The sequence below is a fragment of the Lithobates pipiens genome, unplaced genomic scaffold (assembly GCF_037356315.1).
Source record: "Lithobates pipiens isolate NorthernLeopardFrog02 unplaced genomic scaffold, aLitPip1_a1.2 Scaffold_1, whole genome shotgun sequence".
Classification (NCBI taxonomy): domain Eukaryota; kingdom Metazoa; phylum Chordata; class Amphibia; order Anura; family Ranidae; genus Lithobates; species Lithobates pipiens.
The window spans coordinates 123,800,526-123,931,337 of NW_027507685.1; the positions used below are offsets into that span (position 1 = coordinate 123,800,526).

Consider the following 130,812-nt stretch of genomic DNA (forward strand, 5'->3'; position numbering starts at 1 on the left):
AGGTTTTCATTTTCTTTCCACATTTTCCAAAAAATTGTGGAAAGAAATTACATGTTCAAAAGACTCATTATGCCTCATAGAATATACATTAGGTTGTTTTCTTTCCAAAATGGGGTCACTTTGTGGGTAATTCTATTGTCCTGGTGCTCCAGGGCCTTCAAAAATGTAATAGGTACTCAGGAAATGAAATGTGTAATTTATGCCTTTAGAACGCCTGATGGTGCTATATGGATGTTGGGCCTCTGTATGTTGCTAGGCTGTGGAAAAGTCTGACACATGGGGTATCGCCATACTCAGGACGAGTAGCAGAATGTATTTTGGGGTGTCATTTTGGCTATGTACATGTTATGTGTTAGAAAGATCTTCTAAATTGACAACTTTGTGAAAAAAAAATAGGTTTTTATTTTCTTTCCACATTTTCCAAAAACTTGTGGAAAGAAATTATATGTTCAAAAGACTCATTATGCCTCACAGAATATACATTGGGTTGTTTTCTTTCCAAAATGGGGTCACTTTGTGGGTAATTCCATTGTCCTGGTGCTCCAGGGCCTTCAAAAATGTAATAGGTACTCAGGAAATGAAATGTGTAATTTATGCCTTTAGAACGCCTGATGGTGCTATATGGATGTTGGGCCTCTGTATGTTGCTAGGCTGTGGAAAAGTCTGACACATGGGGTATCGCCATACTCAGAACGAGTAGCAGAATGTATTTTGGGGTGTCATTTTGGCTATGTACATGTTATGTGTTAGAAAGATCTTCTAAATTGACAACTTTGTGAAAAAAAAATAGGTTTTCATTTTCTTTCCACATTTTCCAAAAAATTGTGGAAAGAAATTACATGTTCAAAAGACTCATTATGCCTCATAGAATATACATTAGGTTGTTTTCTTTCCAAAATGGGGTCACTTTGTGGGTAATTCTATTGTCCTGGTGCTCCAGGGCCTTCAAAAATGTAATAGGTACTCAGGAAATGAAATGTGTAATTTATGCCTTTAGAACGCCTGATGGTGCTATATGGATGTTGGGCCTCTGTATGTTGCTAGGCTGTGGAAAAGTCTGACACATGGGGTATCGCCATACTCAGGACGAGTAGCAGAATGTATTTTGGGGTGTCATTTTGGCTATGTACATGTTATGTGTTAGAAAGATCTTCTAAATTGACAACTTTGTGAAAAAAAAATAGGTTTTCATTTTCTTTCCACATTTTCTAAAAAATTGTGGAAAGAAATTACATGTTCAAAAGACTCATTATGCCTCATAGAATATACATTAGGTTGTTTTCTTTCCAAAATGGGGTCACTTTGTGGGTAATTCCATTGTCCTGGTGCTCCAGGGCCTTCAAAAATGTAATAGGTACTCAGGAAATGAAATGTGTAATTTATGCCTTTAGAACGCCTGATGGTGCTATATGGATGTTGGGCCTCTGTATGTTGCTAGGCTGTGGAAAAGTCTGACACATGGGGTATCGCCATACTCAGGACGAGTAGCAGAATGTATTTTGGGGTGTCATTTTGGCTATGTACATGTTATGTGTTAGAAAGATCTTCTAAATTGACAACTTTGTGAAAAAAAAATAGGTTTTCATTTTCTTTCCACATTTTCTAAAAAATTGTGGAAAGAAATTACATGTTCAAAAGACTCATTATGCCTCATAGAATATACATTAGGTTGTTTTCTTTCCAAAATGGGGTCACTTTGTGGGTAATTCCATTGTCCTGGTGCTCCAGGGCCTTCAAAAATGTAATAGGTACTCAGGAAATGAAATGTGTTTCATGTGTTGAAATGTGTTAATTTATGCCTTTAGAACGCCTGATGGTGCTACATGGATGTTGGGCCTCTGTATGTGGCCAGGCTGTGGAAAAGTCTGACACATGGGGTATCTCCATACTCAGGACGAATAGCAGAATGTATTTTGGGGTGTAATTGCAATTATGCCTGCACCATGTGTGAGAAATAACTTGTAAATATGATAATTTCGTGAAAAAAAAAAAAATATATATATATATTTCTTAATTTTCCAAAGCATTATGGGGAAAAAATTGCAACTTCAAAAAATTCACTACACCTCTTACCAATTACCGCAGACTGTCTTCTTTCCAAAAAGGGGTCATTTGGGGGGTTATTGTACTGTCCTGACATTTTAGGGCCTCAAGAACTGAGATAGGCCATCAGTGCATTAGGATTGATACATTTTCAATTATGCATAGCATGGCTTGTAGGCTCTATAACTTTCACACAAACCAATGATCATACACTTATCAGGATTTTTTTTACCAAAGACATGTAGTAGAATACATTTTGGCCTAAATTTTCGCCAAAATTTGATTTTTTTGGTTTCTTTTAAAAGAGAAAGTAGAAAATGTTGTTTTTTTTTCAAAAAATTCGCTCTTTTTTCGCTTATATTACAAAAAATAATAAATGAAGTGGTGAATAAATACCACCAAAAGAAAGCTCTATTTGTGTGAACAAAATGATAAAAAATTCATTTGGTTACAGTGTAGCATGACTGAGTAATTGTCATTCAAAGTGAGAGAGCACTGAAAGCTGAAAATTGGTCTGGGAAGGAAGGGGGTTTAAGTGTCCTGTATTGAGGTGGTTAAAAATTCCATTTGAAAACTAGCTGCACAAATACCATGTGACATAAAAAAAATGGCAAAACCCCCCCAATTTATTCTCTAGGGCCTCTGCTTAAAAAAATAATAAAAATAAATATATATATATATATATATATATATATATATATATATATATATATATATATATATATATATATATATATATATATATAAAATGTTTGGAAGTCGTAATTAATTTTTTAGCAATAAAATAATCTGACATGACATGAGCACAGCACAGCACAGGCGTTATGTTTGCTCGCTCGGTACGATAGAACCGGCAGGGGGCGCCATTAGTTCAGCGTTACCTGCTGAAGGGGGCGTGACAGAATTAGCTGATGGGCGGCTCGCGCTTCTGATTCCAGCGAGGTGGTATGGGCTTTGAGGTGACTAGCTGGGGGGGCGTGACGGAACTAGCTGATGGGCGGAGTCGGCAGTGTCCATCGAGGTGGGATGGGGTTTGAGGTGACTAGCCGGGGGGGCGTGACTGAAGCAGGTAAGGGGCGGAGGTAGGTGCGCATGGACTTGGGGGCGTATTGTTGGCGCTGACGTAGCTCGGCAAGGCGGGGTTGGACGTGACAGGACTGGCTGTGGGCTCGGGACTCCAGTCAGTCAGTCATTCGGTAGCTGCGGGCGGCGAAGTTCAGAGATTGTCCCCGCAGCGAGCATGGCGGTGAGCGGCGGTACGAAGAGCTGGTCCAGGATGGAGCCGGGTAAGATGCCGGCCTGGAAGCTGGAGGTGCTGGAGAGGAAGAGGCAGAAGATGGCGAGCGGTGGTGGTGTACTGTCCTCCCGGGGGAATGATGTGTCCCCCAGCCGGCACTCCAGGAAGGGCAGCCCTGAGCGCCTGGTGCTGCAGGACAGCCTAGGTCCCCTCCATGAGAACCCCTTCATCAAGCTGGAACATGAACGTCGCCGCCGGCGACCACAACATCACCATCATTACCCCTCCTCCGCGGGAAGATCCACTTCCCCCATTCGGCATCTGCTGGACATCTACGGCCATGTCCCGGGGATCCGCACCATCCGAGCCGAGAACATCATCATCATTGAGTCCGACCCCGGCTACTTCAACCAGAACAGCCACGTCGCCGGTACCGGCGCAGATCCCATCGAAGAACTGCTGGCCAAGAGGGGCAGCAAAGTGGCCGAGATACGAGCCTCGGAGGTGGTCATCTATGAGCCGGAGCCCCCGGTCAGAGAGCCAATTAAAAAAAATCAGGTCGCCCCCATGAAAGAGCCGTTGGACCATAACGAGGTGCTGGAGGAGGCAGGCCGGGTCAGCCGGCTACTGGAGAAGTTTGACCATGGTCACAGCAAACCAATGCGGTCGAGGAGTTGGGAGAATCTACTGGAAAGGGACAATAAGCCCGCTCTGTTGCCAAAACCTGCCCTCGCTGACCGGCAGGGTAATGCCGCACAAAATAAGGCACCCAAGCGGTCCGGGGAGATCTCCCCATCGTCCGCCTCCATTTTGGAAGAAGATGGCAAGCGTTTTCCTTTGAACAACCCATCCTGGCTCCCTTCCAAAGCACCTGCTGTTCATTCTTTGCCAGATCCTGGTTTGTTTCACAAAAGACCTCCCAGTCCCATTACACCACCTGCCATCTCACCTTCTTCATTGGCACCACTGTCCCCTCGTAATGACACGCCCACCGATGAGAAATTGGTTTCCCCTATTGTAGCGAACGTCCGGGAGAAGTTTGAAGCCGGGTACACTAACCATCATCCGCTGTCCAAACTCATGAATGTTGCCCAGAAGACCGGTGGCAACACCATCCTTGTCAACCCTAAAGCTGCCTCGCTTAGCAAGGCCCGGCCTTCTGATGCAACCGTAAAGAGCTCTTCGCCTCTTACCAACGGTCACGTTGACCCCTCTGAGGTAAATGCAAAAACAAGCAGTTCTATTACTATTCAAGATCTCCTGTCTAAAAGTAAGCGACCTAGAGGTACCCCAGCTCGGCGGTCCTCTGAGGGAAGTGGAGTAGTGCCATCTCCTGTGTACGATTCCACCAATGAGCTCCCCAAAGGCGCCAATGATTGGAGGCCAAAGTCTGAGGTGAATCACCCCAAAAATAGCATCCCTCCCTTATCCAGTGCCAGTCATTCTGAAAGCTCATCCCACAACCACTGTGACAACAGCTTCACCAGTGCCACTCCCAGCCAGCTAATGAAAGTTTCCTTCCCCACCAGCAGCAATGATTCCTTTGAAATCAGGCCTGCACCAAAGCCAGACCTAAGCAAAATCGCAGATGATGACATCCAAGCAAAAGCCCTGGCAAACATTCGAATGCAGTCTAAGAACTCTTTTGTTTTTATTCCAAAGAAGAGGCAGGACCCTTCTGCTCCGGTGACTGGCAGTGCCGTCCACGTCACCACCAAAGACGAGCCAAAAGTCCAAGTTAGTGCTTCCACATTTAATGGACCCAAGTTGGATTCCACGGATTCTCCGGGAGGAAATGGTGTCCGGGTAAAGGAAGTTGTTGCTTCGGTTAAGGCGGATGAGACGATAGAGCAGATTCCCAGTTCTGTTGCCTTCAAATCTTCTAGCGTACCTTCACTGTCGGATTTTGACTGGAAAAGTGGCCTTTTGCCATCCAAATCTGCAGAAGGTCAATCCTTCACTGACATTGGAGCTGAGCTAGAGTACTTCAGTAGTGTAAATGAAGGAGATGCTGTGGACATATTGACTGTACCAGTCACTAAAATACATGAAGATGTAGCTAAAGCGGATATTCCCGTCACCAACATAGATGACATAGTGAATGTTGATGACCAAGAGCTAAGCAGGGAGGCCAAACCAACGTCAAAATTACCAACGGACCCTGCATCGGCTTCCTACCGACCTCATGCTTCCCTCTCCTCTGTCCGCACTAAGGGCACCAACACGTTTACGATTATCCCCAAAAGGAAGCCTGTTACTGAGAAAGAGGCCTTTAGGACACCGGTAGTGGATGAAGAGGACGATGATGACACCAGCTCAAAAAGAAAGTCTTCGGATGGATTTGAGGCTCCCTTTTCTGAAATTGGGGCACTGCTCAAAAAGAGGTTTCCAACGGCTGAAGAGATCCAGGTCATCGGTGGCTACCAGTCGCTGTCAAAGTCCTGTCTGTTGAAAAATGGCTCCACAAGGAAAAAGGTAATTTAGTGTCCTTGTCCTCATACATGAGGTGCATACAGTTCAGGAGGTTATTTTAACACTTGAACCATTATGCAGCCTATAAGTTTGCTGGATCTTTGTGCTGACCTCAAGCTTCCTGTACATCAGGGGTCTTCAAACTTTCTAAACAAACATAGGGCCAGTTTACTATCCCTCAGACTTTGGAGGGGTGGGACTGTGGCCAGTGATAGTAGAAAATGTCCGGGCATTGGTGTCAGTGGGAGGAATAGCGCCCCGTCGTTGGTGTCAGCGGGAGGAATAGCGCCCCGTCGTTGGTGTCAGCGGGAGGAATAGCGCCCCGTCGTTGGTGTCAGCGGGAGGAATAGCGCCCCGTCGTTGGTGTCAGTGGGAGGAATAGCGCCCCGTCATTGGTGTCAGCGGGAGGAATAGCACCCCGTCATTGGTGTCAGCGGGAGGAATAGCGCCCCGTCATTGGTGTCAGCGGGAGGAATAGCGCCCCTTCATTGGTGTCAGTGGGAGGAATGGCGCCCCAAGGACCATATATAAAGGCAAGCTAAGGGCCACAGCTGGTGAGCAGTGCTCCACATGATGTTTACTATGATGCAGGTTCATCTTGGCAAATTTCATTGCATGTGAGAGGCACTTTGAGGAAAAGCTCAAATGTCAAAGTTTGTCCAAATGGTCTCGATAATAGACACACAATATAACCTGTGCAGCCTTTCTGTTTGCTCTTCTGAGATGTTGGTTTTGTTTCTGAATCATGTAAATGTGCCCTTCTTCATCTGTTATAATTTCTGCTGGGTATTTAATTCTGTCAGTGACCACACTGGAGACAACGGTCCCTTTACACCTTCGTGACAGCTAGAGGAATTAAAGGGGGACGAGAGTTACTAGGAGAAGAAAGCACAAGCAGTAAAAACTCTGCAAAGCTATGCCTTACCCAGAGGAGTAACTAGAACCTTCAGGGCCCTGCTGCAAGAAATCATGAAGGGCCCCTCTGACTGCCAGGGCCCTTTCTGTTGGTTTCCTGGGGCTCTTCCCACTGATTCTAGCACCCTTTACTCCAATCGGTGCCATAGACTGCAATGTATAATGAAAGTCGCAAGGAAATTGCAAAGTCGCATGACTTTGGGGTGGAACCAAGCCCATGTTCTGTAGCAGGTCCCCTTCCTGTTGTCTTGGGGGGGTGGGGGGCCCAAAAATCCCCCCCCCCCCCAATGGTGGCCGAACTCCAGGACTTGGTTGCCAGTGCGACCTGTGTGACCCTGGTAGTTTTGCCACTGCTTTATCCCCCCCCCCCCCCACTGGAAACAGAAAGGGGGTGACAGGAAGTAATAAAGACTTGGCAAAGGTATGACTATTCATTACCCTGTCCAACACTAGACATAATGTATAGGGCAGTGTTGTGGTTCAAAAATGTTCTAAGCTTGGAAGAAAAGTCAGTGAGGCTTAAAGTGGTGTTAAACCCAAAGCCAATAATGTAAAATATAGCAACTTACCAGTCATTAGAGGTGGTGGCTGCATTATTATTATTATTATTATTATTATTATTATTATTATTATTATTATTAAAATATACACACATTTTTATTAATTTTTTTTTTTTTTTTTTTTTTTTCCTTGGTGACCTGGCAACTCACACCTGCTCTATATAAGTGACAGAGCACAGGGGGCAACAGAATTGTCACTCTGGGGATAGGGGAGTGTTATATGTACTGGCAGATATAGCTACACTAGCAAATTTGAAGCCAAACTCCAGATAACATTTTATACGCTGTAACCGTGAACAGGGTTTTTTTTTTTTTTCTTTTCTTTTGGGATAAAGGTTTTTACATTTTATAAAAGCTGACCATCGTAAGCACCCCTTTCAGTGATAAATGGTTTATCTGAAACTGCTACATTTGCAGGACAGCTTGTTCTATAGAAAAACATCAGACTTGCTGGTAGGATCACCAAGGGGGAAAAAAAAGGAAGAAAGCCTAAAAAAACAAATGCAGCCACCACATATACGAATTGGTACTATAATCAATGTTTGTTTTTGGGTTTAGTCTGGCTGTAAAGGGTTAAACGGTGCAGGAAAAAACAACTTGTGTTGGACACTGAACTCTGTAAACGGTTTAATAAGTTCCTGTGTTTGTCCGATCAATGATTATTAGAGAAAGTCAAATATTGTCCGAGTGTAACCACGACTGACTTGTCCTATTACTTTGGTTTGTATGTGTGATATAAAAAAATGTTTAATTCTTTTTTTTTCAGCTTATAATATTCTTTAGGTAATTACTTTTTGAGAACATTATGTTGGAGTTTATAATGCAAAAGCCGAGGTGACTTTTTACTTGGCTGGTAAATTATGAGGAACCTGTGAGTTTTGTCATGGTGTTTCCCTTCTATAGGCTTTGGAGAAGGGGTGTCAAACTGGCGGCCCTTCAGCTGTTGTCAAACTACAAGTCCCATCATGCCTCTGCCTGTGGGAGTCATGTTTGTAACTATCAGCCTTGCAATGCCTTATGGGACTTGGTTCGCAACAGCTGGAGGGCGACCAGTTTGAGACCCCCTGCATTAAAGAGGAAGTAAATACTTGTGGGTTTTACTTCCTCTTTATTTCCCTGCAAAGGTAAAGCATAATGGGCTAGTATGCATCGCATAGTAGCCCATTATGTGTCACTTACCTGACACCGAAGCCTGTGATGTCACCGCTGTCCCCACTAGCAGTGAGCATCCATCTTCGGCCCTTTTCCTTTCCGAGGCTGTGAACTCCGGCTCTGTGACTGGTCGGAGTTGCATGACGTCACTCCCCCGCGTGCGCCGCCAGTCACGGCATGACCTCTAGAAAGGGCACATTGTTCCATTTCTAATAAAGGGCGCATGCACCGATGTCATCGGGCTTTTTAAAAAAGATCTCCTAAACCAGTGATGGCGAACCTTGGCACCCCAGATGTTTTGGAACTACATTTCCCATGATGCTCTGGCACTCTGCAGTGTACTGGAGCATCATGGGAAATGTAGTTCCAAAACATCTGGGGTGCCAAGGTTCGCCATCACTGTCCTAAACCGTGGAGGTTTAGGAGCGATTTCAAGCGCCTATAGGTAAGCCTTAATATAGATTAGTTTGTTTACTGTAATGTATTAGGCTTTTGTGGAGCAGTTTTAACGCGCGTCAAAACTGCCCATATGGCATTTGGGGAGCATTTTTAACTCCTCATAAAACGCCTGTCTATTGCTCATACTAAAGCTTATTGACGCTTGTTTGATGCCCATAAAAACTATATAGGAGCGTTTGAGCATTAGGAAATTTGTTAAGTGTGAACAAGCCCTTAGACGCTCGGGTATCTTTACATACCCTGTTATTCTTTGGTCCAGCGACCAGAACCCAGCCGGACGTACAGAACACAATGTCATAGCTGGAAAGCTTGGCTCCCTATACCGGAGGAGGATGAAGGTTCAAAGGTAAAAATAGACAGGCCTTGTTCACCGTCCTTCACATCCACTAATATATGACCTGTGTATGGGAGGTGCGCTGCTCATATTACATTGTCTGCTCGGCTCCATCTGCTGTGCTGTAGTTCATTTACTGCAATTTGGCAAGCTTGGGCCAGTGTGAATGCTTCGCCTATACCAGCCTATAGTGACAGGTTTAACATGGGAAGTAACTTAGCGCTAGCTTTTGCATTTTACCCATCTCTGTGCTGCTGTTAAAGCAGAGTTCCACCCAAATGTGCACCGATTTAAGTACTTCTTACTCCCGGACATGCCACATAATTTTTTTTTATTTGGGGGGGGGGGGGGGCTAGTTTTGACAGGTAACATGCTCCCACTTCCACCCGGTCTGCCTAGGCAACGACTCCTCTCCCCCTAAGCGACACCTCCCTCCCTCCGTGCAATCTTCTGGGACACGTCACGTGTCCCAGAAGATTCCACAACCATTTAGGACATGCAGTGCGACTCACGTAGTGCGCATCCAACTGTGAAACCGCAAGCTTTCACAGTCGGATGCCCACAATTGTAATGCTGGCGCCGCAGACAGGTGAGGGGAATGAAGTAAGGCTTTGGATGTCCGAATTGTGGACTGTGGGACAAGTGAGTGAGTGTTTATTAAAAGTAGCTGCAGACTATTAATAAACGCAGAACCGGTTGCAACTCCTCTTTAAGGCACCCGGTTGTCCACACCACAATCTGATCCCATGGGTGTTCACACCCATGTGATCCAATTCTGCAAACTGCGTTGCATTTTGCGGGGTGACAATAACTTAACGTACACTTTGCAATCGGTTTGCATGGACGGGTTGTGATTGAGATGCGATGCCGAACCCACAGTGAATTTGCTGTGAATTGGCACCGCAAGTGAGAGAAAATCCCTGCAAATTAGAGGACCCCCGGGCCACCAGAACTAGATTTCTCTGCTATTACTTTTCTGGGGACAACCCAAAATTTGGGATTTTCTTTTACTTTCAATGATGATCCTAAACAGGACAAATGGAAAGGGGGAATCTCCCCAACCAGGACACAGAAATGAAAAGAACTGATGGGTTCTAATCTCTCTCCTCTCTGTCCAAAACTGGAAAAAAAAGTTTTGCCTTTTTAGTACTCACTTTTTTTTTTTGTCTCAATTTCTCAAATGGACAAGGGCAGGGGTGGCTCTCTTTACTACATTAATGTGCATGTCTACTAATGGAAGCAGTTACCAGTAGTTTGGATCTTGGATTTGGAATCAATTCCTTGCTACCATCTGGCTTTAAAAAAAAAAAAAAAAAAAAATATATATATACATACATACATACATACATACATTTTTTTTTTTTTGCCTATTTGGTTGACGTCCAAGTTCATTTTCCCTCCAGACTGCAGGGGTCTCAAACTGATGGCCCTCCGGCTGTTGCAGAACTACAAGTCCCATGAGGCATTGCAAGGCTGACAGTTACAAGCATGTCTCCCACAGGCAGAGGCATGATGGGACTTGTAGTTCTGCAACAGCTGGAGGGCTGCCAGTTTAACCACTTGACCACTGGGCACTTAAACACCCTTAATAACCAGACCAATTTTCAGCTTTCGGTGCTCTCGCATTTTGAATGACAATTACTCAGTCATGCAACACTGGACCTATATGAAATTTTTGTCCTTTTTTTCACACAAATAGAGCTTTCTTTTGGTGGTATTTAATCACCGCTGGGTTTTTTTTTTTTTGTGCTATAAAAGAAAAAATACCGAAAATTCTGTAAAAAAACGAATTTTTCTTTGTTTCTGTTAGAAAATTTAGCAGATTAGAAATTTTTTCTTCATAAATTTTGGCCAAAATTTATACTACTACATATCTTTGGTAAAAATAAGTACAAATTGGTGGATATTATTTGGTCTTTGTGAAAGTTAGAGTCCACAAGCTATGGTGCCAATATCTGAAAATTGATCACACCTGAAGGACTGACGGCCTATTTCAATTCTTGAGACCCTAACATGCCAGAAAAGTACAAATACCCCCCAAATGACCCCTTTTTGGAAAGAAGACATTCCAAGGTATTTAGTAAGAGGCATGATGAGTTTTTTGAAGTTGTCATTTTTTCCCACAATTCTTTGCAAAATCAAGATTCTTTTTACTTTTTTTTTTTTTTTCACAAAATTGTCATATTATCAGGTTATTTCTCACACACAGCATATGCATACCACAAATTACACCCCAAAACACATTCTGCTATTACTCCCGAGTATGGTGATACCACATGTGTGAGACTTTTACACAGCGTGGCCACATACAGAGGCCCAACATGCAGGGAGTGCCATCAGGCGTTCTGGAGCACCCAGGACAATTCTGACATTTCTCTCCTACATGTAAAAATCATAATTTATTTGCTAGAAAATTACATAGAACTCCAAAACATTATATATGTTTTTTTAGCAAACACCCTGGAGAATACAATGGTGGTCTTTGCAACTTTTTATCTCGCACGGTATTTGCGCAGTAATTTTTCGAATGCTTTTTTTTGGAAAAAAAACTGTTTTGTGCTTAAAAAAAAAAAAACACAGTAAAGTTAGCCCAATTTTTGCATAATGTGAAAGATGAAGTTACGCTGAGTAAATAGATACCTAATATGTCACTCTTCAAAATTGCACACGCTCGTGGAATGGCGGCAAACGTCGCTACTTAAAAATCCCCATAGGCGACGATTTACATTTTTTTTTACTGGTTATATGTTTTGAGTTACAGAGGAGGTCTAGGGCTAGAATTATTTCTCTCGCTCTAACGTTCGCAGCGATACCTCACATGTGTGGTTTGAACACCGTTTTCATATGTGGGCGGGACTTACGCATGCGTTCGCTTCTGCATGCGAGCACATGGGGACAGGGGCGCTTTAAAAAAAACATTTTTTTTTTATTGTTCATTTTACTTTATTTATTTTAGTTTGACATTTTTTTCCCCAAAAATAATTTTTTTGATCACTTTTATTCCTATTACAAGGAATGTAAACATCCCTTGTAATAGGAATATGGCATGACAGGTCCTCTTTACAGTGAGATGTGGGGTTAATAAGACCCACATCTCACCTCTAAGCTGGGAAGCCTGAAAAAAAAAAAGATTCTGGCTTTGATCGTATTAGCGATTCGGTAGAAGCACCGGAGGGCGGAGGGCGGCGGGAGATGTCTATGGCTGGGTATTGCAGGGTATCACCGACTATGGCTGGGTATCTCAGAGCATGGTGTTGCAGAGTACTGCGTTGCAGAGCATTGCAGGGTATTGGCGGGTGTTGCAGAGCATTGCAGAGTGTTGCAGGGTATTGGCGGGTGTTGCAGAGCATTGCAGAGTGTTGCAGGGTATTGGCGGGTGTTGCAGAGCATTGCAGAGTGTTGCAGGGTATCGGCGGGGGTTGCAGAGCATTGCAGAGTGTTGCAGGGTATCGGCGGGGGTTGCAGAGCATTGCAGAGTGTTGCAGGGTATTGGCGGGTGTTGCAGAGTGTTGCAGGGTATTGCAGAGCGTTGCGGAGTGTTGCAGGGCATTGCGGAGTGTTGCAGGGCATTGCGGAGTGTTGCAGGGCATTGCGGAGTGTTGCAGGGCATTGCGGAGTGTTGCAGGGCATTGCGGAGTGTTGCAGGGCATTGCGGAGTGTTGCAGGGCAATGCGGAGTGTTGCAGGGCAATGCGGAGTGTTGCAGGGCAATGCGGAGTGTTGCAGGGCAATGCGGAGTATTTGCAGGGAATTGCGGAGTATTTGCAGGGAATTGCAGAGTAATGCAGAGTATTTGCAGGGAATTGCAGAGTAATGCAGAGTATTTGCAGGGATTTGAGGGGTTAATTTTCGGTGAGCAGCGATGTGGGCACTGCAGATGCAGCCCACATCGCTGCTGACACCGTTCTCTTCCCCCTCCGCTGTACCGATCGGTACAGAGAGGGGGAGGGAGGAACCGGCGTCATAACATGACGCCGGCTTGTTTACAAGTGATCACTCCGTCATTTGACGGAGCGATCACGTGGTAAACGGCCGCGATGAGCGGCCGTTTACCGTGATTCGTGATGCGCCGGGTCCACTGGACCCAGCGGTCACGGATGCTCTCGTGTGCGCGCCCCAGGGGGCGCGCGAGAGCAGAATTCTAGGAGGCCGTTAATTAACGGCCTCTTAGAGTTAAACAACCGCCCTGATGCCGTTAATCGGCAATGGGCGGTTGTTAAGTGGTTAAGACCCCTGCTTCAGAGTGTCTGAAAGAAGAGCTAGCAAATTTTGCCTCCTAGAGCATTTTAAGAATAGAATTAAAAGTATAAATCTGTTCTAGGACAAACATGTCCACAGGGACATCAGCTAACACTACACTGAATGTACAAAGTATATACAAAATACTAAAGTGCAGCACTGTATAGATAAAGTACATTTAAATCAGTTTTGAAAAAAATGTGACAACCCCAAAAAAGTTATGCAAGAAAACAAATATCAATGCAACATATGTGATGGTGCTAATGTGCAAATATCTGTACCAATAGCGGCAACAACTATTATTAAAAGAAATTGTGCAAAGACCTCAATGTGAAAAATAGTTGTGTAAAAAATGCAAAGCTCATAATCCAGTGTAACAGTCCAATTAAAAGCTCAGCACATGCTGGTAAACCGTCTCCTTATCACAGATGGTAAGAAGGGATCGTCCCCTTTTTTTAAGTGTGTTAATCCCAATGAGCAGCATTCCACGTGTCGCACGCCAAAGTTGGGAGCATGAAATTGTCCAAACTGTCTTGTTATGCTGCCACCTTAACCACCACAATACAGGGCACCTTCACCCTCTTCCTTCCCAGACCAAGTTTCAGCTTTCAGTGCTCTTGCACTTTTTAACGACAATGCTACACTGCACCCAAATTAAATTTGTATTATTTTGCTCACACAAATAGAGCTTTCTTTTGGTTGTATTTAATCACCACTGTTTAATACAACTATACCCACAGTTGATCCAGAGGAAGGCAAAAACCCCCAGCAGAGCATGATCTAATTTGCTAAAGCAGGGGAAAAAATTCCTTCCTGATCCCCCGAGAGGCAATCGGATTTTCCCCGGATCAACTTTACCTATAAATGTTAGTACCCAGTTATATTATGTACATTTAGGAAATCCAGGCCCTTCTTAAAGCAATCTACTGAGCTAGCCATAACCACCTCTGCAGGGAGTCTATTCCACATTTTAAAGCTCTTACTGTGAAGAAACCTTTCCATATTTGGAGATGAAATCTCTTTTCCTCTAGACGTAAAGAGTGCCCCCTTGTCCTCTTTGTTGACTGTAAAGTGAATAACTCGACACCAAGTTCCCTATATGGACCCCTTATATATTTGTACATGTTGATCATATCCCCCCTTAATCTCCTCTTATCAAGAGTGAATAAATTCAGTTCCTCTAATCTTTCCTCATAGCTGAGTTCCTCCATGCCTCCTTATCAGTTTGGTTGCCCTTCTCTGCACTTTCTCCAGTTCCCCGATATCCTTTTTGAGAACTGAACTGCATATTCCAGATGAGGTCTCACTAATGATTTGAACAGGGGACTAATCCACTGATTCCCTTGTGATTGGAGCAGAGTGGGGCAGATAACCGGTCTGTGTCGGCTCAGTTTATGTGGAGTGGAGATGGATGGAGTCTGCTCTGCTGTATGGAGTGGCCAGGAGCAAACTGATTCTGCTCTTACACCCGGCTGCCTGTGATGCGCTCGCTCCAGATGGAAGAGGACTCGGCCCTCCCATTTTTATTTTTTATTTTTTATTTTTAATTGTTTTTTTTTTTTTTAGTGGTCCAGATAGGAACCGGGGGTAGGTGGGTGTAAATGGACACATGTTCATTTACACCCACCAGTCCATAGGAATGTGTGGGCCTTCGGATAAAACTGACAGGTGAACCTGATCCGATCGTCCCCTGTGAAAGTCCCTTAAAGCGGAGCTAAACCCTCCTGTCCTTTACAGCCACAGAAGCTGCCATCTTGGCCTCTGATCTGCAGCTGTTGTGATGCTGCACATACGATCAGTTATGACACCAGCCACTTGATGGTTGAGAGCACAAGCTGTGACAGATATCATTCATGACATGTCTTCAATCTAATTTATGGTTTTGGGAAATGGTTAAATTGATGGGTCCAGTTCTGCGTAAAGGGGGTTGCCCCTTATAAAAAATGTTTTTAGTTTTTTTTTTAAAGTTGGCTACAAATACTGCAGCTGCTGACTTTTAATAATCAGACACTTACCTGTACCAGGGTCCAGCGATGAGGGGGGAATGAAGCTTTGCTCACCCCCCCACCCCTCCGCTCGGTGGCACCAGCATTCTTACTGTGGGCACTCCGCTTCACAGCCTGCCACCCACTGCGTGATCCGTGCTGCGCCATGGTATGCCATGCAGTCATCTGGGACCTGTCACGTGTCCCAGATGACTGACTGTGCCGAGGGGAAATGACGGGTGCCCGGGCACTGAAGGAGGCAGATTATGAAGGACCCCCTAGCAACAGGCATGAGGCGAGTTAAATATTTTATTTTTACTCAAATGGATCTGACTAAAGAAAACAAATGCAAATGGTCATTGGACTTTGCTCTTTATTCTTTAGTTTACAAGTGTTCTTTCTTAAATTGAAACTTGACATCTGCATTAACCATTAACTCTTCAGAAAACTTGATTGGTAGCGTTGCACTGGCTGAACTGTCCAAGCCTGGGGAAGGGGTTATGAGACTTTTAGTGATCCGTTTGTCAAGAGTAGCAAAAACAAAAGCTTTGGTTCCACCATGTTTCCTAGGCTGGCCATACACAATGCAAATTTCTTTCCTGCAACCACAGGTTGCAGCTTATTATTCTAAATAGGAAACCTTCATTTTGTTTGTAAATATTTAAAGATTCTAACTACCCGCAAGAATAAGTACTTAGAGTCCCTGGGGGGGGGGCCTGAGAAGAACAGGACCTTACTTTAAAAACCAGTGGGGGTGACGTAAACTTGCACATATGTTTTACCAGTTTGGGAAAGTATGACTACAGAATGATTGTTTCCAGGTAGCAGTGGAACTCTTATAGCAATGCATTGACTAGACATCACCACAAATGCCTTCCAATTCAATTACATTTATAGAGACATTTTAAGAGACTTTTTACAGCTCATGTCCTGAGCACTGTTATTACTGGAGAAGCATTATGTGAAATGGAAAGTTACCGCAGCTTAGTAGTCGGTGTCTTCGGCTCAGCAGACACATTCATAGGTATCCTGGATCGGGGGGGGGGGGGGGGGGGGGTTTGTGTGTGTTGGATGTAAGATGTGAGAGGTCTAGCCAGAGGCTAGGAGGAAGCTTCAACCTTTCTATATCGGGCTGCTTTCTGAAAAGAGACCTTTTACTCATTGCTGGCCAATGGGGAGTTCATGGTTGAGTTTAAAAAGTTTCCCAGCTTGTTGAAGGTCTAAATAATAGGCAATCACTTACTGCAGCTGTGTTTTTAATAATTCATGTATTTTAGTCCACACTGGAATTTGTCTCGATATTGACCTCTTGTTCTCCTATACACAATGACTGTGAGAGGGCACCAATCAAGCTTTGTCACTAGCACATGTAGATTGGAGGAGAGAACAGAGTGAGCTAAAATGACTTTATTGCTGTTTCTTGATTGTCCAATCAGCAAGCTGGAGAGCCAATATTGATTTATTCCCTAAGACTGGTCATAGATTATACAATTTTCTTTAGATTTACCTTCAACTATGTAGTGCAAGGGTCTGTCTAATTGGATACAATTGAAATTGTTTAGTTTTGACCTCCCCGTATTATATAGTTTTTGGTGAATCTAAAAGAAAATTGTACAAGAGAATTGAACATGTATGGCCAGCCTAATTCTAATGCCCCGTACACACGAGTGGATTTTCCATCGGAAAAAACTTTGGATGGTTTTTCCAACAGAATTCCGCTCAAGCTTGGCTTGCATAAACACGGTCACACAAGTTCGCTGAACTTTCGACCATCAAGAACGCAGTGACGTACAACACTACAACGAACCGAGAAAATGAAGTTCAATGCTTCCGAGTATATGTCTAATTGTTTCCGAGCATGCTTGGTAATTTTGCTCGTCGGAATTTGTACAGATGATTGGAGTTTCCGATTGGAACTTTTTCCGACTGAAAAAATTGAGAGCCTGCTCTCAATCTTTTGCTGGTGAGAATTCGGCCAGCAAAAGTCCAATGGAGCATATACATGGACGCATTTTCCAACCAAAAGCTCTCATTGGTCTTTTGCTGGCCAAATTTTCAATCGTGTGTACGGGGCATAAGGGCTCATCCACACTACTAGATCACTTTTAGAGAGCATTTGACAGGAGGTGTTTTATTGCCTGCTTTGACCCCCTTGAAGTCCAAACTTTCGTGCTTGCATGGCAATATATACGGAGTATAATTCCTGCTTCAACCGCAAAGCGTGGCGTCCGAAAGTATGTGTACACCACGACCACCGTCTCTGGAGCTAAAGGTGGTAGCAGTTGCAGAGCAGTGAAAGCATAGCTCAACTGTGGCTTATTACTGCCCACCCCCCAACCACTAGTGTCACAAGATAAACCATTATGCCCGAGGTTCTGATGTTGGGAGAGACTGCTAGTATACAAATTAGTAGGGTTGTACGAATATCGGTATTGGGGCTGATATTAAGCATTTGCATGAGTACTCGTACAAATTCTCTGATACCGGAAACCAATACCTTTGCAAAAAATGCATGGGCTCAAATCTCACTGCAAATAATCGCATGTATTTTAAACAGGAATGTGGTCTAATTCCTGTCCGAATAACACACCGTTTCCTCCACCACTCCTGATTGAACCCAGACTAGTCATAGTGACTTCCGCCTGGGTTCACACAGGAGTGATGTGGGAAGCCGCATGGGATTCGGAAAAGAATTGCACCACATTCCTGTACAAATCGCCTGCAATTCTTTACAGTGCAAACTGAGCCGATTCATTTTGTATGGGCTCAAATTGCACCGCAAAGGTATCTACACTCTGTATCGGCGAGTACTTGACCGTAACTATCAGTACTTGTACTCGCCAGTAAAAAAAAAAAAAAAAAAAAAAAAAAAACGTTATTGGTGCATCCCTACAAATTAGGTGATCCTTAAGAACCAAAAACCCAAAGATAAGTTGGTGTCCGGGCCCTCCTCTAGGTACATTTGGTGGTCAACTGGAATTGTGCTTTGAGTTTAGCTCTATCGTTGCAACCATGGTGTGCTGAGGGGGAGGCTTGTATTCATCTGAAGATCCAAGTCACTAATCATTGGTGGTTCCAGTGAGAGGGTTGTCACTGGGGCTGGAAGTGAGGGGATATATGCCCCAAAAGGACTTGGACAACACAAAAACTAAACAAATCGTTTTAGATGAAGGAAACATTGGTTTTTAAAGCTGTTCTCTACAGACATTAGCTTGACAGTTGTGATTTCTGCGAAGCTGTCCACTGTTGGGGATAGACAATGGACTTGGATGAAAACTATTGTCTAACAATCAACTGTCCCCTTTCTTCTGGGAATGGGACAGAACAGTACCAAGCCTGCTAAAAGGGTGGAACAATGTTCAAGTTGGCAGAGCATGCCCACTGACCGTGTGATGATTATATGTTTGAGTTCTCTGTTTACACCCTTTGCCCATTATTCAGCAAGTTCAGGCCTGAGACTGGCTTGTTACATTCTATAATTTTATATCATTCTACCGGTAGAATTGGAGTTATGGTTTATTAGGTACATTATGTTGCTGCAGCTCTGGGCGCTCAGCCAAGAAATGAAAATAAAATTGTCTTGTAATTGTAGTGTCTCTTTCATATTATTTAAGTGGAGCTAATAGTACTTGATGTTTTAGGTCTCATTGTAAGTCGGCACGCTAAATGTTGGGACTGGTGTGGTGAAAAGGGGTGCAGGGTAGGTACGTTATCTGGGCCACCAGGGTAGCACCCTTCTTCTTCTTTGAAATTTCGTTGAGCCCATTACATCTCCATAGGGTCTTTGGTGATACCTGGGATCCTAGGTAAACCCCTATATTCCATCCTGTCATAGACAAAAAGAAGAAACGAACTCTAACCTTCCGAGATAAGAGTTAGGGGATGTAATAAGTGGCACTATATACACACTGAAAATGTAAAAAACACATGCAGCTTTATTAGTACGAATAAAAAATAAAAATGTAGAGACGTCAAAAGAAGTTCATATCCAGAGTATACAATCTGAGTACTACATAAATAGGGTCCAGTGGTTCAACGAGTTTCACATCAGTCCTCTACCCACACGTAATTATTTACACTTCGATTCCATCCTATCCTATCTCATCTTGCAGCCCAGTAGTCCACTTTCCTTCTAATCCAGTTGCTGCTTTTTTGTGCTGCATTTGAAAAGAACTCATTTGCTTGTTGGGGGGGGGGGGGGGAGCAACCCTTTCCTATCTTTTTAGATGACTGGTGGTAGATGTAGCAATGAGATTCCTTCGTTTCACAAGGAAAATCTTGATGTCCAGCCACTCGGGTAGCTTCAGTTGTCAATTCAGAGTGTTTTACCCTCGTAAGTTTCTTCTACAGCAGCTTTCATCACAACGCATACTAGCTTGGTGGTTGTGGACCACAGGACCGTTTGTGTTTTTCAAATTCATATCTATTTTCTTAGGAACTGATGAGATGAATGAAGATTGCTGAATGTGGTTTTGTAGCTGTGTTGCCCTTTGTCTGTGCTGGTTTACTCCCTTGCTGCAGGGGTTCTTCATGCAGTTTATTTTACCTTAAGCAAATAGTTGAAGCGAAGGTTGACAACTTATTTTTAAACTTTGAGGGCTATAAATCTTTGGAGTGGACTTGCAGGCTACTTGTACTTATATTGGGTGTAGTTAGTTGGGTTTAAACCTGTAACACAATGTGAAATCCTGCTTTTCTTGCTTTGGTTAGCACAGCTGACTATCGACGGGGGAGCTTTTGTTGAACATTGCAGTGTGAAATCTGCTTTTGCTTTTTATTCCCCCCCCCCCCCCCCCCCCCCTTTTTTTTTTTTTTTTTTAATGCACCGGGAAGCGGTTTCATGGCGCCCAATTTGTCCATGGACTGGGCGGGGAGGGGTAGTTTTTTTTTTTTGCGGGGGCAGTTGGTGATAGGATATTCAGAGTCGGTCCTCAGCTCCCCTTTACAGCATAGTCCCCCTTTACATCAGTTTCCCCTATAAAGCAGCCCCACGGTGTCTCCATTTCTGCAGCTGTACTTGATCTTACACCTGTGTGAGGACCACGTTTTACCTGCACAGGTGTTCCAGGTAGTCCCATTTATGTCAGTTGGGATGAAGCTGCACAGACCCAGCTGCAGCTCGCAATTTTTACATCTATGTGGGTGCAGGTCCCTGAACCTACAAGGGTTATGCTTTTAAAGTGTTCCTAAACCCAAGACCCTGCATTCACCATTTCTGGGCTCCCACAGTACACAGAATATGGGAATGCAATTATTTTAGTAAATATAAACTGCTAAATACCTTTTCTCAGCAGCAGTCTCCCGATTGTCCTATGGGGCCGCATGGCCTCTGACCTTCTGTCTGGACAATGGTGATTGGTCCTGTGCTGATCACATATGCTCTTCAAAGAAGAAGAAAAAAAACTCTCTAGCAATACACACCAAATTGAGCTTATGCAGCTTGCCTCCAAGGCTCTGTAGGGGATGGATTAGGGACAGGGGAAGAAATGGAGGATCAGAGAAGACAGAATCAAACAGCCTTTTTGCTCCAATACGCAGGATTAACCCCTTAGAGTCCACAGTGAGTATAATAAGCATGATTTACTGCATATACAGACTGATTTTTACTGCTGTGGGTTTAGTAACTCTTTAGGTACACCCATGTGAATGAGACCTTAGACTGATATTCTTCAGTGTGCTGGAAAATGTATACATCAACCTTCAGTGCTATTGTTAGATTGAACCTTAACATTGCCTGATTGACCCAAAATATTCTTAAGGTATATCTAAAGCCAAAACTCCACCCCCTTGGGGGTTTCTTTTTTTTTTTTCTTTCTTGGAATGCTTTTTGATTTGTATATTACACTTGTGTATATTGGTCCTGCACAGTGTAAGTATGTATATCTGGTGGGCCGATTGGAAGGCTAAAAATCGCGGTAGCAGTCCCTGCTACTACAGTGATGGCTGCAATCCTCTGGGTTCTGTGTGAGCTGTTCTTTCCTCTGCACACAAAACCCAGGGATACTCACTTGGCACCCCCGTCATTCATAGGTCGCCTTGTTTTTTTGGATTTTTATATATATTTTTTATTTAGTTCAATCAGAGAATGTCTTCACTGTACACTGGTTAGAGTATGTTTGATGGCATGGGAATGGGTAGGAAACCCCACAGGTTTTTATTGGCATCTATTTTTCCTGGTCACTATTGTTACTGAAGGTTTTTACACTTTACCACCTAAAAGAATGGGCCTTGCGCCACAAAGTTCTATTCTACAATACAAACTATTGTATGTGACCCTTTATGCTTTATAAAGGAATCTAAGTCATTTATCACACTACTTGGAAAAAGCCCTTGTCCTCCTTCCCGTAATTTTGCCAAAGAAAATGCCAAACTGATAAGACGGCCCTGTGCGGACCGTTCCTGATCATGTGGACGCGGTAATCTCCCTCCTCCCCAGCCAGTCATCTGTGAGACTGTAGGGGTGTTTTGTAGTGATATACAATGTTTACTAACAGTAGTTCTTTTAATAATATCTAAAGTTTGCTTACTGTTTTTTTAATTGCTCTGAATCATTGTGGAGAAATGTGACCGCTCTTGCCCCAAAACCATTTTACTTGCATGGTAGGTTCAGCTGAGACTGGATTCAAGGCTTGATCTTGAAAGTGAAGTTTGGCAACTTTTTTGACATCGTTCAGTAAGTTGTGACAACCTTGTAATGAATAGAAAAGGCTACTGTCACCTCTGTGATGGATCCTCTTTCATTAGGCGTGGGATATTTCTAGCCTAAAGCAAAAAATAAAGATTCTTGAGATTTTGGACTCTACACATACATGTAGAATGCTGGTACTTAAAGTAATTGTAAAGGCATAAAGTTTGTCTACCCCTTTTATTTTTTTTTATTTTTTTATTGCATTTTCTTTCTTAAGTAAAAATAAAAAGTCAATGGTCAGCGCCCTGCAGACTTACCTGGCTCCTCTTTGCCAACCAGCGCTGTGCCCATCTGCAGCAGCACAGCGATCACAGCACATAGACGGCAGTGGGCATCCACACGAGTGCCCCCACCGCACATAGCTTGCTATAGGGGCCCTCGGAGAAGAGGAGAGTGTCAGCAGGGGACCCCAGAAGAGGGGGGTCGGGGGTAAGTAGGACGCGTTTTAATCACTTGCAGCCAGCCCATAATGTACTCTGAATGGGCAGCCTGTGCAAGCAAAGAGATGTACTGGTATGTTTTCCAGGATTTAGAGCCTACCCCCCCCCCCCCCCCCCCCAACACCCACTGTGATTGTGAGTCAGTCAGCAGATCCCGGTCAGTGATTAATGGCCAGGACCTGCTGATCAGCTGTGTCCAATCACAGGCCAGAGCCCTGTGTTGACAACCAACACAGGGCTCTGTACAGAGGGAATGATCTCTGTTTAACATCCCTACAAAGCTGGCATAAGAGTTAAAGCGGATTTCTGCCCCCCCCAGCAAAAAATGAAGTGTCAGCAGCTACACATACTGTATTAGGATATTTGCCTGTCCTGGAATCCAGTGATGTCAGCACCCCAGCCGATGTTTCCATTGGCCTTTGGGTGCTGCAGCTGCCATTATTGGTAAGGGAAACTGGCAATGAAGCCTTTCAGCTTTACATCATGTTCCCTACTGTGCATGGGGGGGGGGGGACTCTGAGTGATCTCGCCTTGACACTCCAGTGAGCGCTAGAGGGGCAGAGAAGAGAGCCTGTGACAGTCGCAGCTCTCTGCTCAGAGCAGAGTGGAGAACTGAGTGATCAGCAGTTTTTGATCTCTGTGTAGAGGCGGCAGGGGACAAATGCAGCATCAGATCGAAGCAACATCCACCTGTATGAATGTGCGTTTTGTTTTTCATCTTTTTTTTTTTTTCTAAATCTAAACTTCTCTTTTAGGCACTGCTAATGTTCAAGCACTGCTGTGAGCTGCACTGTGCTAGACTAGCTGGTTATATCAGATCAGGACAATTTCAGAGGACATTGCACCATCAATATAGGACCTCCATGAGGTTTGCTACAGCATTCAGTAGAATTGAAGTGTTTGAGGTGTGGGGGTTGGTCCAGCAGAGCAAAGGATCATTAGAACGAAGAATTGTAATTTGTATTGTAAAAATGTTGATTATAAAGCAGCATGGTGACGGTATGCATTCTATGATGGAATTTGGACCATCAGACTGCTTCAGGGGCCGGTCTGTAGTTCTCTGCAGAATATGTTGGTTGGCTGTATAAAGGCGTAAAACCAGTCAATGGAAATTGTTTTCATTTTGTGATCTTGCCCTTTAATTTCTAGTTGTAGTTCTACAGTATCCAAAACCACAATGTGAAATACATTTGCACAACTGGTAAAACAAGGAACACACCCATAACTGTAACCGCTGTAAGATATTAATAGACCTTCAGAAGAGATGTGATTGTGTGGGAGTGGTGACTGTTGCAATGGGAGCCTAAACCTTTAGGCTGGATTCACACCTTTGCATTTTTAGTGATTTTTGCATTTTGCAGATTTGCACTGCAGTCCATTTACCATGGTTTCCTATGGAAGACGTTCTGTAGTGCAAATCTTCAAAAAGCACTATAAATGCATAGGTGTGAATCCAGCCTTATAATCCATACCAGGCCAGGCTCCACCACTTTTATTTGTGCCGGGCTCGGTTCAATAGAATTACATATAAAGGGTAATAAAATAAAAGTTGCAAGGTACTTCTGTGTAAAAGAAGTGTGCCTAAAGTTCCCAAATCTAGGGCTGCAACTAACGATTATTTTCATAATCGATTAGTTGGCCGATTTATTGTTTAGATTAATTTATTAATAACCTTAGAAAAAGTGTGGTGTATAATTTTAGTTAATATGTAAAGTTAAAAAAAAAAAAAAAAAAAGCGCCAATTTATTCTAAAATACAGTATCTCACAATAGTGAGTACACCCCTCACATTTTTGTAAATATTTCATTCTATCTTTTCATGTGACAACACTGAAGAAATTACACTTTGCTACAATGTAATGTAGTGAATGTACAGCTTGTATAACTATAAGGATAAGTGTAAATCTGTCCCCTCAAAATAATTCAACACAGCCATTAATGTCTAAACTGCTGGCAACAAAAGGGAGTACACCCCTAAGTAAAGATGTCCAAATTGGGCCCCATGTGTCAATATTTTGTGTGGCCACCATTATTTTCCAGTACTGCCTTAACCCAGTTGGGCATGGAGTTCACCAGAGCTTCACAGGTTACCACTGGAGTCCTCTTCCACTCCTCCATGATGACATCACAGAGCTGGTGGATGTTAGAGACCTTGCGCTCCTCCACCTTTCGTTTGTGGAAACCCCACAGATGCTCAATAGGGCTTTGGTCTGGAGACATGCTTGGCCAGTCCATCACCTTTACCCTCAGCTTCTTTAGCAAGGCAGTGGTCATCTTGGAGGTGTGTTTGGGTGTCGTTATTATGTTGGAATACTGCCCTGCTGTCCCGTCTCCAAATGGAGGGGATCATGCTCTGCTTCAGTATGTCACAGCACATGTTGGCATTCATGGTTCCCTCAATGAACTGTAGCTCCCCAGTGCCGGCAGCACTCATGCAGCCCCAGACCATGATGCAAAATTCTTTCATTCAGCGAATGTACAAATATCATCTGAATATTCTCACCTGAAAATTGATCCGTGTGGCCAGCATAAGGCTCGATACACACCTATGCAGATTTTGCTTTTGATCTGTTTCTGCAGTGCTTTTTGCTATGCGTTTTGATTTTTGCGCACGTGATTTTACTGCAATTTGCATTTTTTTGCATTTTTTTGGGCAGATTAAAAAACACAAATTGCTGCAAAACCGCATTACATTACACGCATTTTCTGCAGCTTCTCCATTGAAGTATATTGAACCAAAAAAGGTCAGCCAGCCGAGCACTGGCGTTATATGACCGGCGAAAATGCCCGCTCGGTACACACCTTTTGCAGTTTGTTTTTGATCTGTTTCTGCAGTGCTTTTTTGCTGTGCATTCTGATTTTTGTGCACATAATTTTGCAGCTTTTTTTTTTTTTTTTTTTTTTCGTTTTTGTTGTTGGGCAGATTCAAAAACACAAATTGCTGCAAAAACGCATTACATGCTTTTCTTCAGCTTCTCCATTGAAGTATATTGAACCGAAAAAGCACTGTTTTGCATAAAAAAAAAAAAAAAAAAAAAAAAGTCTCTGACCCTCTCCAAATACGCAGCGGCTGAAAAAAGCATAGATGTGAACGTGTCCCATAGGAAACCATGTAAACGAACTGTAGTGCGTTTCTGTAAAAAGCACCAAAAAACACATAGGCGTGAACCAGGTCTAAGACGTAACATAATGGGGTAAAAAAAAACTAAAATGAGCCCTTTTATAGTAGAAAAGCAGATAATCACTACTGTAAGGGGTTCCTTTTTTTTTTTTTTTCTTTTCTTTTTTTCTTTTTTTTTTTTTTTTCCTGAACTACTGTGAATATAATATATACAGTAGCAATTATTTGCTCTTTTTGTACTATAAAGGGCTCTTTTTTTATTTATTTAACCCTCATTATGTTACTGGCCGATTTAATCGAATATGAAAATAGTAATCGATTAGTTCAGCCCTACATAAATCTCTGTACAGAAATTGATAGAGATCTCTCTCTCTATCTCTCTCTATCTCTCTCTCTATCTCTCTATCTCTTGTGAAGCCAGCTGTTTTTGTCAAACAGTATAACTGCTGGCACCCTTGCTGTCTGAATAACCATAAACTGGAGTAAAAGAATCCTCTTTATTGCCTAGAAAAATGATTGCAGCAAAAGGTTGTAGTCCTGTACAGAAGCATTCTGAGCTTCAACAGGTTTTGCCCAACTCTGCTTAAAGCGGAGTTCCAGTCATTTGTTTATTAAGTCAGCCACTCACCTACCACACGGTCCAGCGGTGTACTCGTCACAGCCGTGTTCTCCCCGTGTCCTCCCTCAGTGGTGCCGGCATCCCTACTATCAGCACTGACTGTGACAGCTTGTGGCTTCAAAGCCGGGTTCCCACTGCGCATATGCGAGCGGTGCTGTGGTCTTGACTGGCCCCAAAGTCATCTAGGACCTGTCGTATGTCCCAGAAGACTTCGGGAGGGAGAACTTCTGCTTCGGATCACCTAGTGACCAGAGCGGAAGTGGGAGCAGGTACCTGTCAAATTCAGGTACCTGCTCCCAGCCCCCCCCCCCCCCCCCCCCTCCCCAAGCTCTGTCTCACAAATTGGGAGGAGGCCTTAAAGCAGAAGTTCCACTTTTGGGGCGGAACTCTGCTTTAAGTGTTACTAAAGCAAGGACCCTGCATTTAATATATCTGGCCCACAGTAAACCGAACATGGAAATGCAATCGTTTTACTAAATATAAATGTTTTAATACCTTTTCTCAGCAGCAGTCTTGTGACTTTCTGTCAGTGTCTGGCTAACGCTTGTAGGAGGATTTTTTTTTTTTTTTTTTTTTTTTTTTTTTTTTATCCTGCCCTGACTGTTGTATGAGGCTGCAGGACCCCTGACCCTCTGTCTGGACAGTACTGATTGGCCCTGTGCTGGTCACATGCACCCTCCCAAGAAAAAAACAAAAACTCTCTAGCAGTACACACCAAGCTGAGCATGTGCAGCTTGTCCCCTAGCCTCTGTACTACCAGGAGATAGATTGGGGACCGTGGAAGAAGGAGAGGATCAGAGAAGACGGGATCAAACCGCATTTTTACACAATGTGCAGGACTAACCCCTTAGGTTCCACAGTGATTATAATGAGCATTCTTTACTGATTTTACTGTTGTGTGTTTAGTAACACTTTAAAACCATGTGTCCTTTCCAAAATCTGGTTTTACAGCAATGCTGCCCTTTAATTTAAGTTTTCTATTCCTTCTCTTCCCGGAAGCATTGTTCATAGGGGTGATACTTTTAATACTGTTCATTTTTGAAGTGTCACTTCATTCTGTCACATTGTATTTGTCAGCTTAAATTTTACAGCTTTAAAAGAAAGGCAAAGAGCAGTGATTGCTAATTCTACAAATTGCAGACCTTGGAAAAAATAATTGCATTGCAAGACTGGGCTGATTTTTAATTCTCTGTAATTTACCAGTAATAGCGCTAAGCTGCTGTGACTCACCAGGACGGTGAGAAACCAAACGTTTACTAGTGTCAGCCCTTCCTACAAGTTAACCACTTAAGCCCCGGACCAATTTGCAGCCAAAAGACCAGGCCCCTTTTTGCGATTCAGCACTGTGTCATTTTTAACTGACAATTGCGCGGTCGTGCGACATGGCTCCCAAACAAAATTGGCATCCTTTTTTCCCCACAAATATTCCCCAAAAAAATATAAAAAAACATTTTTCTTCCTCAGCTTAGGGCGATACCTATTCTACATATTTTTGGTAAAAAAAAAAATCGCAATTAGCGATTATTGATTGGTTTGCACAAAAGTTATAACGTTTACAAAATAGGGGATAGTTTTATAGCATTTTTTATAAAAAAATTTTTTTTCTTATATATATATATATATATATATATATATATATATATATATATATATATATATATATATATATATATATATATATATATATATATATATATATATATATATATATATATATATATATATATATATATATATAATTATAATGCACTGATTCCTGAGTAAATGACACTGGCAGTGAGGAGTCAGATGGACTTTTACGCTGTTTTTAACACGCTCATCAGTGCTGCAGGATATTTGGCACAATGTTGATCAAACTAAAGTGTTTTTTTGGGGGTATATGTTATATATATATATATATATATATATATATATATATATATATATATATATATATATATAATATATATATATTTTTTTTTTTTATTAATTATAGAGCAGACGATCGGTGACAGCCACAGTAGGAAGCACGGAGAGAGGTTTGTTTACACAGACCTCTTCTCGTTCTTCAGCTCTGTGACCCGATCGCGGGACACCAGCGGCGATCGGGTCCGTTGGTCACGGAGCTCAGGAGCACTCCGCTGCCAGCGGCATGCTCCTGACCCACAGCTGGGCACTTAAAAAGCAACGTACAGGTACGTGCTTGTGCCCAGCTGTGCCATTCTGCCGACGTATATGTGCAGGAGGCGGTCCTTAAGTGGTTAATGCCCCATACACATTATCAGTTTTGTTTTTTTTTTGCTGAGTTTTTTCCTTCAGATTTACCAAAACCATGTAGTAGAAGGGCCTGCCTGATTGCATACACATTGAAACTCCTAAGGTTTGACCTCATATTATATGGTTTTGGTAAATCTGAAGGAAAAATTCAGCAGAAAAACTGAGTGTGTATGGGGCACAAGAGCGACATTCCCACAGATCTCCTTTTTATAAACTTGGGTAGAAGGAGGGGGAAGCAACACTTTTAACAACACTTATAAGTCAACCCGTACTTCCACTTTAATTATAAGGTTAAAGGGTAATTGTAGGGACTGGCTTCAGGGCTAAGGTTAGGTAGACCTTAAGATGAAGGCTCCATGCACACTGGGCTTAAAAAAAACATCTGTTCCGTTCTCTTCGGAGTAAAAAAACGCTCATATAGAGCATTTTGTGTAGAAAGTTTAGATGAGTTTAGGAGAGGTTTTTTTCGTTTCTTCTGCCAGTGAGCTCCAATCAGAAACGCGAACCAGAAGGGGTGTTTTTTTTAATTTTTTTCTGCCTCTAAACGTTGAGCTAAAAATATGCCTTTAACCACTTAACAACCGTCCCAAAGCCAATTAACGGCTACAGGGCGGTTGTTTAACTCTGAGAGGCCGTTAATTAACGGCCTCCCAGAATTCCGCTCTCACGCTCCCCCTGGGGCACACTCTCGAGAGCATCCGTGACCGGTGGGTCATCACGGCTGTTTACCACGTGATCGCTCCGTCAAATGACGGAGCGATCACTTGTAAACAAACCGGCGTCATGTTATGATCGATCGGTACAGCGGAGGGAGAAGAGATCGGTGTCAGCAGCGCTGTGGGCTGCATCTGCAGGGCCCACATCGCTGCTCACCGAAATGTAACCCCTTAATACCCTGCCAATACTCTGCAATACACTGCCATTAGTCTGCAATACTCTGCAATACCCAATACTCTGCCCTTTTTTGTAACTTTTTTATTTATTTATTTTTTATTTCAGGCTTCCCAGCCTAGAGGTGAGATGTGGGGTCTTATTGACCCCATATCTCACTGTAAAGAGGACCTGTCATGCCATATTCCTATTACAAGGGATGTTTACATTCCTTGTAATAGGAATAAGTGATCAAAAAAATTATGGGGAAAAAAAGTCAAACTAAAATAAAGTAAAATGAACAATAAAAAATATATATATTTTTTTTAAGCGCCCCTGTCCCCATGTGCTCGCACGCAGAAACGAACGCATACACAAGTCCCGCCCACATATGAAAACGGTGTTCAAACCACACGTGAGGTATCACTGCGAACGTTAGAGCGAGAGCAATCATTTTGGCCCTAGACCTCCTCTGTAACTCAAAACATGTAACCAGTAAAAAAAAATTAAAGCGTCGCCTATGGGGATTTTTAAGTAGTGACATTTTTGTGCCATTTTGAAGGGTGAAATGTTAGGTATCTATTTACTCAGCATAACTTCATCTTTCACATTATGCAAATATATTGGGCTAACTTTACTGTTTTGGGTTTTTTAAGCACAAAAACTTTAAAAACCTCAAAAACCTCATCATGCCTCTTACTAAATACCTTGGAATGTCTTCTTTCCAAAAAGGGGTCATTTGGGGGGTATTTGTACTTTTCTGGCATGTTAGGGTCTCAAGAATTGAAATAGGCCGTCAGTACTTCAGGTGTGATCAATTTTCAGATATTGGCACCATAGCTTGTGGACTCTATATAACTTTCACAAAAACCAAATAATATCCACCAATTTGTACTTATTTTTACCAAAGATATGTAGTAGTATAAATTTTGGCCAAAATTTATGAAGAAAAATTACTAATCTGCTAAATTTTATAACGGAAACAAAGAAAATTCATTTTTTTTACAGAATTTTCGGTCTTTTTTTCTTTTATAGCACAAAAAATAAAAATCCCAGCGGTGATTAAATACCACCAAAAGAGAGCTCCATTTGTGTGAAAAAAAGGACAAATATTTCATATAGGTCCAGTGTTGCATGACTGAGTAATTGTCATTCAGAATGTGAGAGCACGGAAAGCTGAAAATTGGTCTGGTTATTAACCACTTCCCACCCGGCCAATGCATATATACGGCCGGGTGGGAGCCGTCTAATCCTGATAGGACGTTCAGGAAAGTCATTCAGGAGTAGCGGGATGGCGCCCGCGCAGCGGCGCGATCCCGATGTGCTCGTGTCACCCGGACACGGCACATCTCAGATCGGCAGGAGGGCTCTGTGATTGGCCCTCCTGATCACATGACGGCCGTGTCCAATCACGGCCGTCATGTGATGTAAACAAACAGCCGGTTGCTAGGCAATCGGCTCTCCTCTCCTCACACGGAAGTCACCGCTGAGGAGAGGAGAGCAGAACGCTGCAGCCGGCTGATGATCAGTGAGTATGGGCTGCTTTTCACAGCTTTTTACTCACTGATCATCAGTGTAGTGTAAACACACAACACACCACACAGTACAAACACAGTCCCCACATATGTCCCCAAAACACACATGTCCCCAAAACATACATGTCCCCAAATAATAAAAACACATGTCCCTAATAATAAAAACATGTCCCCCACATATGTCCCACTAAAATCACATGTCCCAATGATTATCTGCACACATATGTACGTGATCACCTGCACACATATGTACATGATCATTTGCGTACATATGTCCGTGATCACACAAACCAATTATTATACACTTAACGGAATTTTTTTTACCAAAAACATGTAGCAGAATACATTTTGGCTTAAATTTATGACAAAATTTGATTTTATTGGATTTCTTTTCAAATAGAAAAAAGAAAATATTGTTTTTTTCCTAAATTTCCGCTTTTTTTGCGCTTATATCGCAAAAAAAAAAAAACGGAGTCGTGAATAAATACCACCAAAATAAAGCTCTATTTGTGCGAACAAAATGATAACAATTTCATTTGGGTACAGTGTAGCATGACCGCGCAATTGTCACTGAAAGCGCTAGAGCGCTGAAAGCTGAAAATTGGGCTGGGAAGGAAGGGGGTGAAAGTGCCCTGTATTGAAGTGGTTAAGGGTGTTTAAGTGCCCCGTGGTTAATAGTCCTAATGTGTATGGACACATAGAATAACATTGAGCTGCTTCTGCAGGCAGAAAACTCCTGTAGAAGCAATGTTTTTTAAGCCAGTGTGCATGGAGCCTTAACGTTCAGGCTAGCTTAATGGCTAGGGGTTAGGTTGCCATTAAGGCCCCTTTCACGCGGGAGCGGGGTCGGCGGTAAAGTGGTGCTATTTTTAGCGGCTCTTTACTGTCGCTTTAGCGGCAGGATTTGCCTGCTAGCGGGCCGCTTCTAACACCCGCTAGCGGCCCAAAAAAGGGTTAAAACCAGGAGGGATTTCACACTGGAGCAGTGCGCTAGCAGGACAGTAAAAAAAAAAAGTCCTGCTAGCAGCATCTTTGGATTCAATGGGTCAGTGCGGCTATTCCGCTGCAGCGGAGCTTTTTTTTTTCGCCCGCTAGCGAGGGTTAAAACCGCCCTGCTAGCGGCTGAATACCGCCGCTAAAAAAAATAGCGCTGCTTTACCGCCGATGCCTCTCCTGCCCCAGTATGAAAGGGGCCTAAGGGTACCAGTTACTGGTACGTTTTTTTGGAGTAGAAAATTAAATCTTTCAGTTTGATTTATCTAATCTAATGTTTGTGAATTTCGTTGGCGACACTTTCTCCCATTATTGTTGCTCCCAATTAAACACCACAAGCATACGGCATTTTTCAGCTCTTTAGGTAACACGTCTTTAGGTTGCATAGTCTAAATGTTAAAGTAACCATGCCTTTTATTTTACAACACACAGTATGTCTCCTATACCAGGTGGAAGATCCACCACAATTGCAGCACTGAGTATCCTGTTGAAACATCCAGGAATTTATTGTTGTGATCCTGGTAAGTTGGTGCAGCAGGCCGCACTCCGGAAACAGCCTCGCACCATCCACCGAGATCCGCTTTCACTGTCAGATACTTATCAGGAGTGAAAATATTGTGCTGCAGGCGCTGAGAATACCAGATCTGGTTTCTGTGATCTCTGCTGAGTGGGCGAGTCTGCTGGGGAGTCAGCAGTGAAAGGATTACAGGGAAGCTGCAGGTACATCACCGCCACCTTATAACAGGCAGAATGGAAGGTGCAGCCATGTCTGACAGCATTCCGCCTAGGATCACTTTATACATATATATTTCTGCCTGTAATGTATTTGATGTGACTTTTTTCATCCCACTAGAAATGTATTCTCCTGGTAACCTTCCTGTAAGCTGAACTGAGATATCAAACAATGTTATCGACATTCTCTGTTATCTTCTGTGAACTACAAAGCAACTCCTCCCTGTTTAATGAAGATTAGGAGAAGGGGAAATGTTTGCAGTCCGAATCAGGCGAATGGCCTTTGGTGACAACACTGCTGATTCATGGATACAGTACAGTGGATTGTGTTGCTGGCAGAATCGCCAGGTGAAAATAAAGGGTTAAGAATCTGGGGGGGGGGAAGAAAACAAATGCAGCCAACCCATCTAAGACCCCTTTCACACGGGACAGATCCGTAATGATCCGCCCTGGGATCATCCGCTTGCTCAGTGGGGATCACTCCGTTTATCCCCGCTGAGCCGGTGGATCACAGGGCGGTCCTTACACACTGTGCAGGGGCCGCCCTGTCAGATCTCCGCTCTCCTCTATGGGGGATCGGATGAACAGTCTGTGTTTATCCGATCTGCTCTGCAGACGGATAGAAAAATAGGATTTTCCTCCATCTGCAGAATCGGACCATAGCGGAGACGGACGATATTGGGTGTCCGTGGATGTTCATCCGCAGACACCCGCTATCCCATAGGGATGCATGTATGTCCGTATTTCATCCACAGACAGATGGATGAAATACAGACATACAGTCCGCACATGTGAAAGGGGCCTAAGGACTGATGCACTGCCATATATTCTATTTTAGTGTTTAGGTTTAGATTCACATCAGATACTTGGGGTTCTTTTACACAGGCAATCTGATTAGGGTCACCTGTCAGTTTTTCTGGCGGACCTGTTCGAAAGGACCATGCTCTACTTTGGACCGGCAAGTGTACAGGACTTGTGTCAGTTTACACCCACCTACCCCCAGGTCTGATCAGTCCCGCTAAAAAATAAGAACCTTCAGGAAGACTGCATCCTGTTTCGTTTGGCGGACCAGATCGGAGACAGGTGTAAACAACAAGCAATAGGCATTTTCTATCATTTTCACGTTGGGCCCCTTTTTAATACTCTATTAATTTTTGTACATATGTGTACAGACACTGGAAAATCTGTTCGCTACTGTTTTTTTTTTTTTTTTTTTGTGCACCAGAACACCAGAAAACTTAAAACTGCAACAAACGATGCATGAAAGCAAAATTAAATAAAAATGCTATATTGTTTGTTTGTTTGTTTTTTAACGCTAAGCAATATAAGTTGGCTCTGACCTGATTCTGACACACTTTGTACCGGATTCTAAAAAATTGGAGATAAAGATCAAAGGAGTAAGTAAAACACAAAACAGGTTTAACATAAGATGTGTAAATAAAACCTGTAAGAACATGGAAAGATTCTGTTTGTTTCCCTTTAAGGTGAAAAGGTCGTTTCTTCTTGAAGAAGAAGAAAAAAAAAGAATTTAAAGGGGGAACTGTTCGATATATAAGTGAATGTAATTTGTTTAATGCAAATCATTTTACCGAAGAGTATTTAAAATGAAGAAATAGTGTTTGCAAATATGAGGCAGCTATGTTATCTTATCTCACATGCAGATTTGGTTCCTGCCTAGTATTATTGCTTATATTCTATGATGGCCTAAGCAGGCTCTACTCCTGATTGTTCCTTGCTTGATCGCATTCTCATAATTTGTTGCAGTGCATGAAAATATGCATTATAAATAGGCTGCTAACACTGCACAATGGATGAGGAATCATCCATGACCCTTTAGTTCAAAACCCTCTAAACACATGGGAGGGTGGTGGTTTATTTACTAAAACTGGAGAGTTTAAAATCTTGTGCAGCTATGCAAAGTTACCAATCAGCTTACAGGTTTTTTTTTTTTTTTTTTTTGTCTCAGCTTAAAGTAGTTGTATAACCTTCTTTTTTTTTTTTTTTTTTTTTTTTAACTTTTACCTACAGGCAAGCCAATAATAAGGCTTACCTGTCGGTAAAAAAAAAATATCCTAAATCTGTATGGTTTAGGAGATATTCCCCTCGCAATGAGCCGCTGCAGCGGCACATGTGCACAGGGGATTCTCGGCTGAAAGCCCCGGCAGACGCTGGACCCTGCCGGAAAGAAATCTCCCGTGACGACATCGTGGCTCCGACCACTCACAGCGCCGGAGCCGCAATACCCAGAAGACACACCGAGGGAACGTGTCAGCTCCCTCGGCATGGATCGGGCGAGATGTCGGTGCCTCGTTCTAAGGTAAGTATTTCATAATGAGCTAGTATGCGGTGCATACTAGCTCATTATGCCTTTTGCCTTACGGTCTGGAAAAATAAATGTCAGCAGGTCTACTCCCACTTTAATTGAACAAGCTGAAGTTAGAAGCTGATTGGCTACCACGCACAGCTGCACCAGATGTTGAGCGCCCCAGTTTTAGTAAATTTTCCCCATAGTACATGTGTTGTGGTGCATTGTGCTTTATGGTAGAGGAACTCCGGACCTTCCAAACAAAGGACCAGTTTACTGTCTTTCAGACTTTAGGGGGGCCGGATTGTGGCAACTGGGAGTTGAAAACCCCCCAGTTTAATTTGGCGTAGACAGTGGGGTTATTTACTAAAGACTCGGCCCCGCCAATGACTCCTGCTGCTATCAATATATCCAATGAGGACCCGAGACAGCGGCTGGAGCTGCTGTGCTTGTCCCCATCACTGGAACGATCGGGTTCAGGTAAGTAAAAAGGGGGGTGGGCTCTGGGGGGCTGATGCACTACAGAAGGTTTATCACCTTAATGCATTAAGGTGAAAAACCTTGAGGCTTTACAACCCCTTTATTAATGAATGGCACCACACATAGAGATGCAGTGCCATGCGTTGTAGCAGCACACACGAACATTGGTGGCATGCAATGCCACAATACATAAGTGTAAATGGGCTCATAAATCTGTAACTAACTGTCTGAAAAAATGAGACTTTCTGCAGTCTCTATTGACATGAAACCTCTTGCAGTGCTCCAGAGACACAATGCGAGCTTTGCCTAGTGTCAAGGTCTCCGCTTGTAAGCAGAGGTGTATATTCATGGCAACAATGACTTCCTGGTAAATATTACATTGGTGTCAATGAAAATACACTTTTTAGTACTCATGTAATGTAAATCTAAACCTTAAGGCCCCATTCGCATCGTTTTGTGGAGCAATTTGCGTGACATATAGAGCCAGCCCTTGAATGGGCTGCCCTTCGGCACCTTTGCTGCTGGAAAAGAACCTCCTGCTTCTTTTTGGGCAACAAGCTTCATGCAATTGTGAAAGGCGAGATTTGTTGTGCAATCACGGCAAAAACGCATGGCATTTGAGGTGCCATTAAGAGATAATGGCACCCAAACGCACACTGTGCAGCGATCACTACATGATTTGGAATTGCTGGCAGAATTGCAGCGATTTCTGCCCATGGCTCCAAATCCTGGGATGTGAATGGGGCCTTAAACAAAAAATTTTATATACTGCTCCCCTGTTTGGGCTACAACCCCTCCCTCTATCCTTCTTTCCACTGCAAAGGTAGGAGTGGGGTGCATAGTTCACAGAAGATGGCTTGGATAGCTGAAAACTTGGGTGGAGATTGCAGTTCAGTGTACAGGAAGCGACAAGGTCAATTTATTTCTGCCAAGAACAACAGATCTAGTTGCAAAAAAACGTACTTGACCTATAAAAAGAAAACAAATGCAGCCACCACCCCTAAGGACTGGTAATCTGCATTATATTAGATGTTTGTTTTTCTGGGGTTTAGATCTCCTTTAAGTCATTGGCATGCACGCAGTGGGTTAAATTTTGCTTTGGCTCTTCTGGCTCCTGACCACAAATATTTATTGCTTAGTGCACTCTGCCTGTATTTGCAATTCAGTTTGGATAATTAGGCCTGTTTGCTTTGTATTGTGCGTTCTTTTTTTGCTCGGGTTTTACAGTTTCACAATGGCTGGCCAATGAAAAGCAGCCACTGCATTTGTTTGCCGTGCCTGGGGATGGTGGGGATATTGAAGGTCATTCAGTGTGATGGGGAATTTCTGCTGCCTCTCGTCTATTATTCCTACAGCAGCAATTGCCAAACCTGGATTTTATGTGACCACCAAACAAATACGTAAGAGGAGATGGTTTATGTAAAACCTTTCTAAGAACACTCCTCAGATAAATCTAGAATTGGTTTTGGAAGATTTCAGAGCAGATGATGTTTAAAAAGAAGGCAGTGTAGTGGGTGACCCGTTTAGATGGGAATGAGGGATACCTTTTTAGAAAGGATGTAGACAAAAGTTTTATATATAAAAATATTATATAATTTTTACACTGGCGCTTCAAAAAATATGGTGCTCAGGATCACCCCACAAGGAGCTGAGCAAGCCAGGGTCCAATAGATGATAGAGCAGGTAAGGATCAAGCAGAATCGTAAGTCTGCAGGAATGTCAGTAAAAAGTGGTTGCAGGTTGGGATTAAGCAGACATGTAGTCAAGGACCAAGCCAAAAGTTGGAAACAAGTGGAGGCGGAGATATGGACAGCAGCAGGAGTGAAAATAAGGAGATATTGGCTGCAGAGAGCACAATAATCTGGCAAACAGGAAGTTCAGAGACTGAGCTTAAATTGAAAGTTCATGGGTGGAGCAAAGTGTTCAAGGTTCAGCAGGAACAAAGTACAAGGCAGGATTGTCCAGTGGATCAGACAGGGTGCTGTCCAGCATCTCCGGTACAAATGAGACTGGTTTCTGCCATGTATTGGTCTCTAGTGAATGGATAGGCTGCATTCTTAGTGATGTCACTGGTCCCTAGTGAATGGATAGGCTGCATTCTTAGTGATGTCACTGGTCCCTAGTGAATGGATAGGCTGAATTTTGTAGTGATGTCGCTCGTCCCTAGCTAATGGATGGGTTACATTCTCCGTGATGTCCCAAGTCTCTAGTGAATGGGTAGGTTGCGTTCTTAATGTCACCAGTTTGTAGTGAATAAATGGGCTGCATTTTTCCTGATGTTACAGGTTTCTAGTGAATGGATAGGCTGTAGTCTCAGTGATGTCACTGGTCTCTAGTGAATGGATAGGCTGCATTCTCAGTGTCCTGTTTTGTATGCCATCTCTAATGGATGAAAAGGTATCATTCTCAGTCTCTAGTGGTTAGCTATACCAGTGTTTCTCAACTCCAGTCCTGAGGATGCCCCAACAGGTCATGTTTTCAGGATTTCCCTCAGATGACACGGCTATGGTAATTACTAAGGCAGTGAAACTGATCAAATCGCCTGTAAAAATAAATAAATAAATGGAGAGCCTGAAAACATGACCTGTTGGGGAGCCTTGTGGACTGGAGTTGAGAAACGCTGAGTTAGACTAAATCCCCGTGATGTGACCCATCCATAGCAGGTGACTAGGCTACGTTCTCACTTGTATTTTGCTTTTTTACATTTCCCTGAATGTGATATTGAAGTCTGACACCAATCGGTATGTGGTTGGCCCTTTGTACAGAGTAGTTAGAACATTTGAACCTTTAATTCCTCTTGGTTTTTGGTGTGCAGTTCATGGGAGGCCTTTTTACATCAAGAGGCATAGCAGACAACACAAAGCTCTTAATCGGCTTGTACCAAGCAGGGCGATAGTCCGCTGCAAATTAACTTACAGCAGAGTCATAAATGCCGCCATCACCGCCCTGGAAAGGCAAATATCTTTTCTAGCTTATTACTGCCTGTTATAAATAATGTAGATTAGAGCTAAATATAGAGTACACGGGGCAATGGGCACATAGCAGGCGGGGCTGGAGACAGCAACACATTGTGTGATTTATGGGGGTTGAGTGCTTCATAAGAAGAAATTCAGCTTACAGGAAGTTCTGTTGCCATTGCAAGGCTGCATACTGTAAACTCCACCACCAGTATTCAAATGTAATATTGTAAATAAGGCAGAAAAATAATAAAGTGCCATAAATAATAATACATTTTATATATATATTAAATTTTTTTTTTATATTATTATTTTTGGGGGGGGGGGGGGGGGGGTGGGGGTGAATACCACCTAAAGTATTTAACCCTCATAGTGTGAGGATGGGGGCTACTGCTGATCAGTGAGTCTATGAGACACGCTGGATCAGAGTAAGGGGTCGATTCCAACCCCTTACTATGTTATCAGCTGTTAGCTAATGACAGCTGATCATGTGATGTCAACACAGCCAGTAATCTATTTTTTTTCCTCAGCGCAAGGAGAAAAAACAAAGCCAATCGCCGGCGGTAGTGAGAGGGACATCAGTCCCCATCACTGCGAGCTGCCCCCAGCTCCTCGGTGCCCATCTGTGCCACCTAGCAGTAGGCAACAGTGCCACCTACCAGTGCCTGCCAGCGGCATCTGTCAGTGCCTGAAGAACAGTGCTGCTCATCAGTGCTATCTTATCAGTGGCCATCAGTGCCACTATCTGTGCCGCCTTAACTGTGCCCACCAGTGCAGCCTGTCAGTGCCCACCAGTGCCACCTCATCAGCGCATATCAATGAAGCAGAAAAATTACCTGTTTGCAAAATTTTATAACAAACTATTAAACATAATGTTTTTTTATTTTTATTTTTCCAAAATTCTTTTTTTTTGTTTAGCAAAAAATAAAAACCCCAGCTGTGATTAAATACTACCAAAAGAAAGCTCTATTTGTGGGAAAAATTATAAAAATTTCATTTGGGTACAGTGTTGTATGACCACAATTGTCATTCAAAATGTGTCAGCGCTGAAAGCTGAAAATTGGTCTGGACAGGAGGGGGGTTTAAGTGCCCAGTAAGCAAGTGGTTAAAAGTAAGCAGCTACAAAAAGTGTAGCTGCTGACTTTTAATAAACAGACACTTGCCTGTTCCGCGGTCTAGTGAAGCAGCCACCCGGAGCCTCGCTCCTCTCCACGGCAACGTCCTAGCAACTGTGGGCACCCGGTTGCGACGGCTTATGGCTCCACAGCCGGGCGTGCACTGTGCATGCAGGAGTCGCTCTATTATTGGCCAGGCAATCTTCTGGGACTTGAGACATGTCCCAGAAGTTCGCTGGCAGGGAGGGGCCGCCTAGGGCGAGCTTAGGTGGCCAAGAAGAGGTAGGAGGAAGTGAAACAGGAAGTCCCGCTAAAAAGAAGGTACACACTCCCGCCCCCCATGATTTCTGACTGTGGCATGTCAGGGGGCAAAGAGTGCTTGCAGCGGAACTTCCACTATTGGGTATATCACCCTCAGCCCATTGTTTGCACAATAAAGGAGCAGCGGTATACTGTCAGGTCAGCAACTCTTCTCCCTGTTGGCATGTGTATACAGCAGAGCTTGGTTGGCTTCTAGTGTTGTCTCTCCCTCTCCTAGTCTGAGTGCTGCTGTGCAGGGGAGCACAGGAGGCTGATTCAGATCCAGGTACTTGTGATAGTTGCCTGTAAAATAAATGGAACACTTTTAAAGAACTAGACAGCTGGACCTTTATTTTTTTTTATATATCTGCGTAGATTTCAGCTTTGAGTGATACATCATCGATGTACTTCTGCTTGCCAGCCATTCTTTTGAGTGCAGTGTTGTATAACAAAGTAATTCAGTCAAACTATCACAGCATTGCAAAATGATGGGGTAATGAAGGGGTGGGGGTGGGGGTGTGTGTGTATGTATGTGTATGTGTGTGCAGGGGCGGACTGACAACTCATGGGGCCCCCAGACAATGAGACATTATGGGGCCATACAGTATACACACACACAGTATACAGACATGTTTCTATTGGCTGAGAAGGTACTGGAGAGGAGGGGTAGCTATAATCTAAGGATTTTTAGATCAAAAGGATGTTGGTAAGGGACATTTCAGAGACAGATGTAAAAAAAACACAGATTTTTATATACTTTTCTTAGTATGTATGTATGTATGTATATGTGTATATATATATATATATATATATATATATATATATATATATATATATATATATATATATATATATATATATATATATATATATATATATATATATGTATATATATGTATATATATATATATAATATATATGTATGTGTGTGTGTGTGTGTGTGTGTATATATATATATATATATATATATATATATATATATATATATATATATATATATATCTATTCTATTCCAGTAGTTTACAAACTGGTCCCTGATATGGTTGTAGTGGGCCACTGTAACATGCAGATATTGTAGTCCATGGTACAGAGTGTTTTGTTCCTAGAGATTGATGGAGCCTCCGGTGAATTGTAATAACAGCGTGTCACACACAGCCGAGCCGTGCCGTGTCTTGCATCATCCGGGTGGAGCAAATGCCACAAATTACTTAATCCCTTTGCAACGAGGGCAATCCATTGTTACTAAGGGAACAATTTGGCAGTGTCTGTTCATCTTGCGTGTACTGCAGACGGCCAAATCACACAGCTTATACATTACTTCATTATCGGTCAGAGCTTTGAGCGACCTGCGTAGACTGTGCTCTCCACATTAATGCCCCACGCCATGTGACAGGATACAGTGTAAAGGACAATTATCCCTTTTTTTTTATTTATTTATTTTTTTTTTCTTTTTTTTATATTGGTTTACAAGGATATCAAAATTGGCTGTTTAGTCAAAAATTTACAAGTGTCACTTTTCTTGTCGCATCAGCTGCCTTTTTTTTTTTTTTTTTTGTCGCTTCGACTTGGAAAAGGTTTCTCTACTACTTGGGGGCAACTTTGGAGTGGCATTGACTACTATACAGAAATAATTTTGCGAGCGCCGAGCTGCGCTGATGTTGCGCTGTACGGGGTGGCTTCAGAGTCGGGTGACTTTGAAGCTACCCTAGTGTGAACCGGCACTTACCCTTCCTTTAAAGTGGTTTTAAAACTTGAAGGTTTTTACCTTCATGCATTCTATGCATGAAGGTAAAAAATCTTCCATGTGCTGCCCCTCCCACAGCCCCCCAGTACTCACCTGAACCCCATCACGATCCAGTTAATATGAGAGCCTCGGCTGTCCCGGATCTGTCTCCTTATTGGCTGAGACCACTAGTGAGCCAACGAGGAGAGAGTGGGGGCCGAGCCGTGGCTCTGTGTCTTATGGACGCATGGAGCAGGGCTCGGGAGCGAGTATGCACCAGTGCGCCCTCCCATAGCCAGCAGCTTGCTATTTGGAGGCACTGGTCAAGGGGGAGGAGCTAGAAGCACCATTGGGGTGACCCAAGAAGAAAATTGGGATGCTCTGTGTAAAACCATTGCACAGAGCAGTTAAGTAGGACATTTGTTTAAAAAAACAAAAACAAACCTTTAATATTACTCTAAGCCAGCCATAGACCGATTCAGCCAGTCCAGCAGAATTTCAATCCACATGTGGTCAGTTGTTATTTTGATAGACATCTGTTGAAAAAGAATTTTGGGGGAAAAAATGTCAGTGGTCATATTACTGATCAAGGCAGGTAAAGTGAATAACATTGATCATCTTGTGACAGTGCCATCTGAAAGTGGATTGGATATATATTATGGAGCAATTGAACATGTTGCACCTGAAGTTGATGTGATGAAAGCAGAATAAATGGGCACTCATAGGGGTCAGAGCAACTTCAAAACTGCAGTGTTGTTGGGACGTTCCTGGTTTGCAGTAGTCAGAAGCAACCAAAAATGGACCATGGAAGGAAAACCAGTGAACTGGAGACATGGTCATAGGTGGCCAAGGCTCATTAATGCATGCGGGGAGCCAAAGTGGGTCCTTTATAGTACGACCCAATAGAAGAGCTTCTGTAGCTCAAATTTCTGAAAAAAGTTAATGCTGGTTCTGATAGAAAGGTGTCCGAACACAGTGCATCGCAGTTTGTTGTAGCCACAGACCAGTCAGGGTGTCAATGCTGACCCATGCTCACAGCCAAAAGCACCTTTAGTGGGCACCTAAGCATCAGAACTGAACCATGGAGCAATTTAAGAAGGTATCTTTGAGGTATTGACTTGTCTTCTCCAGACCCCAGTCCCATTGATTGTCTGTGGGATGTTCTGGAAAAACAAGTCAGAATCATGGAGATCCCCAACTTGCAACTTACGGGACTTAAAGGATCTACTGACCGCTTGGTGCCAGATACCACCGCATGCCTTCCAAGGTCCAGTGGAGTCCATGCCTTAATGGGTCACGGCTGTTATGGCGGCAGAAGGGGGATCTACTCAATATTGGGTGGGTGGTTATAATGTTATGACTGGTGTATATCTTACTCTAAATTGGAATTGTAAGAAGTTTTTTTTATAGAATTAATAGAGTGGGAAAGTGATCAAAGTTTGTCCGGTTTCAGTGTGAAGACTGACCCCACTGGGTGCACAATGCTCTGTATTGCGTGCTATACTTTTATTCTCCTCTTCATTGTTGGCGTATGGGCTCCCTGGCCTCTGGGATCTATCCTGCCCCTAAGTCAGCGTTATTGGCGAATACTCAGATCAGTCACTTGGACCAGTAATGATTAAGCTCTCTCCTCACCAGGCAGTTGTCTTCTGTGTAAACCTCATTTCCATCTTGTGATCCCTCCAGTGTTGTTTAGTGTTTGGTTTCATCGTCTGCCGGTCCCTCCCCCTCCATCCTCCTCGTTGGTGTGTTTACATACAGGCGTGTTGTATGACTTTCAGCTCCGAGGTCTGTGTGTGGACTGACACGGCTCACCTGTCCCTCCAGTCACATTAATTTCAGTGTATTGATTTGTTTGCCTTGGAGGATTCTGGGAATATCTCTCTGGTCCTGGGAGTGATGATTAAAGAGCCAAAACTTTGAATTTGGTTTCATTTAGAGGAGTGTTTGCCATTTTTGAAGGTTATATTTTAGTCCACAATGGCTTCTTTTAAAGTGGGCCTGCAGGGTGGTCATAAACTGGCCAATCCCACCGAGGGGCCAATGCAAGGCTTGTCAGGGCTTCCCTATGGGGCTGATCAGATTGTGTTCCTGACATTGGTATGGCTTAAAATTGCCTACTGAGATTTCCAGTTTGCTGGAGCGGTCTATCCTTAACATTTGCCACTGAGAAGAGGGAAAGAAATGATCGTCGTTCTTCTGCTGGGACCTGCTGGCCAGTTTGAGGACATGTGCACCTGATGTTCTCAGGGACAGTTATGTCCATCAAAGACTAAGGCTGAATTCACACTACAGTGTTTTGAATCTCGGGCAGATTTGCCCGCTATTTGACAGCGCTGATGTGTGAGTGACAAATCACAGGACTCGCATTTGAGATGCCTTTCATTTGAATGACACCTCAAATCACGCTGCGGGTCTGCCGCAATATAATTTGTGTGGCAATCCACATCGCGAGAAGCATGTAGCCCAAAAAAAGTTCAGGCACTAGTTTGGGGCGACATGCACTTGACACTCGCAGCAGACCTGCACCGCGATTGGAGGTGTCATTTAAATGCATGGTATCTCAAATGCGAGTCCCACGATTTGTCATGCACACATTAGCGCGGGCAAATTTGCAGCATACACTTACAGCACGGATGGACAAATCTACCACTGCCTATCCTTGGGCTCCATTCACACCTTGGTGTTACATTTTGCTGACGGAATCTCTGCGATTCAGAAACGCCAGAAATCGATGGATAAGCCCCGCTATTTTGAATGGCAACAAATTGTGGCGTGATTTTCACCCGACTTAACGCAGAAAGAAAAAGACTCAAACAGAATCACGTGACGCCTGGCCCCCAAAGAAGTTCTACTTTTGGGTGTCTTGCAATTCTGTTTGCACGATTTTACAGCAATTTGTTTCCAGTGCTGTGCGTCACAATAACGCATGTATTATGTGTTAATGCATCAGGGTGCCATTCAGTTTGGCAGTGCAGCTCCAAGACATGCATGGCAAGCCACCACTACACATGGTAATCCACTACTGTACGTTGTGCCGCACTGCATTTCCAAAAATAGCGCAAGTCCTACTAAGGCCTGGTTCACACCTATGCATTTTTAGTGTGTTTTCAGTTCTGCAGAAACGCACTACAGTCCATTGAACATGGTTTCCTATGGCTGTAGTTCACATCTGTGTGCTTTATGGAAAGGGCTGGGACCTTTTTTTCTGGTTTTTGGTTCCACAGACTTTAATGGATGAAAAATTTGTATTGAAAAACGCAAAATGCACCTGGAATATGCAAACTGCAACCTGCATAGGTGGGAATCAGGCCTTCGTGGGTCTTTGGTAAATCGGCCTCTAATTCTTGTCAAGCACAGCCCCTTCTGCTCTGCCCATATCTGCCCAATCAGATTGTATGTTATGTTTCCAGTGCTAAATGGAGGAAGAATGGGTTTGCTCTTCTCTCTGATGCCTGGTACGGAGTCTCCTGTAAAAAATAATAATTAATAATAATTAAAAAAAAAAATTAATGGCATTATACATGACCTATTGGATGTTGCGATTCTTTAAGCTTCACTTATGATAACAGGAGTCTGGTGGACACACACTGCCTGAGCATTACAGGTTCAACCCACCAGTGTCACCCCGACTGCCACTCCTAATGCTGGCACACCGGACCAATCCCGGGATTTATAGTATTTTGTACACTCTGGAACCGACTCCTATAAGCTCCATCACAAGGCGGCCTGTTCTGCTTCTCAAGACTGCAAAGACCACATGTGAGCATTAACCTCAATTCTCTCCATAAAGATTCAGGTTACTGTCTAGACCAGAATGTCCCAGCTGGAGTCGTGTGCAGACAGGAGATCATTCGGATCGGTAAAGGGAATTCATTTGAAAGAATCTCTAAACCCAGTCACTAAAATCTTATATATAAACTTTATCCTTTTGAATTTAATAATTTTTTTTTAAAAAGTCAGTCTTATTATAAATGCATTTTTTTTTTCTTTCATGATAAGAATACCTGGTGATCCTGCCATTAACGTCCTTGTTAAGTCCCTTGCAGTTATGGAGTGGCACCCGTCTCCTAACTGTGCTCCTGGGTTTCACATGTGCCCCTGGTGGTGACTGCCACACATTACACAGACATAGTCAGCTGTTGTCACTGCCAGAAAGCTAATCCTGATTAGGGATGAACCGAACACCCCCCCCCCCCCCCCCCGGTTCGCTTCGCACCAGAACCTTCGAACGGACCGAAAATTCGTACGAACTTTAGAACCCTATTACAGTCTATGGGACTCGAAGGTTCGAAATCAAAAGTGCTCATTTTAAAGGCTAATATGCAAGATACAGACAACACCAGCAATAAGGGGTATCTTTAGGTGTATACTGTGCTGGAGGCACACAACACCCATTTTAACTCCTGAAGATGCCTGAGAAAAGAACACACTGTCCCTGCCTATCTTGCTTTTTCCCAGCACGCCGGAGCACACTACACAATATATTGTGGGGCGTGTACTAAACTCCCTGAGCTATAATTGGCCACATGCATCCTGCCTGTGACCAATTATGGCTCTCCTTGCTGCTGGCGCTGTGATTGGCCAAGCATGTGGGGTCACAGTGCATGCTTGGCCAATCATGAGCCAGCAGTGCACTGCGATGGCGTAGTGCATTGTGGGCTGTTCGTGCCACACAAATTTGGTGCGAACGGTCCACAAAGTTCTGAATTCTGAATTCAACGAACGGCTGATGTTCGAGTCGAACACTGAGCTCATCCCTAATCCTGATCAATGATTTGTTGTATTTGTGTTCTTTGAATAGGCATTTGTTTTTTGTATGGTTTTCAAAGTGCTTAATCCACATGCAGTAATACATAAGTACTTTAAATTCTAACTCCAGGCAAAATTTTTTTTTTTTTTTTTTTAGTCTTCAGTAAAATGGTTAGAAGCCTAAACTTTCTATTGCTGTTGGTTTCCATTGGGGAGTTCTTGTGTCCGCGAGATATGCTCATGCTTTTAAACCCCTTTCACAATTTTTTTTCGCAATAGCGGCGTTTTGCCGGTGGTATTACAGTGCTGCCCCATTGATTTCAATGGGGAGCAGCGGTGGAGGAGCGGTAAACACACCGCTCCTTCACCGCTCCAAAGAAGCTTCTGGCAGGACTTTTCCCTGACGTCCTGCCAGCGCGCTGCTGTAGTGTGAAAGCCCTCGGGCTTTCAGACTGCAGACAATGGTGCAGCTTTTTCAGGGCGGATTGCAGGCGCTATTTCTAACGCTATAGTGCCTGCAAAACGCCTCGTTGTGAAAGGGGTCTTAAAGTGCCCATCTCACTCCCAGAACAAAATTGGCTGAGCGCCGCTCATTCATTCATGGAAAGCTTTGTATGATATGAACTAATAGCTTCCTTTTGATTGGCTGTGAAAGAGATCGTGATGTCACCTGTCCACCCCAACCAATTAGAGGAATTGCAGAACACTGAGCTGAGGCTGCATACCGTTAAAACGCAGCACTCAGCAAGTGCAACTGTTAGTGCAGTAAGTAGTTCATTTGGCCAGCTTGGCCCAAAAGCTATTTAACGGGTCATTAAACATGGAGATTAGCTTTAACGAGCAGTTAACCCTTTCAGTGTTGGTGCCCCGCTACAAGGGTTTTTTTTTTTTTTTTTTACCCCTTTCCTTGTGCTTGGAGTTGGTCCTCGAGCAACACCTAAAAATGACTCCATTGCAGCACATGCCAAGCATTCAAAATGCCCTTAAGAGTGTGATTCTAAACCCTGATATGTGAAAGGAACCTGATTGTGTGTTGCCCATCCTCGCCGGTCCTTGTGCCGCCTTATTGGATAATCCATTCCTGAGTCCCTCTAAGTGGTCTTTCAGTACATCTCGGTGTGATTGCCTCTGAGTTGCCTGGCATCCAGACCCTGGGAACATGACCCGGCTCGCACATTCCTACCATTCTTGCCATTTTTCATTTAAATAGGTCAGGCAGATTGAAGTACACTTAATATGTATTTAATAACTGGAGCTGTAGAACTTGAAATTATTGATCCCTCCAGCTAAAACTGGTATTATGCTGTTTAATGAGCTGCAGAGACCGGGGTGGATTTTAACTGCGGCCTGTAGGCTCACAACCTCTGCTATTCTAAGTAAACCCCCCAAGCCAGGATCACCACTGTTAAAGGAAATTTTTTTTTTTTTTTTCAATGAACCTGGCTTGGACTATTCTGATGTATAAATAAGATCATATGACACGACTGTATTTCTGCTGATGATTGGGAAAAACTGTAACAACCGTGTAGAGAGAAGCTGCTTCTTTGGTGCCCATAGGCACAGGCCTACTGTTTCCTATGCTTATGTACACAGGGCAGTGGGGTTTTTTTTATTTTATTTTTTAAATGTGTGTTCCGTTCCACCCCCCCACAAATAGAGATTTTCTTTTGGTGGTATTTGATCACCTCTCTGTGTTTTTTTTTATTTTTTATTTTTTTTAAATTTTTTTCAATAAACAAAAACCGACCATTTTGGGGGAGAAAAAATTTTTTTTACTTCTTGCTATAAAACATATCTAATAAAAATGTAAAAAAAATCGAATTTCTTCATCAGTTTGGGCCAATATGTATTCTGCTACATATTTTTGGTAAAAAAAAAATCCAATAAGCATATATTGATTAGTTTGCACAAAAGTTATAAGGTCTACAAACAATGGGATATATTGTTGTGTGTGTTTTTTTTTTTTTTTTTTTTTTTTTTTTTTTTCCTAGTGAAGGCGGCGATCAGTGACTTATAGCGTGCCTGAGATATTTCGGTGGGCAAAACGGACACTGACACTTTTTTGGGAACCAGTGACACTAATACAGTGCTAAATCAGTGCTAAAAATGTGCACTGTCCATACCTTCTGTACTGTCAGAATGGCAATCTGCCTTGTTTACATTGGCAGATCGCCATTCTGCCTGTGTACAAAACGATCAGTGTGCAGGCGAACATCAGGTCCCACTCATCGGCTCCAAGGAATTTACAGGCATATTAGAGGAATATTTTTAGAGGCTAAAAAAAATGACATCCATGAACACCCAAACACTTGACATGCTTAAATGCCTGCATAAATGGTGGCTTTAGGCGCATTTTTTTTACCTGTGTGTTTTTTTTTTTTCCTGCCACAGGGGCAGAGACATTCAGGGGATGAAAAAGAACATCCTGGGTGTATGAGGCCTTATGGCAGTTCTGTGGTCATGTCGGTCTGAGTGCTTGTTCCTTTTTATGACACCAATTTATCAGGTGTACTTACCTTTTTATTAGGTGATCAACCTTGTAATCCATGGGGCCGTTGGTTCATTTTAACCTCCAAAACTGACAAGGTGGTTTTTGCATGAGCACACAGACAAAGGTTTTTGTAACAGGTTTTAAGAGACTGTCACTCTGCCCATGCTCTGTAAATGGAAAATTATACCCATTGAGTCATTGTTCTGTCCTGATTATTGTGCCATATGTTGGCGCACACCAGTTACTGGACTGTTTGTGTGTATCAGGGTCATTTTTACCATCTCCAAGTTGGAATGTAAAAGAGAAAAGTCGGCTTGGAAATTCAATTGCCAAAATGACAGATACCTGTGTGTCCCCCTGGCATTGATGATTCTGATGGAACAGGGACACCCTTTTTAGGATGGTGACCTCCTATACTTCCTGCTCTCCTGAGCTGATGCCCCTTCATGGCCAACCTCTTTGAAATAACGGGCAGTCACATTTCTTGGACAAGGTGCCAGGTAATCCCCGCAGTTATTTCAGAGGTTGTCAAAATCCAGAAACCAAATTGTCATAAATGACAGTTTACCGATCCATAGATGCAGTGACTGCATTACTTTTTAATTTTCAGACTAAGGCTGGCCATACAAAGTTCGACTCTTCATTCGAAATTCAAACCGTTAATGGGCAGGCTAAATGTACCAAGTTGATCGATCAACTTGAGTACAGCCAGCCTTCTGGATCATCTCTTGATTATCGCTAGCATCTGCTAAAGCCACTAGCGATGATCACGGTCTTCTCCTGGTGGGGACAACTCCCCCCTGCTGGGCGAAGACAAGTGATGATTTCCTTGTCGGCACTATCTGTGTTGATGGGGAAATCGTGCAAATTTCTGGTTGCAGGAAAGAAATTTGTATCATGTATGACCGGCCTAAGAACAGAAAATGAATGTTCTTTACAGAAATGCATTTTGTCTGTCACTTCATGTGAGATTAACTAAAAACACAAACCATGTTATCTTTCTTCTGTGAACTAATAGTTCTCCCTCAAAGTACTCAGGCTGGGTGGTGAGAGAGAATCTAAGTACTGGTAATCCACCGTATTACTTTGTTTGGGTTTAGATGCATTTTAATTGAAAAATTGGTTAAAATGTAAGTGTCAATACAAGTACCCAACCAAATTGGGGTCTCTCACAGCCCCCCAGATGAGCTGTACCTGGAGATAGATCTCCTTCCTTCCTCCTCCCTCCTCCTTCCTTCCTTCCTTCCTTCCTTCCTTCCTTCCTTCCTTCCTTCCTTCCTCCCTCCCTCCCTCCCTCCCTCCCTCCTCCCTCCTCCTTCCTCCTTCCTCCCTCCTCCCTCCTCCTTCCTCCCTCCTCCCTCCTCCCTCCTCCCTCCTCCCTCCTCCCTCCTCCTTCCTCCTTCCTCCTCCTCCCTCCTCCTCCCTCCTCCTCCCTCCTCCTCCCTCCTCCTCTCTCCTCCTCTCTCCTCCTCCCTCCTCCTCCCTCCTCCTCCCTCTCTCCCTCTCGCCCTCTCTCCTTCTCTCCCTCCTTCTTCTCTCCCTCCTTCTTCTCTCCCTCCTTCTTCTCTCCCTCCTTCTTCTCTCCCTCCTTCTTCTCTCCCTCCTTCTTCTCTCCCTCCTTCTTCTCTCCCTCCTTCTTCTCTCCCTCCTTCTTCTCTCCCTCCTTCTTCTCTCCCTCCTTCTTCTCTCCCTCCTTCTTCTCTCCCTCCTTCCTTCCTTCCCTCCTTCCTTCCTTCCCTCCTTCCTTCCTTCCTTCCTTCTCTCCTTCCTCCTCTTCCCCCTTCCTCCTTCCTCTCCTCCTTTTTTTTCTCTTGATCTCTCCCCACAAGGATGAGTGGCTAGGACTGTCTGCTGTCAGTGGAGATAAGAGATGATGACATTCTGGCCTGGAAGCAAAGAAAGAACTACTTGTGAGAGGGACATAAAGACACTTGTTCAATGAATAGTCTCTTCCCTTCAACACGGCTGAGTGCGACCGTGCCAAAAGCATCAACGCCATCCGCTAACGTGTGTTCATGTAACACAGCTGAGTGCGACCGTGCCAAGAGCATCAACGCGCCATCCGCTAACGTGTTCATGTCCTACATTTTCCTTGTCTAACATCAGCCAGCTTCCTCCAAGGATGTGTATGATGAGCGGAAAACACTGACGGCTTTAGTCAGAGGTGAAAAGACACCCCTGCTACAAGAAGAATGCTTTGGCTGCAACTTCACTTATTTTCATTTTTTTCCCCCAAGCTATATTCCTGAACAAATTGTACAGAATCACAATAGGTTATATTTTTGTGTAAACCCAGAAGAAAAACCTGTCACTTCTATTTTAAAGGGGGAACGCCATGCACAATACCACCACCAAGCTACAAAAATGCTGGTAATAACTTACTTTTTTATTTTTTATTTTTTTATAGAAGCGTTTTATTAGCATTATTTGTAGTTCCTTTAATAAAAAGATCAAAAGTAGCGTTTTAGGCCTCATGTGCATGCAATGCTGCTGGTAAATTTGGCATTTAGGATCAGTTGAGAGTTTTTGCCAGCTGCCCCTCTACTCTCCTCTGTCATCTTATCTGTACATGTACACAGGATTGTTTACAGTCGTTTCTAGGCAGTTGAGTTTAGAGGCTTTTTTTTTTTTTGGAATGCATAAAAATGCGTTCAGAAGCTGAGTTTACAGGCATTTCAAGCGCTAAACGCGGTAACTCGCGTTTAGCCACGTTTTGTTTACAGGCATTTTAAATTTTTGGCTATTTGAAAAACAAAATGCTTGTAAACACAGCAAAACAGACATTTTAACCACTTGCCAACCATCCACCGTCCTTATACTGCGGCAGGTCGGCACGATCCCACGGACCATTGTAGCTATACGTCGGCTTGCGGGATATGGATAGCATGCATGCCGCACAGCTGGAGTGCCGATGCTCGTGGCCGACGGTCACGATAACCACTGGCCACGAGCGATCGTGAGCAGGAGACACAGAACCAGGACGAGTGTTTATAAACACACACTTCCCTGTTCTGTTCTGACAGGAGTGACAGATCGTGTGTTCCTATTAGCTAGGAACCACGATCTGTCACTTCCTCCAGTCAGTCCCCTCCCCCTTCAGTTAGAATCACCTCCTAGGGAACACAGTTAACCCCTTGATCGCCCCTAGTGTTAACCCCTTCACTGCCAGTGACATTAATACACTATTCAATGCATTTTTATAGCACTGATCACTGTTTAAATGCCAGTGGTCCCAAAAATGTGTCAAAATTGTCTGATGTGTCCGCCATAATGTCGCAGTCATGATAAAAATCGCAGATGGCCGCCATTACTAGTAAAAAAAAAATAAAAAAAAATAGAAATGCTATAAATCTATCCCTTATTTTGTAGATGCTATAACTTTTGCGCAAACCAGTCAATATACGCTTTTTGTGATTTTACCAAAAATATGTAGAAGAATACATATTGGCCTAAACTGAGAAAAATTTAGCTTTTTTTAAAAAAAAAAGGTATATTTATTATAGCAAAAAGTACAACATATTTGTGTGTGTGTGTGTGTGTTTTTTATTTATTTTTTTCAAAATTGTCACTCCCTTTTTTGTTTAGAACACAAAAAATTAAAAACGCAGAGGCGATCCAATTCCACAAAAAAAAAGCTTTATTTGTGGGAGTAAAAGGACGTCAATTTTGTTTGGGTGCAGCGTTGCACTACCGCACAATTGTCTGTTAAAGCAGCGCAGTGCTGAATTGCAGAAAATGGGCCCGTCATTCTGCAGCCAAATCTACCGGGGCTGAAGTGGTTAAATGTGGGTTACTATCTGTCAAGTTAAATCGTTTAGGAGAGGTTATAAAAACATCCCGTGTACATGAAGCCTTGGGTGCTTTCAGCGGTTTTTTTTTTCTCTGCTGGGAAAACCCACCAAGAAACTACAAAAACAAATGTTTTTTTCAGCTCCTAGACGCTAAAGCTTAAACGTTAATTACCTCAAGTAGTGTGCATGGACACATAGGATAACACTATTTAGCTTGTAGGAGCAGACAAAAATACTAATAACAGCATCTAGGAGCTTAAAAAAAACGCCAGTGTGCATGGAGCCTAAAGGCTCATGTATATACAGACTATGTTGACGTTCCTATCTTGAACTCTGACGGGCGTCGGCGGTAAAGCGCCGCTATTTCTAGCAGAGCTTTACCGTCGTTTTAGTGGCGGTATGCGGCCGTTAGCATGGTGGTTTTAACCCCCGCTAGTGGCCGAAAAAGGGTTAAAACCGCCTGCAAAGGGCCGCTGTAGCGGCGCTTTGCCGGCGGTATAGCCGCACGGCCCCATTGATTTCCGCTCCTTCACCGCTCCAAAGATGCGGCTAGCAGGACTTTTTTTCACCGTCCTGCCAGCACACCGCTCCAGTTTTCACTGGAGTGAAAGGGGGCGGTTTTTTCAGGCACTGCACAGGCGCTATTTTTAGCACTGTAGCGCCTGAAAACTGCCCAGTGTGAAAGGGGCCTTACTGCAGCAGCGCCTAAACTCTTGTAAAAGCCAGTGTGTACATGGACACCTAGGCTTTCATGGAGTTCAGTTGAGGAGCTTTGGCAAAAAAAGCGACAAAAGTTGCCCTAAAGGAGTTTCAAATATTTTGAATCCTTTTAAAACTGCAGCATGTAATTAAAATAATTACAATTAAAATCTGCATTTTTATTTTTGCTAGAAAATGATTTAGGGCACCCAAGCATTTTATATTTTCTGAAAGCAGAGCCCCTGGAGAATAGAATAGTGGCTGTTGCAATTTTTTATTTTGCACGATATCTGTGCAGCCGTTCATCAAATGTACATTTTTAGAAGAAAATCTACTTTGAATGAGTTTTAGTGCACACAAGTACAATAGAATGCCCTGTTTTTTTTTAAGATTTAAACTTGTGCACACCTGTGAAATGGCAACTTTCCTACCTAAAATTGTTCATAGACGAGGTCTTAAAGGTCTTTACAGGTTATCAGTTTAGAGTTAATTGTGAATTATGGCATAGAAGTATTGCTGTCACTTTGGTGTCTGCGGCAATACCTCATGTCTGGTGCATTTGCTTCTACGTTTTTGCGCAGGGGGACAGGGATGCTTAAAAACAATTTTATTTTATTTGACTCTATTGATATCACAAGCCCTCTTGGGATAGCGTTGGGCAGTGACAGGTACTTTTTATGTAGAGATATATCTAGACAGATGGAGATATACTGTGTGTGTATATGTATGCATACATTTAGGGCTGTGGAAATGTAAAGATTAATTCCTCGGTTAATCGATACATTTTTTTGGATCGATGTTTTGATCGGTACTCTCCTCTCCGCCGGCTTCTGGGTCTTCAGGGAGTTCCGTCGGAGATCCGGTGACATCACGGACATCGACGTCACCGGACTCCTCCCCTCTTCCCCCCAAGTGCCTCTGTCTGCTATGAAGGGAAGGGGAGGGAGGAGTCCAGTGACTTCAAAGTTCTGATTGAACGTAACACGCATGGGGGAGGAGCTACACGTGACGTCACCCACTGCTGCCCTATGGAACTAATAGGATTGTCAGCTGTACATACTGTGTTTTTATCATCTTTATGCGAGTAGTTTGTGTATGAACACAGAAATTAAATCTTACACTTAAGCGGTGAGCACTTAGATCTTTTCTTTCTACCCATGACCTGGTGTCCTTGCTGAGATCTAAGGAGACGTGAGAGAAGTTTATGGTCCGTGTTAACCCTTTTGATACCCGCTTGCATGACCACCTGTTTGCACAGGGTTCCATGTCATAAGGTGAGAGTGATTAGTTAGGCCGGAGGTGGAGGGATTGTCGCCTACTGTGGAAAAAAAATTACTTGCGTCAGTGCTACAGTTTGAATTTAAAACTTATTTGTGTGAACTGTGAAGTTAAGTCATGGATTGTGGAAACTAACTAGTGTCAGGTGATTGTATATAGTGTATACCACATTTACCACTGACTAATGCAGAGTTGCAATGCAAGGAGATCAGCTAAAAGTAGTTGGATCTGTATGTGCGTTCTAATTAATCGAAATTAGTCGATTAATCGATTTAAAATTTTCGTGTTCGATTAACAAAAAAACGCTTAATCAGTAACCGCCCTAAAAAATATAATATAAATATTTATTATTAGTGTGTGTATGTATGTATGTATGTGTATGTGTATGTATATATATATATATATATATATATATATATATATATATATATATAATATAAATTTTTATTTATATATTATTGTATTCTCTTTCCACAAAGAGCAATTTAAACTAGACAGGTTAAGTCTCCAATGGTGGGGGTTTGAGTTATGACTCGTCATTAATGGTGAACAAATATTAAAGTTCATGTTGTAAAGCGCTGCGCAAACTGTTGGCACTATATATATAAAACCTGAATAATAATAATAATCTCTCATCGTGCAAGAGGAATCCTGGCTGGTAACTCTTTTCTAAAAGCTGTCTCATCATACGGTTTGGTTTAATTGTAGAGCGAAGATCAGTTTAGCTTAGTTTAAGAAGGTGCCAGGTTCTTTAATGTATGCTTCCCCGCCATTGCAAGATAAAGGAGTAGTTAGGGATTCCAGCAGCAATGTCCTACTTTGTCTATTTAAAATATTTTTTTTCGACTCGGCGTGGTCTTGTTGGGTGACCAGGTATGTTTAAGGGATCTAGCCTGGTGGAGAGCTGCAGCCAATCCTTTGCAGTAAACACACAGCATCTCCTACTCCTCTCACTTTCAGTATCTCCAGGTAGTCAGATAAAGTGGCAGTGCGGGTTTCGTTTGCAGACCGGCCAGGAATAATTGATAAGCAAGGGGTGAAAGGTCATTCTGCTAGACACAGGCCCTGAAATGAGATGTGATTCCTTCTCAATAATTCAGCACACAGCGCCTCTCAGGGTGTGGGATTGGTATGCAATCATTTTAATGTGGGTGGAGCTAATTTCTTTGAAAAAAGGTGATGTCCAGTTCTGATTTGAAGGCCCCCATTGTGAGGTCATAGGTGAACCGGGTTTTCTTATGTTCACTTTAACAGGCTTATTTCGCTTTTTCAACTTTTTTTTTTTTGTATATATTTTTGCCTGGGGGGGGGAATAATTTTTTTTTAAGAGCATGCAGTCTATCCATTTACTAACAAGTGGCAACACTGACAATGCAGCCTAACTTTTCACTAGGGACTGGTGACAACAATCAGAATACAGTCTATCCATTCTCTAGGGACTGGTGACAATACTGAGAATGCAGCCTATTTACCGGAAACTGGTGATGTCAGTAAGGAGGACAACCTGACCTTTTAATTAGGTCTTTTTTTTTTTTTTGTGCTAGAAAGCACTGGGACTGCATATCGGTTCCTCCTGGCACTGGTTCTCCAAGGACCAGTGCCAGTTACCATTCTGTAAGAGCTGGTAAGTGTTCTAATGGTCACTTAGCAACACTGGAAATCAACAGGAGGAGCAATTGGACCAAAGCAATGGCAGCCCGACTGAACCAATAGCTATTGGTTCAATGTAGCTGATCAGAAAAGAGTTCTCCGCTGCTTGGCCCTGCTGTCCTTCACTTCAGTATATCTAGCTGGCAAGGTTCCATCAATGTCCCTGGTGAAAGGTGGGAGGGGCGAAGCTACTGTCCTTCACTTTGTGGTGCACAAGAGGGTCCGCTTCGTTCTCTGGGGCAGCCAGGTATCTTAGGTAGAGGTGCTGGATGAGATGAGCCAGAGGTGGCAAAAGCTGAAGTAGAGCCAGGCTCACATTGCCATCACTACCCTGAGCAGTTTTCCAAGCAGATCTGCTTACTAAAGGGTGAATACTAAGGCCTATATAGGGAGATTTGGGGTTCTTATGGCTGTAGATGGGATGAGAGAATGCTTGGACCTATCCTCTAACAAGCCCTAGATTAAATTAATCTCCAAACTAGTAGAAAATACAGGGGTTGGACAAAAATATGGAAAAGCTACATAATTTGCAGGCGTGAATGTTGACGACATGTTTTGCTTTGAAAGCAGAACTGCTGGAACATTTGCCTAGCTAATAAATGGGAAACCTCACTTTTGTCATTTGCTCCATACACTGCTAGTAAGGCAGACTCATGTCAGAGCTCACTGAGTCTCAGAGAGCAAATTGGTGCCCCTTTAGCTGGTGCCTCTATGACTGAAGTTGCCAATTTATTTGCAGTGTCGCAAAGTACAGCATCAAAGGTTATGACAGCATATACAGTTTCCAGGAAAACCGTCGTCTGATAAGCAGAAGTGCAGCCAACTGAATGAGACATTGCACAGGATTAAGGATGAGCTCAGGCGTGTGCGCAACTCCATGTGCCCGCGCCCCCCAGGAAGCTGACACTCTGCAGCGCTAATCACAGGCAGTGAGACATTTCCCGATCCGCAGCTGCAGAGATCAGGAAATGTCACTGCTTGTGATTAGCTCTGTGGAGTGTCAGCTTCCTGGCGGGCGTGGGCACATGGAGTTGCGCACACGCCAGAGCTCATCCTGATGATCCAAATTTTTTGCATCAAGAGTAGCATCAGATCCCTATTGAATTTCATTATCCACCATCCAAGACTTTTTTTTATATTTGTCAATTCCTTGGAGAATTCAGGCCGTCTTGGATGCCAAAGGCCGTCTAACATCAAGGGTAACCATTTTGTTTTTACCATACTTGTTTCCATAATTTTGTCCAGTCCTTGTGTATTATTGCCTTTTGTGTCCCAGTTGGGTTGTTTTCCTTTTCTTATTTTGATGTATATTAAATCGAAAGCGAGGAAAAAACTTTCAAGTAGGCTCATAGACATTAGACGGCAATAAAAAATATGACCGGTTGTAACTCTTCCCAATTTTGTATATAGGGAAACATAATATAGCTCATCACTAAACCCTCTTCATTTTAAAGATCCACTTTGAAATTCTAAGGACATGGTATATCGATCCGTGAGTGTTCTTAGGAATGTTTTTCTATAAATGACATCACTGAATTGCCTTCTATTAAATACATGTTTTGTACATCGGAGTTGATCATTTCCCGTTGTGCTTTCTCTAGCAGATAATTTTGTTTATGTACATTTTTCTTTCTGACTAATCTATGCATCAGATTGTCAATTAAGTGCCGACTTCCTGTTTTATGATCATTAATGAACTAACTGCCTCCTTCTGATGTTCTGGTGACAGTGATTCACCTGTTGTAAATTGGTCTTCCCAAAGCATCTGTTGTTGGCCACGTGGCACTATATTCCAAGTATTCTATACTTCCTGTTGGGTCATGCTGGATGTTCATATTCCTACCGTGTTTGTATAAAAGCCTGCATACTGTCCTCAGTGGACAAATCAAAGTGTATCAGTCTAATAAGACACATTTTTTCTTCATTCTAACGCATGACCCTGAAAAATACTGGGTCTGGGTCCACCTATCCATTACATCATGCTGATGGAGATAGTGTATTGGAACATCTGTCCGTCCTTTGATGGAACTGCACCATCTGGAGCCTTGGCAACTCTCTTTCCATTCTGAGGACTTTTCATATCTCTTGTAATTTTATTCATTCATGTCCTTCCCCTTCCCCCCCCAAACTTGAACCTTCTGAGCTGGGAACGAGGGATACCTTCTACAGAATATTTAGTCAATTGGCATATCTCTTCTGCAGTCTAGTGGACTATGACTAATTGAAACACAGGAATGATGATTTAAACTTTCTGGAGCTTTTTTCACCAACGCTTCTTTTATATTAAAGGGGTTGTAAAGGAATTTGTTATTTAAAAAAAAAAAAAAAAAACATATTATACTTACCTCCACTGTGCAGCTCGTTTTGCCCAGAGTGGCCCCGAACCTGCTCTTCTGGGGTCCCTCGGCGGCTGTCTTGGCTCCCTCCCGCAAGGACTCCACAACTTCACGTGAGCTCCCTCGCATGATGTGGAGTGTTTGCGGGCATGCTCCCGTGATACAGCAAGCGGCTATAGCCTCTTGCTGTATCACTCGGCCCCGCCCCCCCCCCCCCGGCGCGCCGCATCATTGGATGTGATTGACAGCGCGAGCCAATGGCTGTGCTGCTTTCAATCCATCCACTGTAACCAATCAGTGGTCAGGCTGAATGGGAAAGAGGATGTCGGGGACGTGCGCAGGACTTTCGAGGGGTGAGGTAGGTATAATGGGGGGGCTGAGGGGGCCAGTATTGTCAGATGTTTTTTCACCTTAATGCATTCTATAACCCCTTTTAACTTCGAAAATTAACCAATTTAGTTATCTGAAAGACTGATGCAATGTTGAGTGCCGAAAACAAAAACTTTGGCAGTTAAATAATAATTTTATCTACATCTTTGGATATACAGCCCTTTGGCACTTCCTGCACTGGGTTCAGTACCCTATCCAACAGTAGTGTGTTGTTTTTTTACCTAGGTGCTTACTGTAGACTAGGAGCTAGTAGTTAAAGGTTTAGTTTTTTTTTTTTCACACTCTTTGCTTTTTTTCTTTTCTCTTCTATTCATCCCGTTTTTCTTTTTTACATTTTTATTACCCTCCAATCTTTTAATGCAGTGGTCTCCAAACTGCAGCCCAGGGGCCAGATGCGGCCCTTTGCTTGTTTTTATTTGACCCCTTGGGCACTATTTCTCCCAATGACACCAACAATGGGGCATAATTCCTCCCAATGACTTTAACAATGGGGCCCAATGACACCAATGATGGGGTACAACTACTCCCACTAAAATAAAATATGGGGCATTATCCCCCCCCCCCCCCCCCCCGGAGGTTGGGACCTTTTTCTACTCCCAATACCTACAGTCCAGCCCCCCTAAAGTCTCAAGGACAGCAGTAAACTGGTTCTTTGTTTAGAAAGTTTGGAGATGCCTGCTTTTTTTTAATGCATCTGACACACATAATTTTAAAGCAGACCTTCACTGCATCTGAGCAGCACAAACCAAAAACACGTATTCATTTTTAATATTCAACGTAAACTCCCCCACCCACCAATCAATCCATTCATCCATCCATCCATCCATTGATGTCTCTATGCTTTTATTATGTTGGAAAAAAAAAACACTTTGAAAAACACCCCCCTAGCATTTCTGGCCATGGCCATCTTGAGTAAGGGCAGATGATTCATGTTGCATTTGCTTCCTGGAATCCATCTACCCTTGGCTCAAGCATGCATGGAAGAGGGTGTGCTTGGCTAAGAAATCTCCTCCTTCTCTCCTTCTGAAGACTCATGAGATGTGTGATCTCAAGAAACCAGAAAGTAAATCTGATATACTTTCCTATCTATTTACTCATGCTATCAGCGTGACGTTCCACTTTAAGGCTGGCCATGGAGCGAATTTCTCAGTGGTTGCAAAGTTAAAAAAAAATTGCTTGATTTCCCCATAAAGACAGTCAGTGTTGAAAGGGGATTCCCTCCCGCCAAGCCACTGTGTTCTTCTGGCGGGAGAAGCTGTCTTCATTGGGAGAAGACAGCTGCTTGCAATAATGGCATGTAAAATCCAGCAGGGATCGATCAACTTGGGTATATTCAGCCTGCCCCTACATGGTTCCAATGGTTCAGCAGGAACTGTCTGAGATTCAGTCAGTCTATGGCTGTCTTAAGTAGGCTATAGGGATCACAAATGTGGAAGCATCGCTAAAGGGATGGCAGTGATGGCAATGTCATGTAATATGCCTCCAGTCTGACACTTTTGAAGCACGTCTCCTTTCTCCAACAACTCCTACAACATATTCAGTCTTTGACCATCTTCCGTAGCATGTTTCCAGTCTTTCATGGTTTTATGTATCCATACATTCTCTTTGAGACCCCACTAGATCAGCAAAGTTGACCACCATGGATTATACAGATGCCACCCCAAGAGTTAGGAAGGACATTTAATAAGGATTGATGGACAGAGGCATTTGGTTTATGACAGTTGGTAGCTTTGCCACTATGTGTCTTGGCTGACCAACTTTTAGTTTTGGCTATAGGGAAGCTGTATACACCTAAAGCGTACCCCCCCTCCTTACTTTTGCTGCCTTGACGAACCTACAATTCTAGTTGTGCTTTAGGAGATTTCCGCAGTCAAGGTCCAGCAAAGTGAATGGCAAGTTCTTTTCAGTATGCTCCAAAGGCACCTTTTGTGCGATTGTGTTTGCCAAAGTTCACGCCAGTTCCTGAAGACCTCGGAAGGGGCAGGCCCTCCCACCTAGGTGTGTGTTGTTATAAGTAAATATTGAATTGTGATGACGTCTGTGTTAAGTAATCATTAAGTTCTGGAGCTAAAGTGTTTTCCTGAACTGTCTGGTGGCTGCTAGGCCTTTGTGTATGGAAATTTCTTATCAGCTGGCCAAGTTTATACACAACACTGTGACACGGTAGAGCTGGAGAACTGCACACCATTAGTACTGGGAATTTGTGAGAGATTGCTGAGGTTGCAGCCATGGCTGCTTTTCATATAGTAAAATCTGAACTTGGTTTATGAAGAGCAGCCATGTTTAAAGCCAAGAGGGGACAAACGGACAATTCTGATGGCACTACAATGTCCCCCTTTTTTCTTTTTCTTTTTTTCCAGGGTTTCGGGAGGTGCGCCTACTTCATAGACTTTTATAGATAATGTGCCGAATAATTTATCAAAGTTCCTAATTGCAATGTTCAGTAACCAATCAGATTTCAGCTTACTGGAAAAAGTTCAGCAAATCTACCAAAAAGGATTGGAATTTTTTGTGAAAAACCATCAGTATCTGATTTGTTGGAAAAAGCTGGGTCGATTACTTGTATTGCCCATATGGGGGGGTCATTAAAGTTCTAGAATAGTAGCACATGTACCAAGCCAGCCTTGGGATAAGGCTCTCCAACTGTCTGTTTATTCTGTATTTATCAGCTGCGTCAGTGTTGTCACCTCACCTGTCACCGGTGCATTGTTTTGTGAGTCAGTTTGTTGGAGCACACCTGTGTGTTTATTACACTAAGCCTCCTGTCATTCAAACGGTTCCTAAATTTACTCGGGCTACGTCACTAGCATAGTTCTGATGGTTGTGCCAGGCTTCCGAGCTTCTCTTTTGTGAAGGATTCAATTCATCAGTGTGCAAAAGTGTAACATTTACATTTTGCAGTATGCTGTAGTAAAGGTGTACTCCAGGTCAGCCTATACATTTCATATGCAAACTCAGACTACCTGCACACTGAACTGCTTAGATTCCCAGCACTCATAGGGAATTACTGCGCAAGACTTTTAGCTGTACAGGTTGAATGCTAGGAACATGTTCCCAAACTGTCTGAAATGAATATGGGGGTTGTCATCGGTGGCCTTCCAAAGGCGACATTGTCACCTTGCTCATTCAGATCAAAGTGACAATGCCAGCCCTTCACCGACTGATGCTTATTTGGCCAGTGTTCCACTGCCCGCTCCTTCCTCTGCCTTGGCCAGTAAAAATACTGAGTGCCACCTGGTAGGAGACTCATGTGACCTCTTGGGTTTAGCAGCTAGGTCCAAGCACTGTCGTATAACGCAGGGAGTGATGTGACCACTTCTCTTGAAGTCTGATGCCATCTGGAACTGGGCACTCTGGTGCCAGCTAGAACAGAAGGTAGAACATCAGGAAGCTGACAAGTTAGTTATGGGTGGGTCTCCTTTATCCTGAAAAGGTAAGGTGACAGTGTCTTTTTGAGATGCGTGTTTCCTGCCCGTAAATAGCTTAAATACTTTTCATCTGTCCGTGACCCAGAACAAGCAAACAGCATGTATAGTCTGTTCTGGGTCAATGATACAAAGAGATCGGCATGACTAGCATAGCACACAGACCTCTCCAGTGGCTTCGGTCTCCTTGCCTCCTCTACACTCCGGCATAACAGCCTTGGTCAGACTCTTTTAGTATTGAAGACTTCCAGGAATATCAGACACCTGTGTCCCCTGCTGGACACCATACTTCATCCTCTGATCCCCTTCATCACTACAGGGCTCAGCAATGACATAATGATATTTCTGAGCGCTGTACAATGCAGATATTCTGATTCATCCTGGCATTCATCCATCTCCTGTTGCCTGTGGTTATGGCGGTATTGTCTTTGTTGTCTGGCTGGTTTGTCTGTTGTTGGACAACGTGAAATATTTACCAGCTGTTACCAGGGAGTATCAAGACGCCAAATCTATTGTGAGCTGAATCTGCCAGAGCTTGTTTAGTTGTCGGTAGACATTTTTTGTAAATTGAAATTCATTATGGCACAATTGTGGATTAGCAACAAGACCATATATTCTTTAAAAAGAAATCCCAGTTAAACGGAAGCAAAAAAAGAAAAAATATGTTTTGGAGGAGTTCGGCTGCTGTCTACATGTAACTTTTTGTTTGATCAGATGGTGGCAGTTTAATAAAAAAAAGAGAGAAAAACTGTGGTGAGCAGGTATGGGAGCTCACCTTACTTGACTTATCCACTGTAAACTGGGATTTACCACATTGCCTTACACAGGTATGGTTTCAGGCATTCGGCTATATAGAGTAATGCAGGCCATACACGGTCGAATTTCGAACGAATTTTCTTTTCAAAATCAGAAAATTCGTTTTTTTTGTGATCCGATGATGCCACCATTGATTTTCGAAATTCGGCCGACCAAGCCTTCAATTTCACCTCATGTTGCTACAGAAAAGAATTTTCTTGGCTGGGAATCTTCTTTTCTCTCCGTACATTTTCTTTTATCTCCGTACATTTTCTTTTATCTCCGTACATTTTCTTACGTTTCTCGCACGATTCTCCCATCATTGATTAGAAAATCGTTCGTTTTTCTAAAAATTTCCAACATGTCCGATTCCTCAAATTTTATTTCTGCACGAAAATCGGCTGTTGCTGCAGCCCACTAATGGTGCGAAATTCATACGAAAATTCTTAGATACGATTTTCGAAAGAAAATTCTTTCGAAATTCGAACCGTGTATGGCCGGCATAAGGCTGTTGCCCTCTGTGGGCTCTCTTCCTCCAATAGGCTATCTACAGTGATCCTCATTTTTTTACCAATAAAGGATTTGGTCACACAAAAAGCTGCAATAGAAAAAAACTGTTACTGCGATTGGCTCTGCGACATTAGAAAAAGTTCAATCGCAAAACTGACTGCACTGAATCTTAATTTTTTATTTTATTTAGGACTGTAGCAAGGGTATGGGCATAAAATTGCATAAAAGACTCTCAGGCACAGATAAGAAACAACTATAACACAGATTTAGGCACAGTAGGTATGTGACTGAGACAAATCTACAACATTCTATATCTTGATGTATCACTGATATATTGTCACTTTAACAAAGTCAAATAGGGTAGATAGTTTGCGCCAGTGCCATCTGAGATCTTTGATGATAAGAAGGGACAGGAATGTAGGGAGTGAGGGAAGTTGCCATCTGCACGTAGACGTATTTTATCTGTTTGTTTGGAGTTTTGATTTAATCTGCCTCCTGGCAATAATTTGCACAGTACAGCGGGTCACCTGTGTATTACCTCTTGGCCGCGGTGATCTCTGCCAGCTCAGAGAAGCAGAGCCCAGTAAATACGGCGGTTAATCTGTTTTTTGTACATGGGATCTGGTGACCTGGCCTCTTCCTGCAGGCTCCACTTCGGAAAGTTTACTCAGGGTGGAGGCCTAACCTTCCATCGGAACTTCTTTTTTTTTCCCTAAGCCAAAACAAGGCCAGAGGGTTTCAGGTCCATTTCCTCTTTACGTTACATTAATTTCCCACCGTGAGAAAAACAAGACTGATGGAAATATTCTGAGTATGCTGGAATAATCAAAACATTATTTATTATTTTTTATTCTCCTAGTCCGACAGAGGACAAGGCCTACTTGCCTACAGTCTTCATCACAGCTTCTTTCCTACCTGCCTTGGCAACATATGTATCGGTGGTAGTGAAGCTCACAGAGCAACCTAAACTCCTTCTTCTTGGATTCATTTTGATTTCAACCCATCTACGTTTTTTGCTGGATTATGCTCAAATAACATTTCAAATGTCCTACTGTGATTTATTGCTCTGCTGCCACATGTCAGGTCCTGTGCCGCCAACCTCTTTCCTTATGTCATCTGGAGCCGGCTGTCTCTTCCGGGTTCTTGTAGCTGGTCCCCTGATGACACACCACGGAGTCTCCTCTAGATGCTCTCCAAGTTTTTCTCCTGGGATATGTGACATGGATATCCTTGGGAGTGGGGGCCAGAGCAGAGTGAACGTCATTCTCTCCTAGAGAAAGGCAGGCCCGAGGAAGCAGTAATAGAAGGAAAAAAAAGGGGTAAATAAAACAAAATGACTTTTTAGGAAATTGAAGGTCTACTTTGATGTTGCAGGAGGCAGGGTGTTGGATGTGGGACTTAATGTAATTTCGCAATTCACTACATGCTTTTACAGTCAAAGGGAGTTTGAAGTCTTATTGCATGGGTCTTCAAATTACGGCCCTCCATTTGTTCAGAAACTACAATTCCCATCATGCCTAGTCATGTCTGTGAATGTCAGAGTTTTACAATGCCTCATGGGATGTGTAGTTTTGCAACAGCTGGAGGGCCGTAGTTTGAGGATCCCTGTCTTATTGTGTGGAAATCCATGCAAAATGTGGGTTGTATTTCCACTTTATAATACAAAGAACATATTATTTTCTGTGTATAGTTTGTAAATGTTTCGCATACGTAAGGAAAGCTATGTTAGCTAATGACGTATGCTCTTTCTGATTAGTGCTGCTTTTGGCTAGGTTGATGCTAGCATGCACAGTAAAACGCAGTATTTTACCGCGCAGCCAATGTCAGTGTTGACTCTGGCAAGGAGTGATGCAATGCACATTGCGTTTTTTTAACGCTGCACGGCTGTGTTGGTGGTGTGCAGTGCGTTGTGGAAGAATGCAGACATGATGCATCATACCGCAGCTCATCGCACATCACACCAGCATTGTGCTGTGAACAGGATACTTAAAAACAATAGTTTTCTATGTGCCCTAGCTGTGACCATTTATCTAGTGCAGAAAAACGTAGGTCACTGTAGTTTGGTTATTTTACAGTTGGGCTTGTTCACCCCGTCAGGTCTGGCTGATTGGAAACAATGCACTCTCTATAGGGAAGAGCTTTTAAGATTGTTTGCTGCAGAGTGGCATGTGTACTATAAAAAAACATTTTCTTTCTAGATGTAGCTTTAAAAGTTGTGACGTGTCTGGGTATTGGGTACGTCGGTGTAGCATAAAGGCTCTATAGGAGCCGGGAGGGGATTGGCTTGTTGCCTCGTATACAATGAAGCAATTGAGTGGAACTGAACACAAAAGCCACATTTCTCTACCCCGTCAGCAGCCAAAGAAGGTCAGACAGGTGTGCGGCTAACCAGGTACTCTGACCGCCATAGTGGAACTCTTTTGTGATGTATAGAGAAGCCCAAGTGAAACTTGTTACTTGTCACAGCGGCTTGTAGTGTGCATGTCATGTTCTATTCAGATATACAGTATACACTTGTCATCCAATTGTCCTGATATAATTATGTAGCTTAATTTTATTTTCTCCTGATACCGCCTCGGTTTAAGTGTTGCTAACCCCACAACAGGAAGATTACTGTGTATATGCAGTAAATCATGCTCATTATACTCCCTGTGGAACCTAAGGGGTTAATCCTCTGGATTGTATAAAAAGGCGGTTTGATCCTGTCTTCTCTGATCCTCCCCTTCTTCCACAGTCTCCAAACCATCACCTGATAGAACAGAGCCTTGGGGGGCAAGCTGCACATGCTCCGTGTGTATTGCTATTATTTTTTGGGGGGGAGGGTGCATGTGATCAGCACAGGGCCAATCAACACTGTCCAGACAGAGTCAGGGGTCCTGCAGCCTCATAGGACAATCGGGGGAGAAAAGAAAAACTCCTCCTGCAAGGTTTAACCAGTGCTCTGCTGGACACTGATGGAAGTCACATGACTTCTCTAACTGCTGATGAGAAAAGGTATTTAGCAGTTTTTTTTGTTTTTTTTTTTTGTTTTTGCATTTCCATGTTCTGTGTACTGTGGGAGACCAGATATCATGCAGGGTCCTGGGTTTAGTAACATTTTAAAGCCCATTTACATCTGCACCAGATTTATTTTTGAATTTCAGGCACATTACATGTCATGAAGGGTCTTCTTTGGCATTGATGATTAATGATTCAGAAAGCACCACTGACTTTAAAATGTCCGTGCCATCCACTTGCATCATTGTAGTGTGGTGTCCTCCTAGGGGACGGGTCCGTGACAACTGTACTCCCCAGGATGTGGGTTGACACTGGAGGGTTGATTTACTAATACTGGGGAATGCAAAATGTGGTGTAGCTGTGCATGGTAGCTAATCAGCTTCTAGGTTGTTCAATTAAGCTTTGACAAAAAAAAAATTGAAGCTGATTGGTTTCTATGCAGAGCCGCACCAGATTTTTCACTCTCCAGCTTTAGTAAATCAACCCCTGGGTGTCTTTCAACCTGGAAGATGGGAGGCAAATATTTCAGCGGAAGTTGCATTTTTTATTTGTATGGTTACTGGGCAATGATCTACATTAGGGATATGCAATTAGCGGACCTCAAGCTGTTGCAGAGCTACAAGTACCATGATGCATAGCAAGACTCTGACAGCCACAAGCATGGCACCCAGAGGCATGATGGGACTTGTAGTTTTGCAACAGCTGGAGATCTGCTAACTGCATATCCCTGATCTACATCCTGATCATCCCAAGATTCAATATGTGCACATATTTTTGTAGCTGAAAGCACCACTCGGCTGTCATCGGATACATCCTTGCTTGTGTTTTGTGTGAATATAAAAATTAAAAAAAGATCTTTAACTATCATTTACACAAAACTGATGGAAAGACGAATCAGTCACAAGTCTGGAGAGCTTTGCCTTCTCTGCAGTTACAATCTACACACTAATGCCCATTAACCTAGCAGTGTTTTTGCATTGTGGGAGGAAACCGGGACATCTTTGTGTCTTCTCTCAGACTCGTCTCGTACTTTGCAGCCTCTGAAAAGCTTAATCTGTCTGTGTGGGCCGACTTGCAACACACATTAGCCAAAAATGTCTAATCTTCTAATAACGACATTTTGCTGGAGCCCTAAATAAACAAGATTGGGTTTATTTGTAGAGGGAAAATCTGGTCTTCTGTAATCTTCGGCGAGACGTTGGCACAGCTTTGCATCACGGAAAGATTATTTGTCACGTTAGGTGACTGGACCTTCTGCCCTATTAGAGGGGATTGTGGGAAGTGTATATCGGCTGCCATGATTCTCTGGGACACATTCAATACTTAGGCATTTAAGATGCCCAGGTGACATTGTGTATGTCAAGGTGACAGGTTACTGCCATTGAAAAGACAAGGGAGATCTTCCCATAGGAATACAGACAGTGATGGGGGGAGGGGGAAACTCGCCTGTAACACTGCCCACCTTATCTAGGTCTAAAAAAAAAAGCTTTTGCTGGAGTATTTTGTTATAAGAAATACTGTTTTACATTGGTGTTTACACTTCTCGATTGGCAGTCTCAGTAAATTAGAATACAACAGGGATATTGGGTTCCTTTATGGTCATTGCAACAGATGTGCAGACCTGGGCAGTAAAGTGCTCCAGATGCACAACAATCAAGTCATAATACTTTGTCTAAAAACAGAAATATTTTGGTTGGGCAGACCTTTTCAAGTAGACCTAGTTATTGTGCAAAACTTAGGCCTCATGCACACGGACGTTTTTACAGCCACTTTTTTGAGCTTTTTTTGCAGCTTAAAAACGGCTGTCCATGTTAGTCTATGGCTTCATGCCCACCTAGGCGTTTTTGAGCTGCAAATGGCATAGGCGTTTTTAAGCTGTAAAAAAAACCCAGGACCAGTGCATTCCGTGGCGTGGAGTTAGAGCTGTAAAAACGCGAATCGCGGGAAAACGCGCAAAAACGCCAATGCAAAACGCGGTAAAAATCACGTTTTTAACAACGATTTTTCCAGGCATCGGAGCTAGCTTTGCAGCCAGTTTTTTAAAACGTCCGTGTGCATGAGCACTCAGTGTCCCGAAAAAAAAAAAAACGTACTAATTGTTTTGAGAATAAATGGTATCTTTTGAGATAAGTTCTTCCAGTGTCTCCTCTGTATTTCCTCCCTGAGACAAGTTCCAGAAGCAGAGAATTGAGTTGAACTCTTCTCCATACCAATAGACATGATGCTTTGCCCAGGCAACCCAATGGATATTTATCTTCCTGGGATATCTTGGCTACACTTGGACATGAGATGGTTTTCCAAGTACCTTCCTGCTCCAATCATCCTTCAGAAGTGTGCACCCTGCACAGCCTGCATTGCAGTTGGCTGGAATGGGTGATGATCATTTTATATCTACAGCTGTCAGATAAGAGTATGCATTCTGGTGACCCCCCCCCCCCCCCCAAATGACAAATCGCATGAAGTGCACCCCACCACCAAACTTGCACAACTCCTCACTCCCCAGATTCAATAGACCTCATACGTCCAAGACAACTGGGGACGCATGGAGCATCTTGAGGAACAATTTTTTTATAAGCAGTGTTTCATTAATGTTTTGGGGAATTGCTATTTTTGTATCTGATTTATTGTCCAAATTGGGCTTTAACCACTTCAAGTCTGCAATACGTAGATATTAGCATTGCGGCTTTTAAGTGGTTTACTAGGATTATGGCTGAAGATATCAGCCATAACCCATATTTGTGTTTTGTTTTTTATTTATTTTTTACAGCCAGTGCCTGGCTTTCTCCTAAGTGTTCCGAGCAGTTAATGAGCCGTCCCATTCTGCTGTTTGCTGGTGTTTCTCGTGCTTACCGTTTCCGCTGGGTCACCCAAGAAAATAAGGCAGCTGGCTAGTCCCAGAGGGAGTAGATCCTCTTTGATCGCTTCTATGTTTCCCCCCCCCCCTGGATTCATCTCCTCTATTTGTTCTGTTTACCATGCTCACCTAGAGTTAAAGCTTTCTGAACACTAGTCAAATCTCCTGTAAATAAAATGGTTAACTTACAGTCCTTTTTAAAAATTGCTTTTGCTTTGCTTCAAAAATGATACCCCACATAGCTTTAGTGGTTCTTCAAAGCTTCCATAGAAGTCTATGGCAAAGCTCGCTTGAAGCTCGGCTCATTGAAGCTCGGCTCATTGAAGCTCCACCCAAAGGCTCATTGAAGCTCCACCCAAAGGCTCATTGAAGCTCCACCCAAAGGCTCATTGAAGCTCCACCCAAAGGCTCATTGAAGCTCCACCCAAAGGCTCATTGAAGCTCCACCCAAAGGCTCATTGAAGCTCCACCCAAAGGCTCATTGAAGCTCCACCCAAAGGCTCATTGAAGCTCCACCCAAAGGCTCATTGAAGCTCCACCCAAAGGCTCATTGAAGCTCCACCCAAAGGCTCATTGAAGCTCCACCCAAAGGCTCATTGAAGCTCCACCCAAAGGCTCATTGAAGCTCCACCCAAAGGCTCATTGAAGCTCCACCCAAAGGCTCATCGAAGCACCAAGCATAAGCAAGGTGTAAACAGGACTGTAAGCTAACCATTTTATTTTGTGACAGGGGCTTTGACTGGCGTTTAGGGAGCTTTAACAATGCGTGTCCAAAGCCATGTTTTGAAGCAAGTGTAAACTAGCCCACAGGGATTCTCTTAATTTGCAGGGATTTTCTCTCACTTCCTGTTTAGCTATGGGACAGGAAGTGAAGGAAAAACTCTGCAATGGGACACAGATGGTAATAAAATAATTTTAATTTATCCAAAATGTAAAAACGGTTTGCCTTTTTAGTTCTACTTGAAAACTCCCCTACGGGTCTACTTTAGGTGCTCGTGGCCTGCGGTGAGAAGATAGTGGTAATTTGCCCCAACAATAAAGCCCCAGCAGAGATGGTATCAGCTGGCTCTTAGCTTTAGTCTTTGTGACATGTATGTTTGCTTTTGCAGCTGGGAGCTCAGTATGACTGATGTCCCCTGTCACAGGTCATTTAAATCACAGCCTCTGCTCCTTTAGAAGAGCTCTGGGCCTGGCTGGTCCCTGATAACATTTTTGTTTTGCTATCAGCTGTGTACACTACCACAGATGACACCAGACTGAGGCGGATAAGTGTGGCGTCTGCTGCTAAAAGGAAGCGTGCCATGCAGTTAACCACCTGTGTAGTTAGGCTGCGATAGAAGCAGCTACTCGCCGTTTTACTGGCTTAACCTATACTGCCATGAAACAAATGTGGTACATTAAGTTTTGTTTGTGTTCTCCATCCCTTCTACTATTTTTATGTGTTTTTGCTCTGAATCTTTAAGATTTCTCTCAGCATGATCCATTATAAAGTCCCACTCCAGGCACAATAAGCTTGCCAGACTTCAGGCAGTTGTAGTGGGGAAAATAATTATTTGATCCCTTGCAGATTTTGTAAATTTGCCCACTTACGAAGAAATGAAGGATCTATAATTGTTATCATAAGTGTATTTTAAATGATAGAGACAGAATATCAACCAAAATTCCAGAAAAAACACATGATACAAATGTTAAAACTTTAATTGTAGTTCAGTGAGTAAAATAAGTATTTGATCCTCTACCAACCAACAATAATTCTGGTTCCCACAGACGGCATGTACTCACGTGGTACACAGATCAGTTCTGTCAATTTTGGAGCGTGCTCCTAACAACAACTCGTTATGTGTATGAAAGACATCTGTCCACAGAATCTTTCTTCCATTCAAACCTCATCATCATGGGCACAACCAAAGATCTGTCAAAGGATTTCGGGGACAAGATTGTAGACCTGCAAAAGGCTGGAATGGGCTACAAGATCAGAAACTTGGTGAGAAGGAGACAACTGTTGGGGCCATTTTTTGCAAATGGAAGAAATATAAAATGACCACCAATCGTCCTTAGTCTGGAGCTCCATGCAGGATTTTGCCTCATGGGGTAAGGCTGGTCATGATAAAAGTGAGGAATCGGCCCAGAATTACACAAGGCAATTGGGATCACAGTCGCCAATCAAACCATTGGTAACACAATATGCCACAGGCCTGTCTGAAGCTTGCCAATGAACATCTAAATGATTCAGAGAAGGATTGTGAGAAAGTGCTGTGGTCAGATGAGACCAAAATTGAGCTTTGACATTAACTTGCCTCGCTGTGTTTGAAGTAAGAAAAATGGCAACTATGACTCTAAGAACACCATCCCTACATTCAAGGACATTCAAGAAAACGCATGATGCTTTGGGGCAGTTTCTTTGCTAAAGATACAGACCAACTTTTCCACATTGGGGGGGGGGGGGGGGCAATGGACGGGCCATGTATTGTAAAATCCTGGATACAAACCTTCTTCCCTCAGCCAGAACACTAAAGATGGGTCCTGCAGTATGACAATGACCCAAAACATACCGCCAAGGAGTGGCTCCAGAAGAAGCTCATTAAGGACATTGAGTGGCCTAGCCAGTATTCAGACCTTAATCCTATAGAAAAATTTATGGAGGGAGCTGAAACTTCGAGTGGCCAAGCGACAGCCAAGAAACCTTAAGGATTTAGAGATGATCTGTAAAGAAGAGTGGACCAAAATCCTTCCTGAGATGTGTGCAAACCTGATAACCAACTACAAGAAGAAACATCTTACCTCTGTGCCTGTGCCACCAAGTACTAAGTCATGTTTTGCTTGGGGATCAAATACTTATTTTACTGACTGAACTGCAAGTCAATGTATAATATTTGTATTATGTGTGTTTTTTTTTTTTTTTTTTTTTCTGGATTCTTGGAAGATTTAAATTATACCTATGATCAGAATTATAAATCCTTAATTTCTTTGGAAGTGTGCAAAAATCTACAGGGGATCAAATCATTATTTTCCACACTGTATATATTGCCTCAGATGCAACCCCTGTGATGCAGGCGTTCCTCTATCTTAGTTAAAGTGTTACTAAATCCACAACCGTAAAATCAGTCTGTATATGCAGTAAAGCATGCTGTTATACTCGCTGTGGATCCTAACTGGTTAATCCTCCACATCATGTAAAAAGGCTGTTTGATCCTGTCTCTCTGACCTTCCCCTTTTTCCACTGTACCCAGTCTGTCTCCTAATGTACAGAGCCTTTGGAGCCCCTTTGCACATGCTCAGTTTGGTGTGTGTTGCTAAGTGTATTTTTATTTATTTATTTTTTTCCCCTTGGGAGGGGGTTCATGCAGCCTCATAGGACAGTCAGAGAAGACTAAAAACACCTACAAGCTTTAACCAGTGCTCAACCAGACACTGAGTTACAAGACTGCTATATACTTATATTTAGCAGTTTATATTTATTAAAGCAATTGCATTTCTATGTTCTGTGGGAAACCAGATATAGTGAATGCAGGTTTAGTACCGCTTTAAATCCACTTGTTTACATACCGGGCAAACTAACACTCCAGCTGTACTTCCGGCCTGCTCCAATGTAAGCGTTGCAAATCTGAAACCCCAGCAAACTGTCACATCCTCTCCTCCTGACCATTTACAAAACGCAGCCTGGGGAGGTGGGTTTTGTCGGTGGCCAGGAGATTAAAGAGGCGAAGGCACAACCATGGCCTACAGGGGGAATGTTCCAATGGGGACACTGGTTCCAGTGTCAGCTGTCCAAGAGGGCATTTCCCTCACTTTGAAATTATTTTCTCTCCCTTCCTGATGTCTCTACAGAACAGGAAGGAATTTTTTCCTAGTGGGGCACAGATTGTATTTATGAAGTTTTTTTCAATCAAATGAAAGCACCATCCACGAGTCCAAGCTCATTTTTAATGATAAAACTGATTCAAAGCAGAATTCATCCAATGCTTTTTGGAGGCCAAACACCCTACCCCATAAATTAAGAACTTTGGCCTAAACGGACTTGGGTAAGCCAATATCAAATAAATCTGCTTTGTGATTTGCTGCTTTGAGCAGTTTCAGGGGACAGATTACGCCACTGTTTGGTCTTTTTGAATTGGATTTATTCGGCTATGAATGTTATCATTAAAGCGGAGTTCCACCCAAAATTGGAACTTTCGCTCATTTGTGTATGAGCCTTTAAAGTAACTTTACCTTTTGGATTTGGCACCTTTTGGAGGGAGCGGATACTGGTCTTTAACGGGTATCCGGGCCCCACTTCCGGGAGACTTGACCGCGGGACATTAAGTCAGTGGCTTGGCTCCTTCCTCCGCCGCCTGGCCAGTAGGAGAGTGCATCGGTGCCTGGCGAATGCGCAGTAAGGGACCTGGTGTGAAGCTGTAATGCTTCACTACTGGGTTCCCTTGCCCACAATGGCGGCGGCAGCACTTGACAGCTTATGGAAACATCAGCTGGGGTGCCGACATTGCTGGACTCCAGGACGGGTAAGTGTTAATTTTTGCTGCGGTGGGCAGATGTCCTCTTTAAATTGCTCCAAGCTGGACCAATGGTAAGCATGCAATAAAGATCATATCTGGAATTCAGCTTTAAGGATAGAACCTTTCTAGATCTCAGTCCCTGCTGGCTCTGTTGGAAGTAGGCCCTTGAAGGCAATTTGCGGCATTAGTGTTTGCCTTGTGTCTGCCTTGTTTGTGTCTTACTTGAATTTAACAAGCATGCCTTTTAGCTACAAAAAATTCCTTTGCACTAGTGGATAGTCCAGTCCAGGCATTCAGGTGATGGAGAAACTTTAATGGTCTCTTGGTGTGCCTTAAAGACATGTTGTCCCTCTACCACACATTCCAAGCCTTGATCTTTTAAATACTTCATGGTCATTAAGCCATGTCAAGTTGACCATTCTGGTTTGTCAAGGCTGGAACTGGAAGGACACCACTACACACTCAATAATATTGTGTGCATGTAGCAGGAAGTATACTACAGAAGTGATGACTGCCGATGAAGTTTGCTGACTTTCCTGACTTAAATGCGTACTGTAATTTTATAACCACCTCCTTTTTTAAAGTGTATGTAAAGCCAAAATTTATATATATATATATATATATATATATATATATATATATATATATATATATATATATATATATATATATATATATATATATATATTATATATTTATTTTAGTTTTGGATAGCGTAGGAAATGCTTTTGAGGAGGCAGGTCTCATATTTCTTCCTTGACTGGTTTTGTTTGGACCATTGCCATCATCACTGATTAGATTTCTTACACTTTTTGGATTATAGCATTATACCATTTTGTAAATGTAGAGGAGAATTTACTGTGTTTCTTGCCCTCATCTGTAGTGTAACCAGTCATAATCGCTGTTTGTTTTATGAAGTTTTGATGGTCCCGCTTATAATTTTTCTTCTCTTTGTGACAGATGAAGATCTCTTTCAACGAGCAAAACATCCACACGATGTTTGAGTATCCGTCTGAGAACTCGCTTGTAGAAGCTGCAGAAGAGGAGATAAATGATGCATCGGGCTCTGAATCGGAGGAGGAAGAAAAGACAACTGGTCTTTTTATTCCACGAGCAACTTTTGGGAGCAGTGGAACAACAAGCAACGGCCTACAGGCCAAATCAAACTCAGGTAATGTCACTCTTCATATGCTGGGCACCAATCATGAGCGGGCCTTCCTTATGAGATCTAAAAACTGGTCCCCACTGTAACCTGAATGAATGCTGAGATCTGTGGACACTAAAAATTGTTCAAAACCACATTGTCTACTATAAAATATGTAGCTAAAACCTTTGCAGAAAATATGACCCTCTGTTGGTTTGTCAATCAGAATAAAGATTAGATATGCTTTGGGGCTAAGGCTCCATGCACACTTGTGCGACTTGTCATGCAGTGTTGAAAATCAAAGTTGCATGACAAATCAATGGCTATGCTTTCCGATGATAACCATTCATATGTGTGACGTAAAGTTGCAGCGACTTCAAAGTAGTTCATGCACTAATAGTCCGACTTTCCTGTAACTTGAGGGCCTTAGACATCAGGTATGACTTTCATGCAACTTTTGAGGGTTAATATTGAATGTTATACAATGCAACAGTTGTCCATCACTGGTCAGTGGTATCCATGTTGCACCCATCTAAAGTTGCAAGCCACAGTCATTACAACTTTGGAGTTGTACAAATGTGAATAGAGCCTTAAGGCCCATACACAGGATCGGACTTTTTGGCAACAACGTCTGATGGACTATTTTTGTCGGACAATCTGACTGTGTGTATGTTCCATCGGACAATTATTTTCAGTTTTTCAATGGACAGATGTTTGCTGTGCATGCTCTCAAACTTTCTGGTAACAAATGTTCGATGGAGGATAATCCGATCGTGTGTACACCCTTCCATAGGACTAAAGTTCAAAGTACAAACACGCATGCTCAGAACCAATGCTAAAGATCAGACAATAGCAGAAGTTGCCCAAAGGGTGGCGTTAAAGAGCTGAAAAACTACGTGATTTGGTGAAAGTTGGCTGAAAACTTTCTGCCGTGTGTATGCAGAACAAGTTCACGGCCAACGCCCTTTGGACCAAAATCCACAGAAAAGTCAAATAGAAGTCTGATCATGTGTATGAGCCTTTAAAGTAACTTTACACGTCTACATAAATTATTGGCATGTCCCCTTCTAAAAGATTTCATTTTGCAAGGGAACTTTTTTATTTATTTTTTATATTAAAAAGTAATCCATCAGTCTGTTGCAGGCAGTAGAAAGAATTTCCTCAGTCTTTTCTCCTGCAGCAATCAATCAGACAGTACACTAACTTTGTAGCAAGTCATAAGGTGAGAGACTGCAGCAAGGGCCGATACGTGTCAGATATTTGTCAACAGCCAACAACTGCATGGTCACCAGGATTTACATGACTGTGTTCATGTGAGGCATCATGTCGGTGCTGATCCTGGATAAGGAAGATGATGCCATCTTTCTGGAGAGCAAAGCAGATGAAGGCTGATGTGGAGATTTCTCTATACGCTATGCGTAATCTATGTCTTATGCGTTAATAAGCACGCTTTGCAGTTCTTTGGTATAATGCATCTTCTGTGACTCCTGTGCTTCCCAAAGAAAACAGACAAAGCCGCTGTAATCACATTGAAAAAGCTCCGCAGACAGTCCTCCCTGACAATGGGAGCGAAGTTTATTTATAGTACTTTGAATAGTGATAACAATGGAGCTTGATGGCTTCACAATCGGCCAACCAAGCTCAGGCATTCCTTCAAACAGGAAGAGTTATACAAATCTCAACCATATAACAATGACTAGGGGAGTGTATGGAGATGTTTGTGCAGGGCAGTGTGTATGATTTCCCACCCCCTGTCCCTGTAATCTTCAGCTAGACAGACGAAGAAAGCCACATGGTTGGCCTAAGAACGCATGAACGCTGCCCTGACCAAGCACAAGCAAACACTACCGTCTTTACCATTGACACAAATCCTTATTCTGCATTGTTCAGAAAACACATATTCAGATTATTCTACAATTGTTAGCTGTTGAACTGTAGCTGGAGTAGCCCACGCTTAGATCGAAATTCAGCCTGTCCCCCTGTTGAACCAGACAAATTTCGATCCCTCTATGGCCAGGTTTAGATTGCAAACTCATTTTTTTAGTTAAAGCTGGACATACACATGATACATTTTTTTTTTTTTTCCGTTTCGTCTGCAACCAATTCCTTTATTCATGGAACACATCAGATGGACGAATCTATCGCCACCCCATCAATTGTCAAAATACACAAACATTACCAGCATCTGATTGGGTGCATGCATTTTTGGGCCTACAATTTTTTTGCCCAGCTACTCCTGGCTTTAGGTTGACGGATGTCGGACGCGATCTGACTAACGGGGCCAACCACTGAGGCCCTTTGATATTTTTTTTGTAATGATTTTTTTCATTTTTATCACATTGTACAGGAATTTGAATATATATAGTTACATTTATTAACATATAAATGAAGGTAATCAGATTAATGTAATTGAATTCTTAAATGGGTGTTAATATTTTCAGCAGAACCCCTCTTTCTTTGTACAGGTTGTAATATGTAACGTGGTCAGCCATGTTTGCTTTTTTTTTTTTTTTTCTAATTCCTGTTTTTTGAATTTCTGTCATGTTTGCCCCCTGCACATTGAGACTGGGCTTTCAGCTTCGTAGAGCTTCATGTTTGTTGTGATTTTGTCAAGGTTTGCTCAGGCTGATTGAAAATAACGTAGTCTGTATGTGGCCTAACGTTTTATCTCAGAAGCTATTCTGTAGAGCTGGCTATAGGCATCCAATAGTAATTGGAAGTGCAGCCAGTTGGTCAATGCATTACTATGATTGGCTGCCCGACTGGTTAGTATGGGTGTTTGGAACAAGGGGGCGAGTTTTGTCATCAAGAGTTGAAGCTTTGCCTGATAACGGCCTGGCATTCAGGCACAGAAGGGACACCGAAAGCTGCTGCCGGTGTACCTCCTGCCGTCATGCTATACTTGTCAGGGCTTTGTGTTCCTAAAGTGACAGGGTCTCTTTAAAGAAGACAATGTCCCTCTTTGGCAAATAGCTGAACAGGGCTCTCGCAGCTAAGAAGTCACTTGTAGAAACTTTTATAGAGGTGAGCTACGTCTACTGTACATGTACTGAGAATCTCAACAGATGTGTAGTACATCCTCCCACATACATACTATAGTGAGGTGAGGCTGGAGGGAGTGCTGAGTAGCAGCTATAAATGTCATATACCTATACTAGTATACAGGAACAGAAATATGACATGGTGGTTGGTGAACCTTGATCGCCTTATCACTTCTTATTGTCTAACATGTCCATTCAATAGGCTAAGTGTTTGACATAGGTGTTACTAATAGGAAAAAGGCCATAAAAGAAAAACAACCCAGAAGCAAATAAAATAAAATAAAGTTGACCTCGAACCGTTAGTTTTCCAGCCTGTCCTGAGGGAACTACTGGGGCTGCCATTACTGACCTCCTTTTGGAAGTGCTGACCCCCCAGCTTCAGTACTTTTTGAGTCCCTCTCCTCAGACAAGTATGCATACCAGCAAGGTTGTGGGCTTTTAGCATTTTCTAAATTGGAGTTGAACAATGGTGGCCTCCAGCTTTTCTTCCTGAGGAGTAGTTGACCTCAGTCGAGGCTTAACCCAATATTGGGGATGCCAGCCCCATAGTAACATGGAGGCCAGGATGAGAGGGACACGCAGAAGAGGAGATAGATGTTTTTACGGTTTCACAGTTCTTCAAAAACTGTGTTAGGCCTTTACCAGATGTATATAGCATTCCAACAATTAGGATTGTAATGCAGAGGTTATCAACATTCTGGTGCAGACTTTTTTCTAGAACAAAGAGTCCAAGCACTGCCATTATCCTGGAGATCTGGTATGGTCCCCATATATTATACACTGCTAGGAAGTCATTGTCTGATTTCCTACATAACTTTCTCCATAAAGACCATTGCGTATCGGGCACTGGTACCCGGTTTGTATGCTGTATGGGTAAGATCAGCTCGCCATCAGCCATTCACTCTTCTCCTGGAAAGAGTGTGGATGGGGAACCTGCAGACTCAGCTCTACTGTTATTAAACAAAACATTACGTAACATATATTGTTCCTGTGATGTGACATGTCATCGTGTCTGGGTTACTTTCCCCACGTTACTGTGGACAGCTTACATTCACAAGAGTGTGTCAGAACCCTTAATCATCTGTTATCTCTTCTTATTCACACTGACTCACTGCACAATGACAGCCCCGGCCAGCCAACAGTAGCAGCAGTCTGAGGTGGGGAGGCAGTTATATTGAACCCATTTTATATCCAGATTCTCCTATTGCAGGTCAAAGTCAAAACTCTGTGCCATAGTTATCTTCTACTGGGTGACCCTGGTAAAGGGCAGACTATAATGGAAATACATGTACAGACACTGTTACCTACCTAAACATGTGTAATGTAATTCTTCTGGGCCTAAAGGCAGAGCTCGGAATTGGGCAATTATCTGCAGGCAGAAATTCTAGGCCACACAAGTCAAGCACAAAGCCTGTGGTCCAAATCCGACCCACCAGGCCTTGCCATGAGGCCATCGCTTCCAGTTTTGTAGCCGGAAATTGGCAGAACGCCACCCCCAACTCTCACCCCCGCTCCCACTGTCACTTGTAAACACTTAGCCTTCTGTGTTTACAAGGAATATCTTTGATCTCAGCGGCTCCTGGATGTAGCAGATTCCTGTACACAGTCACGGTGGGGCATGGAGGGGACAGATCTCAAGAATCGGAGAGATCTCCCTGCAAGTTAAGGCAGAGCCGCCTACACAGGGAGGTACTAGAGCCAAATACATGGGTTGTAGAGCTGCCTACACGGGGAGGTACTAGAGTCTGGCCAGTAGGAGATGGTAATGATGTAAGGAAGCTTTGGGGGAGAGCATTGGGGTTGCACTGTATGGCACACCCCTAAATCCTATTCTCTGTACACGGCGCACCCCTAAACTTTGCACTCTGTACACAGCGAACCCCTAACTGTGTACACAGCGCACCCCTAAACTCTGCGCCCTGTACACAGCGCACCCCTAAACTCTGCACCTTGTACACAGCGCACCCCTAAACTTTGCGCTCTGCCCACAGAGCACCCCTGCACTCTGCCCACTGCGCACCCCAGATATAACTGGCACTTTGAGAGCAACCATACTGCTGATGGCGCCCCACATTGAAACTGGGTTTGACACACCTGTTGTAGGCTGTGTATACATGGTTATGTATACCATGTTGGTAGTTGTATAATTGTCACCTGTGAAGAAGCTGCATAAAGGCGGGGGCATTGGTGTCCTGTTCTGATCCTATGATGACCAGCCTACTTGTGCTTTGTCCAGGACAAATTTTTCAGTGGTCTCCTCCTTGGCAGTACATACTCCTTTCTTTCACTCCTCGGTCATTTTGTACAGCTGTCAGTAATGGAGAACATCCCCTGTACTCTCAGGTATAGGGAAGCATACCCAAGCAGCAGCTCTCTCAGCCCTTTATAGGCTATGACATGAGCAACTCATCACTTAGGGCACCACCTGCATCTTGGAGCTAAAATGAGGATGGGAGGTTGAACAAAGAAAAAGTGGAGTACAAGCTGCTAAGATGGGGGGGCGGCTAAAGAGAGCTTGTGTGTTGTCCTTCATGGACAAAGGATTCACTTTAAAGCCCAACTTCAGGCAGAAAAAAAAAACTATCCCTTGCAGTGAGGCTGTGCTGGCACTGCAGGAGTTAATGGCTCGATTTGTCCATGGGAGAGGAAACCTTGCCTGATCCTCTGCTCCCCCAGCAGGTGGCACCCTCTGCACTCCGGCAGCAGACTGTTCCTCAGCATTCTCGCGTCCAAAGCAGGGCTATAGACCCTGCACTGGTTTTGATGACGTCAGGCCCCTAGAGCATGGGGGTGCAAAAGCTGTGGGAAAGGGTGGAGGACTGGGTAAGTATATCTCCTTTTTTATTTTTTCCCTAGACATAAATGAGAAATGAACCCTTGCATTGTGTGCATAGCTCCACTGCACAGGAATCATTTTTTGTTTACCTGGAGTTGGGATTGGGTGGAAGTCTTTATAATGCTCCAGTTTCCTTATGTCTGCTCACAGAGATGAGGGCAGCAGTATAAATCTTGAGTTATTTTTATGGTATGTTTATATGGCTTTTAGATAGGTGTTGGATTGTCTTATCTCTGCACTATGTAGGTGAGTGTCTAGGAACTTGCATATAGTGACGCAGGTAGAACATGCCCCAGAGAAAAGATCAGAGTCCTAACCTTTTTATAAAGCGACACAACATGTTAAAATGGAATTGTCACACATTATGGGGTTAGTTCTGGATCGGAGCCATGTTTAGCTTTGAGGTCCTTGTGGTCTCAGCAGAGCTCCGATTTAGTAAGGATCAGTTTACATTTCTGAAAATTGTCTTTGATGTGTTTTAAAGTCCTAATCCACCTTTTTCAAGCATGCTTCATGTTCCATCCATATTCATATCCAGAGTCCAGAGTGCATTGCCCAAACTCTCACCCTCAAACTGCTCCCTCCCGACTTACCTAAAAAGTTTTGTGTTGGGGGGGGTGTTGGAGTTGGGCTCCTCTGGTTCTCTGGAGCATCGGGTTGATTGGTTGTAGGTGGCCTTCACCTGTACATCTGCATCATCTATTCACATGGATCTGTTAATAGACTACGAGTGCCATTTCTCTCCATGGTAGAGGAACTGACAGATTGCAGTGGAGCACAAATGCGTTGATATTTCGGCACATGTAGTCTATTGATTACTTCCTCCAGGCCTGTAACCAAAGATTCAATCAACACAGGAGCTGGAGCAATTCCCCTGAAGCACTGACTGCAGGATTCAGTGCAAACATTGTATAAACTCTCCTTTAATGTAATCTCCATATCTAATAAATACAATAGTGCATTTATTTATTTTCAAAAGGTGGACTATGCCTTTAAACAAGTTTTAATGTTTTTTTGTTTGCATTTTAGTGTATATTCCAGAGTGTAGGATGTTCTTTGCATAAATCTGGCCATACACTGTACAGAGATTAAACCATCAGATCTGTATAATATCAGATGTGCAAAACCCCCTTGCCTTTACCAAAACTAAGTAATAGAAGGGCAAACCTAAAAAATGGATTCAATTAGTATCCAATCACGCAGGCCCTTGTACTACACATAGTTGACAAAAGAAAAAAGCCGCGGACGTACATAAATACTGTAAATAATAATATTAAATATAAACACCTATGAGTGATTACAATAGTAGTGAAAAAGTTGATCTACCCCGCTAATAAATAAAACATACCATAATTTATAAAAAGAATTCTAAATAACAAGTGTTAATAATGACATTCAAAAAATCCCAGTGAAGTGATAAAGTCCAATAAATGAAAAATAGTCCAGTGAAAACGTAATAAATACACTTCATAAAAATTCATTCAGATTAATAGTAGCAATAAAAATAAAATGTAAAAAATATGTATTAGTGATAATAATAAAAAAATGGTGATATGAGTGTACTAATAATGTAAAAAATACAAAGTGTTCAATTTTCTGTGCAACCAAAACACACCAAGGATCATGACCACCACCACACAAAATATGCGCTTACCAAAAGGCAAGCGATTCCATGCCTATAGTCAGTCTCCACAGCACCTCCTCAGACCATTATCACAGTAGGCTCCTTTTATTGAATAAAACGGGCCGGGGCCGTCAACAGCACGTGAAGCAGAAAAGCAGTACTCGGGATTCCAGGGAAATGGAAAGAAGACTCACCATAGCATAATTCCATATAACAAATTTAATAAAAGTAAAAACGCCCATAAAAAATGCCGGCCGGCATGCAATCACCCATCCAACCTACGCTGTATCGTGATGACGTCAGCACGTCTGCCACCCGACGTATGTTTCGTCATAAAAAGACTTATTCGTGGGGACTACACATAGTTGTTTGTACAAGCTTTTTTTACATCTACCATCAGATTGTATAGTGTATGGCTGCTTTTCTTCAGGTACCTGCACAAATCTTAGTTGTGTTCACAATCATCAGACACAGATCCGCTCTTTTGCAGCCTTTCGCCTTGCTACATAGTTACAGTGTACAGTCTGAGTGATCACCGTGGGAGAGGAGCTTCCTCAGGCCTGCTGCAGACTGATGACATCATATTGGACCAGGCAAAGTCACTTTACTAAAGCTCAAGGATGTCTTAAATGATAAAAAGTGCTCGATTGACAAACTATACTGTTACAAGTGTAACACATCAGGAATGAATTCACTCAGACTTCTAAAGTTACTGAAATGTCCTCTGTAATAAGTATGGGAAGGGAACTTGTATGCATATAGATGTAAGGTTACTATGTGTTTATTAAATCCTCTTCTTATCCATTCAGGTCTATCTAGTTACACCCCAAAGCACTCCGTACAGTACAGTAAATGGCAGGATGAAAAGACACGGGAGCGATCGGCCTCTCCAGACAGTGCAGACAACGAGGGCATGGTGAGTACATAGAATGAGGGGCAAGGGGGGTTTCATGGGTACATATTATCAAAAGGGGGACATCATAGGAAGCAAACAGAATTTTATATGTTGCATGGTGTACTCATCTGATATCGGCCAGCAGACCTTCTTCAGTTTCTGTACACTAAACCTTGATTGGCTGCCATAGGTTACTGCATCTCCTTGCTTGATACTTAGTGGGTGAATGGTGTGTTGTACAGTAACATTCAGAAGGTGCTGTGCTGCCACACAGTGTTTACACGTGGTACTGCGGTATGCTAATCTAAAAAAGACTAAAGCCTGGTACACACTGAGGTTTGTTTTTTTTCCGTTCACTGTCAGCTACGGTCTGAACCGCTGTACTAATGATCTGAGGTTAGTACAACAATCTCCCCCTCTAAGCTGTTGTGTTCTGACAGCCCCCCCCCCCCCAGATCAGCACTCTCCGCTATTGGCTGAGAGCACTGATTGGGAGCTGGTTGGCTGCAGGTTTTCCAGCATGCACATCCGACAGAAGCCAGCTGGCATACACACGAGCCGAATGCTGACCATTTTGTTATTGAACCGGCTGATGTCTCCCAACATTCCGCTTATGTGTACGGGGCTTAGGTCCGGCCATAGACGGATCGCTTTTCCTTTTCCGCAGGGAGAACACAGTGATTATTGCTAGCGGCTATAACAGTTGCTTGCAATAATCGCATGTAAAATCTGCCAGGCTGGTTGTACCCAATTTGGTTGATCAGTCAGCTTGGGTACCTTCAGCTTGGTATACATTAACTGAATCGTTGCCAGTTCCTGCTGAAATGGCGGAGATTGGGATCTATGGCCAGCTTAAGAAATAATTCCTCTTTGTATTCTACTCTCATACCTCAAACTTTTAGGTATGTATGGAGGAATATTTTTGCTGTGGTCTTTTTATTTATTTATTTATTTATTTTTTTATACGACCACTCAGATTTGGGCAAGTGTGAACCAGGAAAATAAAAATGAGGTACCTTGATGCTGTAAGACGTACAGCCAATCTGCCAATAATTTGAGGGTATTGGTTGTTGGGTTTGCATGTTTGCCACTCCCCCAAAATTATCGGGAAGACCATTGGCCAGTTATAATGAACACCTCTATGAGAGGGAGAGCAGCTAATGTGCTGATCCAGTTTTTTTGCCTTCCCCCCCCTCTAGCATGGCTTATTAAAAAGCTCAGCAGGGAAGGGGGCCCTTTTGCATCATGGGAATTTTTCTCAGATCTGCTTGGCTTTAACAGTAGAGGGAGGTCACACAGAAACCAGAGTAATCTCTAGGATTGAAGCTGAGATCAGAATTACAGCCTTAGAAAGATGGCGGCTCCTAGATTGGTATCCTTGAAAGTCCACTTGAAGCCATAAGCATTATATAGTGTGGCCATTCAATATACAAGCAATACTTTAAGGCAAAAAACGGAACGCAACTCTGATACGAGGCCCTGCTAAAATTCCAAGTAGAGTGGAAGTTTGGAACTTGTCACCTGTGTCACCCATAGGGTAGATGACCCCCACTTCCTATCCCATTGACCACACCGGGAGGGGAAATTCTACAATGGCAGCATTAAGGATTTGACTCTGTAAAGAAAAATTTGGCTGCATTTACACTTTAAGGCAAACGTGTTTTATCAATGCGGGACAAAGCAACAGGTTTACCATAATGCTGGGGGGGGGGGGGGGTGTGAATCGAGATTACGATCTTATCTCGATTAATCATGCAGCTCTACTCTGAACCACCCCCCTGCTACCTTCTCACTCGCTGTGATTTACAGCAGTGGGAGCCAATGGCTCTCACTTTTATGTCTTGGCCATTAAGCAGGCCGAGGCCCAGGAGAGCCGCTGCTCTCCAGCACATCGCTGGATCAAGAGGGGGCTCATGTGAGTATTGAGGGGGGGATGCTGCACACTGAACGTTTTTACCTCTGTCCATGGAATATAGGAGCATAAAAAACCTTCAGCCTTTAGACCCACTTTATATGCAAGGGGAGAGACTTAATTGTGTCCAGTGGTGGCTGTAGCTCCAACTGGCCAGAAGTTGAATTGCCTGCTTCCTAGTGGCAGAAAAATCATTTTGGGAATTGTTGAAGGTGCTAGACGTCACCTCTAAGATTCTACACTTAGGTGGCACAGTGGGCTTGGGCACATTAATAGGCTTGACCAGTTTCCTTCAGAACACTAGGCACCTTGTGTCTCCTATAATGCTTTTTTTTTTTGATGGCACATTATCTTTAAAAGGGTTGATGTCTGCTTTTCCAGCTGTCACGTTTTATATAGGAAGATCTTATAAGGTCTAATGTCTTCTGTCTTCTCCTTACAGCTTACACCTGACTATGGCGACTCCCACTCAGATTTCCGCAGCGAGCCGGCCCTTTACTTCTAGAGATGGAGGAAGTTTGGACGCTTACCGTAGTATTTTCACTGCCCTCATGTACATTCCTCCAGCTTCTACTCAGGATCCTGCTGATACAGAGACTGAGGCCCGGCCATCTTTGTACCCATGCTGCAAAGGATCTTGGGAAAGAACTCTTGCTCTCTTAGCTTCAAGATGGTCTTGGAGCCTCTTTGCACTGCTCTTCAATCACTGGAACACAATCACATTGTCGACTCCAATTTCTGATCCCAAATCGGAAGCGTAGCTGATTCTTTTGATGCCTGCAGTGGACCTGTGTTAATTATATTAATTAACATGGTGTGCGTTGGATGAAAGATAATTGTGTTGTGAGTGTGAGAATTTCTCACTCCCAGGCTTTGTCTCTAAGACGCCTGAGATTTGTGCATGCGTGCGTTTTCTGTAATGGCTCGCTGGTAGCGGACACTGTGGTTTTCATTCTTGCTGTTCAGTTTTTTTTGGTCTGATGTTCTGCTGGATTTGGGGTTCAATGTTGTAATTGGGCTAGTTGGTATTTAAAGGGCAACCTTGATGGTGAGCCTGCTCTGCCTTCAAATTTGGCAGCCTAAGTTTAGCCTAAATTAAAAACGGAAAAATTGGCACAAGGGACATAACTTTCATTTAGTATGATGTGTCCCTTGTGCGGATTGTTTTTGTTTATCTTTATCTGTCCAAGCCCAACCCCCACTGTACACAATCTTCCGGTGTGGCAAAGGTTAATAGAGCTAAAGGGCTGTCAGGAGCTCTCATCAAGAGAGGCCGATTTTATGTCCGCCAGATCTACCATTCATAGAAGCCGTACTACAGAATCCGTGAATGGATCTTTGAGTGGGGGACAGGCGGATGATTGATTGCTCTCGTTGGCCTTGATGTGACAATATGGACCACTCTTTCTAGAGACACATTTTATAGAAGGTCACTCTCCCATATGCAGCAATTTTCATACCACATTTTAAAGTTGAATGGTTACTCCAGGAATTCTCTACTATCATCCCCTGTGAGCTGTAGCATTTCTATGTAGTCACTCCAGCACTGCACTTTATGAGGACCTGTCTACTTTCCTTACGATGGGCTTTAGCAAGTGGAACAACCCCTAATGACAATTATTCATGGATTCTTTTCTTTAATAGATGGCCTCTTTTGCTGCGGGTTACGCACTTAATCAGTCCTATGATACGGTTTTGCTAGGAGTCTCGCTAAACAAGTTATTGAAATCTACCTTAAGTAGCCCTTTGTGTCCTTCACTTTGCACCTTTTTGTGTCTGATATAGAAATCAAAGTGCAGTAACCTCCAGTGACCAATCGGCAGCCATCTTCCACTGTCTGACTGATGGTTCTGGGTTACAGCATTTTGCACAAACACCACTGCACTCTGCACTGCCTTACTAAATAAGTCCGAAAAAGACTGGTCTGGTCTATTTAATATTTTTATTATTCCGATGGCAGTGTCGTTAAGGCTTTGATTAATTGTATGTCATTTTATAATGTTTATTCCCACAGAGTTGGTTAAATACATGGAGGGAATTAAAAAAAAATGGAGCAGGCATGCATGGCAACCAGTCAGCTTCATGCTTCATCTTGTTTAGCTTTGAAAATGAAAGAAGTTGATTGGTTGCCATGCTCAACTGCTCCAGTGTTGATAAATTTCCCTCCTTGTATGCCATTTATTTTTATCACCAAGCTGAAATGTTGGAATAGTGTTGTCACTGGATGAAGGCTAGCTGGTACAGAAATGTTCAAGGACCCCAAGGCCACCCCTGGTTTATGTAGTCGGTTTTGGACTTAAAGGGGACCTGTATTGCCATGCTTCTGAGAATTCTAGTTGCCTAGCTCTCAGACTTTGTGTGAAACGCTGACCTGGGACAAGTATGCAGATCAGAAAAGTCAGGACCCATCCACACGGGTTGGGCTCTGCCAGGAGCTTGCTTGCCAGGTGGGGGATTTGTCCGCTGATCCCTGCTGAGAAGGTGGGTGGCTGGTCCATGTCCGTTCAGCTTATGCAGAGCATACTCTCTCTTCAATGGGTGGGAGGTCGGATGTAAACTGATTGCTGCTCTGTTTACACCCAACTTCCATCTGATCCAATCCGCTAGATGGAAGGGGAACAGATCACCATCCATCTGTTTTTAGCAGATCGGATTGGATGTAGTCAGGTGTAAATAAACACATGTTCGTTTACACCCGTCACTTCATGGAGGGTCTGCCCGTATGAAAGGGGGCCTAAGGCAAGTCTGACCTCCTAAGCTACTTGTTACAGGTCAATGACTATAAAAGTATTGAAGCCTTCAGATCAGTGTGACAGCCAGGCAATTAGTATATTTAGAAGGTCAACAATGGCAGGCTTCATACTCTCCTACAAACTCCCAGACTAGTCGGATATTTAGGGGTTGATTACTAAAGGAGTAGTGTTTACCCTGCTTATGCTTGCTGTGCATGTCTGTCTGGTTCCAATGCAAACTTTTACTTTTTGAAATGTCTATGATATATATATATATCAATTTTATATATTTTTTTTGAAATCCACACAAGCAGGAGTATACATGTGAATACTATAAAAGATTTGCCCATTAGATATCCCATTATTTCATGATGAAAAGCACAGAATTGAAGTGTGTCAAAGTGATAAAGGTTGTCCTTGCAGGTGGATACATAGGAGCCAGTAAGTCTCCTTTGTTATTGACACTCCTCAAGTCATATGCACCTTCACTGAGCATCTGCTATCTCCAAGTTTATTCAGTACAACAAGGCAAGGAGAAGCCATAGAGTGCAGTAACCGGGTTCTAAAGCCTGATTGGCTGCTCTTGGCCTATTGCACACTCTGACTTACTGAATGAGCCTGCTGTTGCCTACAAAGCTGCTAATTGGTTTGCTGATCTTACACACTACATTGATACTCCCGTGGTTTGTGCTAGTCACACACTTGAAGTGGTTGTAAAGGGAGAAGAAGATTAAGATTAAAAAAAAAAAACACCTGTGTTCAACTACTCCCCCCCCATCATATTGACCTGAGCATGATCTCGATCCAGAGCACTGTCTCTCTCGCAGCAGGAGACATTGGCTCCTGCTGCTGTCCATCACAACCTGTGAGGAGAGAGTGGGGGCAGGGGGCCAAGCTGCGCTGTGTGTGTCAATCGACACAGCAAGGCTTAGTATCAAGCCCATGAGTGCCCCCATAATAAGTGGCTTGCTATTGGGGCACTCAGGAGGGAGGAGCCAGGATCGCTGGCAGGGGACCCAAGAAGCGGAGTATCAAGGCTGCACAATCACTGCACAGACCAGGTAAGTATAACATGTTATTTAAAAAGAAAAATTCTCTTTATAACCACTTTAAGCAGCTTTTTGGGCAATTTCAACCAGCTTTTAGTCACAAAACTCCTGAAGAAAATGAAGCATCTTGCAACTAAGATTTTGGATAATTTTTGTGTCGCCGGGAACTACTGGTGGTTAGTTGTATTAGTCATTTTTAATCTCACAAATTTGTAAACGAATAAACTTTCTAATTTCTACGTGTGGTCAGCTCTAGAGCCAGACCATCACCAGGATTACCGATGGTGTCTCACATACAGGTCTCCTTTTCCTAAATTTGTACAGCTGGAAAGCAGTGGTTAGCAGTGGTTAAAGGAATGGCTGACCAGGAATGGGTTTCAGCTTTATGTGGAGTCACTGTAGCTGCTTTTATCTCAGCACCGGACAATCGGAGAGTAAGCCAGCGGGTGGTTCAGCCCATCTCTTTCCGTTTTGACAGGGGTTAACCCGTTGACCGGGCATGCTGAGAGATATAGTCCCCTGACAGCTAGATTGGCACTGTGCTCCTTACACTTACACACTCCAGTGACTTTCTGTACACTTCACCCTCTCACAAAATACTGCATTTACCTTGAGTAGCCAATCAGAATCCAACAGGTTTTTTTTTTTAGAAATTCCAAGCAGTCACCTGATTTGCGCTTTTTTTTTTATTGTCTGTTTAGTTATTTTGTGTCGACTTTATAAAGTAAAAAAAAAAAAGTCTACTTTGCACTTAATTTTGTAAAGTTTATAAGAAATAATAACTAGAATTAATATATTGAGAGATAATAAGAAATCTATAAATGTTTCTAGTCTGTTTCTAGCCAGTTGTGGTTATGTGGCCAAAGTCTGTCCTTCTGTATCCTTGTGTAAACTTCATTGTAATTCCTGGCTGTCATTTTTTGTATTACTACAGCTGTAGATCCAGGACTTTTACCAACCTTGTAACAGAATATTGATGTAAGCAGCTGATTGAATAAATATTTTCACTGCAGGAAAATCGGTTTTGTCTGTGGCTTTTTGTTCTCAAGCACACTCCTGTCAGACATAAAAACTGGTAATGGTGACAGATCACTCTCTTAAAACTAGAAAATTATTTTAAAGTGATTTGTCATTTCAGAAAGTTTTTTATCATAATACATTCTATGCATTAAGATGAAAAACCTTCTGTGTGCAGCAGCCCCCCCTAACACTTACCGGAGCCCCCCCCCTCTATCCAGCGATGTCCACGAGTCCCTTGGCCGTCTGGGACTCTCCCTCCTAATTGACTGTGCAATTGGCTCCCGCTGCTATCAAAGTTCATTAGCCAGTCAGGGGAGAGAGAGAGAGAGAGGGGGCGGGGCCGAACCTGGGCTCTGTGCCTGAATGGACACATGGAGCTGCAGCTCGGGTGCCCCCATAGCAAGCTGCTTGCTGTGGGGGCAATCGACAAGAGGGAGGGGCCAGGAGAGCCAAAGATGGACCCGAGAAGAGGAGGATATGGGCTGCTCTGTGCAAATCCATTGCACAGAGCAGGTAAGTATTACATCTTAGTAAAGTCTATTTTTTATATATAAAAATAGCAATCACTTTAAGCCTTAAAGCACAAAAAATTTTGGTTTAATATACAGTGCCTTGCGAAAGTATTCGCCCCCCTTGAACTTTTCAACCTTTTGCCACATTTCAGGCTTCAAACATAAAGATATAAAATTTTAATTTTTTGTGAAGAATCACCAACAAGTGGGACACAATTGTGAAGTGGAACGAAATCTATTGGATACTTTAAACTTTTTTAGCAAATAAAAAACTGAAAAGTGGTGCGTGCAAAATTATTCGACCCCTTTACTTTCAGTGCAGCAAACTCACTCCAGAAGTTCAGCGAGGATCTCTGAATGATCCAATGTTGTCCCACATGACTGATGGTGATAAATAGAATCCACCTGTGTGTAATCAAGTCTCTGTATAAATGCACCTGCTCTGTGATAGTCTCAGGGTTCTGTTGAAAGCGCAGAGAGCATCATGAAGACCAAGGAACACACCAGGCAGGTCCGTAATACTGTTGTGGAGAAGTTTAAAGCCGGATTTGGATACAAAAAGATTTCCCAAGCTTTAAACATCCCAAGGAGCACTGTGCAAGCGATCATTTTGAAATGGAAGGAGTATCAGACCACTGCAAATCTACCAAGACCTGGCCGTCCCTCTAAACTTTCAGCTCAGACAAGGAGAAGACTGATCAGAGATGCAGCCAAGAGGCCCATGATCACTCTGGATGAACTGCAGAGAACTACAGCTGAAGTGGGAGAGTCTGTCCATAGGACAACAATCAGTCGTACACTGCACAAATCTCAGCCTTTATGGAAGAGTGGCAAGAAGAAAGCCATTTCTCAAAGATATCCATAAAAAGTCTTGTCTAAAGTTTGCCACAAGCCACCTGGGAGACACACCAAACATGTGGAAGAAGGTGCTCTGGTCAGATGAAACCAAAATCAAACTTTTTGCCCACAATGCAAAACGATATGTTTGGCGTAAAAGCAACACAGCTCATCACCCTCAACACACCATCCCCACTGTCAAACATGGTGGTGGCAGCATCATGGTTTGGGCCTGCTTTTCTTCAGCAGGGATAGGGAAGATGGTTAAAACTGAGGGGAAGATGGATGCAACCAAATACAGGACCATTCTGGATGAAAACCTGTTGGAGTCTGCAAAAGACCTGAAACTGGGACGGAGATTTATCTTCCAACAAGACAATGATCCCAAACATACAGCAAAATCTACAAAGGAATGGTTCACAAATAAACGTATCCAGGTGTTAGAATGGCCAAGTCAAAGTCCAGACCTGAATCCAATCGAGAATCTGTGGAAAGAGCTGAAAACTGCTGTTCACAAACGCTCTCCATCCAACCTCACTGAGCTCGAGCTGTTTTGCAAGGAAGAATGGGCAAGAATTTCAGTCTCTCGATGTGCAAAACTGATAGAGACATACCCCAAGCGACTTGCAGCTGTAATCGCAGCAAAAGGAGGCTCTACAAAGTATTAATGCAAGGGGGCCGAATAATTTTGCACGCCCCACTTTTCATTTTTTTATTAGTTAAAAAAGTTTCAAAAATCCAATAGATTTCATTCCACTTCACAATTGTGTCCCACTTGTTGGTGATTCTTCATAAAAAATAAATTTTTTATATCTTTATGTTTGAAGCCTGAAATGTGGCAAAAGGTTGAAATGTTCAAGGGGGCCGAATACTTTCGCAAGGCACTGTATTCCTCAATAGCCATAGAGGATGTAAATCCACTTTGTGAGAACTGACATAACTCTGCTGTACATAGATTGTGCTGCACATAGAAAGTGCAGAGAGAAGAGCTGTGGGAGGGGTCATTGGCTCCACCCACTATAGTCTGTCTGCAGAAAATTACAAGAGGAGGTGGAGTCAGACCAGTCGCCCTGCACAAGGAGAGAGAGCACAGCAGTCACTGGTCTTTATTACAGGAAGCTCCTACAGAGAAGTAAAGTTTCACACTGGATTACTGCACAGAGCTGGAAACAAAATACACAAAGTATGTAAAAATTCAAGAAAGAATACAAATGGCTCTTTTATTTAGAAGATGTTGCTTATCCTCAAGGTTAGCTTTAAAGTGGTTTTAAACTCTCACATATACCCAGTGAAATGACTGGCCTCCGGCGATACACAGATATCAAACAAATCCTCCTACATAAGTTGTACATGTTTATCTGCAGTCTTCTCCCCTCTACATCCAGTAAAGTCCAGAAATGATAAATATTGTTCTGAGGCAGAGAGCTGAAATTAAACTGCAGAGCTCAGTGAGAGGAACTCTGATAGCTGATTGGAGAGAAGGCACCCCCCCCCCCCCCCCGCTTTTCCACACAGAAACAGAGCTGAGGCGGCTGTCAATCAGCTGTAGATCCCTCCCCTGTCGCCTGGTGTCAGGAAAACTTGTCAGAAGTGATTATTGCTGGTAGCAGAGAAAGGAGGCAGCAGACAGAAAGGGCTTGGTGCTCTGAATTGAGACAAGTACACACTATAGAGGGATATACTTTGTTCAAATTTTATGTCTGAGGTTTACAACCACTTTACCCATTCAGGACAAATGATGTTCGCTGATAGACCACCTTATCCATCTGTACTCCATTGTAGCCTCCCTGCTGTGTCTAAAGCTGGCCATAGATGGTTTGAATCTCCGCAGGGACTGTCAGAGATTCAAACCATCTAAGGAGAGGGCTGATTGTACCCAAGTTGATCCATCGATCGACAAATACCCGACAAATACAATCAGCATGTTGGATCTTTACATGCGTTTATTGCCAGCATGCTATAGCTGCTAGCTATAATCACTGTGTTGGAAGGAAATAAAATTGTGTCATCTCTGGCTGTCTTTTAATCCTGGCTCCATTGTTCTAACACAGCAAGGTTTCTGGGTATGGCTGAGCATGTGATCTTCACAGGCATCAGTCGTCCTCACTTATCCATCGCCATGCCCAAAAAACTTGAGCATAGCAGTGACCCAGTAAACTTCAACATCAGAGCTTCTGCATTGGTGAGGGTGCATCCATAGGTGAGTATACCCTGTCTGATGGGGAGTGGGGGGGGGGGGAATTAGGTGACACTGCCTTTTGTGCTTTGAAAAAGCAGGTTGGTGTCCCTTTAAAGTATATATACCTGCCAACTAATATTTTGTATTCACCTTTTATCATCCTCTGTTGCAACTTAAGCCGGTCATAGATGGATCAAATCTCGACCAGTTCAGCAGGGTCTGGCTAAGATTTGATCCATCTTTGGGCAGACTGGTTGCACTGAAGTAGATCTGCTTACCTTCAGTACAACCAGCCTGTCAGATTTTTTTTGCATGCGACTATTTCCCACGGCATTAGCCACTAGCAATAATCATTGTGTTCTGCAAGCAGGGAAGGTTTCCAGTTAACAGAACACTATACGCTGTTCGAAGGATTCCTCCATCGACACGAATGGGCCGATTCACATGATTGCGATGCGAGAACCCTGCGAATCAACTGTGGGTTCCCGCATCGCACCCGGCACGCACGGCAGTTCACACTGCCGTATACAAACTCTTGGGGAGTGTCATTATATGTTAACGACACCCCCATTTCAGCTCACTGACAGATCGGACATGAATTGAATCGCATATGTGTGAACACATGCGATCCGATTCTGGTGCAAACTGAAAAATGAGACCTGTGTGTGTTTGCACCGAATGCGGTGCGATATCAGCTATACTATCTGTATGGCTGACATCGCACCCGCACAGACATCGCATGTAATGTGAACAGCAGTGTGCTGCGAATTACATGCGATGTCTGGCATCACAATAGTATGAACCGGGGCTAACTGTGTTGATGGGTAAATGGAGCGATTTTTCTTTCCTGCAACCTGAGGTTATCTATGACTTGCCTTAGTGCTGCTGATCTCCTGCAGCCACTTCCTGCCCAGTAATGGCTGCATGCCATTTCTTGAGGCTGGTTTCTGATGGTGAAAACCATGGAACATGCCTTTGTAATGTGCGCTGAAAAGGCCACGTGTATTCTCTATCAGGAGCTGTGAGAAGGTGATGATGTAGTAGTGCAATTTGGAGAGAGTGACAGCATTGTCACCCTGTAAGTGGAAGTGCCTCCATGGAGGAATCGCCAGGTATCCATTCAGTGAAGAAAAAATAAGTTATGGGTGGTCCTGCGCGAATGGCTGTAGGTTAGTAAATGGAACTGCTACCTCTACCAATACAACCACCTGTGTAGCGGATGTGGTGAATAATGAATTAAGGCAGTAGGTGTGGCGCTGTTAAATGCCGGTTCACACAGGGGCGGCTTCAAAGTCGCCTGACTCTGAAGCCGCCCCATATCGCGTGACTTGCAAAACGACTTCTGTATAGACGTCAATGCAATCCACCCCAAAGTAGCACAGGAACCTTTTTCTAAGCCAAAGCGACTTGAGTCACTCCTATTAGAACAGTTCCACTGCAATGCATGGGGTGCGACTTGTCCGGTGGCTAAGTCGTGGGTGAACCGGCACTTGGGCTGCATTCACTCCTGAGCATTTTCAGCTCGTAATAAGCTCATCTCAAAAAAAAAAAAAAAAAATGCCCCCTGTCCACATCTGGGCGTTCTGTCGCCTGAAGCAAAATGCCTGACGCTCAAAGTACAGGAGCTTAATTTTAGGCAGATAGGTGTTTTTCTGCTTTTTACATTGATCACCTTTTGACCTGTATAAAAACGCTGCAAAATCGCACGACTTTCCGCCTGAAAAGGATACGCCCAGGTGTGAATGCAGCCCTCATGCAGGAATCTGAGTCCTCCAATATCACACTCTAACCAGCAGGTCAATCTAGGCTTCAGATCCCCTTTAAAATACCACCCTAAACGCTGTACCTTGGTTAGGTCTGGGGAATTGGTAGACTGGATATGTTGTCTACTGAGCACAGAAAAGTGACATACAAGCTGAAAACAAGGAAGACGCCTCGGGTGATATTTTGGAAACCTGTGCAGGTGCTAGAACTGTTGTCAGTAAACTGTGCCAGAGGGCTGAACAAGGCAGAGTATTTATAAAGTTCATTTTCATTGCTTTCAAAACACTGATCCCTCTTGCCGAAAGAAAATCGTAATTGTCAGCTGTCCCAGGAAATTCCCCCATATCGGTCAATTGTACATTGAAACATACAATAGAGATCAAAGCAATTAGTCTCCTTTTTCAAAACCTAATCTGGATATTTTCTCTTTTTCAGACCATTTTCTGTAAACCCTGAGAGATAGTTGTGTGTGAAAATCCCAGTAGATCAGCAGTTTTTGAAATACTCAGAGCATCCCGTCTGGCACCAATTACCATGCCACGTTCAAAGTCACTTAAAGTGGAGAGCCGCCCTGAAAAAAAAAAAGAGCATTAATATTATTAGAAAAATGTAAAAAAAAACATTTGAAAAAAAAAAATTTTTTTTTACCTGGTCAGAAATCCCTGTTGCTAGGCAGTCTTCCTAATCTGCCTTCTTCCTGCTCCTCGGTGGTCTTCGGTCTTCTGGGGAATGGGGCGCGCTGTGCTCTGGGAACTGTGTGTTCCCTAACACAGCGCGTCCCATTCACAAAGCGCTGCGCGACTTGCGCATGCGCAGTGAAGCCGCAAGGCTCCACTGCCTGTTTCCCTTAGTACGAATGGCGGCACTGGGACCCGAGAGCCGAGGGACATGTCGGCCTCGGCGGCCAACATCGCAGGCGCCCTGGAAAGGTAAGTCTCCTTATTAAAAGTCAGCAGTTTTTTTTTTTTTTTTTTAGCTGCTGACTTTTAAAAATTTTTTACAGCTGAAACACCCCTTTAAATCCCCTTTCTTCCCCATTCTCGGTTTGAATTTCAGCAAGTTGCCTTTACCATATCTAGATGCCTAAATGCATTGAGTTGTTGCCATGTGATTGGCAATTGAACAGGTATAACTAATAAAGTGACCAGTGAGTAAGTATCCATATTGGATATCTGGGGGGGGGGGGGGGGGGGGCGTTGAAAATCACAGTAGTAGTCCACACTACATATAGCGATTGGGGATCTTCCAGGTGCTACACCAGCAACCTCCTCTCTGCACGTTGACCACAAGGAGTCGCTCACACAGCCCTGACATCATTCAGGGAATGCTTTGTGTTGGGTTTTTTTTTCTTTCAATAAATACAAGGTGTTCAGTGTTTGGAGCAGTTGGAGAGAAGAGTCAGATGACGTGATGATCACCACCTTGTCCAGAGAACACTGTACTCATATCTATGAATGGCAGTGGTGCCAAACCACCCCTGTGGTCAGTGTCTAGAGGGGGTGCCACTGGAGCAGCACCCCACAAATCTTGGCTCTCGCTGTATGTAGGGTGGACAAATACTTTGTTTTTCAGTAGCCCTCCAGGTATACAGTATGAACAATTACATGTGTTAAAGGGTCACTCCATACTAAACTGCTATTTCAGTGTTTGGTAGATGTTGGGAGAATTGATCCCCCTGACGGTTTCGTCTTTCGGGAGCTATACTGGTGAGGTCTCTGCAAACCTGCTGGATTTGTATTTCTTCTATATTACAGATATTGTAATAGGAGGAACTAGAACACACAAATATGCAAAGGAACTGTTTTTAGGTGGATGGAGCCTTTAAAGAGCACAGAGATGTCACTTTGTTTCCAGCCTGGTTAGACAGTGAAGAAGCAGCCACACTCTTATAAAGTCACCTCTGTGCTTTTCCCCTCCTGTACGAATATGCACTGTGTTAGATTGGCAGCATTGTGCCAAGAAGGAGGGGCTGACTATCTGACACCACTGGCATCTCTTTTCTGAATCCTGCTGTTCAGGGGAATACAAAAAGCTGAAACTATTACCTAATCCCATCAAGGAAAGGGCAGGTAAATTTCACCACTGTGGGAGGGGTGAAGACACAGCTACTGCGGGGATAGCTGACCACAATGAGAGGGGTAAACACAACAATGAACAGAAATCTCATCACTAAAGCAACAACTACTGCAGGGAAATTTCCCTATTGTAAGAGGGCCAGAGACAACTACTGAGGGGAACACTCACCATTGTAGGAGAGGTGGAGACAACTATGGCAGGGAACACTCACCGTTGTAGGAGGGGCAGAGGCAACTACAGCAGGGACCACTCATCATTGTCGGGGGGGGGGGGGGGAACAACTACTGCAGGGAACACTCGCCATTCTAGGAGAGGCGGAGACAACTACTGTGGGGGAACACTCACCGTTGTAAGAGGAGTGAACCACTGCAGAGACATTTCCCCATTGTAGGAGGGGAAGAGACAACTACTGTGAGAAAATCTCACAATTGTAGGAGAGACGAGACAACTACTGCCGGGAACACTCACCATTGTAGGAGGGGCATAGACTTCTGCGGGGAACACTCACCATTGCAGAAGGGGCGGAGACAACTACTGCAGGGAATGCTCACCATTGCAGGAGGGGCAAACAACTACTGTGAGGAACACTCACCTTTGCAGGAGGGGTGGAGACAACTACAGCGGGGAACACTCACCTTTGTAGGAGGGGCAGAGACAACAACTGTGGGGAACACTCACCTTTGCAGGAGGGGTGGAGACAACTACAGCGGGGAACACTCACCTTTGTAGGAGGGGCAGAGACAACTACTGTGGGGAACACTCATCTTTGTAGGAGGGGCAGAGACAACTACTGTGGGGAACACTCATCTTTGTAGGAGGGGCAGAGACAACTACTGTGGGGAACACTAACCTTTGTAGGAGGGGCAGAGGCGACTACTACGAGAAAAAAACACTGTTGTAGGAGGGGCAGACAACTACTGTGGGGAACACTCACCGTTGTAGGAGGGGCAGAGACAACTACTGCGAGAAACACCCACTGTTGTAGGAGGGGCAGAGACCACTACGGTACTGAAGGGAAATCTCCCCAGTGTATAATGGGTAGAGACAACTACTGCAGGGAAATCTCCCTACTGTAACAGGGGTAGAGACAACTACTGGGGGGAACACTCACCATTGTAGGAGGGGCAAAGACAACTACTGCAGTGAAATCTCGGCAGTGTAGGAGGGGCAGAGACCACTATTGCGGGGAACACTCATTGTAGGAGGGGCACACAATTACTGCAGGGAACACTAACCGTGGTAGGAAGGGCAGAGACAACTACAGCAGGGAACACTCATCATTGTAGGAGGGGCAGGAACAACTACTGTGGGGAACACTCATCGTTGTAGGAAGGGCAGAGACAACTACTGTAGGGAACACTTGCTGTTGTAGGAGGGGCAGAGACAACTACTGCGGGGGACACTTGCTGTTGTAGGAGGGGCAGAGACTACTGCAGGAACACTTGTTGTAGGAAGGGAAGAGACAACTACTGCGGGGAACTCTCGCTGTTGTAGGAGGGGCAGAGACTACTGCAGGGAACACTCACCATTGCAGGAGGAGCGAATACAATGACTGCAGGGAATACTCACCATTGTAGAAAGAGTGGAGACTTCTACTGTGGGGAACAGAAAATTGTGGGATGGGCCGAACACTCACCATCATGGGAGGGGCTGAGACAACTACTGCAGGAACACTCACCATTATGGGAGGGGCAGAGACAACTACTGCGGGAACACTCACCATTATGGGAGGGGCTGAGACAACTACTGCGGGAACACTCACCATTATGGCAGGGGCAGAGACAACTACTGCGGGAACACTCACCATTATGGCAGGGGCAGAGACAACTACTGCAGGAACACTCACCATCTGCAGGAACACTCACCATTATGGGAGGGGCAGAGACAACTACTGCAGGAACACTCACCATTATATGAGGGGCAGAGACAACTTCTGCGGCAACACTCACCATTATGGGAGGGGCTGAGACAACTATTGCGGTGAACACGCACCATTGCAGGCGGGACGAGACAACTACTGCGGGAAACACTTACCATTGCAGGCGGGACGAGACAACTACTGCGGGGAACACTCACCATTGTAGGAGGGGCAGAGACACCAACTGTGGGAAAAAGTCAAATAGTAACCGTTCCCAACTAAATCTGAAATTTCTGATGGCGTTGCTACTAAAAGATTTGGTAAAATTTTAAAGCAACACATCCATTGTTCACACTACTGAGAAATCATATGTCTTCCACCATGTCAGTAAGAAGTGTACTTTAACTTGTCTTCTATATTTACAGGAATTCATCACCTGTTTACTAATTCCAAGAGCAAATCTCAAGGCTACAAAATATGGTGATTTTTTCCCCACTATTTTACTGTGTACAATAAAAAGTTATTTTTAAAATAAACTTTAGCATTTCCTCTAGCTATTAAGATCTCAAAGGTCATACTAAGCATTATCACTAGAGAGTTATGTGCAGTATGTCGCAGATAACCCTATTCACAAACCCATGAACACTAAAGTGAGGGTACGATGGAAGCTTGCAGGGGCTTACCGGGAGATTTAAGAAAAGGAAATAATGCATGGAAGAAGAAAGGCATGTGACAAGGATGGTCTGTTGGTTGCTAGTTGGTCCTTTACAACAATGTTTCTCAACTCCAGTCCTCAAGTAACCCCAACAGGTTGTGTTTTCAGGCTTTTAATTATTTTGCACAGGTGATTTGATCAGTTTGACTGCTGCAGTAATTACCACAATCGTTTCATCTGAGGAAAATCTTGAAAACATGACCTGTTGCGGGTATTTGAGGACTGGAGTTGAGAAACATTGTTTTACTGCGGCGCCTTTAATTTAACACATGAATACAATAGCTAAAAATGTACCTGCACTACATTACAAGACCCTTATTAAAGCGGAGGTCCACCCTAAAGTGGAGCTTCCGCTTATTGGAACCCTCCCCCCCTCCGGCGCCACAATTGGCACCTTTCGGGGGGAGGGGGGTACAGGTACCTGTACAGTACAGGTATCTGCACCCACTTCTGGCATAGATATCTGCAGAAGGTACGCCCCTTTCTGCAGAATCTACGCCCCTTTCCGAAGGTCCCCCACTGTCTGCTGGGAAACACACGGATCCCAGAGACAGCGGGGACCATCCTTATTGCGCAGCGCGACTCGCGCATGCGCAGTAGGGAACCGGGAAATGAAGCCGCAAGGCTCCACTTCCTGATTCCCATACCCAAGATGGCGGCAGCACCCGAGAGACGATCGAGAGATCGGCTTCGGGTGCCGATATCGCGGGCGCGCTGGGCGGGTAAGTGTCATTATTTTAAAAGTCAGCAGCTGCAGTATTTGTAGCTGCTGGCTTTTAAAAAAAAAAAAATGGCGGACTCCCGCTAGCCCTGAACTTCCTGCTTTCACCTGATAAGTGCAAAATGATCCTATCAAATAAAAAAAAATTAAAAAACCCTGCATAGCACCTGAACCCCATTGAAGTCTATGGGACTTTGTTTTGCTATTTCTTAAAGCAGATTTGCAACCTGCCATGAAATGGCACACCTGTACAATGTACTGCAAAAATTTAAAAAATTTAAAAACAAAAATGATTCGCCAATGTCACTTCCCTCATTTACACTATGGGGGGTAGTGCAGTTGGTCTGCTTTTCTACCGCCCCCTAACAACTCCTCCTTTAGCTGGAAAGGTAGCAGCTATGGGTGAACACATGTCGTGGGCACAATGCTTTGCTTCACACCCCCTGTTGCACTTGGCAGAGGTGAATGGGTCCGCCCTGCAACTGGGCACAATGCATGCGGTTGCGGCCCAGTTGTCCAAGATTTGGGGGGGTTAGAACAGGCAGTGAGAAGAATGGATCGTTCTGCGGACAGCAAGGAAAGTGTAAATGAGGCCTGAAAAAAATAAAAATGAATAAATAAAATGGCCTGGAGCCCCCTTTCTCCAACCCACCCAAAATCCATACCAGACTCTTATCCTTGATAGAGTCTTCCATGGATTTGAAGGGAGACCCTATGCGAAAAGGAAAAAAAAAACAACATAGTGCCCCCCCCAAAGAAGCCATACTAGATCCTTATCTGAGCATGCAGCCTGGATCAGAACCATACCAGGCCACATTTCCTCAGCATTAGCTTGCCAAGGGGGCCGACTGATGTCCTTGGCCATGTATGATCCTGACGCTACCTGCTTTCCCTGCCGGCTTGTTTAGAAAGTGAAGCAAACAGGCGGGCAGAAAGTCTTTATTCATTGGCAACGCTAATGACTTCCTGGTAAGGCAGCCAGGGGTTTGAACAGGTGAAATCTGGCCATTTAGTTTGCCTGTTAGGTAAACTTTGAACAGCTTGGATTTGGATTTTTGAACTGAACCTCAGCCCTATTAGCAATATAGAAAGTACTGAAGCCTTGGAGCAGAATGAAAGCCAGGCAACCAGCATTTTAGGAAGAAGTCACACATAAAATCTTTAGGTTTGGAGGAATGCTGGCCTAGAATGCTCAGGTCCTTTTATAACCCTCCTTGTACCAGCATGTACTGGCTTTTTGTCCCTGACATACACATCCACTATACAAACAACTTATTGCAGCATTATCTATCTGATAAAAATCCAGAAGGTTTGTCACAGCAGATCAGGTATAGAATGTGACCTTGGTCTTGTCATTCTGTTCAGAAATGTCTATGGGTCTCCAGTAAGAATGAGCAATGGGTGTGATTCTCAGGTGACAGTGACTCATCTATCACAAATGTCAGTAGGGAAACTGTGTGTGTTGTTCATAACAACCAATCAAATCTTAATGTCTCTGTCCTAGGCCAGCTACATAGAGAGGAGCTGACTGGCTGCTGTGAGCAACATAGACAGGACCATTTCAGACAGATTCCAGGGGAGTCTTATGCCGTGTAAACCAGTGGCGTAACTAGAACCTTCAGGGCCCCGATGCAGGAAACCATGGCGGGCCCCCCCCGACCTCCGGATAGGGCTCTTTTCTCTGAGCCCGATGGTGGAACACCAGGGCCCAGTCCCAAGTGGGTGGCTGCATATAAAGGAACCGATTTAAAAAACATCAATTACAGCCACTGTGCCCATCAAATGTCACTACTGTGCCCATGAAACTCTGCCGCTGTGCCCATCAAATGCCGCCACTGTGCCCATCAAATGCTGTTGGTGTGCCCATCAAATGCTGCCACTGTGAATCCCCACCGCCCGCTCGCTGTCTGCCCGCCACTTACCCTGTCTTGGTGGGGCAGCGGGTAACGGCCATGAGCGGGGTCCTCCATGGATCTCCTGCCATCCTCATCTCCCGTCCTCTCCTCCTGATGGGCGTCCAATAGCTGTGTCTATCGTTTCAGCCAATCGGGTGATGGGTAACAGACCCGCACACCTGATTGGTGGAGAGGCGGTTCAGTGTTAGGAAAGTGAATATTAATTCACTTTTCTAACACACCTGGGTGGACTGTGAGCATCAAGCATGGCGCTCGCAGTTCATCTATTTTGAAGCCTATTAGAGCCCATGGCTCTAATCAGGTGCTGCAAAAACACCCCGCCGCTCTAATTCAGGCGCCCAGCACCCGAAAAGGGGCCAGACACCTAAATATGGGGGTGACAGCGGTGGCCATGGATAGATTCATGCTATGCATGAATCTATCCATTGGTCATAGAGGGGGTGGAACCTGTGCACCCTTTTGGATGCACCGCCACTGATAAACACATGCATACATGCACACTCACATACATGCTCACACACACGCACATACAAGCATGCTCACACACACGCACATGCAAGCATGCTCACACACACACGCACATACAAGCATGCTCACACACACGCACATACAAGCATGCTCACACATACACACATGCACATGCACATACAAGCATGCTCAGACACACACATGCACATACAAGCATGCTCAGACACACACATGCACATACAAGCATGCTCAGACACACACATGCACATACAAGCATGCACACACACACACAAGCATGCTCACACAAGCATGCTCACACACATGCACATACAAGCATATTCACACACACACACACACACAAGCATGTTCACACACACGCACATACAAGCATGCTCACACACACGCACATACAAGCATGCTCACACACATGCACATACAAGCATGCTCACACACATGCACATACAAGCATGCTCACACACATGCACATACAAGCATGCTCACACACATGCACATACAAGCATGCTCACACATACACACATGCACATACAAGCACATACTTTTCTAACACACCTGGGTGGACTGTGAGCATCAAGCATGGCGCTCGCAGTTCATCTATTTTGAAGCCTATTAGAGCCCATGGCTCTAATCAGGTGCTGCAAAAACACCCCCCCCCCCGCCGCTCTAATTCAGGCGCCCAGCCCCCGAAAAGGGGCCAGACACCTAAATATGGGGGTGACAGCGGTGGCCATGGATAGATTCATGCTATGCATGAATCTATCCATTGGTCATAGAGGGGGTGGAACCTGTGCACCCTGTTGGATGCACCGCCACTGATAAACACATGCATACATGCACACTCACATACATGCTCACACACACGCACATACAAGCATGCTCACACACACGCACATACAAGCATGCTCACACACACGCACATACAAGCATGCTCACACATACACACATGCACATGCAAGCATGCTCAGACACACACATGCACATACAAGCATGCACACACACACACACACACAAGCATGCTCACACACATGCACATACAAGCATATTCACACACACACACACACACACACATATACAAGCATGTTCACACACACGCACATACAAGCATGTTCACACACACGCACATACAAGCATGCTCACACACATGCACATACAAGCATGCTCACACACATGCACATACAAGCATGCTCACACATACACACATGCACATACAAGCATGCTCAGACACACACATGGGGGTGACAGCGGTGGCCATGGATAGATTCATGCTATGCATGAATCTATCCATTGGTCATAGAGGGGGTGGAACCTGTGCACCCTTTTGGATGCACCGCCACTGATAAACACATGCATACATGCACACTCACATACATGCTCACACACACGCACATACAAGCATGCTCACACACACGCACATACAAGCATGCTCACACACACGCACATACAAGCATGCTCACACATACACACATGCACATACAAGCATGCTCAGACACACACATGCACATACAAGCATGCACACACACACACACACACGCACACACAAGCATGCTCACACACATGCACATACAAGCATATTCACACACACACACACACACACACACATACAAGCATGTTCACACACACGCACATACAAGCATGCTCACACACATGCACATACAAGCATGCTCACACACATGCACATACAAGCATGCTCACACATACACACATGCACATACAAGCATGCTCAGACACACACATGGGGGTGACAGCGGTGGCCATGGATAGATTCATGCTATGCATGAATCTATCCATTGGTCATAGAGGGGGTGGAACCTGTGCACCCTTTTGGATGCACCGCCACTGATAAACACATGCATACATGCACACTCACATACATGCTCACACACACGCACATACAAGCATGCTCACACACACGCACATACAAGCATGCTCACACATACACACATGCACATACAAGCATGCTCAGACACACACACGCACATACAAGCATGCTCACACACGCACATACAAGCATGCTCACACACACACACACACATACAAGCATGCTCACACACACACACACACACACATACAAGTATGTTCACACACACGCACATACAAGCATGTTCACACACACACACGCACATACAAGCATGCTCACACACACGCACATACAAGCATGCTCACACACACGCACATACAAGCATGCTCACACACACGCACATACAAGCATGCTCACACACACGCACATACAAGCATGCTCACACATACACACATGCAAGCATGCTCACACATACACACATGCACATACAAGCATGCTCAGACACACACATGCACATACAAGCATATTCACACACACACACACACACACACAAGCATATTCACACACACACACACACACACACACACACACACATACAAGCATGTTCACACACACACATACAAGCATGTTCACACACACGCACATACAAGCATGTTCACACACACGCACATACAAGCATGCTCACACACACGCACATACAAGCATGCTCACACACACGCACATACAAGCATGCTCACACACACGCACATACAAGCATGCTCACACACACGCACATACAAGCATGCTCACACACACGCACATACAAGCATGCTCACACACACGCAAATACAAGCATGCTCACACACACGCACATACAAGCATGCTCACACACACGCACATACAAGCATGCTCAGACACACACATGCACATACAAGCATGCTCAGACACACACATGCACATACAAGCATGCTCAGACACACACATGCACATACAAGCATGCTCAGACACACACATGCACATACAAGCATGCTCAGACACACACATGCACATACAAGCATGCTCAGACACACACATGCACATACAAGCATGCTCAGACACACACATGCACATACAAGCATGCTCAGACACACACATGCACATACAAGCATGCGCACGCACACATGCACATACAAGCATGCGCACGCACACACACAAGCATGCTCACGCACACACATACAAGCATGCTCACGCACACACATACAAATACAGTAGCTAGTGGGCTGGTGGCACTGGAGGGCAGGTGGTGGCACTGGAGGGGGGTGGCACAGTCTGGAGGGGGGCTGGTGGCACTGGAGGGTGTGTGGTGGCACTGGAGGGTGTGTGGTGGCACAGTCTGGAGGGGGGCTGGTGGCACTGGAGGGTGTGTGGTGGCACTGGAGGGGGGTGGCACAGTCTGGAGGGGGGCTGGTGGCACTGGAGGGTGTGTGGTGGCACTGGAGGGGGGCACAATCTGGAGGGGGGTGGTGACTTACCGCCAATCGATCGATCAATTCCCCCTCCTCAGAATCCTGCCGATGCAAAGTTCCTCCACAAAGCGTGTCTCCTCCAGGAATGCCTTGCTTCAGAGAGCTCCTCCCCCGCCTTCACTGAATTGGCTGAAGTTTTTTCTGTGTCCGCCCCGCCTCCCTTACAGTTGCTCTGGGTGGATAGGCGGGGGCGGAGCCCACAAAGCACTTCTCTCACGCTGCTCTCTCCACTGTAGTGGGTGAAAGGAAGCTCCCCCCTCCCCACGGCATGAACCGCAGCACCAGTGAATTACACCGGGTCCGTCACCACACACCCCCGGCCGGACAGTCAGGTGGGCCCCTCGGGCGGCGGGCGGGCGGGCTGCCGGTGGGCCCCCTGAAGTGGCAGAGAATTACAGGGCCCAGTCGCACTTGCGACTGTTGCGACCCTGATAATTCCGCCACTGGTGTAAACACAATCAGATTTTCAGACGGGAAAATGTTGGATGTGAGCTTGTTGGCGGTAAGTTCGATTGTGTGTACGGGGCTTAAAGCCTCATACACACAATGCGATTGTTGGCAGGGGATTGTCTGTTGACAGACTGTTGTCCTAAAATCCAACCGTTAGTACTTTCCTTTTGACAATTGTTGTCAAACTTTTGGCCAACAAAGGTTGGATGACAGGCTAGTACATTTTCGGCAGACAGTGGTTTGATTTCCGTATGGCCAGTACACAAATCTGTCACGCAAAAGTGGAAAGTACAAACACTCATGCTCGGAAACAGCGAACATTAGCAGAAGGGCTCCAAAGGGTGGTGCTCAAGAGCTGAAATTTCTTGTAGTACGTCACTACGTTCGTGTTTGTGGCACGACAATTGTGTACTGTTAGTATGCAAGACAAGATCCCCTTTGACAAAAATCAGATGCTCGGTTGGCCAACAATTGTACCGTGTGTACGAGGCTTTAGACCCCATACACGCTAAGCAACTTTTGTTGTCTGATTTCCTTTAGATTTACTAAAACCTTGTAGTGCAAGGGCCTGCCTGATTGCATACAAATTGAAACTCTTATGCCGCGTACACACGATTAGATTTTCCGGCAGACTACAGCCAGCGGTCTTCCCAACAGACTTTCGGCGGAGTTCCGATGGACTTTCCAAACAAACGGACTTGACCACACATAAACGGACTAAGTCACTTTTAAAGTCTGTTAGTTTTGAACGTGATGACGTAAGACGGGACTAAAAAAGGAAGTTCAATAGCCAGTAGCCAATAGCTTCCCTTGCGTCGTATTTGGTACGTCGGACCAGCATACAGAGGAACGGTTTTCCCGACAGGAATTGAGTCTGTCTGACAGATTTGAAACATGTTCTATTTCTAGGTCTGTCTTATTTTTTAAAGTAAAAACGATCGGATTAGCCCACACACGATCGGATTAGCCCACACACGATAGGATTGTCAGACAGACTGATTCCGTCTGACCTAGTTTGCCAGAAAGTCCGGTCATATGTACGCGTCATTAAGGTTTGACCTCCTATTATATGGTTTTTCGTAAATCTGAAGGAAAAAATCTACAGAAAATTGTACAGTGCGTATCCAGCTTTAAGCTGGCCATACATTATACAATTTTCTTCTTAAATTTCCTTTAGATTTACCTTCAACTATGTGTTGTAAGGGCCTATAAACTCATAATAGTATTATTCTTGATATCACTAGAAAAAAAAAGGCTTTGAAAATTCATTTGCAATAACTCCATCAGTATCACCAGCAAAGCAGCTCCATTATTATCCCATTAAAGAAGAAGAGAATGTGCGCTGCATCTTTCTGCATTTCATAATTTGGCGTGTCACGAATGTTGCTTCTCCATTACGAAAGCTAGTTTACAAGACCGACCGCTTCTGGCTCGTCCTTGCTTCCGAGCATTCGTGGTTGTACTTTGGATTTTTGTCCGACGGACTTGTGTAAACATGATCGGAAAATCTGACAACACACATTTGTCCGTGGAAAATTTTAAAACCTGCGATCCAACATTTGTCTGCAGAAAATCTGACAACAACTGACCAATGGAGCCTTGAAACCATCGGATTTTCCGCCAACAGCCTGTCATCATACATTTCTGTGAAATTCCCTCTCCCATCGAAAAATGCCTCCTGTGATGTGCGCATTCACCATGGTCACATCACTCCAGCTGATCGGGAAATGAGCTGGAGTGTGGCTCCATCCTGCGCATGCGTGAGCACTTTTTGACGGAGGGCATATATCAATAGAACACTGGCAGCTCACCCGGCAGATCCTATGTGTGGAAATTACTAGATCCTGGCTCTGACCCCTCTGACATAGAGTCTCACTCCTCCCACTGCATTCTGCACTCATCTGCATCTGAAAAAGCCATATCACATAACTCCATAATAACAATGTTTGAACTAATTACAAAAAAAATATTTTGTCTAATTTATACATTTTAAAAAATACCGTAAAATGGAACTAACTCAAATTTGAAAATACTATGAATGGGCAGGCTATCTATTGCAGAGGAGACATGCTATGTCTACCCGTCTGGTCACAGTGCTCTCTACAATGAACACTGAGCTGCGCATGTACAGCTCAGTTTCCATTTCCAGCACAGTGCCTGTGTCATTGGGAGTGCCAGAGACTTATGTCATCCCATGCCAACCAATCAAGAAAGCTGAAGACTGGCACATGGAAGAAGCTAAGGAGAAGATGCCAGTACCAGCAAGGAACCTCAGTGATGTCAGACCGCTAGAGAGGAAGTATCTGCGGCTTTACAGTAGTTCCGCTTTAAAGAGGAACTCCAGTCATTTTTGTGCTGACTTTTAATAAACAGACGCTCACCTTTCCAGGGATCCAGCGATGTTTTTACCCGAGCCATTCCTTCCTTGGTCTTGTGTCCCTGTCACCGGTGTAGTGTCATATTTTGCTCCCCATCGTAGAATGCTCCGGAAGTGACGTTGCGGCCAGAAATTTCGCACTGTGCATGCGCGATGCATTACAAACACTTTCGCCATGCGTTCCAGAGGATTTGCGACAATGTAGTTCAGTTAATGTAGTCAGATAATGTCACGGAAATGAGGGGAGGTAATCGTGACGTTAACTTTATACAGAGCGGAGAGAGGCGGATAGAGAGCGGGTAACCGTGGCTCGGGGAGGGGATTACCTCCCCTCACTTTCGTGACATTATCTGACGGTTTCACTGGTCTGCATTGTCGCAAATCATTTGGAACACATGGTGCAAGTGTTTGGAATGCATCGCGCATGCGCAGTGCGAAATTTCTGGCTGCAACGTCACTTCTGGAGCACTCTACGATGGGGAGCAAAATATGACACTACACCGGCATCAACTGTGGGCAGCTGACTGTGACAGCTTGTGGCTGCACAGCCGGGTGCCCACTGCACATTGTGAATAATATATCCCATAGTCTTCTGGGACTTTTGATGTGTCCCAGAAGACTGCAGGGAGGGAGGGGGAGAGGAGAACTTCAGCTCGCCTAGGAGATCCAAGGAGAAGTCGCTGGCTCTGTGCTCTACCCTTTCAGCGTTCACTGAAGCGCCATTCTGTGGAGAGGGTGTGAGTGGCTGGCGCAGTCTCCCAGCTGCTGATCCAGGCATGTGGATGGATCCCGAATGTAAAGTCTGTATTTTTTCCACTGCTTGAACCAGCTGAGTTACCTATAGGTACTGTAAATATCTTCCAAACGTGCACCATTTAGGAGATACTTGTTGTACACTGTGCCGATGAAGTCATCGGCGTATGCGCTGTGAAGAACCCGCCACCCCCCCTCTGTTTTTTCAATAGCGAGTGCTGTGGCCGGCGGCTCTCATGCACCTGTCACAGAGCCAGAGTCTGCTCCCCCCCGGAAGGAAGACAGGCGAACATGGATGCGGTCTGCAGCTGTGACAGCGTGGGCTTCATTTGCAGGTAAGTGTCACATAATGTGCTAGTATGCGAAGTATACTAGCACATTATGCTTTTACTTTGCAGGGGGGAAAAAAAGTAAGTAAAACCCATCAGGGATTACTTCCTCTTTAAGAATGAACTGCACTCCTGTGATCCACAGGAGAAGTATGGCCAAAGCTACTTCTCCATCATCTGGTATGACCAATCCCAAAAGAACAAAACCTCTCAAGTGTTTAAAATAGCATTACCAAAAAAGAAAATACTTCACATAGTGTGAATCCGTATAAACATAAAAAATGTAAGAAAATTGGAAACACTCACATTTAGAAGTGGATCAAGTGCTTAAAATTGAGGTATGTGACATGTATCTGGAAAGGGGCCACTCCAAGGTTGGCTAGGTCCGCTCTTCAACTTCCTACACAGCTGGGGTGCCTTGCTCTGCCCAACCTTCAAGTATGTTATTGGGCTGCTGTCTTGGTGTCGGCATACTGGTGGTTTGAGGGGACTCGTGCAAACGCAGCAGTTGACCTAGAGGCAGCCTTTCTGGGCTCGCTGATACAAGACATACATACAAGGCATACAAGACTGTATCCCCACTAAAACCACGCTTCGGGTCTGGGTGGCAGCTAGGAGGCGTTTCTTTCAGGAGATAAGGTGGTCCCCGGTGCAACCTTTCTGGGGGACTCCAAATCTGGCCCACTTTAAATCAATTCCCGACCCACAGATCTGGGCCAGGTTTGGTATTAAAACATTACGTGATATAATGCCAGATGGAAAGCTGTTGACATATGCACAGCTTTGCTGTGCCTTTCCCATTTCCGGGATGGATGTTCTTTAGATACCTCCAGCTCCGGCATGCTGCCAGGGCTCAGTTTCCTTCTAGGCCCTTACTCCAACTAGACCCTGTTGAGACGGTTTTATCACAGGAAGATCTTCAGAAGCCGCTCGCGGTACTATATGGGACCCTTATTAGGACTGACTCACCAAAAATAGAGAAACTCTGGGACCGCTGGAAGGCTGATATACGTTCCCTAGATAGGGAGGTTTCTCTGGAGCAATGCCCCAAGCTGGTTATCTCATCAAGAGACAAGTTAGTACAAATAAAACTGCTACATGCTGATGTCATTGCGTTACTCACAAACCTCAATTTTAAGCGATTGATCTACTTTCTACATGGGAGTGTTTCCAATTTTCTTTTAATAAATGTTTTATGTTTATACGGATTCACACTATGTGGAGTATTGTCTTTTTTGGTCATGCTATTTTGAAACACTTGAGAGGATTTGGTCTGACAAGTTGGCTGCTTCTGAGGACTGCTTCTCGGTGACATCACTTGACCAAATGGATTGTCTTACAACTTGATCTGGAGCCCAGATGTGGAGGTCCCATATTTTGGTGGTTGCACCATAAGCCTTTTTTAACTCACTGAGCTTATGCCCATTTGAGTCTTCTCACTCTGGTAAGCCTCCTTACTAACCGGTGGTGGTTCTATCCTCTGTTTCTTCACCTCGACATTGATGTCACGTGGAATCCCACTTCTAGTCACACAATTTGTTTTCACCGTCTATTCAAAGACTATTGTGTTTGTTTCAAAACAACCTTTATATAATGGCACATGGACTTTAGTTTGGGTGTGAATTCCACATCTCTTTTTCATTATTATTAGTTTTTGGGGTCATTCCACAGTGTACATTAATTTGTATATACATGAATTTTTCATTTTCTTGATCGCTGCACAATATTTTACTGTTCACCTATTTTTTTGATTTACACTTGTCTTAGTGTTGTGCTGGCTGCTATTAGATATACAGTGCCTTGCGAAAGTATTCGGCCCCCTTGAACTTTTCAACCTTTTGCCACATTTCAGGCTTCAAACATAAAGATATAAAATTTTTATTTTTTGTGAAGAATCACCAAGTGGGACACAATTGTGAAGTGGAACGAAATCTATTGGATTTTTGAAACTTTTTTAACTAATAAAAAAACGAAAAAGTGGGGCGTGCAAAATTATTCGGCCCCCTTGCGTTAATACTTTGTAGAGCCACCTTTTGCTGCGATTACAGCTACAAGTCGCTTGGGGTATGTCTCTATCAGTTTTGCACATCGAGAGACTGAAATTCTTGCCCATTCTTCCTTGCAAAACAGCTCGAGCTCAGTGAGGTTGGATGGAGAGCGTTTGTGAACAGCAGTTTTCAGCTCTTTCCACAGATTCTCGATTGGATTCAGGTCTGGACTTTGACTTGGCCATTCTAACACCTGGATACGTTTATTTGTGAACCATTCCTTTGTAGATTTTGCTGTATGTTTGGGATCATTGTCTTGCTGGAAGATAAATCTCCGTCCCAGTTTCAGGTCTTTTGCAGACTTCAACAGGTTTTCATCCATAATGGTCCTGTATTTGGCTGCATCCATCTTCCCCTCAATTTTAACCATCTTCCCAGTCCCTGCTGAAGAAAAGCAGGCCCAAACCATGATGCTGCCACCACCATGTTTGACAGTGGGGATGGTGTGTTGAGGGTGATGAGCTGTGTTGCTTTTACGCCCAACATATCGTTTTGCATTGTGGGCAAAAAGTTCGATTTTGGTTTCATCTGACCAGAGCACCTTCTTCCACATGTTTGGTGTGTCTCCCAGGTGGCTTGTGGCAAACTTTAGACAAGAATTTTTATGGATATCTTTGAGAAATGGCTTTCTTCTTGCCACTCTTCCATAAAGGCCAGATTTGTGCAGTGTACAACTGATTGTTGTCCTATGGACAGACTCTCCCACCTCAGCTGTAGTTCTCTGCAGTTCATCCAGAGTGATCATGGGCCTCTTGGCTGCATCTCTGATCAGTCTTCTCCTTGTCTGAGCTGAAAGTTTAGAGGGACAGCCAGGTCTTGGTAGATTTGCAGTGGTCTGATACTCCTTCCATTTCAAAATGATCGCTTGCACAGTGCTCCTTGGGATGTTTAAAGCTTGGGAAATCTTTTTGTATCCAAATCCGGCTTTAAACTTCTCCACAACAGTATTACGGACCTGCCTGGTGTGTTCCTTGGTCTTCATGATGCGCTCTGCGCTTTCAACAGAACCCTGAGACTATCACAGAGCATGTGCATTTATACAGATACTTGATTACACACAGGTGGATTCTATTTATCACCATCAGTCATTTAGGACAACATTGGATCATTCAGAGATCCTCGCTTCTGGAGTGAGTTTGCTGCACTGAAAGTAAAGGGGCCGAATAATTTTGCACGCACCACTTTTGAGTTTTTTATTTGCTAAAAAAGTTTCAAATATCCAATAGATTTCGTTCCATTTCACAATTGTGTCCCACTTGTTGGTGATTCTTCACAAAAAATTAAAATTTTATATCTTTATGTTTTAAGCCTGAAATGTGGCAAAAGGTTGAAAAGTTCAAGGGGGCCAAATACTTTCGCAAGGCACTGTATGTGAGCGCGATACACACCAATTTTTCCAAACCCAAAAGAACGCTTACTTCCAAAAGAAGGATTTCACCTTTTGTTTTAGTATATCCAGGCATTACCCAACAAACCTCCCCCTCTCCCTCCAGTTTTTAACTCTGTTCCTGTAGAAAGAAACAGCTTTTATTACTTCCCAAGACAACATCACCAGGCTCGTAAAAATCTCAGGTCCTATTGAGGTGGGCATGCTCCCCATATCTACATCTCCTAAGAGCCCTTTTCCTTGTGTGGGCAGACTCAAGTCTAGGGGGTCAAAGAAGAAGTTTTGTTTTGCTGGCAGAGAAATCTATGAATTATGTAGTTATGCAGGAAGGGCTGACCATGCTTCTTGGGATTTAAGTGCAGAAAGACAATCAGCTTAAACACGCAGTTTAGTTAGCTAAACAGATAAACAGCTAATTTCCCTGTACTTGAATAATAATTAAAAGAATAAAACATATTGGATAATTTTTAAGTTAATAAGTTCTTATTTAATCTCCATTCACGATCAAATGACACCTCCGGAATGTGATACTAAGGTGACAAGATTTCTTTCCTGGTGCGTTCTCAGAACAACGAGCTTTAAAATGGTCTCTTTCCTTGTGCTGCCCCTCCCTGCTCGTGTTACAGACTTTCCCCTCTTTAATGACAATACAAACTAAATGGATATTGATGGAAATAATACTAATACTTAGAAATATTCAGCCCACGCTTTAGAAAACTGAAAAAGAATGAAGGTCAATGGTCAGCCAATTCAAAGAGCACCATTCTTCAAACACCATGATTTGGTTTCGAGAAGGATTTGTGAAGACACCTGTCTCCCCCTACTGTCCAGCTGGAGATCTGCAATGTACTGACAAATAATGACTTGTGAAAACAGAAGTGCTGCTGTTCAGATATTTTAATATGCCTGTGTAATGAGGCAGCAGCATCTGAAGGCATGTAAAAATCCTAATCCATGAGAATACATTGCAAAGCAAAATAAACACTTGAAAGTCATTTGTCAATTTGTCATTTGTTTGCAGCTATTATCCATAGAATATTTTCCAGCTGCAACTATATTTTGGTAATATATGCCATACATATTTTGATTGATTTATATATAGTGGCGCTTTTTGCTTGTGTCTAGTATCAATATTTTTTGTAGATGCGCCTGGGTGATGCCATCTCTTTGCCCTGCATTATCCTTTTATTAAACATTTGATATTTTTGATTCTTTAGGCGCGTTTTTCTGTTTTTATAGTTCCGTTTTTTCTATCATCATTATCATGAGCACCAAGATGGCGGTGCTTATATTTCCGTTTTTGTTGTATTGGAGTAGCAATATGGCGGAATCCACTCTTCCGGTCTATAGAGGTTTACTTTTCTAATACCATTACTAAAATGGCCGATTGGATACTTCTGGTTCCGATTTTCGGTATATATAATGAATGATACAGCGGCCAATCATTATCCCCATGAAGAAGTCACGTGGTCTGACGTAACGTGTAGGGAGTGACCGTAGGACGTACCGAAAGTACAGTAGGACTGGTAGAAGACGCCACGCCACCATTTTATCTTTTCTTGCTGTGTGTTTTTCTTGTAAAATGTGAGAGTCCGATTATGCTTTTATATCAATAAATTGACTATTTCACTCTTAATATACTACACCATTGGAGCCTCCTCTCTCTCTCCCCCCCCCCTCTTTTTTTGAGCCATTCACCACGGATTATATCGTTTGGGTTATTATTATAATACATGAGCTACTAATGGCCCTCTAGTGGCCGGATATAGAAATAATTTTCTATCTGGCACAGTAAAGGATCCCTCTGGTGGCTGAATATGAGGAATGAAGTGGGATACCTCCTGATTTTGTGATGAGCCTGGTCTTTCCTTTTTTTAAGGTGAGAGTTCTGAGAGCCCTTACTTCTGGGATTTTTTACCACCGTCTGTTCATCAATTTATCTTTCATCGTTGGTGTTTATGATTATATGGACTTTCTATTTACACCATATTGACTTATTTACACGTTTTTTTGCACTTAGCAATTTTAGGACTATATAATTTTGGCATATTGTGCGCAGGACTTTTTTTCGTTTATTAAACACTTGAAAGTGCTCAAAAAACTCATTTGAGAAGCCCTCCTACCAGGCCTAGTCAGCTGGACAAGGTATCTCACATCCTCCAAACCACCTATACAGTAGGGTGACCAGACATCCCCGGTTTCCGGGGACAATCTCTGAATTGAGGACACTATGCCCGGAGCCAGTCTGTCCCCGGATTGCAGTGGTATGGAGGGGGGGCATCTGTTACTCTCGCCCTGGGTGAAACATTTGGGGGGTGCCCAATCATTACTGTGCCCCCTCAAGTGTGCTGTGTTGCCCCCCCCCACCCAGGGACTCCTGTAGTCTAGCCTGTCCCCCGTGATCCCTCTGGTGAGGGCGGCCCCTGTGTGTGTGAGAACAGTGGAGGGGAGAAGCAGTGCAGAGCATATGGTATCTATTGGAGAAACTCTTGGCAGGGGATACTGAGGAGCAGCTGGGTGTTGGGAACAGTACCTGGTGCTGGGGAGAGCCCTGCTCTGATAGATTATCATGGAGGCCATGGAGAGGTGAGAAAAATCAACCAATCTACGCTGTTCATGTAGGGGGGGTGTGAGTAGTGCAGGAATCAGGTAGGTCAGTGTAGTGGTCAGTATAGAACTCAGGTAGGTCAGTGTAGTAGTCAGTATAGGAATCAGGTATGTTAGTGTAGAGGATAGTGTAGGAATCAGGTAGGTTAGTGTAGTGGTCAGTGTAGGAATCAGGTAGGTCAATGTAGGGATAAAGTAGGCCAGTGTAGGGATAAGGTAGGTCAGTGTAGTGGTCAGGGTAGGAAACCAGGTAGGTTAGTTCAGTGGGCAGGTAGGTCAGTGTAGGAATCAAGTTGGTCAGTACTATTGTACTAGTGGAAGGGACTCAGGGAATGCTAAAAGTCTGGGGGGGGGGGGGGTGCACATTTCTTGCCTTGTCCCGGGCGCTGACAACCCACGCTAAACTTCTGACTGCATATATAATTTGAGGAAAATATGCATAAAAAATATTTTACCATTTGCCAAAAAAAAAAAAATATGTCTCCGGATTTCATTTTAAAAATCTGGTCACCTTACCTTAATCTGGTCTCCTGCTGCAAAAGACCCTGTGTAAGCTCTACTTTGGAGCATATACAGGGGACGATGTTGATGTCACCCCCAAAGTCATGTGACAGCTAACTGCTATGCCTGGGCATTCTAACAGGCTCACATGCTCCCCCACACCCATAAGCAGCGATGGAGGAAGGAGGTGGCGGGGAGGCACTGCGAAGGTGACTGTAGATGGGTCAGGGGAGGGTTTAAAGAGACCCTGTTGCTTGGCCCTGAACAGAGTGAGCAGAGTGACCGGCATTCTGTAAAGGAAACTTGTGACAAGAGAAACACGAAAGCTGCTATTGCTGATGTCTCCTTTCTGATATCTCTGTGCTGAGGCTTTGCACACCCGACTGGGCCACTTTGGGGAGATTTCCTCTCACTTCCTGTTTTGGTTATGGGCCAGAAAGTGAAGGCAAATCTTCCCAATGAAACACGGATGGTAAAGATTTGATGGATTTGCCTTTAGCTCTACTTTAAAGGGGTTCTAGAACTGAATTCCAGGCAAACATCTACATACGCATACAGTGCATCCGGAAAGTATTCACAGCCTTATTCCAAAATTGATTAAATTCATTATTTTCCTAAAAATTCTACAAACAATACCCCATAGTGACCATGTGAAAGAAGTTTGTTTGAAATCTTTGCAAATTTATTTAAAAAAATAAATAAATAAACCAAATGTACATAAGTATTCTCATTCTTGCTCAGTACTTTGTTGAAGCTCCTTTGGCACCAATTACAACCTCAAGTCTTTTTGAGTATGATGCTACAAGCTTGGCACACCTATTTTTGGGCAGTTTCTTCCATTCTTCTTTGCAAGACCTCTCAAGCTCCATCGGGTTGGATGAGGAGTGTCGGCGTACAGCCATTTTCAGATCTCTCCAGAGATGTTCAATCGGGTTCAAGTCTGGGCTCTGCCTGGGCCATTCATGGACATTCACAGTTGTCCCATAGCCACTCCTTTGTGTGCTGTTGTGGAAATGGTCCAGGACATCAAACCATTTGAAATCCTTTGTTGTCCTGAGGCAAAGGGGTTTGTTTTCTCTGTTCAATGTGTTAGGTAAGTTCTGCTTTGCAAAAGAAAATTTTTTACTCTTTGGGATTATACTCAAAGGCTGAAAAGGCGCTTTATTAGCGCAGGAGACATGGATTGCGCATAACGTATAGAACAGGGATATGCAATTAGCGGACCCCCAGCTGTTGCAGAACTACAAGTCCCATAAGGCATAGCAAGACTCTGACAGCCACAAGCATGACACCCAGAGGCAGAGGCATGATGGGACTTGTAGTTTTGTAACAGCTGGAGGTCCACTAATTGCATATCCCTGGTATAGAGAAATGTTCCACATCAGTGCTTAGGGTCGTTGCCCTGTTGGAAGAAGGACCAGTCTGAGGCCCAGAGTGCTCTGGTATTGGCCAGGTGATGAACAGTGTCTGGTTTTCTCCAGACATGGCGCTTGCCATAAGGGAAAGAATAAAAAAAAAAAGAGGGCGCTTGCCATTCATGCCAAAGAGTTCTATTTTTGTTTAATCAAACCAGAGAATTTTGTTGCTCATGGTCTGAGAGTTCTTCAGGTGCCTTTTACTGAGGAGTGGCTTCTGTCTGACCACTCTATCATACAGGCCTGATTGGTGGAGTGCTGCAGAGATGGTCATTCTTCTGGAAGCTTCTCCTCTCTCCACAGAGAAACACTGGAGCTCTGTCAGTGACCATCAGGTTCTTGGTCACCTCCCTGACTAAGGCCCTTCTCCCCCGATCGCTCAGTTTGGCTGGACGGCCACTGTAGGAAAAGTCCTGGTGGTTCCAAACTACTTCCATTTACAGATGATGGAGGCCACTGTTCTCATTGGGACCTTTAACTACTTCCAGACCAGCCGCCGCAGTTGTACTGCAGCAAGTTGGCTCTGCTGGGCGAACTCCCATAACTCTACGTCAAGCCCTTTAGGACGCTGTAGGAGGCATGCACGCCCACAAAGTGTGCTTGGAGCTGATGCAAGTGTAAGTGTAGAAGAATACATATCGGCCTAAACTGATGGAAAACAAAAACTATTTTTTTTATTTTATTTGGGATATTATAGCAAAAAGTTAAAAATATGTTTTGTTTTTTCAAAATTGTCGCTCTTCTTTTGTTTATAGCACAAAAAATAAAAACCGCAGAGATGATTAAATACCACCAAAAGAAAGCTCTATTTGTGGGGAAAAAAAAGGGACATCATTTTTTCTTGGGTACAGCGTTGCATGACCGCGCAACTGTCAGTTAAAGCGACGCAGTGCCGTATCGCAAAAAATGGCCTGGTCATTGAGCAGCCAAATCTTCTGGGGCTGAAGTGGTTAATGCTGCAGACATTTTTCTGTGCCTTGATACAATCCTGTCTCAGAGGGTTACAGACATTTCCTTGGACTTCATGGCTTGGTTTGTGCTCTGACATGCACTGTTAATGGTGGGACCTTTTATATAGACAGATGTGTGCCTTTCCAAACCAACTGAATTTACCACAGGGGGATGCCAATCAAGTTGTGGAAACATTGATTTTGAGTGTCATGGCAAAGGCTCTTAGACATCATTATGGGGTATTGTTTGTAGAATTTTGAGGAAAATAATGAATTTAATCCATTTTGGAATAAGGCATAACGTAACAAAATGTGGAAAAAGTGAAGTCCTGTGAATACTTTCCAGATGCACTGTAGGTAATATACACATATGGGAACTATTTAATTAAAAAATGATTTTTATTTCTGTCCATAACAGACTGCCTGAAGATCGGACTTTTCACTATTGCAGTCAAGCAACATAGTAGGTGAGGCTGAAAAAAAAGACACAAGTCCATCCTATGTGTGTGATTATATGTCAGTATTACATTGTATATCCCTGTATGTTGAGGTCGTTCAGGTGCGTATCTAATAGTTTCTTGAAACTATCGATGCTCCCCGCTGAGACCACCACCTGTGGAAGGGAATTCCACATCCTTGCTGTGCTTACAGTAAAGAACTCTCTATGTAGTTTAAGGTTAAACTGCTTTTCTTCTAATTTTAATGAGTGGCCACGAGTCTTGTTAAACTCCCTTTTACTAAATTCTTATCCCTATTGTGGGGTCACCAGTACGGTATTTGTATATTGCAATCCCCTCTCAAGCGTCTCTTCTCCAGAGAGAATAAGTTCAGTGCTCGCAACCTTTCCTCATAACTAATATCCTCCAGACCCTTTATTAGCTTTGTTGCCGTTCTTTGTACTCGCCCATTTCCAGTACATCCTTCCTGAGGACTGGTGCCCAGAACTGGACAGCATACTCCAGGTGCGGCCGGACCAGAGTCTTGTAGAGCGGGAGAATTATAATTTTATCTCTGGAATTAATCCTCTTTTTAATGCAATATTCTGTTTGCTTTGTTAGCAGCAACTTGCCATTGCTGAGCCTATCATCTATTAGGACGCCCAGGTCCTTTTCCATCCTAGATTCCCCCAGAGGTTCTCCCCCAGCATATAAATTGCATTCATATTTTTGCCACCCAAATGCATTATTTAAAAAATTTCTACATTGAACCTCATTTGCCACAAAGCTTGATTACCTCCCTCCTGCCCCAGCCTGTGACTGGACAGTGAAGGAGCAGCAAGACACTTTCTGCTCTCTCGTTCTGTCAGCACATACCATATCTCACAAAAGTGAGTACACCCCTCACATTTTTGTAAATATTTTGTTATATCTTTTTATGTGACAACCCTGAAAAAAATTACACTTTTCTACAATGTATAGTAGGGAGTGTACAGCTTGTAGAACAGTGTAAATTTGCCGTCCCCTCAAAATAACTCAACACACAGCCACTGTCTAAACCGCTGGCAAAAAAAAGTGAGTACACCTCTAAGTGAAAATTGGGCCCAATTAGCTATTTTCCCTCCCCAGTGTCATGTGACTCATTAGCAGTCTCAGGTGTGAATGGGGAGCAGGTGTTTTAAATTTGGTGTTATCGCTCTCACTCTCTCATACTGGTCAATGGAAGTTCAACATGGCACCTCATGGCAAAGAACTCTGAGGATCTGAAAAGGTACCAGTTACTTACCGGTAACTGTCTTTCTGGGAAATCTTCCAGGACGGCACACCTGAGAGATGAGAGGCTCCTCCCTACAGGAAACACAATCAACCGACAGCTGTTTTAAGTCCCCACCCTTCCCCTTGATCCTCAGTTTGTAGAGAAGTAACTCCTGAACCAGGTTCACAAGGGAAATCATTACTCATAGGTACTCACCTTCTAGTGTTCTAGAATTTTCCCTCCACCAACGGGCGGGAAGTAGGCCTGCCGTCTTGGAAGATTTCCCAGAAAGACAGTTACCGGTAAGTAACTGGTACCTTTCTCAAGTCATCTTCCAGGACGGCACACCTGAGAGGATAAACAAGTACCTCAGGCCTACCTTAGGGTGGGGCCACTGCAAGACCCTCTTGGCGAACCTTGGCTCTGCAGTGAGCTTTACCTCCACTCCATACGCTCATATGCTTGATGAAGGCATCTTAGCTGGATCATGCGGCTGATCTGCAGGTCTGCTCCACAGATGTTCCTGCCTTTTCCGCTTCGGATGCAGTATCTAGGTGAAATCGGCTCTTAAAAATGGAATCAGAAAACATGTTAAACTTGTAGGTTAGCAATGTTGCCTATCTCACACATCTAACAACCATGGCCTATTATGCCTGTAGGTGCTACTTAGAACCACTAAAAAGATAAAAAAAGAGACCTGTGTAAGACAAGGACACTACATTAATCAATAAGAGGGCCTGTCTTAACACTACCCTGTTGAGGGAAATAAAACTGCTTCCTTTTTATCTTTATGTCAGCAAAAGACTAAAGGGAAGCCTACTTAAGGGAAATAGATTAACAGAAGCTTGAACCCTGGGTTTAAGGCATGCCCAATCTATGTCCTTACTTACGCCTGAGAGCCTTCTTCAGGAGATTAAAGTCCCTAGCAGGAGTAGACTACCCATATTGCTACGTCTAGTTTTGCTAAAAGGGCGAAATGAAGGCCATGCACTGAGCCGAAATCTATTCGATCGGGTATACATCTTTATACTTCATCCTCAGGCCCTAATACTCCTCTGAACAGAACTCTCCAAGTTCTTAGTAAACAGGGCGATTCATTATCCCCTTCCTCCAGTGCCCCATAACCCTACAGGGCTTCAACCCTAGGAAATGGTTCTGGCATCCCTGAATGCAAGTGGTCAAGGTTTTCTGACATGTGGCATCTGCAGCCCGAACTCCTGGCCCCTCCATGGAAAAGAAGGCTGAAATACAAAAAGGTGATACATGCATTATTAATATCACAAATAAAATGATCATAGATTGTGGGCACGGCACAATAGATTTAGACAGAAAGGACACAAGCATAGACAACAATGTTGTGTGCCTGAGTGTGACTAGCTAAACCAATATATCAAATATGGGAAGAGACCCAAATCTGAACCTCAATGTAGACAAACAGTCCTCATAGTCTGGTTTTCTGATGTGCTGCCAAGACGTAAAAAGATTAAGACTCAAGCAAACCCTAAATGCTGCGTATTTCTTTAGTGCAGCTAGCTAGGTCATAACTGATATATATATATATATATATATATATATATATACACAGAAAGGACAGGAACCCCCTTTACTGTTGTGCTTTACCTATGTATAGCAAAACAAGGCTAAATATAATATAAATATAAAGACAGAAAGACCCAAACTTCTATGTTGTGTATTTCTGACAAACCACCAAATACAGTTATAAGATTAATATGAACACCAACTCCCGTGTTGTGCATTTCTGCTATGCCACAGGGAAAAATATGGAACACAAGACAATCCTTTCTGTCATGCACTTCTGTAGTGTAGTTCAGATAGAACCAACACTGAGAAAGGACACAAGCAACCTGCAGCATTGTGTTTTTCTGAAACAGAAAGCACCAACAAGCTTCAATCTTGAGTATTTCTGCTGTGTAACAACATAAAAGCAGACACTGAGGAAAAAGACAGACAGCCTTTACAGCTGCAATCTTTCTGGTCTGCTGCAAAATAAAACAATAACGCCATGATGAGTATTCCTGCTGTGTAGCAAAACCTCAATCAGAAGGGACAGATAAGTTTAGGGTTCCCACACCCGTGCGACCCAACCTGCGACTTGGGACTGCAAGACGCATGAGAAGTCATATACTATGGCTTCCAATGGGTACCATTTGTGTCTGTGCGACACCAGCAGTCCCTGATTCCTGGATCCACAGACCTCAAGATTACACAGGTCGCAGGGAAAAAAAAAAAAATTGCAATTTTCAGGTCGAACAAGTAAGGGGTCCCCAATGCTGTGACTCCCTGGAGGATTGCAGCCAACAAACCCCTGCTGTGTATCCCCAAGATGCAGAAAGGTAGATCCATGAGAAACACTGCTCACTGCTGCGCCTGATATACAACCGATAAAGGCAGTAAATATAGGACCTACAGCACACAAACATTCAATCTTTGTGTATGTCTGATGTGTAGCAATATACCAATACTGAGCAGAGATGCCACCATCCTCAATGTGTCTCTCAGCTGAGCAGCAAAAACAAAAATCAGAAAAAGACAAGCAATCTTCACTGCTGTGTCCTTTCTGATATGCAGCCAATAAGGCAGTATATGCAAGACAAAGGACAGACAACCTTCAATCTTGTATATGTCTGATGTGCAACAATATAACAATTCTGAATAGAGATAGCACATCCATATTGAAGCGATTTGGCTTTGCGACTCCACATGTCAAATCGCATGGCTAAAATCAGCACAACACCACTTTGTGGTGCTACACGGATTACCAAAGGCAGTATATGTACTACACCTGGCAGGGGTTCAATTTGTATTTCTGCTATGTAGCCCAACAAATTCGAACCATCAATTTTCACTGCTGCCTTTCTGATAAGTAACCAACAAGGCAGTAAAACAGGACACAAAGCCCCACAGACAGACCTCAATCTTGTGTATGTCTGATGTGCAGCAATATAACCATTATGAGCAGAGATGTCACCAGACTCAATGATGTGCATTTCTGCTGTGCAGCACAAAACCAGAAAGTACAGATCACCTTCACTGTTGTATTTTTCTGATCTGTAGCCAAACAAAGCAGTACCTTTAGGATATAAAGGACAGCAAACAAGCTTCAGTGCAGTGCATTTCTGATGTACAGCAATATAGCCCTTATAAGCAGAGATGTCACAAATCTCAATGTGTATTTCTGCTGTGCCACAAAAACATCCCAGCAAGGACAAACCTTCACTACTGAGGTCTACTGGTGTGCAGCCAATGAGGAGTCATGGTCTATCCCTTTATGAAATAACCAACAGGCAATTTATTTCATAGGCATAGCCTGGGCTGTAGATACTAAACCTTCACCACCAGTGAAGGAACAAATCCTAAAATGGTTGGACACCCTACTATTAGTAGTTGTTGTCCTACCTTACCTCCATAGACTGAGCAAACCCTAGCCAGCACATATCAAGGTTGTGCTGATTAACAACTAAAGTCTCAATGAGCCCAGCCCTAGAGACCAATTTAAGACAGCCTCTAGAAGAGGTGGTTACCAGTTTAGCCTGGGGGGGTAAATAGCTATTTGCAGGCTTCAAACAAGCAATTATGTAGCTCTTGCGTAGGTTTGCACAGAAAATCCTCAATTAAAAGGATGTAGGAAGCGATCTATGGTGAATCACCCTTAGATCTGCCACTGAGTGGATTGTAGCCCAAACCAATAAAAAAAAGTTTCTTCTTACCTCCTACACTATAATATAACCACAGTGTAAAAGGTGGAGTGGGAGGTTGGAGCTTATGAAAGTTAACTATAGCAAGCAACCCCCAAAAGGAGGATCTGTGACAAGGGAACCCCTACTGTGCCACACAGAAGCTTGGTCCCTGCCCATCCTTGAATGTTAAGTCAGCTTTTAAACATAGTGAAGCAACTTCAGATTCCTAGCAGCTGGGCTAATAGGGCCAGTAACCCAGTGCACCTGCTGACCAGGGGAGCTTCTGAATCCACCAACCACTGCCCAATTAATAACTTGTTCAGTGGTATACCTGGCCTGTAAGTAACTTTGTATCTACCAGGTCCCCTCTGTATGCTATATTCATCCCTACTACCACAACTGGGCATGCAGGGAGAGGCTGGCAACCTACTGCTGCGATAACCACAGTGTCTCTGCTGTAAGAGGGAGCTGTGGCTGGTGGTTTTAGCAGTGGCGTCTGCGCCATTTGTATCCCGACCCCAGGTTCTGCATTGCACCAGTCAGTATATACACGGGGAAGGGGGAGCAATGGCCTACCTACCTCTTTCTCATCTGAGGTGGTTTAGGAACACTCGTTCCTCTGCACCACCTGTCCACCATACAGCTTCTCTGATGTAAGAGGGAGCTGCAGCTGGTGTTTTTAGCAGAAGCTTAAGGGCTATTTGAATCCAGACCCCAGGGGAGATCTCAAATGCCCAGAAACCCTCTGGCTGGAATTGGGGATTTTGCAGCTAAATTCCCACGGCAAAAGGAAAGTACTCACCGTTGTCGTCTTCCTCTTTTTGCCACAGCCAGCGGGCTTGCTTTTCCATCCTTATGGTCCACACGCAAGGAGGATAGCCGCCAAAGTGCTCCCCCCCCCCCAACTGCTGTCCCCATAGGGAGTCAGTCTATATACATGGGGGGGGGGGCAATTCCTTCCATTCCTCATTCCCATCTTCATATCTGAGGTGGTTAAGGCAGACATCCACCGTAGTAAACTGGTGCCTCCTCGCTCTAGAGAAAGGAGGATGTGGGCGCCTGCTCCTACTGACTCTCAGCCTTCCCTCCTGGGTAAGAACGCCGCCGCCATTTTCCCGAAGTTTGAAAATGACGCGGGTGCTTGTTGCCATGCCCTCTCCGGCAGCCCACGCGAGCTACCGGGGACCCAGGAGTCGGGGACAAAATCCCCCTGGAAAGAACCGATGGCCAGCACCCCCGTCTGAACAGCCACCTGTACAGGTAAGGAGGGGAGACAGGATAATGGCCCCTGAAGTTCTACGTACACCACTGTACCCAGGGTCCTTCAGCTCTCAGGGGGGCTCTTCCAATTTCTGCTGCCCCCCTGAGGAAAAGATAGGGGAACCCCCCAGGAAGGACATGAATATCCTACCAGACCCAGAGGCTTCCCAGGCTTGTGGTCCGGCTCCCAGGGGGAGACCACCAGCCCCAGGCTTCGGGTCATTTGGAAAAAAACAAACAGTTTCGCTGTGTAGGGAGAAACACAATCAAAAACTGAGGATCAAGGGGAAGGGTGGGGACTTAAAACAGCTGTCGGTTGATTGTGTTTCCTGTAGGGAGGAGCCTCTCATCTCTCAGGTGTGCCGTCCTGGAAGATGACTTGAGAAAAAAAAATCGTTGCTTTACATAAAGATGTACTAGGTTATAAGAAGATTGCCAAGACCCTGAAACTGAGCTGCAGCATGGTGGCCAAGACCATACAGTGGTTTAACAGAACAGGCCTCACCATGGTTGACCAAAGAAGTGGAGTGCACATGCTCAGCATCATATCCAGAGGTTGTCTTTGAGAAATAGACATATGAGTGCTGCCAGCATTGTTGCAGAGGTTGAAGCGGTGGGGGGTCAGCCTGTCAGTGCTCAAAACATATGCTGCACATTGCATCAAATCGGTCTGCATGGCTGTCATCCCAGAAGGAAGCCTCCTCTAGAGATGATGCACAAGAAAGCCTGCAAACAGTTTGCTGAAGACAAGCAGACTAAGGACTTGGATTACTGGAACCATGCCCTGTGGTCTGAGACCAAGATAAACTTATTTGGTTCAGATGGTGTCAAGTGGGTGTGGCGGCATCCAGGTGAGGAGTACAAAGACTGTCTTGCCGACAGTCAAGCATGGTGGTGGGAGTGTCACGGTCTGGGACTACACGAGTGCTGCCGGCACTGGGGAGCTACAGTTATTGAGGGAACCATAAATTCCAACATGTACTGTGACATACTGAAGCAGAGCATGATCCCCTCACTTCGGAGACTGGGCCACAGGGCAGTATTCCAACATAACGACCCCAAACACAACTCCAAGATGACCACTGCCTTGCTAGAAAAGCTGAGGGTAAAGGTGATGAACTGGCCAAGCATGTATCCAGACCTAAACCCTATTGAGCATCTGTGGGGCATCCTCAAACGGAAGGTGGAGGAGTGCAAGGTCTGTAACATCCACCAACTCTGTAATGTTGTCATGGAGGAGTGGAAGAGGACTCCAGTGGCAACTTGTTAAGCTCTGGTGAATTCCATACCCAAAAGATTTAAGGCAGTGCTGGAAAATAATAGTGGCCACACAAAATATTGACACTTTGGGCCCAATTTGGACATTTTCACTTAGGGGTGTACTCACTTTTGTTGACAGCGGTTTAGACATTAATGGCTGTGTGTTAAGTTATTTTGAGGGGACAGCAAATTTACACTGTTATACAAGCTGTACACTCACTACTTTACATTGTAGACAAGTGTCATTTCTTCAGTGTTGTCACATGATAATAAAGTATTAACAAAAATGTGAGGGGTGTACTAACTTTGTGAGATACTGTATATACGACAGACACGCATTGTACAAAATAATACAAAACACAAAGTTTCAAGTCAAGTTCAGGTATTTTACATGTTGAATTTAAAACGGTTCTCAGTCAACACTGACTTTAATCCTTTTGCTGCTAGTATTGGTAAATAGATAAGTAAATATGATATACTTTCCTATTTTAAATAGAGGTGCACCAAAATTTCAGCCACCGAAACATATCGGCAGAAAATTGTGTTTTTTGCATTCGGCCGAAAGAAAAAAAAAAGTGCCGATAATTGCACCAAAAAGGGGGGCAGTCCGCCCCAGGTGCCACACATTGTGGGGCCGTCAGTCTGGTGTGCCCCAAATCCCCCCCTCCTTGTCGCGCAGAGCGGCGATCTCCCTCTGTGTCAGGGAGCTGAATTGTTCGGCAGCCGCTGTAACAAAGTCCCGCCTCTTGTGATAGACGGCACACTGATCCAGTGCTGGGACATTGAATCTGTGTGATGTGTATCATAGGTGGCAGGACTTTGTTACTATGGCCGCCCGGCCTGGAAAATTCAATCCCAGCTCCGTGACTCAGCAGGTGATCGTCGCTCTGTGTGATCTGGGCACTGGTGAGGCTGCATCTGATGGGCACTAATGAGGCAGCATTTAATGGGCACTGATGAGGCTGCACTTATCTCTTGTATCATGTCTGCAGTCTCTGACTACAGAGTGCATTTTTCTTGAGCTTTTATTGCACTAAAGGTGCCAATAATGGTCAACAATAAATTCATATTACTTTAAATTGATTGTATTAATTAAAAAGTCGAACTTGGTACAATTACAGTGCCTTGCGAAAGTATTCGGCCCCCTCTAACTTTTCAACCTTTTGTCACATTTCAGGCTTCAAACATAAAGATATAAAATTTTAATTTTTTGTGAAGAATCACCAACAAGTGGGACACAATTGTGAAGTGGAACGAAATCTATTGGATATTTTAAACTTTTTTAGCAACTAAAAAACTGAAAAGTGGTGCGTGCAAAATTGTTTGGCCCCTTTACTTTCAGTGCAGCAAACTCACTCCAGAAGTTCAGCGAGGATCTCTGAATGATCCAATGTTGTCCTAAATGACTGATGGTGATAAATAGAATCCACCTGTGTGTAATCAAGTCTCTGTATAAATGCACATGCTCTGTGATAGTCTCAGGGTTCTGTTGAAAGCGCAGAGAGCATCATGAAGACCAAGGAACACACCAGGCAGGTCCGTAATATGGTTGTGGAGAAGTTTAAAGCCGGATTTGGATACAAAAAGATTTCCCAAGCTTTAAACATCCCAAGGAGCACTGTGCAAGTGATCATTTTGAAATGGAAGGAGTATCAGACCACTGCAAATCTACTAAGACCTGGCCGTCCCTCTAAACTTTCAGCTCAGACAAGGAGAAGACTGATCAGAGATGCAGCCAAGAGGCCCATGATCACTCTGGATGAACTGCAGAGAACTACAGCTGAGGTGGGAGAGTCTGTCCATAGGACAACAATCAGTCGTACACTGCACAAATCTGGCCTTTATGGAAGAGTGGCAAGAAGAAAGCCATTTCTCAAAGATATCCATAAAAAGTCTCGTCTAAAGTTTGCCACAAGCCACCTGGGAGACACACCAAACATGTGGAAGAAGGTGCTCTGGTCAGATGAAACAAAAATCGAACTTTTTGCCCACAATGCAAAACGATATGTTTGGCGTAAAAGCAACACAGCTCATCACCCTCAACACACCATCCCCACTGTCAAACATGGTGGTGGCAGCATCATGCTTTGGGCCTGCTTTTCTTCAGCAGGGACAGGGAAGATGGTTAAAATTGAGGGGAAGATGGATGCAGCCAAATACAGGACCATTCTGGATGAAAACCTGTTGGAGTCTGCAAAAGACCTGAAACTGGGACGGAGATTTATCTTCCAACAAGACAATGATCCCAAACATACAGCAAAATCTACAGAGGAATGGTTCACAAATAAACGTATCCAGGTGTTAGAATGACCAAGTCAAAGTCCAGACCTGAATCCAATCGAGAATCTGTGGAAAGAGCTGAAAACTGCTGTTCACAAATGCTCTCCATCCAACCTCACTGAGCTCGAGCTGTTTTGCAAGGAAGAATGGGCAAGAATTTCAGTCTCTCGATGTGCAAAACTGATAGAGACATACCCCAAGCGACTTGCAGCTGTAATCGCAGCAAAAGGTGGCTCTACAAAGTATTAACGCAAGGGGGCCGAATAATTTTGCACGCCCCACCTTTTCATTTTTTTATTAGTTAAAGTTTCAAAAATCCAATAGATTTCGTTCCACTTCACAATTGTGTCCCACTTGTTGGTGATTCTTCACAAAAAATAAAATTTTTATATCTTTGTTTGAAGCCTGAAATGTGGAAAAGGTTGAAAAGTTCAAGGGGGCCGAATACTTTCGCAAGGCACTGTATATATAAAAAATATAAATATTTTTTAACAACTGTCATTTTTGGTTTTGGCACCAAAATGTCTATTCGGTGCACCTCTAGTTTTTTTTTTTAAACATGTCTTCAGTTACTTCCTGGTTTCCATGCCTAGGCAAATTAGGTCATACATCCCAGGAGTCTTCAGGAGGGAAGGAGGGGTTTTCTCAGCTAAGCACACCATCTTGTCTGCATGCCTGAGTTAAGGGCAGGTGGATTTCAGAAAGTAAATGTTACATGAATTATCTGCCCATACTGAAGATGGCCAGAAATATTAGGTGGCGTTTTTCAAAAGTGACTTCTTAGCAAAATAATGCATAGAGACATGGATGGATGGGGGAGTTTGTATTAAATATTAAAAATGAATTAGTGTTTTTGGTGCTCAGATGCAGTGTTGTTCCACTTTAAAATGCAAGTAATATTTCTGATAAAAAAAAAAAAAGTATTTAAGTATCTGCCTGGAATTCAGATTTAAGGTACAGTTAAAGGATAAGATCACATTTTTAAACATGTTACGCTCATATTTAAAGGTGCAACTCATAAAATGTTAAGCATCAGACCCCCTTCCTCTCCGTGGCAGCAAGCCAGAGATTCTCCCTGCACTCTCTGCCACAATTCAAAGAGAGCACGGCCGTGCGGGGCTCCGCCTACGCGGCCTCATCATTGATTTATAGATCCCTGTGAATCAATGAACTACAAGTACCGACATTCTTTGTGGCTGTCAGCTTGTAGTTTCCAA

At 43.7% G+C, this 130,812-nt stretch overlaps 1 protein-coding gene across 1 annotated transcript; it reads left to right on the plus strand.

Annotated features, from left to right (window-relative positions):
- The first annotated feature begins 3,184 nt into the window (after positions 1–3,184).
- Positions 3,185–90,240, plus strand: TPRN (taperin). The gene is made up of 4 exons (XM_077475858.1): positions 3,185–5,755; positions 74,950–75,160; positions 83,444–83,550; positions 85,884–90,240. Exons 1-4 carry the CDS (start codon positions 3,284–3,286, stop codon positions 85,944–85,946), a joined length of 2,853 nt encoding a protein of 950 aa, XP_077331984.1. The 5' UTR covers positions 3,185–3,283; the 3' UTR covers positions 85,947–90,240.
- The last annotated feature ends 40,572 nt before the right edge of the window (positions 90,241–130,812 follow it).

Bases quoted from the DNA above. Each gene is read 5' to 3' on its own strand.
- TPRN (XM_077475858.1), top strand. From the start codon at position 3,284: ATGGCGGTGAGCGGCGGTACGAAGAGCTGGTCCAGGATGGAGCCGGGT. The intron at 75,161-83,443 runs GTAATGTCACTC...TTATCCATTCAG, and splicing joins ACAGGCCAAATCAAACTCAG to GTCTATCTAGTTACACCCCA. The intron at 83,551-85,883 runs GTGAGTACATAG...TTCTCCTTACAG, and splicing joins GTGCAGACAACGAGGGCATG to CTTACACCTGACTATGGCGA.